The 138,434-nt window shown below is 58.0% G+C and overlaps 2 protein-coding genes and 1 long non-coding RNA gene across 11 annotated transcripts; 2 read left to right on the top strand and 1 right to left on the bottom strand.

The window, feature by feature from the left end:
• Positions 1-1,954: 1,954 nt before the first annotated feature.
• Positions 1,955-14,129, top strand: GPR20 (G protein-coupled receptor 20). 2 transcript variants are annotated; one of them, XM_038555642.1, is made up of 2 exons: positions 1,955-2,051; positions 12,635-14,129. In XM_038555642.1, the coding sequence occupies exon 2, from the start codon at positions 12,661-12,663 to the stop codon at positions 13,729-13,731; it is 1,071 nt and encodes a 356-aa protein (XP_038411570.1). In that variant the 5' UTR covers positions 1,955-2,051; positions 12,635-12,660; the 3' UTR covers positions 13,732-14,129. The 2 variants fall into 2 exon arrangements, with proteins under 2 accessions (XP_038411570.1, XP_038411571.1); XM_038555643.1 differs by having other exon boundaries at positions 1,998-2,056.
• Positions 14,130-36,393: 22,264 nt separating this feature from the next.
• Positions 36,394-40,966, bottom strand: LOC119874438. Its single transcript, XR_005368337.1, has 3 exons — positions 40,683-40,966; positions 39,361-39,801; positions 36,394-36,954 (listed from the first exon to the last, which is right to left on the bottom strand). It is a non-coding gene; the product is annotated as an uncharacterized LOC119874438 (long non-coding RNA).
• Positions 40,967-50,470: 9,504 nt separating this feature from the next.
• Positions 50,471-129,029, top strand: SLC45A4 (solute carrier family 45 member 4). 8 transcript variants are annotated; one of them, XR_005368836.1, is made up of 10 exons: positions 52,605-52,736; positions 89,651-89,749; positions 92,735-93,451; positions 120,633-120,821; positions 122,634-122,813; positions 123,367-124,403; positions 125,020-125,119; positions 126,205-126,416; positions 128,275-128,354; positions 128,463-128,596. XR_005368836.1 is itself a non-coding variant. In XM_038555634.1 (9 exons), the coding sequence occupies exons 3-9, from the start codon at positions 93,199-93,201 to the stop codon at positions 128,817-128,819; spliced, it is 2,328 nt and encodes a 775-aa protein (XP_038411562.1). In that variant the 5' UTR covers positions 50,471-50,582; positions 89,651-89,749; positions 92,735-93,198. The 8 variants fall into 8 exon arrangements, 7 of the variants coding, with proteins under 7 accessions (XP_038411562.1, XP_038411569.1, XP_038411568.1 ...); XM_038555634.1 differs by lacking the exons at positions 52,605-52,736; positions 128,275-128,354 and adding an exon at positions 50,471-50,582 and having other exon boundaries at positions 128,463-128,819; XM_038555640.1 differs by lacking the exon at positions 128,275-128,354 and having other exon boundaries at positions 128,463-129,029.
• Positions 129,030-138,434: the final 9,405 nt, after the last annotated feature.

Genomic DNA, 138,434 nt, shown 5'->3' with positions numbered 1-138,434 from the left:
TCGCTGTGAGCCCTGGGGACAGTGCTACAGGAGTTCACAGTGCAGCTGAGAGAGTGGGGGGCTCCTGCGGGCTCAGAGAGGGCCCCAGGAGGGGCAGCCGTGCCCTGACCACAGCCACGGACAGCCTGGCCTGAGCCAGCCCGTGGAGGTGACGGGGTGAGGCTGTGCCTGCGTTCCGGTCTCCCCTGAGGGCTATGGGGGGGTCCCCTGAGCCTCATGGGCTCCAGCGCCTTCCCGCCGCTGCCCCCAGGAGCCCTGGGCCTCCAGAGAGGAGCCTCCCTGGGGGAGGGGTCCCGGAAGCCCACCCTGGCTGCTCCCCAGGCAGCCCGCGGGCGTGTGTTTTGCTCTAGAGGGTCCCCCCAGGATGTCTTTGGGAACCAGCCTGTGCCTGGCCGGCCTGCCCGTGACTCAGCGGCAGGCTCTAGCTCATAAAATTCGAGCCTCCACTGGCTCAGCCCTCCGGCCCCCGCCCACATCCTGGCCGCTCCAGGCTGCCCTGTACAGAAACAACAGGGCCTGGACACTCCCTCGGCAAGATCCTGGGTGCCCCGCCTTGCCAGCCTGGGGCCGGGCCGCCCCGGGCCAGAGACTCCGTCGCCTTCCTGGGCCCCGTTTCCCCTCCCGAGACACAGAGCACAGGCTTCTAAGGAGACAGCAATGGTAGCCTGTGGGCTGGGCCCCGAAATAGCAGGGAAGCTGCTCCGGGAACCACCCTCCCCCAGAATCTTCGATGGCTCCCCACTGCCCTCAGGCCCAGTCCACCACTCTGGTTCCCACAGGGCAGCTAAGCCCCGGAGTGGACGGGCTCAGGTCACTCCCTGCTCCACTGCGTATCCCCGCCCTCCGGTCCGGGGACCCTGACCTGTCGGCCCTCTGCCCACCTTGCCCTCCCGGCCGCGCCCCTCCCCAGCTGGCTGTTGGCTGCCCCGGTGGCCCCCCCAGACTGAGATCTCAGGGCCCAGGGCCTGGTCTCGGGCAGCAGCGTCTCTGTTCTCAGTGTCCAGCATGCACCAGCTCAGTCGGTGCCTGGGGGAGGGTGCTGGGTGCCCCCTCCCCACCCGCATGAGTGAGGAGCAGCACGGGGATGGGAGACTGGATAGGGCACTCTGGGAGAGGGAACAGCTCAGAGCCGACCCTGAGCCCCCCCGCCCCGCACGCGGCCCCCCTCTGACCCCAAAACCCCAACTGGCCCAGGCTGCCCACGGGCCGCCACCCGGGGAGGGACGTCCCTCCCGGCCACCACTCCCAGATCAGGCCTGGCTACCGAGATTTTCGACCTGCTGCCCCATCCTGAGGGCCCTGGTCACCTCCAGGTCTTTCCCATGCACTCAACCCCACATGTCCCCACGAGGTGGTAGCGCTCGCAGGGGTCACAGCAGGTCCCGTAGGGGCCCCGGGCTGGTGCTGGCCCCACCAACACGCCCCGGCACGCGTGCGCCCCTGGGAAGCCACATCCGCCCCAGGGACATGCGGGAGGGGCACCCACGGGGGCCAGATGCTAGGGTGCAGGCCCAGGTCCCGGGTGCACAGACACACCCAGGCTCAGAACACGCCAAACACAGAAAACCCAGAGAGCAGTTCGCGAGCCCGCAGAGCCACGGTGGGCAGACGTGGGAGGGACAGTCCCCCTCCCATGTCACACGGGAGCACCCTGCACTCTGGGGGGGGCCTGCATCCTCCCCCAGACCGGGTGCTAGGAGGACCCAGAGCCAGCCCCAGCTCGGCGCCCCTCAGCTTTGGCTCCGCCCCCCCGTGCCTCAGTTTCCTCCTCCGTCTGGGCGGGGGCGAGCTGCCCGCTGCTGCCCCTGGCTCCCTCCCCCGGGCCCTGGAAGCAGGCTCCTCCAGGGGGCCGGCCTGCCGGGAAAGGAGCCCGCCCCGCCCCCACCCCGCCCCCACCCCTCCGCTTTGCCCAAAAGGAGCCCCGGCGCGGGCCTGACGTCAGGCCCCAGGAAGGCGGGTCGGGCGCGGACCGAGTGGCCCGCAGAGCTGCCCCGAGGAGGTCGCCCGGCTCAGCTGCGCCGCCTCTGCCTCCAGCCTCGGAGCAGGCGAAGGTGCGGTGAGTCCCCCGAGAGCCCGACGGTGCCCGAGCGTCCTCAGTCCCCAGCCGGGCAGGCAGCGCAGGGGCCGCGGGGGCCAAGGGGCCGAGGGGCCAAGGACCTGCCCCCGGACCTGGGGAGGGGGGAGGCCAGAGCCTGAGAGGGGCCTTGAGGTCGCACCCCGCAGGGAGCCATTGTACAGATGGGAAAACCGAGACCGAGGACGCGGGCGGAGCGGCTGCTGGCGGCTGGCCGGGCTAGTTGGAGAGAGGGGAGCGGGGACTCCCGGGGGCTGTGGGGGCCTCCCTCCTGACCCCGGAGCCCCACCCGTGCTGCTCCCACGCCCCCTTCCCTGGATTTCATTCATCCGCGCGCTCATTCATTCAGCATCTCACTGCTGGGCTGCGGGCGCCCAAAGCTGTGCCTCAGTTTTCACACCTGTGGAGGCACAGGGGCGGCGGCGGAGGCCAGGCCCCGGGAGGCCCGGTGCTGAGCAGCGTTGGGCCGCTGGCCTCCGGGGCTGGGGCAGGGCAGGGGTGCGGCTTCGAGGGCTCGGGCTCTCGAGGGCTCGGGCTCCCGGCTCCCGCTCGTGCAGCCGCGGGGAACCTGAGGCCTGGGGCGGCTGGCCCCCCGCCCCCCGCGTGAGCCCAGGAGCTGGCACTGCCCCCGCCTGGCTCGGGCCGCTGCAAGCGCCCTGGGAGAAGGGCTGCGGGAACAGGGTCCCGAGGGGGGCGGGCGGGTTGGGAACTGGCCTGTGGCCAGGGTGCCGGCGGGACAGACAAGGAGCAGCTGTGCAACCTCGGGCGCGCCGGGGCTGGAGAGCCGGAGGGGTGGTTGGGGAGCTTGCGGCCCTCGGGCCGCGGCTGGGCCTGCCCACTGGCCCCCAAGTGGCCACCCCCAGCCGGTGGGCCGCCCGGGGTGCCCCCTCCCCTCTGACGGCTCCCCCGCCCAGTGGCCATGGGCAAGTCGCCGCCCCTCTCTGAGCCTTGGCAAAAACAGGGGTGGGGGTAGGGGGGCTGCTGCCCCTGGAGCCCTGGTGTGTGTGGGAGGGGGTTTCTCAGAGCACCTGCACGCGGCTCTCGGCCCTCCCGGGGCACCTGATGTGAGGGGGTGCGTCTCCACACACCCGCTTCACGGAAGATGGAACCAAGGCCCAAAGGGGCCATCAGGTCATGCAGCCAGCCCAGGCCCTGCCCTCCTGGGACTGCCAGCCCCGCAGGGGAAGACGCGCAGGGGAAGACACAGGAAAGGGAATGACCGCCAGCCGCCAGGTGGTGGGAGGGCAGCGGAAAGACAAAGCAAGGCGGACAGAGAAGGTGGCCCGCTGGCTGGGCGATCTGGGAGGGCTTCCCTGCGGGAGGTGCCCTGGGGTACGAGGAAGCCCCAGCAGGGCCCACCGGCTCCGCCCCGCCCCACCCCACCCCACCAGGGCGCTGCCCCGCAGCGAGCGGAGCCCAGGCTGACCCTCGGGCCTCTTGAGGGTCCCGGCTCCTCCACTGCCCAGAACCTCTGCTCCCCAGGTCCTCTGGGGCCCCTCCTGCGCCTGTTGCTCCCGAGCCACTTTCTTACCCACACCCCCAACCTCATCCCCAGCCCGAGCTCCGAACGGTGGAGCCAGCCCTGCCTGGGATCCTCTGTGCCCTCTGCACCTGCTCCACTGGGGCTTCAAGGTCAGGTGTGACCCCCCCGAAGCTCAGGGTCCTACCTGCGAGTTGGACCCCGATGCAGGGCTGTGGGGCCTGGGGCGAGCTGCTGCCCCCCGCCCCCGACCCTGGGCTCCGATCCCCCGTCTGCACAGGGGGCTGCAGTCAGCCTTCGGTGGCCTGGGGTAGGCAGGAGACTCCACGGGGCACAGTTTCAAATCGCAGCCTCTCCACCCCCACCCCACCCCCTGAGTGACCCGGACACACCGCCTACCATCCTGGACCCCAGCGTCCTCACCTCCTCACCCTCAACGGCAACGCAGAACAGGGGCATCTTGGGAGGAGTCAGCAGGAGCCTAGGAGGAACTAGGAGGAGTGGTCTGGGGCGGGGAGCCCTGAACTGCGGGATCACAGCTCTCCCTCGCTGGAGGGGAGTGTGGGGCCTGAGGGAGGACCTCGCGAGCTGGGGACGAGGGCCCTGCAGCAGGTGACACGGGCAGAGACACTTGCCGGGCAGAGGGAACAGCAGGTGCAAGGGCCACGAGTGCCCGCCTGAGGATCTGCCCCCCAGGGAAGCAGAGGTGGGGTGCGCCGCTGTGGGCACCCCAGGGTTGTGAGCACCAGCGGGACCTCCATGCGCAGCCCAGCCTGGAGCCGCCCCTCCCAGAGAGACCACGCAGATGGTGGCCTGTGAGCAGGGTCAGGCCTGATGGCGACCAGGTGCCCTTCTCGACAGCGCTCCACCCGCCCCCTCCAATGACCCCTGTCCCTGAGCTGGGTGGAGGGAGCCAGGCCCGGATGGGAACCTAGATTCCGGCTACCGCCACCTGGGACCTGCTAGGGGACCCAGGGCCAGGCTGGCCCCTGTCGGGGACCTCAGTGGGGACCCAGCAGTCCCTGGATGGAATAAGCAGAGAGGCTCAGACCAGCCAAAAACAGCAGGCGATGTTCTAAAGCAGATGCCGTGAAACCAAGAATAATCGTAAAAATAAACAGGCAGATGGTTCCCCCAATAATGGCTATTTTGGCCTCAGGAGGCTATGAGGGTCACCCCCCAGCAGCATGGGCACGCACAGGTACGTACGCCCCGGCAGTGCCCTGGTGCCCAAGCCCCAGGTCCACAGATGCCAGCCGCCTGACCCTGGTCCCTCTCCTGCCTGCGCCCGAAGCAGTGGACCTGGGTTTGATTCCCAGCTCCGCCAACTTTATGCTGTGCGACCCAGGGCACGTTGCTCAGCTCTCGGGGCCTCTGCTCCCTCATCTGTAAGCTGCTGAGTGGCTTTCAGGCGTCCTGAAGGTGCCTGGGCCACCACAGATGCTCTTGGCACTTCGGTCAGGGACAGACTGGGCCTGCCCTCCATGCCTGCCCCTCTCCCCCCGACCCTGCACAGACCAAGCTCCGGGCTGCCACCTGCCCCCGTGCCCTACATGGCCGGCTGCAGGCAGCGGGCTGCAGGGTTGCTGTCCCCAGGGGTCGAGGGCAGCCTGGGGAGGAGCCAAGATGGCAGGACACGCCCACCTCGGCCAAGGAGGGGACCCCCAGGTCCCAGCTCCTGACCTTGCATGCGTGTGGGGCACGGGGCACAGACCAAAGAGCTGAGAGCCGAAGCAGGGGAGTGCAGCCCCCGCCGCTTGGCGCGGCCACCAAGCAGGGTGGGGAGGACAGAGGCAAAGGACTCCCTGCTCTGGAAGATTCCCAGGGCACGAAAGCAAGCATCACAGAGGCTTTGAGAAGCCAGGCTCTGAGCGCCCTGGATGACCCTTCAGGTGGGGACTCAGGTGCCTCGGAGCTAGACAGAGATGACACCCAGCATCTCCGGTGAGGAAACCATTCCACAACTCTAGCTAAGCCCTGTTTGACCAGCACCAGGGGCAGGGTGACAGGGACGGGCCTGGACCCACCAGGGTAACTGGGTGGGCTCCCTGGAGGAGGGGACAGCCCTTCCTGGCTGGGAGGACCAGTGGAAGCCGAATCCAGGTTGGCGCCCAGAACACCAGGTGGGTTGCGAGGGCCCAGGCCAGGGGTGGGATGGGCGGGTGCTGCAGGCCAGGGTGAGAGGTGGCCTCGCCCTGCAGGCCTTGGCAGGGCTCAGTGACGTTCCCTCAGCCCCGAGAGAGATGGATGAGGCTCTGTGCTGGGCTGTCGGGTGCCGGAGGTGCAGATGGGAGTGCGGCCCACACTCCCCCTGCAGCCCCACCCCTGCCCTGTAGCCCCACCCCTCCCTCCAGAGGAGCCCCCACCCTCCGCCCTCCCCTCCAGGAGGGTTTCCTGTGGAGGGCTGGCCCAAAGTCCCAAAGATGGGAGGGCAGGGAAGCCTTCCAGGTGGAGGAGTAACTTGGGCAAAAGCAAGAGGTCAGAGGGTACACAGAGGGCCATCAGACTGTTGGGGTGCTGGAGGACTGGAGAGAGGGCCCCCCACCTGCCGGGGGCCTCAGGTCCCTCCTGGGAAGGGCCCCGACCACCGGGCTTCTTCTGGAGCATCTCAGCCAAACTCTGGGAGGCCTGTGATGCCCTGCTGGGGGGGAGGGGCCTCCCCACCTGCGGGGGTCAGGGGAGTTGGGGTCAGAAGGAAACACTGCCCTCACCACGCTCCCCCTCCTGCCCCCCTCCCCTCCACCTCTGGCCACACCTGCACCAGGTGCTCTGGGGCAGAGCCCTCCTCCAAGGCTGGCTGGGGCAGGAAGTGGTGCAGGAAGGAGGCCTAGAGGTCACCCCTGCCCAGGAGCCTGCCACCCTTGGGCCGGATCCTGTGTTCAAGGCCCTGTGAGGGTGGCTCCTGGCTTCAGCCTCCCAGGCTGCTCACCCAGGCTTCCACACCTGCGAGTCCGCTGTCTCCTCCAGGAAGCCTTCCCTGATCCCACGGCCCTGTGGCTCCCAGCCACCATGCCAGCTGGTGGCCCATCTGCTCCACCCAACACACCCTGCAGGTGTCAGGGGAACCCTGGGGCAACGGGGGGGTGGTCAGGCCTGGCTCTAAATCGGACCCTGTTCCCCCCCCAAGGCATCAAGTTCTCACCTGGAAAATGGAAGGCCTGGCATAGGGGAGAGAACCCCAGGGTCCCCCACAGAAACACCCCAAGGGCTCTCTGCATGAGAAAGGTTGCCTTCAGGGTCACCCGTGGGGGTGGCAAGCCCCGAGGCCCAGCTGGGTAACCCCAGCTTAGTTGCTGAACCCCCCGTCTCTGTGTCCTGTGTCCTAATGTGCTCAGTCCCCGTCCCGATAATAGCAGGAAGCCAGATGTCCTTTCCACTTGCTCCCCTCTCGCTCCCAGGGGCAGGCAGCAAGAGTCAGCAGGTGGGGCCAAGCGGAGGGGCCGGGGGCCCTGGGCTGGGCTCGCGGGGAGCCAGTCCGCGCTGCAATAGAGGAAGACTTTGTCTTCCGAGCAGCTGAACAGGCAGCAGGCTAACCGGGTGCGAGCTCCCCATTCTCGGAGGAGTGCAAGCTAAGCTCTCAGGAATCCGCCGCTCATCCCCTCGAGGGTTCTGAATGTCTCTGCAATCCTCTCCTCTGCAGAAATTCACGGACGGGCAGGGAAACCAGGCAAGTGGCCAGGCAATGACAGAGCCACGGTGCTCCAGGGGCCCAAAAGAGGCCACAAATGTACTTGAGGCAACCAGGGAGGGCTCCCTGAAGGAAGGGGCATCTGAACAGAAGAGATCCTGTGTGGATCAGAGTGTATTGGTAGGATTATTTCAGCCACAAGCGATGGAAACTCAGCTCAGAGTAATGTAGGTCGAAGAGGGGGAGGATAGTTTCATTTAACCAACAAGCCCCAGGATGCCAGCTTCAGGCAGGGCTGGATCCAGGCACCAGAGCCACCTCCTCAGGACTTGGTCTCTGCGCTTGGTCCTGGCGGCCATCAGCACCTTGAGTCTCACCTCCAACCGGTGGGCCACCCCAGGGAGAGGAGAGCTGTGGGTGAAAGTCCCCGGGGGACTGGCCACCGCAGCCCCGGGCAGCTCATCCCCGGGGCTCAGTGCTGCAGGGGCCCAAGAACAAGGCTGAGGATGGAGCAGGACCAAGCCACAGAAGGGCTTTAGCCCACAAATGGGGAAGGGAGGCTGAGCCATCCTGCCCAGGGGTGTGCAAGGGCCTCCTCCCACCCCAGGGCGCCCTGGGCCTGGGCCTGGGCCTCACCCCGGCCCCCAGGAGGCCCCCATCCCTCCTCTGCCCTGCTCCCTGGAGGAGCCGTTTGGAGCACTCCTGAGACAGGCAGGGCCCCCAGCTGGCACGGTCGTTCCAGAAGGGGCTGGCGTGTCCAAGCCCTGGAGCACTTCGGAGCTGCAGGTGCCCGCTGTGCAGATGGCAAGACAGGCATGCGGGGGGCCTGGGAGGGTCCTCCCACTGAGACCCCCCACTTCCGTGAGACAGGCAGGAGCAAGACAGGCAGGAGCGGGAAGAGGGGAGGAAGGAAAGAGGCAGGGAGGGAGAGGCCCCTGCAGAGCTGGAGCCCGTGAGGGGGAGGAAAGCCCCGGGTCTCCACCCCCTCCCACCAGGACCAGGACTCACACCTGGGGGCCCAATGTCCGGCAGAGAGCCCCTGCCACCGAAGGGGCCCCCTCTTCCTAGCGCTCACCTGTGTCCGCACGTGGCCCTGCCCCCGCCCACCAGGACCCCTCCAGCCCTGCCCCGCTGCCTCCTGACTCCCCGCCTGGGCCCACTTACAGGTGAGGGCACTGGGGTCTGTTCTAAGAAGAAGCGGGTTTAGGACTGGTGATGGCCCCCGCGCCCACCCTGCCGAGTCCTTCCCGACTGACCCCGAGCCCCGGAGAGCAGCCTGCCTCCCTCTATTCCGCCCGGAGAAGCACCTGACGGGTGTTGGCGGAGCCGGTGGGGCAGTGGGCAGGCCAGGGGCTGCGAGCCCAGGACGGTTGCCCTACAAGTTTCTAGGCCCCGGGCTGGCACCGTGCCAAGCACTACGAGGACGTGGCCTCTGCCCGCGGGGCTCCAGCCAGCTGGCCCCGGCTCTGAGGTCTGCTCCACCTCAGCCAGGCCCAGGACACCTGCCAGGAAGGGGGAGGGGACAGGGCTGTGCCACCGCTGTCAGACTGGCTCCCAGGACAGCCGCGCCTCCCCCCTCAGGCAGCGGAAGGCACTAGTGACCCCACTTAGCGGATGAAGGGAGACAGACTCCGGGGCAGGGCCGAGGACAGCCAGAGGTCGCTGGGCCCGGGCGTGCCTCGCCCCACTGGAAACCGGGCCCCTGGGCCTCTGCTCGCTCACCGCCCAGGCCCGTCGAGGGCCAGGTCTGTGCCTCTGCCCTCCGCCTGGGCGGGCAGGCCCGGGGCCAGGCTGTCCCCACAGAGGAGCAGAACCTTCTCTCCTTTCCCCTCATTCCAGGCTATATTTAGAGGCCAAGCAGAGAGCGAGGCACGTGGGGAGTGGGTGCCGTGGGCCTGCCGCCGGAAGGGGCCGCCAGCCTGGGTGTCTCCGTCCTCCCTGAGGACCCGGGGGCTGGCTGTGGGCTCGCCCCAGGCAGACCCAGGTTCGAGTCCTGGCCTGTCCCTCCCGGAGCTTCGGTTGCCCTGAGAGTGAGCGCAGGAGGCCCGGGACGGTTACCCGGTTACCCGGCACGGGGAATCCGCTCAGAATCAGCGGGAGGAAGGCTCTGCTCAGAGAGGCTCATCTGCAACCCCAGAGTGGCGGGTGGTGCACGGGACCAACCTCTGCTGGCCACGGCTACTGTGCAAACGCTCCCATGACACGACGGCTCTGGCCACCGCCCACTGGGACACCCCCCACTGCCCTGACTCCCATCTTCCTGTGGGAGCATGCACAGGCCCTGGCCGGCAGGCAGGGTGGGGGCCCTGTGTGGGCACCGTGGGAGAGCGGGCAGGGAGAGGCGAGGGGGAGCCGCAGGCCTGGGTGGCAGGAGCACAGGGGTGCTGGCCATGTGTCAGGTGGAGCGGGATGCTTGGCTGAGGGTCACATCCTTGACCAGAACAGATTCGGGGGTTGTCAGGGGAAGCCACCTCAGTGAGGTGTCAAGGAGTCGTGGGGAGGCCGACGGAAACTGAAGCCCAGAGAGTGTAAGTCCTTCCTGAGGCCGTGTGGGGGAAGGGGGAGAGGGGGCTCCTCGGCCCAGAAGCTCCCAGCCCAGCTCCTCCCTGCCCCAGAGAGGGGTGGGCCGGGTGCCATGGGGCAGGATCAGGAGACCATCAGCGGGCCACTGCCCGGGGGACCCGCCTCCACAGACCAAACATGGGGTCAAGAGTCCTACAGTTGAGCTCCTCATTGTTCAAAGCAGAGTGAACAGATGCTCTGGAGAGGGATCGTTACATAAGAATGGCACATAGAGGTGAGGCAGGGGGGTGGGCTGTGCTGGGGGCGGGGGGTCTAACAGAGGCAGAGACAGAGACAGCCAGACTCAGAGAGAGAACAAGAGACGAGATGGTGCATGTAGAAAGTCAGGGATGAGGGCTCAGGCTGTGACCAGGGTCAGGGGTCAGGCTGTGACCAGGGTCAGGGCTCAGAGAGTGACCAGGGTCAGGGCTCAGGTTGTGACCAGGGTCAGGGCTCAGAGTGTGACTGGGATCAGGGCTCAGAGAGTGACCAGGGTCAGGGCTCAGGGTGTGACCAGGGTCAGGGCTCAGAGAGTGACCAGGGTCAGGGCTCAGAGTGTGACCAGGTCAGGGCTCAGAGTGTGACTGGGATCAGGGCTCAGTGAGTGACCAAGAACAGAGCTCAGAGTCCGATCTGGATCCGGGCAGGATCCTGTACAGCAGGATCAAGGTTCCTCATATTACTGGGATCAGGGCTCAGCTTTGTTTGGGATCAGGGTTCAGACTGTGCAGACACGTCCATCTCTCCTCACCTGTCAGGCCCAGGGGCGTCCTGAGCACCCTGCCCACCCCCACCCCCGGGCCGAGCACCCTGGCAGCCCTGGCCTGGACCCTCGGGCACCTTGAGCCGGCCGCTGACCAGCGTGTGAGGCTGGCCGGGAGAGTTTCCTGGAAGGGCAGGATCCCCGGGGCCGGCGTCATCCTGGGACTGTCTCCCAGAGGAAACGTTCTGTAATGTTTATTATTTGTCTCTCCCTGTGACACTGAGTCGAACCTACTGCAGACACATTGGAAAACCAAAAAGCATGTGGAAGGGAATCCAGAACACTGCTCGCCGTGCGTCCCTGGAGCCAGCGCCCAGCGCTCCTCCAGGCTTTGCCAAGGCTCATTTATTTTCTCGCGGTAGAGAGACAGGCTGGGAGGCATCCGTCGCCTCCGCGGGAGCAATCCTGGGGCCCCCCACGGCCCGAGCCTCCGGGTTCCCAGCCTGGCGGCCTCCGGCTCCTGCTCAGCCTCGGGAAGATCTCTCCCCGCCCGGACACCCCTCGGGCCTCCCTGTCTGCCCGAGGCAGCATCCACACACACGGCCAGCGGCCCCGCGTGTTCGGGTCCACACAGAGCACAGCCTGGCCCAGAAGGATGGGGCGGGGGGCTGAGCCCAGGGCCCCCATGGAACGGGTGTGGCCCGGGCCCTGGGCAGCTGGGGGCCCAGAGGCAGAGCCGATGGCCTCAGCAGGTGCTGACGTCTCTGAGCCCAAGGGCAGAGGCACCGTCTGAACCCCCAGCCCGCGCCTCCTCCAGGCCAGGCGGGAGCCCGAGCCTCAGGCAGCAAGGACTCCTCCGCTGCGCCTCCCCCCTAGGCTGCCCACTTGGTGCCCCCCCTCACCCCAGGAGAACTCAGGATCCCCAGTCCCGGGGCGGAGCTGCCACAGTGAGCCTGCTCCCCGAGGCCAGGCGGCAGCTGGGGGGGCCATGGGCAGTGTCTGGCCTGCTCACAGCGACGGCCCACGGCCACGGGCCACGGGTCACGGGGCTGGGGTGGGGGGTCTTCCTTTCCCCTGGCAGGTGGGGGGAGGGCACACTGCGGCCAGGATGACCCGCTAGGCACCCTTCCTCCCCGCTTCTCCCCAAAGTCAGCTCCTTTCTCCTGAAAAAGTCAGAAATGTCCTTATTTGGAGCATCAGCCAGGCCGGGGTGGGGGCAGGGGGCCTGTTAACCCTTCACGTATAAATAGAGATAAATCTCGGCAAGTTAAACACGCGGCGCAGGAACATAAACAGGGGGGGCGGGCCTTGCGCCGCAGGGAGCGCAGCGTTTATTTAACTCACACCCGCCCCACTGCTGCAGGGCAGGGGCTCGGGGCTCCAGGAGGGCAGGGGGGCGGGGCGGCGCTTGGACCCCGGGCCGGACACTGACCCGCCACCAGCCTCAGAGGAGGCGAGGACAGATGGCTGGCCTGGAGGACGGGGTCTGACGCGTGGGGGTGGGGGCGGCCAAGGGGGGCCATCACGACCCCAGTTGATCCCTCAGGAGCTCACACTGGGGTTTCTCCGGCGCTGCTGGGCTCGGCTGATCCTCCTGGCGGCTCCCAACCCCTGCCATACAGGTTAGGACGGAGCCCAGAGAGGTTAAGCGACTTGCCTGAGGCTGCACAGCAAGTATGGGAGGAACCCCGTGGAGTTTCCAAACAGACATGTCTCTACAGCTTACCTGTGCCACCCCCTTCGTCCTCCCCGGCAGTCCTGGGCCGGGGCTGCACAGCAAGGGCCTTTTCCCTTTTTTTAAGATTTTATCTATTTATTCATGAGAGACACAGAGAGAGGCAGAGACATAGGCAGAGGGAGAAGCAGGCTCCCCGCGGGGGGCCCAACACAGGACTCGATCCCGGGACCCCGGGGTCACGCCCTGAGCCAAAGACCCCCCCAGGCGTCCCCAGCGCCGGGCTTTACTTCCTGCTACACTGAGGAGTGAGGAGCAGGGCTCAGGACACTCACACTCCTGCTGAAGCTCCACCCCGGCAAGTGCAAGGGGGAGGTCCCGCGGAGGGCAGAGGGCAGAGGGCAGGCATTTTAGGGCCCCAAAGGCCCAATGATGGGAATGCTGGGGACTCGGTGAGCAGGTAAGCAGGCCCAGCTCTGACACCCAGAGGTGACCCGTCTCCTTCCTTCCAGGCCCACGCCGCGTGCCGGCCGCCGTCATGTCCTCTGCGTCTCCCGTGGGGTCCTGGGCCCCGGCGGCCCCCAACGCCACGGCGGCGGCCAACAACAGCGAGCCGGAGAATCCCCTGTTCCAGCAGTTCGCCCGACTGGACGAGGAGCTGCACGCCGCCTTCCCGGGGCTGTGGCTGGCGCTGATGGCCGTGCACGGTGTCATCTTCCTGGCGGGGCTGGTGCTCAATGGGCTGGCGCTGTACGTCTTCTGCTGCCGCACCCAGGCCAAGACGCCATCGGTCATCTACACCATCAACCTGGTGGTGACCGACCTGCTGGTGGGGCTGTCCCTGCCCACGCGCTTCGCCGTCTTCTACGGCACGCGCGGCTGCCTGCGATGCGCCTTCCCGCACGTCTTCGGCTACTTTCTGAACATGCACTGCTCCGTCCTCTTCCTCACCTGCATCTGCGTGGACCGCTACCTGGCCATCGTGCAGCCCGATGGCTCCCGCCGCTGGCGCCAGCCCGCCTGCGCCAGGGCCACGTGCGCCTTCGTGTGGATGGCGGCGGGGGCCGTGACCCTGTCGGTGCTGGGCGTGGCGGCGGGCAGCGGGCCTTGCTGCCGCGTCCTCGCGCTCACCATCCTGGAGTTCCTGCTGCCGCTGCTGGTCATCAGCGTGTTCACGGGCCGCATCGTGTGCGCCCTGTCGCGTCCGGGGCTGCTGCGCCAGGGTCGCCAGCGCCGCGTGCGGGCCATGCAGCTGCTGCTCACCGTGCTCGTCATCTTCCTCGTCTGCTTCACGCCCTTCCACGCCCGCCAGGTGGCCGTGGCGCTGTGGCCGGATGTGCCGCACCACGCCAGCCTCGTGGCCTACCATGTGGCCGTGACCCTCAGCAGCCTCAACAGCTGCATGGACCCCATCGTCTACTGCTTTGTCACCAGCGGCTTCCAGGCCACCGTCCGCGGCCTCTTCCGCCGGCACGGAGCCGGGTACGAGCCCAATAGCAGCAACATGGTCAGCATGCACAAGAGCTCCCGGGGCTCAGGCCACAACCACATCCTTGGCGCCGGCCCCAGCGCCTTCACGCAGGACCTGGCCGACGGGCCTGGCGCTTAGTGGGCAGGTCGCCGCAAGAGGACCAGAGGCCGGGGCTGGCCAGGCCAGGGCAAGGGCAGCGGAGACATCAGCTCTGCCCAGGAGGGCGGGCGGGCCAGGTTCCCCCAGATGGATGGGTGACGGCCCCCCGGGGCACCGCAGGGAGGGTTCGAGGCCACACGGCGCCGCGTGAACAGCACCGTCTGCCACGGGCTTCTCGTGGACGTGGCCATCTGACAGCGGATGCCTGACCATCCCGGGGGCACGGTCCGTGTCCAGCCAAAACTCAGAGGGACGGTGGGGGTGCTGCTTCTCCCCTGGCCCCTCCTCACCCTGCAAGGGATTCCCCAGAAACAGGGACAGAGGTCTTTTTAGGTCCTAGGGGATCCCACAGAGGCTCCCACCCCCTCCCCCACCCCCGGGCCCCACCCCCCGGGCCCCAGAGAGAGCCAGGACCAAAGGGGAACGTGGGTGACATGTGTGAACATGTCACTTGAGCAGACAGACGGGGACAGGGGCTCTGCGCCTCTGAAAGACAGGGCTTGGGGCCCCGTGATTACAAGTGAGACGGGGGTGCGTGGCTGGTGCCCGGACCCACGGCACCTCCCGCACGGAGAGGCTGTGCTCTGACCATCCGGTGCAGGAGGGGACGAGCAGCAGGTGCAGGTGCCCCCGCGGGAGGGGGGGGCCGTAGGATCAAAACCCCCCTGGAGGCAGCTCCGACCTTCCCGAAGTCCCCACCCCAGGAATGCCCGGGGGCGGCGGGGCTCACGGCCCCATACTGTGGATGGGACAACCAAGCGCAAAGACCTCGGGCAATGAAGCCAGGCCTACCAGCGGCCCGCAGACAGAGCCCCTTCTCATCCTCGGGGCCAGAGCACTCTGACCCTGCTCTTGCCTGGCTCGTTCCGCTCCTGCCCTTCCTGGGGGGGGGGGGGTTCTGACTTGGGTCTCTGATGGCCTCCTCTGAGCTGGACTCCGGGATGGCCTCCACATGACTTCTGCTGAGAGCCAAGCTCCCTGAGCCCTTTGTAGACGGCCGTAGGGGCAGGGGCAGGCTGGGGGAGAGGGGCCCGAGGCTTCCAGGCAGCAGGCCCCACCCTGGCCCGCGGCCACGGCCCCTGAACAGGGTGTGATGGAATCCGGCCTCCGACCTGCCCACCCCAGCATAGAAGTCCTGCAAGCCAAGCTCCAGGCCTTGGTCAGCTGGCTCTGGACTGAGTGCCCCGTCCTCCACGCTGGGGGCCCTGGAGGGAGGCCCTCCCGGGAGGCAGGGAGCCCGTGCCCATGCTCCAGATGAGGAAACTGAGCCCGGAGGGGAACGTCCCAGCCAGGGTCACAGCGAGCACTGGGCACTGCGGGGCCAGCGCTGTCTCTGCCACCAGCCCCACCCGGAGCCCCACGTCAGCGGCTCCTCCGACCCCAGGACACGTCGGCCCAAGGCCTCCCTGCTGGAGACCGAGGGGGTCCACAGCTTGCTCACAGGGTGCTGGCGCTGCCGGGCCCTCACCGGGCTGCCTGCTGGGCCTGGAGGCCTGGTGCTCAGCATTGCCAGCATCCACGTCCTGGGCCCCAACCGCAGCCAGGCTCCGTGCCGCAGCCTCTCCCCGACCTCGCTCAGCGCAGGCCTGGGGCTCACCGGGGACCCAGAGCTGCCCGAGGTGGAGGGGGCACCTGGGAGCCGCCTGGGTGCCAGGAAGCGCGTGGCAACTGGAATGCCGAGCTGAGGGCCAGTGGGCGCTAGGGGTGGGTTTTGGGGCTGGGAAGCTCCCACAGAGCCCCACCTGCTGTCCTGGGCCCGCATCTGGCCGCCGGGGGTCACTCGGCACAGGAGGGAGGGCTCTCGTCCTCCACGGTCAGCGGCCCCTGGTTCTCACGCTCATCCACGCTCAGGAGTGAGTGTGTGACACCCACCGGCTGCTGTGTTTGGCGGTGGAGGGGTTGCGATTTTTCTGGAACAACCCCTTCCTCTGGAGGAGGGGTCTCTGTGGTAGGTGAGCCGGTGCAGACCTGGGTCCAGAACCCGGGTCTGTCCCTCCCTGCTTCCCGGCTGTCGCCTCCATAATCCCCAGCAGTAGGAGGGAAGAGCCGCGGGCAGTGCTGGGGTCCATGCCCAGGACGGCACCCGAGGCCCCGGCCCGAGGCCCTGAGCTGGAAATCCCAACATCCAAGCTGGGTGCCTCAGGGCCCCCCGGGCGCAGGGGGAGGCTCCCACCACCCGAGCTGGAGACAGAGCCCACCTGTCCCCTGAGCTGGGCGGGAACTGGGGGCAGACCTCGCTCCTCTGAGATCGCGGGGTCACGGCCCCCCCCACAGAGCTCTCTCCAGGCAGCCTCAGCTGCTCCCTCCTCTCCTTGGCGTCGCAGCTGGAGGTTAGGGGGCCGGGGGGCGGGGAGCACCCCACAGCCCCCTCAGAGGCCTGCTCCCACCTCCTGAGGTCTGGCTCCCTCCTACCCTGGCCTTGTGGGGACCACGGGGCTCCCCGAGGCTGACTCGGCCTGGCCTTGCTCCCATTGGGGCCAGGGTGGAGGTCTCTGCGCCCCCTCCCCGTGGCCTCTCTTCCCCAATTTTTCGAAAAGCCGAAGTGACATGACAGAGCGAGTGTATTTATATCTGATGTAAACAATCTCCTTAGCGAGAAGTCCTCATCCTGAATTAAACCTGTTTATTCCCTCCGTGCCCTCAATTCCGGGAGCCCAGGGTGGCAGGGGTGGCCGTGGGGCACTGAGCCGGCCAGGAGCCCACGCGGTCCTCCAGCCCTGTCACCATCCCGTGGGCAGCCCGGCTGTGTGGTTTCAGCAGCCCCACCCGACCTGGGCTTAGGGGATGGAGCCCTGCCCCCCAAGAAGGGTGGAGGGGTAGGAGCAGGGGCGGCGGAGCTGTGGGCAGGGTATGGGTGCAGCACGGGGGTCGGGGTGCGGACCAGCAGGACGTGTCGTCGCCCCAGCCCCGTCCCAGCCTTGCCCGCCCGGGGAGAGGTCGTGGGTGACATGGGTCAGCTGGCGGGCAGGGGGGCGGACAGCACTACCCCTGGGCCTGCAGAGTGCCACCCGGTGTCCTGTTCTCTGAACCGGCCCAGACCCCGGGGAGGTGGGCATCGTCCTCTCCGTTTCCAGGTGGGGAAGGGGGGCTCTGGGGGTGCAGGATGGGGCGGGCCCTGGGACGCGGGTCCTGGTCCTCCCGCCTCTGCCCCAGCCCTGGGGGGAAGGGGTGTGCCTGGAGGCGGCTCATCACTCTGCTGTCTGGCACCCTCTGAGGCCGGAGGCGGCCGGAGGTAAATATTAGGGCCTGTTTAGATTAAGCTCCATTAATAGCAGAAAATGTCACGGCGGCGCCCGTCCCAGCTTCCTGGGGGCCTCTGGTGCCGGGGGCGGGCGTGGAGGGCCCCGTGGGAGATGGATGTCCCCCCTGATGCCCTGGATCCAACTCCACACACCCCGGGTCCCCCTCCCTCAGGAGGCTCTGTGTCCCCCCACCCAGCCCGCCAGGGGGCCAGGAGGCAGGTGCCAAGGAGGTGAGGACACTCCACCGGCCAGGGGCGCCCCCACACAGTTCACAGAGGAGCGCACCGAGGCCCGGAGGTGTGAGGGGACCCCCGCAAGGCTGCCCAATGCCACCCAGGAGGAGCACCGTCCAGACAGACTTCCTGGTCCCAAAGCCAAGGCCGCCCCCGCCCCAACCAAGACAGGAGCCAGGGAGGCTGGGAGGGAGGAGGCGGCCCAGGGAGAGGGGAACGGATCCCCCAGCCTCGACCCCTGCTGCTCCCTGGCTGTGTCGTCCCCCTGCCCCCCATTTCCACATGACCCCTGCCCCGTGGAGCCCCCCCACCTCCTCTGCCCTAGAGCCCCTCTCCTACCCTCCACACCCCCTCCACACGCCTTCCCTTCCCAGTCTCTGCCCTGTACCTGCCCCAACTGTCCACCGTTCGGGTCCTGTCCCTCCCTCTGGGCCCGGGGCCCGCCTGCCGGAGTCCTTCCCACCCAGGACCAGCCCCCACCTGACCACTGGGCTTGGTCCCTTGCTGAGCCCTCGGGGACCCTGCAGGAGAACCCCCAGGAGTCCGAAGCCCGGTGGCACAGCTGGGGTGCTCAGGGTCCCGTGCTACGCCAAACAGGACCAGCCAGGCAAGGGCATCAGGGGGCTTCCTGGAAGGGGAGGCTGGAGGCCCTTCCCTCCGGGTCCTCACGGCGCCCACCTGGCTCGCCGCCCCCTCCCCGCTGGGCCTCTCCCGGAGGCTTCAAGCATCGAGGGCTCCGGAGCCTGGGCAGGCTGGCAGGGCCAGGACGCTCCACCCCTGTATTGCAGATGGAGAACGGGAGGCCCAGTGGGTGAGGGGCCCCGAGGGCCACGCACAGTCCCCAGAGCCACTAGCTCTGGGCCCCCTCCGAGCCTCAGCCCCCCTGTCTATGAGCAGGAGCTCACTGCCCGGTCCTGCTCCCCAGGACTGACACAGCCCCGGCCCCCTGCAAAGGCGACGGAGGGGGGACAGCGGAACCTGGCAAGCGGAGTCCCTGCGAGGGGCCCTGAGACCTCGGCCGCATCCTGCCCCTCCAGGCCTGGTGCCTCAGCTGTAACCCCGAGTTCAGACCCAGTGTCTTGCCAGCGCAAGGCTAGATCCTGGGGTCCAGCTGACAGAAAGGACTTAAATGGGAGAAGCAGTGTCTGTTTATAAACTGGCCAGAGCCTCTGCCTCCCTCCCCCTCCCGCTGCCCCTCAGCTCCCACTGCTCTAGCTGGGGGAGGGGTGCCTGGGCAGGGAGGGGCACTCACAAGGCAGGGCGCCCCCAGGCACACCCCAGGCCGGGCAGGCCTTCCCAGGGCGCAGTGCACCAGAGTGGGGGCTCCGGACAGGGTCCCGCAGGAAGCGGGGTGGGGCGTGAGCGTGATGGGAGGAGTGGGCCAGGTGCACGGTCACCTGCCCTGCACTAACCCAGGCATCAGTACGTCCCCAGGGTGTCCCAGGGTGCCCCAGACCCTCACATCCAGGGACTACGGGAGCCGAAGGGCATCTGGCCCCTGCGTGCCCCAACTGCCCAGACGGCACCAGGGGCCTTTGGGACCTGCTTCATGGAGAGTCCTGGGGCGCAGGAGGGCCTTCCTACCCCACCTACCCGGTACCTCTCCTTGTGGCCTGCTGCGGGGGGCAGGGGAGGATCGAAGGTCAAGCTCTAGTCTCTGGGACTGAGGTCCAGGGGTCTGACCCCAGCTCCAACCTGTCCTCTCCAGACCAAAGCCATGGGGGCAGGTGTGGGAGCAGCTCCGGGACCCACAGAGAGGGCGTCATGGCCCAGCCCAGCCCAGGGTGCGCCTCCAGGGACAGAGTCCAGGGAGGTAACCGGGTGTCCCGCCCAGGCCAGGTCCCTTCTCCAACCCGAATGAGTCACCTGCCGCTCTGGGCCTCTGTTCCCTCTTCTGTCAAGGGGGTTCTTTGACAGCCTCCGCCTTTAGGCGTGGTGTGAGAATTGTGTGCATGTGTGTGCGCATGTGTGCGGTGAACACACATGCATTGTGTGCGATGTGTAGTCCCGTGCATTTATGGTGTCATGTTACATGTGTGGTGCACGTTCGCATGTGCGTGTTTGGTCCTGTGTGTTGGTGTGTTTGGTGTGTGTACATATGATGTATGTGAGCATGTTGTGTGAATGCGTGTGCCTGTGTGTGCATATCTGTGTGTGCTGTACGTGTATGCATGTGTATGTACTTGTTGTGTGTATGTATGCAAATGTACATGTGCCTTGTGTGTGTGTGGCATGCATGTGTGTTTTGTATGTGTGTGTAAATGTGTATGTGCTGGGTGTGCATGTGTGACTGTGTATCTTGTGTGCATTTGTTGCGCGCATGTGTGCATGTGTGTCGTGTACTTGTATGTGTGTTGCGTGTGCATGCACATGTGTGGTGTGCGCATGTGTGTGTGACATGTGTCGCACCCCTGCACCCCGTGCCGGTGACTGAGACCCCGCGGGTTAAGCCCTACCCCCGAGCTTCCCGGGCACCCGCACATGCCGTGAGGCGGGCAGCGGTGAGAAAGGCTCAGGCCCAGGGCGGGAGGGGGCGGGCAGGAGTCCCGGGCATTTTCAGGGGACCCCCCAGACCCGCCCAGCTCCTGCCCCGGTCAGGGAGGCCTGCCGGACAACGGCGTCTGGGGCCGGGGCCACCAGGTGGCGCTGCAGGCCCGGGAGAGGCCGCCGGGGTGCCTGCACCTGCAGGACTGGGCCTTGCGGGGACGACCCCAGCGGGTGGACTACACTGGGAGGCTCAGAGGAGCCGGCGTCCGGCCCCCCAGGGGGCAGCGTGGCCCCGAGGCAGGGCCCCCCCTCCGCCCTGTGGCACAGGCTGCGCTGCGCGGGTCACTCGGGGAGCTGAAGGCCCCGAAGGCCACACGGGGTCCCCGGGTTAGAGCCTCATTCCCTCTCCCGACCCTGAGGGGGTCAGACAGTGGCCGGGCCGTGGGGCCGCGCGTGGGCGGAGAGAGCAACACAGCCGGGCTGCGATGTCCTGGCGCGTCCCCAGCCCCAGCGCCGGCACCTGCCGCCGAGCCGGCAGCCAGGAAGCCAGGCGCCCGCACCAGACGAGGACACAGCGACACAGCGACACAGCGGCCTGGCCGCGAGCCCCTCGGGGGTCCGGGCCCTGCCGTCGGCCGAGGGACAGGCCCGTCTGTACTGGCCAGGGTTGGCCTGTGCCCAGCTGTCCCATCTCTCCCTGGAACCCGTTTATCTGCGTGGTCAACCGTCGCACTTAGTCAACACTCTCACTGACGTGTGAGTGGTTGTAAGTTGGAGGCCTGTCCCCTTTCCCTGCATTTTCCTCACAACCACCTGAGAAGTTAGCTTCTCGGCGCATCACTCACCGTTGATCAGTCACTCGACAAGCATTCACGGAGCACCTGCTCTGCTGCTTGGCATTAAACAGGAGGATGCGGGGATGCATGAGGTGCAGTCCCCGTCCCAGAGAGGCCACTGCTCTAATCTGGGGGGCGAGGTCCTGCAGAGGAAGTGATGTGGAGCTGGGTTTTGAAGGATGAATAGGAGTTTGCGTCTCGGAGAAACAAGAGGGGACATCTCCAGCAGCAGACACCGCGGGGGTCGGGGCTCAGAGGTGTGGAGGGGAGGCCAGGTTATGGCGAGCACAGGGGGGCCAAAAGCCTGGTGGGATGGCACAGGGACCTCAGGCGGGGTCACTTCTCTCTCTGGGCCTCGGTTCCCTTGTCTATAAAATGAGGATGAAAACACCACCTCCCTGATGCGCTGATGGCTGTGGAAAGTGCCAGGCGAATGCTAATGTTCCCTATTTAATTTTCCATGCTCTTTTTTGAGGCCAGGGTTATTTCTGTCCACACTTAGCTATTTCCAGGCCCAGAGCTCGTCCTTTCCCACAGAGGACTCCCCGCTCCCAGGCCACAGTGGGAGGGCAGGGGTGGGGGACATGAGGGCCAGACACCGAGTCTCTTCCAGGAAGAGCCGCAGACCCCATCGATGAGGCAGGAGCAGGCTGGGCACCCCCCCCCCATGTCCCGGGGAGCCCAGGGCACCACCGGCCCAGCCTGAGAACACCGGGGGCACGCGGCTCCAGTCCCGAGCCCCTTTCCCAGATAAGGTGGGACCGAGGCCCAAAAGATGTCAGGGGAAGGGGACAAGAAGCATTTACCAACATGAATGATCTCATCACCGCCTGCCCGGAAACCGCCCTGCTGCTGCCCGGCTGGCCTGCAGATGAGCCTCCCCGTTGCCATGGTGACCCCCTGGTGGGCCCAGCCCCTCCCCTCTGGCCACCCTCAGTTCATTACAGATCCAGATCCGGATCCATATCCGGGGAGACTGACCCATGACCCAGGGGCGTCAACCCTGGAAGGATGAGGTGGGCCCCTAAGGGAGGGGCTGGAGTGCAGGGTGCCACTCCTCCTGCGAACCGCCAGCCTGGGGTCTTCCCGGCACCAGAGAGGGCCCACGGGTTCTCTGCTGCTGGCCCAGCGCCCCGGACAGCCTGGGCGACCTCTCCCAGCCCCCACCACGTGTCCCCACTCTGAGACCCTGCGGGCCCTCCTGGGAGGACATCCCTTGGGCTCCCTCCCTGCAGGACCATCTCCATAGGGTCCTCCCTCCACATCCCTGGGGGTCCCTCCCTGCAGGATCTTTCCCATAGGGTCCTCCCTCCAGGTCCCTTCCTAGCTGTCCAGAGGCCTTGCTGGGGGCAGGGTCGGGGGTGGCATCTAGGCCCTCTGGGGTTAGCCAGGAGGGAGCAGGGAAGGGCCTGTGGGTGTGCAGAAGGATGCAGAATGAGAGGCCAGGAGGGAGGGAGGACTTGGCAGGAGTAGGGCCGTTTGCACAAGGCGGGGCCCACTGACCTCAGCACAAGGCCCTTGCAGGGGCGCTGGGAATGCTGCGGCCCTAATAGTGATGTTTGCAGTTGGGGTGCACGGAGTGGGGACACATATCCTGCTCAGAACTCTGTCTCCGGGAGCTGGGAGCTTCAAGAATCTTCAGACCCACCGGTTCTGAGAACTTGGAATTGTGGAACTTGCCAATTTGGGAACATCAGGCAGGAAGGTCCCCTGCAGAATAGCTCATGAGCTCCTGCAGCCTGCAGGGACCGGGCACACCCCTGGCTGACCCCTCCCTGGCCCATCCTGCTAGGGAACTGGGAGCCACCAAGGCCAGGCCCCCAGGCCCACGGGGAGGACAGGCCTAGAGCAGAGAGGGGTTCAGGAGAGAGCACGGCAAGGACCCCACAAAGACGGGCTCCAACCCACACGGCTCTGGGCTCCTGGCCGGCCACTCCGCCCTCTGCTCCAGGACCCCCTGCCTGACCACCCAGAGCAGACACAGACCAAGGCAGCCCAAAGGTCCAAGGCAGCCCAAGGCAGCAGACGGGCAGATACAAAGCCACGAAGGGGAGCATCCCCTAACCCACAGAGGGATGAAGCCTGGGTACCCAGGTCACAGGCCCAGGGCGTGTGATCCCCTTCACATGAAGCATCCAGAGCAGAAACAGCCACAGAGATGGGGGGGCCTGTGAAGGGGGTGGCCAGGTGTTGCAGGGTGGCCTGGGTGGTCGCTTAGTGGGCGTGGGGCTTCCTTTCGGGGTGATGGAAATGTTCTGGAAGGAGATGGAGGTGGTGGCTGCACAGCATCACGAGTGTGCCAATCGCCACTGAATTGTTCACTTTAACATGGTTGATTCTATGTTACCTGAATCTCAATTATAAAACAAAACAAAACAAAACCTATTTGGGACACCCGGGTGGCTCAGCGCTTGAGTGCCTGCCTTCAGCCCAGGGTGTGATCCTGGAGTCCCAAGATCGAGTCCCGCATCAGGCTCCCCGCAGGGAACCTGCTTCTCCCTCTGCCTCTGTCTCTCTCTGTGTGTCTCTCATAAGTAAATAAATAAAATCTTAAAAAAAAAAAAAAAAAAAACAACCAACAACTAAGAAGACCTCCTGAGGGTGCCTGGCTGGCTCAGTCGGTAAAGCATGTGACTCTTGATCTTAGGGTCTTGGGCTTGAGCCCTGCATTAGGTGTAGAGGTTAGTTAAAATTTCATTTAACGTTTTTATTTTTATTTATTTTTTTAAAGATGTATTTATTTATGATAGACATAGAGAGAGAGAGAGGCAGAGACACAGGAGGAGGGAGAAGCAGGCTCCACGCTGGGAACCCGACATGGGACTCGATCCCGGGACTCCAGGATCGCGCCCTGGGCCAAAGGCAGGCGCCAAACCGCTGAGCCATCCAGGGATCCTCATATTTTTATTTTTTTAAAGATTTTATTTGAGAGAGGGGGAAAGAAAGAGCAAGACAGAGAGAGCACGAGCAGGGTGAGGGGCAGAGGGAGAAGCGGGCTCTCTCCTGAGCAGGAAGCCTGATGTGGGGTGATCTCAGGATCCTGAGATCATGACCTGAGCCAAAGGCAGGTGCTCAACCACTGACCACCCAGGTGCCCCCTTAAATAAAAAGATCTTATCTAATAAACAGGGCTAAGGCTATCCCACAGGATTGCTGAAGGGATTAAGCAGGTGTGAAGCAGCCAGCCCTGCCCCCCACCAAGGGCAGAGGAACAGGGGTCACCATGGGAAAGTGCGATCACAAGGACCCTCACTGCTGGCTCTGGATGCTTCCAGGGAAATCCTTTAAAAAAAAAAAAAAAGATTTTATTTATTTATTCATGAAAACACAGAGAGAGAGAGAGAGGCAGAGACACAGGCAGAGGGAGAAGCAGGCTCCCTGCAGGGAGCCCAACGTGGGACTTGATCTCGGGACTCCAGGATCACACCCTGGGCTGATGGCAGGTGCCAAACTGCTGAGCCACCCAGGGATCCCCTTTCCAGGGAAATCCTAAAGGATCATAGAGACTGGCTGGTAGACTCAGCCATCTGCGGCGTCACCCCCACCCTTGCCATCCCCCAGGGACCCCCACGCCACTTGGGTTAGGAGTGCCACAGCGATTTGCCTTAGAAGAGCGTGGGTGCAGCCTGGGGGGTCGGGGGTCACAGGCCTGTGTGCCAGCCCGAGCCCAAGCCCATCCATCTCGATTGGCCATCCTGTGGGTGGGGGCCAGCCAAGGGCTCCTAGTGACCGCCGCTGAGGGTCCTAGGACCGGCCTGACCCCGCGCTGCCACCTAGCGCAGCGCCTCGGCTGGCCTCTGGTCCCAGAAAACCTGCCTAAGTCTCCTGGCCGCTCCAGCACGGATTTAGTGGCTTAAAACTATACACATTTACTGCGTCCCGGTCTGGAGGTCAGAAGTCCTAAGATCAAGGTGGAACTGGGGCTGCCTCCCCCGGAGCCTCCGAGGACAGTCCCTGCCCCTCCACGGCGCCTTCTGCTCCTTCCAGCGGGGAAGCTCCGGCCTCCCCGGGGCCCACCCCGGGCCCCATCACGGCGAGTCCCCCTCCCTCCCTGCCCCCTTGGCACACTGCTGCCCCGAGCGACGCTCGGAGGGGCCACGCTCCCCGGGCCCAGGGCTGCACACGGGGTCTGGCGCCCGGCACACGGGACAGACGTCAAGCCAGGTGCCTGTCAGGGAGTGTCCTCGGTGTCCTCTCCACACCCACCCTGCCGCCCTGGGCCCCGCCTTGGCAAGCCTTCCCGTGTTCCAAGGCCTTGGCCACGCCAACCACTCAAATAAATTAATGTTCCCATGGCCGCTGACTCACGGGTGAGAACATCAAGGCCCTGCCAACGGCTGCCGGCCCCCCGCCCGCCGGGAGCAGCCCCCCGCCCGGGAGCAGCGGGCCGTGGGCTGAGAAGCCCCAGCTGCCTGCACCAGGGCCCGCCCGCGAGTCTAGGGGTTCCGCACCCAGGCCTGGGGTTGGGGGGCGCTCCTGCCTCAGGGATGAGGACACAGGCTGAGCGGGGGGAGGGACCCCAGAGTCCGTGTCCTCCCCTCGCTGTGCCACCGCAGGAGCCTGACCCCGGCTGCTAACCTGGAAGCTGCCCCCTGCCCCCACCCGTCCCCACTCGCACCCCTCCCACTCACGTCCCATCCCCTCCTTGGAAAAGAAGCTTCAGCTCACACTTCTGGGCCTGGGGTGCCCTCAAGGACTGCTGTGGTTCCTTAGCTTAGAGGTGCCCAGGAGAGGGGTGCCTGGGGGGCTCAGCCAGGATCTCGGGGTCCTGGGATGGAGCCCATCATCATCACCATCACCATTGGGCTCCCTGCTCAGCAGGGAGCCTGCTTCTCCCTCTCTCTCTGCCCCTCCATGCTCTCTCTCATTGTCTCTCTCTCTCAGATAAATAAATAAAATTTAAAAATTTTTTTTCTTTAAAGAGAGCCCAGGAAGGGCAGCCCCAGTGGCTCAGCAGTTTAGCACCACCTTCAGCCCAGGGATCGAAGTCCCACGTCAGGCTCCCTGCATGGAGCCTGCTTCTCCCTCTGCCTGTGTCTCTGCCTCTCTCTCTCTGTGTCTCTCTCTCATTCTCTCTCTCTCTCTCTCTCTGTGACTCTAATAAATAAACAAAATCTTTAAAATAAAAAATAAAATTAAAAAGAGCCCAGGAGAGAACCAGCCCCCAACCCCTCCAAGCCAGGGGGACCTTGGGGACCCCAGGGTCAGGAGACTGAGACCCACACAAGGAAAATGGGAGGGATGTGGAGTGAGAGTCCCCGGGGGGCACAGCCCCCAGGCTCCGTTGCCCCCCCCACACACTGCCCATGGGCCTTGCAGGGGGGCCACCTGCGCCTCAGCTCTACCTGGGCGGGAGGGGGGAGAGCCGTGGGAGCAGAAGGCCCAGTGCCCAGCTGTGGCAGGGGTGGGGCTTGCTGGGGCAGAGAGCAGGAGGGTCTCGGGGTGCGGTTGGCTGGTCTGCAGCTCAGACCCTGCTCTGCAAAGGGCCTCGGCAGGGACCACACAGAGCCTGCACCTCCCCGTCTGTAAAACAGCCCGAGCCTGAAGCGTGCACCCGGGGCTCCCAGGGCCAGTGGGGGACAACCACTGCCCCAGGACCTTGGCCCCTCGCGGGCAGAAGCCCTGATCCAGCCGGTCAGCTCCGAAGGTGCAGCTCAGGGACTGCAACCCAGCTCCGGCTGGCCCCACAGCCCCCACCGCCTCTCCCCACCTGGACGTGAAGCTGGGAGACGCATCACGCTCCCCAGGCCACCCAGACCAGGGCCCAGGGACCTGGGTCTTTCTGGACGTTTGGCAGACGAGGTTTTTAAAAGACTAGATTTTTAAAATTTCATATTCTGTGAAACTCTTCGGGACGTGCCCCCCGTTTTCCCCAGTGTTGGAGAGCTGCAGGAGCGCACCGACCTCCGCGGTGTCGGCCGGGGTTATTTTCAGCAGACCTTGGTGTGGTCACCGTTTGGATTAAAGGTTCCCGGGGCGTCGGGCTTCGGGGCGCAGAAATGGTGGGACGCAGAGAGGGCGGGGAGTGGTGTCTCCCTCCTAATCAAGGTGTGACTCGGGACACAACAGCTCCTACAGCCCGGAGGAGAGTGGACAAACCGGGAGGGGAGAGGCTGAGACGGGAAGCGATGTTATCGGGGCTGCCGAGATGGTAATTACAGACCTCTCCATTGTTCACAGATCTCAGGGCGCTTTTTATCTCATTCTGCTCACCTCTGCTCTGCCCAGGCAAGCCTGGCTCACGGGGCAGGATGGGGGCTGTTGTCTAGCTGCGAACTGTGCGCAAACAGGCACCGGGACGCGTGGGCCTCAGGAAATCCTGCCAAGGACCAGCTGGACTCTGGGGCCTGGGAGTCCCTGCCCTCCGTTTCAAAAACAGAAATATCTTGGGGGCAGGGGAGGGGTTCCCAGAGGCCCCCAGAGCGTGAATGGGGTCACCATGACACCCCAGAGGGCCGCGCTCGGGCGCTCTGAGAGGTGTGAGCCTGGAGCCCGTGGTACCAGGCATCACCTCGACCAAGTCGCAGCTGCCTTAAGGCTGAAGAAAGATCGGGAATGCGGCCTCCTGGGGTCTCAGCTTCCTCTGCTGCGTGACCTAGGGTGCCCGCCCTGGGCTCAGCTCTCTCCCTGCAGAGAATGAGTAGGCCCTGGGGAAGAGTGTAGTCGGCCACCTGCAGCAGGGACCCAGGCCCTTCCCCGCAGGGCTGGGGCCAGTGCAGGGCGGGGCGGGGGGCTGCCTGCCTGATGCACCCCTTCCTGATCTCCGCCCCCCACACTCGACCCCAATCTGCCTCCCACTTCCACACTATGCCTTTGCACTCGCCGTTCCTGCTGCCTCCCATGCCTTTCCCTTGGTGAGCTCTTCATCCTTGGAGACGCAGCTTGGCTGCCACCCTATCCGGGAAGCTTTCTCCCACTCTGGGCCTCTCCGAGCATACGGCTCCCGTGTCCCAAGCAATCCCGGCACCTTGTCCTCATCTCCGTAATTTCGGCCGTGCTGGACGGCCACCACGCAGGTTCACCCTCATGTCTCCCAGAGCCCTGTGAGCCCATAGCTGTGGGTCTCGCTCCCATGAGCTGACATAGGGCCCACCCAGAGGAGCTATTCGTGAAGGCTCCGGGACAGAATGTGGAAGCCTGTAGGGTGGGCTCCCAGGAGGAGGGGCCACAAGCAGGGATGTGGGTTTAGGCTGTGGACGGGTGGATGGTGCGGACACCATTCCCAGGCTGATCTTTGATCATCCACACCAGACCCCCAGGGAGAGGCTATTCTCTATCCCATGCTATAAATGGGGAAACTGAGGCCCAGCGGTGAAGGGTGATGTGACACCAAGGTCACATCAGGTGTCAGTAGTCATGCCCAGTACAGACCATGGGACTATAGACCACAGGATACGGCACAGGCTCTCCTGACCCTGCTCCCCAGCACCACGCTGCTGACAAATGGCTCACTTTGGCAGAGGACCACTGCCCCCCCCCCCACTCCTCCCACCCCACAGTGCTGCAGCTCTGGTCTCTCGATGCCCAAGTTGGCGTGAGTGCTCAGGTACATGTGTGCACACGTGCACATGCTCCTTGGGTCCCCCGGACACCCTCTCCAGCTGGGTCTGCCCACATCGCGGCCCAGGTGTGTGCGCAAGGGCTGGGATTGGGGAGGCAGCCACAAGGACCTGTAGGTTGGGCTGGGTCACAGTCAAGGACGTGGGCCAGACAGCTGACAGAGTGCAAAGGGCTCTGACTTTGAGCAGGAACTTGTGCCCAGATCCCTGCCAGCAAGAGGTTACAAACACGGGTACGAGGAAGACACCCCACGCGTGGCTGGCCCTGCTCTCTGGGTCTCGGGCAGCGTGCACCCACGGGGGTGAAGAGTTGGTTCCAGGCCACCGCGTGCCACCTGGAGATGACTGCGCTGAGACATCTAGCTTCAGGTAGTGCTCTGATGTGTCACTTGCTGAGCCCTGACCCTGGCCACACACCAACCCTGATCCTGGTGCACAACGAATCCTCATGGTGGTCACATACTGAGCCCCAATTCCACTCACACGCTGGCTATGATCTTGGTATACAATGACTCCTGATCCCAGTCACACACTGACCCTTGATCCCAGCCGCAGGCTAAGCTTCCATCCTGGTCCTATACTGAGCCATGATCCTGATCATACTCTGAGTCCTGACCTTGCTCACAAACCTGCTGGCCAGACCCAGTCATGTGTCCCAGCCAGTTCAGGGATGAGGGAGGGATTAGGGGAAATGCAATCCTTCTGGACCTAGAAAAGAAGAGAACTGGTTCTCTTCTGCGGGGTCATGTCTGTGAGCCCGAGGACCTGTATCTGCTCCGAGGAGCCTTGTTCTAATACACACGGAGGGCTCTAAACCTTGGGGTGGGCCCCGGCACAGCCTCCCAAATGCCCAGGACCTCACTTTGGCCCTCCCAGAACACCACTCCCTGCTCTGTGCCCCCACTGCTAGAAGTGAACATAAAGGCTAGTGCAACGATTTATCATCAACCTAAATAAACAGGCTCCAGACTCTGGCAGGATTTCCCCACTGAATCCTCACAACTTATTTTGTAATTATATCTCAGTAATCCATTTAATAGGGGAGGACACGGAGACTCAGAGAGGTGAAGGAACTTGCCTGAGGAAACACAGCCCATTCACAGCAGAGCACAGTTTGAATTCAGGATCATGGGACCCCAAGAGCAGCCTCCCTCCCCGTCCACCCCAGCTGCCTGGCTAATCCGCTCATTCAGCCTGTTCCAGGGTCCTACTGCCCCTGCCAGGGTTGGGGTGGGAGTTCTAAAGATGAATCAGGGTCCTCTCCACCCCATAAGCATGTAGGCTGGTTTCCATACTGTTTCTGCCACCCAGGAGCTCAGTGACCTTGGGCAAGTTACCTAACCTCCCTGAGCTACTATTCCTAGTCTGTAAATGGGCTATTAAGAAGATTTATTTTCTGCATAAATAAGAGATAATGCCAAAAAAAAAAAAAAACCCGAAACCTCAGCACAAAGCCTGCTACACAGGACATCCTTAATAATTGTCAGCTGCTGGCAGCATGTCATGAATGTTTGCTCAACACTGAAAAAGCCAGGAGTGTTATAGGATCAAAGCTGTGTGACCCCAATGATGGGATTTCAGGTACTGAGCTTGCATTTGGGGAAGGGAGCCCTAGGAAGGCCCCTGAGGCCCATGTCAGGGCCCCTCACTGTCTGGTAGGTTACCAGGAAGTTGGTTAAGGAGATTATGGGGCCCTCAAGACCAGTCTCCCTCTTCTCACCCTATTAGAACAAGTGTTGCCCTCTGCTCAGGGAATTGATAACAAACTCATTTCTGCTAAGCGCTGGCCTGTCTCCAGAACCTGGGATGTGACCATCATCGCAGCCGCATGAGCCCTCTTATATCAGAGTCCTGAGGACAGGAACAGGTGCTAGCTCAGAGCCCACCACTTGTCCCTCATCTTGCCTCCACTGCCTGTTTTGTCCCCATGCCCGGTTCTTGGCCCCAGAGCCCCTTCATACGGACCCGGGACCCACACTTGAAGACTGAGCTAGTCTGGCTCCGCAGCATGGGTGCTGTTCTCCCCGTGTAGCAAGTGGGGAAATGAGGCTCAGAGGGAGAAGGAAGTGCTGAGGGCCACCGAGGGACGGAAGGGAGGGCCTGTGGGGCTCCTTCTTCTTCCCTAAACTTTCAGCCCGGCCTGCCTGTGCCCACCGTCCAGCTGCAGCAGGGCCTTGGTGGGAGCCCCATCCCCGCCTCAGGGTCAAACGCTGCCCATGCAGACTGAGCAAATGCTTCCTCCTGGGCGGTGGATCCATCCTCCTCTCTCTCCTCCACAGGCCCAGTCAGGCATCAGGCAGCCAGGATAGGGGCGTGCAAGCGGAATACAGTCTGATGCATTTGAAATGGGGAGCAAAGATCCCAGTCCCCAGAGCTTGGGCAGGGCAGACGGCGGGGAAGGCAAGGTGCAGCCCTGGTGCATCCCTGGACGCCCCACTATGCACCAGCCAAGTGCACGAATCCCGACGTGCAGCACGAATTCTGGAACTCGAGGTGGGCAGCGAGTCCTGGGGAACAACCCCCAGCGCACCTGCCGCCCAGGTGCCCACCTGGACTCTGGCTCCTCCCTCCACCACCCACCCGTGCCCAGCAGGTGATTCCAACCCCCCCCTTCCCCTAACTTAGTTCTCACCGAGCAAATAAAAGAATAAGGCATATGGACAGTCAGGGACACCAGAGAGGGCGCTCAGGTGCACGGCCACCGTGGGCGACCCGTGACTCAGCGGCCGGAGCCACCGCGGAGAGGCTGCGCTGCCTGCGGGCAGGACCCCAGCGCCGCGCATGCCCAGAGGGCACACCGCCCGCGGGCGGGGCTCCCGGGGCCGGGCATGCGCAGAGGACGCACCGCCCGCAGGCCGGGCTCCCGGGGCCGGGCATGCGCAGAGGGTGCACCGCCTGCGGGCGGGGCTCACGGGCTGAGCATGCGCAGGGCCTCTCCCAGACCCGCCAATCAGGGGAGGTGGGGCGGCCGAGCCCCGGGGACAGCGGGGTCGCGGGCGCGGAGACCCCGGGGGCGGTCAGCGAGCCCCCCCGCGCCCGGCCGGCCTGGAGGCACACCTGGAGGCACACCTGGGGGCCGATCCTGCAGACCTGCACACCCCCCCACGCCCCGACCTCTGTCTGCCTCCGGCTCCCGTTGCTCCTGCAGAAGACCAACGTCCCCCCACCCCCAGAAGGCCTGCAGGCAGTGTCCTGCCCCTGTCCCCAGCCTCCCGTCACAGCCCAGCACCTGCTACAGGACATTTGCACTGGCTGCTCCATCCCCCCGTCAACACACACACCTCCCCTGCCACGTGCTTCCCCAGGCTGCCCCTAGCCCTCCGTCCCTCCACTCTTTGCCCTCCTGATGCCAACCAGCTCCGAAGGCCTGGGCGCTCCGTCTAAGGGATTAATGCCTCCTCCAGGAAAGCTCTGTTCCCAGCTACACCCCCAGTGCCTCAGCTGGTGCCTGGCAGGCAGCAGGTGCTCAGTCCATACTAGTGGAGGCCGGGGGGCTGCGGAGATGGACACCCGGGGGTCAGTCCCCGTGGACAGTCCTGGCGGCCGAGTTGCAGGATCCCGAGGGCTTACTCAGAGGAAAGATGATCAAGGGGCCTGATGAGTTCACTCGAGTTCACATCCTGGGAGTTGAGCTCAGGGAGAGGACTCCATGCACCAGAAACCTCTCAGAGCGTTGCCATCGTTAGCTGTCCTGTGGGGACGGACATGCGCACACATGAGCCCCCTGAGTTCTCACCCTGGCCCACGAGAGAAGCAACTCAGTGCCCCCATTTCACAGCGAAGCGGCTGGAGGCTGGAGGCTCGGGGAGGCGGATGCCTCACCTAGGCCACGCAGCTAGGATGCTCTGCGGCCCTGAGCCCAGGGCAGGGGTCTGGGCTGCAGAGGAAGCAGGCCTGCTAGCTTGCTTTCATGTCCCCTGAGAGCTCCAGCTATCTCACGGAGCAGCCCTGGTGCACCCCTGGACCCCAGTGTGACCCAGATGCGACCCAGGTGCTGGCGCTCCCGGCCCCTGAGGCTCGCCTCCTGCAGCTGCTGGGGGCTGTTCCTGGCTGAGCGCCCACCGGAGTGTGAAGTGCTTCCTGAGGACTCCCCGGGGAAGCCCCCGCCAGACGCCTGCTGTGCAGTGCATCAAGGAGGAGGCCTTCCTTCCGGGCTCCTCCGCCAGGGCCTCAAGGGTCAGGCCTCGGGTCACCCTCCAGCTGGGACAGGAAGCCTCACATTAGTCTGGAGTCTGGGGTGGGCAGAGGCCGCAGGGCTGAGGACACTAGTTGTCTGTGCTGACTATGACACCAACTGGAGCAGCTCTGCCACACTGCGACCTGCCCCGGGGACACTTGGCACTGCCTTCTGTGCAAGCTGGGACCGGCCATTCCAAGTCCCTCCAGTGCCCCGCCTGGGCTGGCACCTGGAGGGGGAGCCCCGGGCCTGCCACAGCTCTCACCGGGGAGACAGAGGCCTCCCGCCAGCCTCCCTGCCTCCACTGCAATCCCTACACCTGTGCTGTCCGGGTCGGGGTGGCTGCTGGCCCCTTGTGAGCTCTGCAAGTGCCGCTGGTCCAAATTGAGATGCAATGTGTGAAACACGCAGCGGGATCTCCAAGTCCAAGTATGAAAAAAATAATGTAAAATATCTCAATATTTTTTGTATTAAGGACATTTTGAATAATATTTTGGATATATTAGGTTAAGTAAAATATATCATTAAAATAAATTGCACCAGGGTTCCTGGGTTGAGCGTCCAACTCTTGATTATGGCTCAGGTCACGATCTCGGGGTCATGAGATCAAGCCCTGCATCCGGCTCTGTGCTCAGCAGGGAGTCAGCTCCACAGCTTGAGATTCTCTGTCTCTGTCCCTTTCCCTCTCACTCTCACTCTTGCTCTCCCTCTGCTCCTAATCTCTCTCTCTCAAAAATAAACAAATCTTTAAAAAAAAAATTGCACCCATTTCTTTTTTCTTTTTATAACATGACCAACCAGAGACTTTAAGGTGACTCCTGTGGGGCCGCCTGGGTGGCTCAGTCAGTGAAGCGTCTCCTACGGCTCATGATCGCGGGGTCCTAGGATCAAGCCCCATGTCGGGCTCCCTGCTTAGCTGGAGTCTGCTTCTCCCTTCACCTCTCCTCCTGCTTGTGCACGCACTCTCTCTCTCTCTCCCTCTTATTGTTGAATAAATAAAGTCTTAAAAATAAAGAAAATAAAAAATAAAGTGAATTCTGTGGCTGGCATCCAATCCCCAGCGGGGAACACAGTTGACGGAGCTTTCCAAATCTAAATCAGCTCCCTACCTCTCCTGCTCAAAGGCCCTCATGCCCAGTGGATTGTGGTCCTGACCCAGTGTCATTTCTCATGCTCGCCCCACCTCACGCGCCCATCCCCTTGCCCCTGAGACTTTGCACAAGCCACTCCCTTTGCCCGAATGCCCTTCCAGATTCCCCCTTTGGAGTGTCCCCTCTTCCTCAACACTCCACTGGCCACCTCCCCCAGCCACCCTGCGGCCCTGGGCTTGAAGAGGTTTGGTAGGAGGCACCTAGGTATGGAGGTCATGGAGGCAGCCACCCCTGGGAACGGAGCAGTGAATTTAGAACCGTTTCCAGAGCCCGAGCCTTGTGCTGAGCTCAGATCCTGCCGGTGCTCTGTCTGGGCTCCTAACCCCGGGCTGCCCAGGGCTCCCTGCCCAGCCACGCAGAGCCCCGTGAGGGCTGCTTCCCCAGCTGCGGCACCCTGGGTCGTGGCAGTTGTTTTATTTTGCCAAGAAGTGTGATGTGCTTTTTAATATTAATGCAATCGCCCACACTGAGTGAGGCCCGCATCTGCCAACCGTGCCTGGCACTTCATTACTTGAATCTGAATGATCTGAACAGCCGCCCGTATTAGTTTGCTCGGGCTGCTGTAACAAGCTCCACAGGCGGGGCAGGACCCAGTGTTTCCTGTCCCCTGTCGGGGGCGGATCCAGATCCAAGGTCAGTGCCCGGCAGGCCAGCTCCTTGTGAGGCCCTGAGGGAGAGCCCGGTCCAAACCTGTCCCCTCGGCTAGTGGACAGACAGCCGTCCCCACGTCCACATGGCGGCCCCCCGGCACACCTGCATCCACATATCCTGTCTTCCAAGGACACCGGTCAAGGCGGACCAGCACCCCCCCTCCGCAGGAGCTCACTAATACAGTCACCTCCATAAAGGCCACGTCCCCAAATACGGTCCCGCCCTGGGCTCCTGGGGGCTGGGACTTCAGCCTATGAATCTGAGGATGGAGATACAATCTGAGCCATGACCCTCCCAGGAGGAAAGCCTCAGCACCCTATGTCACAGCCGAGGAAGGCCTCGGTGGTCAAGAAGTGGGCCAGGTCCCCACGAGGTGCTGCAGGGTCGCCTTCAGGGAGGGAGGCTTCAGGCTCCAGAAAAGGCGGATCCCCGGCTGTGGGTGAATCGAGTTCATTAGGGTGGTTGTCATAGTCAAATTTCAAAATCCGGGCCCTTGCAACAGCCTCCTCTTCCTCCTCCCCCCTCCTCCTTCTCCTCGACTAATTGGCTGTGGGTGCCCAGGGTGGTATCGGTTTCTTCCCCAGGTCCCGGGTGACACCTCCCACAGATGGGCGCAGGGCCAGCCCTGCCTGCAGAGCAGTCTTGGCACCTGTCTTCCCGACCGTCCCACTCCGGGGCCACGATGCTCTTTCCCTCCGGGCTCGGGTCCCCAGCATGCCCATCAGGAACACGGGCTGCGAGGAGGACTGAGCTGGTGCCCCTGGCACGCGTGGAGCCGGAATCTCGGCAGGAAGTGGCCCAAGGAGCTCTGTGAGGAGCCTGCGACTGGGAAGCCTCAGTCTTGGGGCTCTGCTGACCTCGGCCCCTCTCTCCGCGGGGGCAGAGGGGCTGCCCGACTGCCTCGGGCAGAGGAGCAGGCTCAGGGCCGGGCAGAGAAGGGCAGAGCCGGGCTGGGCTGCAGGCTCCACCCCAAGTCCCCCTCCGCTGCCCCTCCCGGCCCCCCAGTCCCAGGGCTGAGTAGAGGCCCCCGGGACACCTCTCTCGGGAGCTCCCTGGGCGAGCGGGAGTATTTTCACGCTGGTCCCAAACGCTGCTCTTGGTCTTGGTGGTGGCGAGGGAAGCCTTTGTGAATGAGGTTGCGTCTTGGCTTAGTTGGGTGGGGAGAGCTGGGCCGGGCTGGGTGGCATCCGGCAGGAGATTCCGGCCCGTGAAGCAGCTGGGACGGTGGCCAAGTGTGGACTGCGGCCCCTCCAGGGCCCCCTCCTGCTCCGCACCCCCACCCCACCTCACTCAGGCTCCCTCACTCCCAGGGGGCTGCCTGGCCTTGAGCAGGACTCCAGGCCTCAGTGCCCTTGCAGCTGCTGTTCCTTCTGCGGGGATGCTTTCCGCGCCCACTGATGCAGCGGCCCTTCCTTACCCAGGCTCGCCCTCCCCGGGCCAGGATGGCTCCCTGAGCCCTAGTCCTCGTCACACAAACTGCAGCGTGCTCTGGCCGCACCCTCGCCCGCAGGACACAACCCTGCCCCATCTCACAGAGGAAGAAACTGAGTCATGGAGATCGGAGAGCCCACGGGAGCTCAGTCAAGGCCCCGGTGCCGTTCTCTCTGAGTTCTCCACCTCCTGCCGGGAGGGTGGGAGGGCCCATGGGGCCCACGGGAGGGAGTACTGGTCAGTGGCAGGTCCCGCGCTGCCACGTGAGGCTCTGAGCCAGGTGGTGGCGGCCGAGGTGGGGCTGAGGCGGCCGGCTCAGCCGCGGACCTCATGCCTCATGACCTGGGGGCTCCTGGGGCCGCTGTCCTTCCCTCTTGGCTTTTCCGAGTGCAGCGCCTGCGGGCCTCCCTGGGTGTGGCCCTAGACCCCATCCTGCCCCGCACTGGCCACCCCCCCACCCCTGTGGCTCCAGCGGGTGGGACGCTGCAGAGTCCCAGGGCACAATGCTTGAACCTTGAATCAGCCGCAGGGAGTCTGAGAAGCTTCTGGAAGGAGCCTGTGTCTCAGCAGGGGGATGAAGAGTGTAGGTCTCATCCTGGTCTCTGTCACAGTCTTCCTTCAGTGAAGGCGTTCCTTTTCTGTTTTGTTTGGTTGTTTTGTTCTCTTGTTTCTTTGTAGGGTTTTGTTTTTGTTTTTTTAATTTAAACTCAATTAATTTACATAGAGTGTATTATTCGTTGCAGAGGTAGTTTAGTGATTCATCGGTCTTCTGCTACACCCGGTGCTCATCCCATCGCGTGCCCTGCTCCATGTCCGTCACCCAGGGACCCCGTCCCCCACCCCCCTCCCCTCCAGCCCCCCTCAGTGTGTTCCCCAGAGTTCAGAGTCTCTCATGGTTTGTCTCCCTCTCTGATTTCGTCTTGTGTCGACGGCCGTACCACCCTGAACGCGCCCCGTCTCGTCGGATCTCGGACGGTGAGCAGGGTCGGGCCTGGTTAGCACTTGGATGGGAGTGAAGGTCATTCCGTGAACAACCTTGTACACCCTCCCCTCGGGTCCTGTGGCCCAGGTGGGAGCCAACGTCTCAGGGTGGTTAAGTGTCGGACCAGGATTCCAGGTGGTCAAAGGGGCCTGAGGCCGGGCATGCCCTGCAGAGGAGCAGCCTGGTGCCCCAAAAGGAGGGGCCCCTGGAGAGCCCCCCCAGGGCTGCCTCTGGGCCCAGGGGTCCACAGGGTGCTAGCAGAAGGCAAACCAAGCATCAGCCTGCCAGCAGCGGGCACCCTGCGGGTTTGGGGTGGGGTGGCCTCAGCTTGTGGGGGCCCCCACTGGGGCCCAGGAAGGAGGGCTCCGGTTTCTCTGGAGCTGCCCAAACCCCCAGCCCCAGGGCTGAGTCTCAGGAGACATGAACTCCAGAAGCAGGCATCCAGAAACGGGGCTGAGGACAGAAAGGCAAAGCCAAGTAAGTGCCGTGACAGCTCTGAGGTGTGCCTGGGGACTCGGGCGTGGAAGACCTGAGAGGCTGTGCGTGTGAGCAAAGGCCAGGACAGGCGTGCTGTGTGCTGTGTGGGACGGGAGGCTGCAGGCGCTCCCAGAGGCGCACGGCATCAGCGCTGGAGCTGTGGGCACGTGTAGGTGCGTGTGCGTGGTGGCTGAGGACAGCGCGTGGGTGTGCACATGCTTGTGCATGCACATGTGTGTTTACCTGCGGGTCTGAGGGCAGTGGGCGCATATGAACAGGGATCCCTATCACGTGCCCTGGGGGACCCCCAACGAGGCACCGGGCTCTCTCCACGGCATCAGAGAATTGAACGCTCCCCACCATCTGTGTGAGTGCCACGTGCTGTGACGGTGGGGAAACCAAGGCACGGAGAGGGAAGCAGGTTGTCCGACTCATGGCCAGCAGGGTGTGGAAGGGACGTGAACAAACGTCTGCACCTGATGTCAGCCCACGCCCTTTGACCCCCACCCAGAAGTGGGGAGCGAAGGCCCACTGAGGCCAGGTGCTAGCCGGCCCTCACCCCGGTCTCCTGCCAGGCTTCTCGGACAGACGCTCATTGCCTAACGTAGCAGGTGTGGAAACCAAAACACTGGGCAGCGATGTGACCTGTCTACGTCGCAGTCGGGGCCGTCTGCACCCTGAGTGGGGCTGCCTCGGGGCTGTGCGGGCCCTGCGCGCCCGTCACTGAACACCTGCGCTCACTCACGGGGCTGGCAGCTTGAAGCCCTGCCCAGCTTCTCGAACCCGCGCCCCTCCGGACACCGAGGAGGGTCCCATGGCCCCACACCCACGGTGGCCACAGCGGTGGCCTCAGCAGACTCTGACAGTCCCTGCTCTTGGAGACAGCCAGCGGAGAGGGCGGAGAGGGCGGAGAGGGCGGCGGGCAGGCTCCCCAGGCGTGGGGCACTGGCAGGGCCAAACCAACCCAGCAGGTTGGGCGGGAACCGGGTGGGCCTCGTTCCATCCCGCCCCACCCCTGCAGGAGGTGGTAACCCTATTCCTGGCCCTGAGGACAGCCCGGGGCAACGAACAGAGGGGTCAGGGATCTGCTGTCACCGCTGCAGAGAGGCCAGGCCCCGGCACCACGGCTCCCAACCTTCCTTCCGTATCAGTCGGTGATCAGAACGTGGTCCCCAGATGGCGGGGCCATGAGGCAGGGATGAAAAGGGCTTAGCACAGAGTAAATGCTCAATAAACGCCAGCTGTTAGATCGGGCTCGGGTGACACTGTGAGAGTGACAGGTCACACCGGTGTGAGGTCCCCAGCAGGAGTGGGGGCAGCAAGCAAGGCCCTCTGGGGGCCTGACAGCGTGCTGGGGGGTGCCCCCCCATTGCCCAGCCGCCGCTGAATTCACACGTGGGCCCCCCCCACCCCCATCCGTCGCCTTGAGCGGCACTAGCTCCATTCTAGGCCCTGGAAGCTCCTGAGCTTCGGAGCTCGGACGCCGGGGTCACAGGCCTAGACAGCAGCGCTGGCTCTGCCCACTGGCTGGGCCGCTCCGGGTCACGGTTTCCCCACATGAGCAAAGGGAGGAATGGTCGCCCGGTCCAACAAATGGGTTCTCAGAGGATGGAACAAGGGGTTGTAGTTGTGTGGCCCTGGCCCAAAGTACCCCCATCCTGCCTGCACCCCTGGCCTCCCTGCCCTGTCTGCAGGCTCAGGCCTCCCCCTCTGAGCCCTCTGCCTCCCTGCACCCCACCCTGCCTGCACCCCACCCTGCCTGCACCCCTGGCCTCCCTGTCCTGTCTGCAGGCTCAGGCCTCCCCCTCTGAGCCCACTGCTTCCCCACCCTGCCTGTGCCCCCACCCTGCCTGCACCCCCGGCCTCCCCGCTGTTGGGCCTCCAGATCTCCCCCTCCCCTCCGGTCCACGGCCTGGGAAGCAGCCCCTACCCCTCTGCCAACCTGCCTGTCACTCCCAGAGCCCACCTCCCCAGGGGCTGCCTGAGGTAGGATGGGGAGCAGTAGAACGGCAGGGGGCTATGCAGGGCCAGGACCTGGTCCCATCGTGCTCCAGGAAGGTGACACTCCAGCTCTGCCAAGGGTGCTGTGAAGTGGGCTGGACCAATGCCAGAGCCGAGGTCTGGGGCCAGGGACCCTGCACACGCCTGCTCCGGGCTGGGGCACAGCAGAGGGACCCCAAGGCCGAGGCCTGTCAGCTTGGGGTGGGGGCAGGGGTACTGGAGGCCAGTGGGTCAAGCGCTCAGACACGGAGCCCTACCGTGTCCCAGGTCCCCACCGCAGGGCCCTTGCTGACCGTGGCCTTCTCGGGCTGGCCGTGCCCTCACCCACTCTGTGCCCTGGCCTCCACCCACCCTCCCTCGCCCATCAGCCATGCTTGTCACCTCCAGCACTCATTCCTTCCCCGTGTCTGCTGCATCTGGTCCTCCCAAGGTGGGTGTCCTCCGGGGCAGGGAGTGCTCGCCAAAGCAGTCCTCTGTCACCTGGCGGGAACCGGCTGGGGCCGCCTCCGGGCCGTGCACCGTGGCTCCCTGCCCCCATGAGCCTGGCCCGAAATGCTCCCTTGCTATGGCCTGACGCTGGCCAGTGCTCACTTTGGCCGCCTGACCCCCGTGCTCTGGGCCCCCCAGCCCCCCAGCCTCCGCTGGAATGGAACCCGGCTCAAAGCCTTCTCCAGTAAGCCTCTACTCCTGGGGCAGAAATATGTCCTGGTCCTTCCTGGGGATTGTCTTGTACAATGGAGACTTGACTGAACCAACTGGGACGTAGGAGGAGGTCCCTTCAGGGCTGGGACTGCAGCTGACGGAGCCTTGAGTCCGAAGCGCCTAGAACACAGAGCACGTGATTAGTGAATGAAAAGAGAGAGAAAGATGAATGGGGCTAAACTGCAGAGAAGAGACTCATGAGCCCTGAGCTCACCGCAGGCTTAGAGCTGCCCCACCGGCCTAAGAGCTCCAGCCCCCTGCTGAGTCCTGATCCCACCCACAGACTGACCCTGATCCACGCTGAGCTCGGAGTTCTAGTGACACACTGAGCTTTGATCCCCGTCCCAGAACGAACTCTCACCTTGTTCACAGACTGAGGCTTGACCCTTGACACAAACTGCGTCTTGATCTCGATCACACACTGAACCTTGACCCTGGTCACACAGAGTCCTGGTCCTACTTACATACTGAGCCCTAGTCCTGGTCACACACTGTAACCTGATCCTGGCCACACACGGATGTTGACTCTGACCACACTCTGAGCCCTCTTATTGGTCACACTCTGAGTCCTGATCCTAGTCACACACTGAGCCCTGAGCCCTGTTCACATTTAGAGGTATAACCTCGGTCAGGCACTGAATCCTGACCCTTGTCGCATACTAAGCCTTGACCCTACCGTCAATTTCTCACTGGCTCTAGTTTAACTGACTGAATGCTGACCGTTTGCTCTGTGACTGAGCCTGGCCCCGTGCACTAGTCGTGTCATGACCCCCTTATATCTGTCTGCCCCACCCCTTCCTTACCAAGCAGCCTGAAGAAAGAGGTCTCAGCCGAGTTCCACCCTGGCCCCCAGCTCTGAACCCAGATCGGAGGTGGGCCTGGGAGTGGTTCCCCAGGACGACAGGTTAGGGAGAGACTGAGCCATGCACCTCTCCCTGGCACCTGCTGCCTCCCTCCACCCTTCCCAGCTGGCCTGGCCGCCCCTCCTGCTCCCTCCTCACCTCCAGCATGCTGTTAGGGGGATGACCCTGGGAACATGGCCCAAACACTCAGAGCTCCTTGGAGCTGGAGGAGTCAGCGAACACCATGGAAAACAGGCCTCCTGGCACCACTGCCTTGCAAAATGGGGTCAGGCCTCTGTGCAGCCTGCCGCTCTTGGCTCTGGACTCCGGTTACCCCCAGCAACCTCGCCTGGACTTTCCCACCTCAAGGTCAGACAATACCTACCCTGCCACAGGCAGCCGCCCAACACCTTGATTCAAATGACATTCCATTAGCACTTCATTGCTTTTGGCTTCAGGATTATTCCCTCCCACTTTTTTTTTTTTAAAGAAACCACAGTTTGTGCAGCACCTATTACGAGCCCAGCCCAGTGTGAGTACTGAGGGGGCCACAGCAAGGCTGCCTGCATGACCGGAGGCGGACTCCCCACCCACACTTTCTGGGGTTTCTCATCAGCGCCTGGGCACTGGGGTCCGAGCACCCCATTTCAAAGCTGAGAAAACTGAGGCTGAAGGAGGTTTAGACACACCTTCACGGCGAGTAATGACTCCGCTGCCCTGTCCCATCCCGCAGTCAGCCTGTGGCTTGGGTGTTGATGCAGAATCGAGCCACTGCCCGGCTCACCGTCACCTATGGGGCCCCCTGCACTGTCACCGAAGCACCCTGGGGGCTCCCTGCCCTGCTTCCCCCCTGTAAAGTTTGCTGTGCTCCTCCGACGCCCAGACCCCCCTCACCCCACTCAGGGGGCTTCCTGCGACTCGGCTGTGGGTGGCAGCTCCCCTTCCCGCCACTCCTCGGCTTTTTCTTGCTGGTGTTTGGAGCCATCACTGTTGGTTGCTAGGTCTCCGCACCAGAATGGAAGCTCCCGGAGAGTGAGGACTCGGTGTGTGTGGTGCACACCTGTGCACCTCACGGACAGCCTGTACTATTTGCTGGAGGAACGACCACGTGGATGCATGCGCAGGTGTGTACGCCCTCAGGAGGGCAGCGGGGCCAGGGTGTGCGCATTGGGCTCACTTCTAAAGGGTGGCTCTAACTGGCGTGGCCTGGGGGGGGGGGGGCTGCTTCCTGTAAAGCATCCGAACCCTGCACCCCGGCAAAGGGGCATCTGTGAGCAGGGCCGGCATCTGCCCCCTGCCTCCACATCCCCTCGTTCCCTGATCCTGCATTGTGCCAGGCTCGGCCCTGGCAACCCTGGGCCCCGGGGACCAACGAAGCAGGACAGAGACCATCCTGCATGGCCGAGAGGGGTGCAGGGTTGGTGGCCGGGGCAAGGGAGAGGGCCCAGCAGGCAGGGCCGGGGAGAGCTGCAGCAGGGGCCTCCTCGGGGCGTGTTCAGGGTGGGGGCAGAGGGGCACAGCCCGGCCCCCCATGGGAGACAGTCTGGCTTCCGGGGTGGACATCCTTGGGGCTGTCCCTTCCCTCCTTCAGGTTTCTCCAAGTCCCCTCACCTGCGATCTTGCCTGATGCCCCCCTCGGGCTTCCCCCCACTTCTTGGTCTGCACAGAACCTGTCACCACCTCACTCACCACCTGACTTGCCGTGCACGGTCTCTTCTCCCTAGGACGCGGCTTGCAGGAGGAGGGACTGTGTTGGTCTGTTTTCTCGGTGCTGCTGGCACAGCATCTGTGTCGGCGGCTGGCACAGAGTAGGTGCTCAGTCAATGGTTATTGAGTAAACAACTGTGTGGAAACACGGGGCAGCCCTTGGCACCCAGGCAGTTTTCGGGAAGGGTTGGCACGGGTGCAACTGCACCCTTGTGTGAGCTCACACCCTCCCCTTGCCTCCTGGGTACCCATCTGCAAAACGGGGACAAAACTCATCTGACCCCATTAGGGTTCCTGTGAGGTTCAGTGAGACACGGACAGAAAAATACTTTGTGAAGTGTACATTGCTCTGTAAATGGTGATTCAAGGCACAATCAAAGCCCGGCTTTATTTTTGGTGTGCGCTGGGGGAGAGGCAGGAATTACCATGCACTTGTGTGGTCTGGAAGGCTTCCTGGAGGAGGTGCCCCAAGGAGGAGAAACGACACTGCTGGAAAGAGGAACAGTGTGAGCAAAGGCAGGAGGTCAGAGGGTCGGCCCGGGGGTGCTGCCATCCAAGCAGGGGTGCCAGTGAGAGTCCTGAGTCGAGGCTGGGCTGAGGGCTGCCACTGAGCTGGAGCAGCCCAGGGGCCCACTGTGCACTATTGACGTCAGCAGGTGGGGCCTATGCCTTGGGCCGTGGGTGGGGTGGCCCCATGCATCACCTGCTTTCACCCTTCACTCCGAGAAGTTCTGCTAGACGCCCCACCCTGCCACCTGCCAGGGCAGCTGGCTCCCTGCCTCGTCTCCAGGTCACCCTGGTCATCTGGTTCCCGGCTGGGCTGAAGGGAGCCTGGCTCTGCCCCCCTCCCTCCCTCACTGTGCTGGCAGGTGCACTCACAGTGCAGAGCAGATGCCGCAGTGCCTCCCCACTCTGATGGGCCAGGAGCTCCTCGCAAGCCCTCAACCTTGGTCAGAGGGCACAAGGACGCAGAGCCAGGCAGCCTGGGTTCAAGTCCCAGCTCGGTTACTTACCTGCCATATGACAGCAGGCCTGCCACCTGACATCTCTGCACTTCGGCTTCCTCTTCCAGCAGAAGTGCACCCAAGTGCCGTGTGCAGGGCTTGGTCAGTGCTCCGTCCCTTACAGTGCCATCCCCCATGGCCCGGGCTCTTGAGTCAAGCCAGGCCTGAACTTGTGCACCCATTTTACAGATGAGGAAACCAAGGCACAGAGCAGCAAAGAGACTCATTGGCAGCTGGGCCCAGCTGCATAATTTTTAGGCCAGCGTCAGACGAAGAAACGGGGATCCTGGTCCATCAATAAGCTCTTAGCGATTACAAAACAGCATTTGGCAGAGCATGAAACCAAACGTGGGGCCCTTTTGAGCAAGGTGCGCCATGTGCAGCCGGCAAGGAAGGGATGAAGCTGGGGCTTGAGCCCAAGGAGGCTGGCCCCCAGCTGTCCCCATTCCAGGACTCCTGGGTCCCCTCTAAAGGAGGCCGGTGGGCCCAGGAGCCACTTCCTCCAGGAACTGCAGGTAGCATGTAAGACAACCACAGAGAAGGCACAGCACAGAGACTTACCATGTGCCCTCTCCTCAGACCCTGGATGGTGGGGATGGCGGGGGGAACCTGCTGTCCCCTGCAGCCCATCCCCACTTGAGGCCTTCCCCCGCCCGACCCTCCTCATCTGGTCCCGGACAAGCTGGCCAGGCATTCCCTGGCACCTGCCGCTCCCAGGCTGGAAGGCCCTCCCCCATTCCGTGTGGAAACCCTGCAGGTCTGCCCCGGCTGGGAAGGTCAGTGCTGTGCTGAGGGCCACAGCTGGTCTCCCCAGGGTCACAGCCACTCACTGAGCACGGCCTGGCCTGGGTGCCCACGAGGCCTCTGTGCAACCCTTCCTCATGCTCCTCACTGCCCTGTCCCCCAGGCACAGATGTCTTGTCCACCGCACAGATAAGGACACGAAGGCTGAGAGGGGGTGGGGTCACCCAGGACACTGGGGATGTAGGATGGCCTAGAAGAAGCCTGAACCTCTTCTTTTTTTTTTTTTTTTAAAGATTTATTTATTTATTTTATGATAGACGTAGAGAGAGAGAAGCAGAGACACAGGAGGAGGGAGAAGCAGGCTCCATGCCGGGAGCCCGACGTGGGACTCGATCCCGGGACTCCAGGATCACGCTCTGGGCCAAAGGCAGGTGCTAAACTGCTGAGCCACCCAGGGCTCCCCACCTGAACCTCTTCTGAAGACACACAGTGGCCCCAGTGTCCACATGACCCAGGTAGTTGTATCACCCTAGGTGGACATACGACCCTAGGGCGCCCTATGACCAGGCAGCCATATGACACCAGGTGATTGTATCACTCCAAGAAGCCCTATGACCTTAAGAAGCCATATTGACCCCAAGAAGCCATATGACCCTGGTAAGCCGTATGACCTTGGGCAGCCATATAACTCCAGGTAACCAGATGACCCTGAGAAACCATACCTTAGAAAGCTGTATAACCCTGCATAGGCATATGACCCCGGGAAGCTGCACAACCTCGGGAAGCTGCATGACCTGGAACGTCTGTAGGAGCTCAGGTGGCTGCACGACCTGGACAGCTGTATGACCCTGCATGACAGTACGTCCCCAGGTATCTTTATGATTCTGGGTGCTGTATGACCCCAGACATCTCTATGGCTCTGGGTAGCCACAGACCCCTGAGAAGCTGTGGGACCCCAGGCACTTCTTTTTTTTTTTTTTTTTTTGACCCCAGGCACTTCTACGCCCCACGCAGCCTGCTGCTCTCTTGCCAATTCCAGTGCCTGGAGGTCCTGTCATAGACTTGTCCCCCTGGAACTGAGGCTATTCTGAAGGCCATTCACTGCTCAGGACACCTGGGCAGGCCTGGTCCTATCAGGCCTCACGTCCCATCATGGGCACCTGGGGTGCTCGGCCTTGCTCTAAGGTCTGGGACCTATAGGACCCTGTGTCTCAGGAAGTCTGCACTCCACTCTGGGGGGCCCATCCTCTCCATTTTGCCTGGGGACTCACAGAGATGAGGTATTTCCCCCAAGGTCACACTGCGGGAAGTGGCAGGGCTGGAAATCTGTCCCTGGGCTCTCTGCTCTCTCCATCACACCTAAACTCTCAAGAAAGTGGGGAGCAGGGAAGGAGGGCGCCGTCAGGTAGACCGGGAGAACTAGTGGAATCAGGCCCGGCTCAGAATACCTGCTGATAACTGAGCATGCTAATTGAAATACTGGGTTTTGCAAGAGTTTGTTTTAGAAAGTGTTATTGCTCAGGGGCGCCTGGGCAGCACAGTCGGTTAAGCATCCAACTCTTGGTTTCCAGGTCGTGATCTCAGGGTCATAAGATTGAGCCCCACGCTGAGCCCCTTGGGCTCTGCACCCAGGGCAGAGTCTGCTTCAGACTCTCCTCTCCCTCTGCCCCCCACCCCAAGCAATGCTCTCTTTCTCTCTATGAAATAAATTTTTTTATAAAAAATTATTTATTTATTTATTTATTTATTTCAGAGAGAGAGAGAACAAGCATGAGCAGGGGGAGGGGTAGAGGGAGAAGCAGGCTCCCTGCAGAGCAGGGAGCCCAACGTGGGGCTCCATCCCGGGACCCTGAAATCCTGACCTGAGCTGAAGGCAGATGCTTCACCGACTGAGCCACCCAGGTGCCTGTCACATAAATAAATCTTAAAAAAAAAAAAAAAAAAAAAAAAAGTGTTATTGCTTAAAAAGGAAGGAGAGCTTTGCAAAGGATGGGAGGAAGCATCCCCTGAGGACCGCGGTCTTGGCTTCTACACTCGCTTCTGTCTGCAGGCTGCACTGGGTACACACTGCAGCCTCAGCGGAGGGCTCAGGTCAGATCTCTGAAGGGACCAGTGAGGCCTAGGAGGGGCCCGGTGCACAGTAGGCCCTCGGTGATGAGCCAGGTTGCTGTTGGTAAAAACAGTGAAGCTGAGTGGTCCCAGGTAGCTGAGTTCCACACAGGCCACCCCCTGCCCTGTCCAGCCCTGGGAACTTGAAGGTCACTGTTTATCAGCCACTTAGATGGCACTCACTGGCCTCTACAGATGCGAACTCATCCATTTCCAGTAACAGCCCAGTGAGGCAGGTGCTCTCCCTCTGTCCTTCAGGGGGCTAAGGACACCCAGGTCCAGTGAGCCGAGGTGACCCGTCCAAGGTCACCAGGCTGGTGAGTGGCAGGGCCAGGATGTCAGCCCAGGCAGGCAAGGGCATGTCTGTGCTCACAACTTCCACCCTCTCCAGGTAAGGTCCATTCCACTTCGTAGGCTGAGGCTTATTTACAGCGAGGTCAAAGTTCAAACCCAGGCCCTGTGACCCCCGGCCCCAAACCTTTCTGCTGATTCCCTTCCATTTCCCCAACCCTGACCTGCCCCAAATCCTGCCCTCCCAGGCCAGCACTCCTGTCCTCTCTGCCTCCCGGTGCCAGGGTCCGGGGTGCCAAAGGTTACAGGGGCCTCGTGCCTTCTGCAGGTGTCCTCAATCTGGTGGGGTCACACGATGACCACGAAAGCTCTGGAGCCATAGAGGCGTGGGACTGCGGGGAACCCCTAGAGCGCTGGGTCCGGCGTCCAGCAAGTGCCTGGCCAAGGTGGCTTCACATGGTTTCAGGATTCTGTGGACGCTGCAGTGGTTCTCCAGGGGCCCTCGTTAAGAGGTGCCTTTTCTCTCTTTCTGTCCCCGCTACCTGCAAACGTGTCTGCAGCCCCACTGTGGGCTGCCCTGGGACACAGCAATGGACCTGACCTGGTGCCAGCCCCGTGGGCAGGGCTTGCAGACCACCAGAGGGACAGACGTGCCCAATTACAGTCGGGAATGAGCTATGAAGGGGCAGAGTGCCTCAGAGCTCCTGGGAACGAGCCACTCACTCCTGTAAGGCGGGCTTCCTGGAGGGGGAAAATCCTGGCAAGTCTCTGAAAATGGTCAAGGTTACCATTTTATCAGTTCTTAGGCCCCGGGGGTCCATGGATGAGGAAGGACACAACTCTGCTCCAAGGGACCCCAGGTGAGGTAGGGACAAGACAAGGTCGCAGAAGGGATGGAGATGTCATGCCCTGGCTTCTGGCTTCCCTCGAGTGTCCCAGGGGTCACTGTGCTGACAAATGAGGATGCAGGATGGGCTCCATAATTTGTTAGAAATTAAGAATTTTTATTTTTTTAAAGATTTTATTTATTTATTTATGATAGACACAGAAAGAGGCAGGCAGAGACATAGGCAGAGGGAGAAGCAGGCTCCATGCAGGGAGCCTGACGTGGGACTCCATCCTGGGTCTCCAGGATCACGCCCTGGGCTGAAGGCAGATGCTCAACCGCTGAGCCACCCAGGCATCCCAGAAATTAAGAATTTTTAAAGGGATACCCTGGTGGCTTAGTGGTTGAGCATCTGCGCCTTTGGCTCAGGGCATGATCCCGGGGTCCTGGGATCGAGTCCCACATCGGGGTCCCCACAGGGAGCCTGCTTCTCCCTCTGCCTGTGTCTCTGTCTCTCTGTGTCTCTCATGAATATAAATAAATACAATCTTTAAAAAAATGAAAATTAAAAAAAAAGATTTATGTATTTTTTTTCAGAGAGAGAGAGAGGTAGAGAGAGAGAGAGAGTGTACTTGAGCGGCGGGGGGGTGGTTGGGCAGAGGGAGAAGGGAAGCAGACTCTCCACTGAGCAGGAGCCCACACATGGGGGGGGGTCCATCCCCCAGATCATGACCTGAGCGGAAACCAAGAGTCGGATGCTCAACGGACTGAGCCACCCAGGCACCCCAGAAATTAAGAATTTAAAGACAGGACAGCCTGGGTGGCTCAGCAGTTCCGTGCCGCCTTCAGCCCGGGGCGTGACCCTGGAGACCCAGGATCGAGTCCCACATCGGGCTCCCTGCATGGAGCCTGCTTCTCCCTCTGCCTGTGTCTCTGCCTCTCTCTCTCTCTGTCTCTCATAAATAAATAAAATCTTAAAAAAAAAAAAAAAAGAATTTAAAGACAGTCACAGCAGAGCTTTCAACCAGTCACAGAGTGCTTCTGAGGTTGCACACCTGTGACAGGTACGGGCCCAGGCACGCCCTGCTCTGGAGCCAGGCCAGAGTCCAGGTCTTTCTGAGTCTGGGGCAAGGGGGCTTCCTACAGGTCAAGCTCTGTCCTCACAGGATTGGGGGGGGTGGTGTCTGTGGTTAAGGAGGGAGTGAGGAGAAGCTGTAGGGCTTTGCAGCCCGTCCCTCCTCCCCCAACCCCTGGCGGTTGGAGGGAAGTGGGCACGAGCTACAGACATATTTTACCCTCAGGCTGCTGTGGCAAGACTACGCAGACCAGGCAGCTCAAACATCTGACACTTAGTTCTCACACTTCTGGATGCTGGGAAATCCTAGATCAGGGTGCCCGCGTGCTTGGGTCCTGGGGACGGCCTCCTCATCCGGCCTTCCTTGGTGCAGGTACACAAAAGGATAGGAAAGGAGCTTTCTTTTGTCTCTACTTCTTTTAAAGATTTATTAATTTATTCACAAGAGACACAGAGACACAGGCAGAGGGAGAAGCAGGCTCCATGCAGGGAGCCCGATGCTGGACTCGATCCCGGGACCCCAGGATGACGCCCTGAACTGAAGGCAGACACTCAACCGCTGGGCCACCCAGGTGTCCCTCTCTTGTCTCTTCTTATAAGGGCCCTAATCCATCAGTAGGATTCCAGCCTCATAATCTAATAACTCTCTAAAGGTCCCCACCTCCAAATGTCAGCTCCTGACATTTGGGTGAGAGCTTCTCCATGAGTTTTAGGGGAACACAAACACGCCTTCTACAACCGACACCCTTCTTGGTAGTGGCAGCGGGACAAGGGCCCCAGCTGGTGAGGCCAGGAGGGATCTCTGGCAGAGTGGCCCTGCCCCACCCACCCTCATGCACACGTGCACGCGTGCGAGCACACAGGCATACATACCTGCGCACGCACATGTGTGGTGACCTTGCTCTCTGCCCATTCTCTGTGTCAACCTCCAGATTGTAGAAGTAAATTAATCTGATGTTTAAATTTTATTCACATGAAAGCTTGTGCAGACACCTGTGTACACGCATTCGTTTGCTTTTTCAGAAACATTGACCTCCAAGGAGCAGATCCTGTGCTGGGCTTCCCGGCAGCAGCCACCAGCAAGCATTCCTTTATCATCTGTGCTTCCTGTTCTGCTGTAAGGATCCCTGAGATGGGAGGGCGGATGCTCTAGTCCCAGCATCTGGCAGGGCACATGGCACACAGTAGGCACTCGGTAGTCGGTTGCTGAATGAACGAAAATAAAGTAGATTTGGTAAGTAGCAGCATTTGATGTGTAGGGAATAATTAAAGTTATTAAGTCCTTACTCTGTACTCCTTACTGTACCAAGTTTTTAAAAAACGAGTCATTTAATCCCCATGACAACCTGGTGACCTAGGTGTTATTAGAAGGCTCATTTACAAATGAAGGCTCTGACAGATTAAAAAAGGTGCCCAACGTCACAGCATCTCTGGGATTGTCTCTGCCTCCATCCTCCGGCCATAGGAGCCAAAAACGCAACAGAGGAGGTAGATAGTTATGAGGCACACACCACGTCTCGGGGACCACGCTGGGCTCCTTATGCACAGCCACTGATGTTCTTATTAACCCCTCGCTGAAGTATGACATGCACACCCATGTAACCAGCCCCCACATGAAGAAATGGCATCTTAAGCACCCAGACACTCTTGGCTTCCTCTTCCTGGCTCTGGCATGTCTCCCTTTAATGTTAACCACTATCCTGACTTCTATATGAACATCTACCACTTTACATACATGGAACCCTATATGCTTTGGGGTCTGGCTTTTCTTTCTTCAAAATCATGGGTGAGAGTCCTCCGTGCTGTATGCGGGTGTAGATTAGCCACAGCCATGTGGTCCTTCACTGCACCAACAGGAGAACGCAGTCCAGATATCTGTTCTATGGTCGATGGCCATTTGGGTCCCAGCCCACGTTGGGTTATTACCAACAGTGCTGCTGAGAACAGAAGGAGGATCACACAGGTACCCATCTCGGAAGGGGCACTGCGAGGTCCCGGGGTTTGCACATCCTCGGGAGCGCTTGTGCACAGACTTCAGCAGAGGCATCATCCTGCACCCCCACCAGCGGTGTGAGAGAGTTCCAGTTGCTCCACTTCCTCACCAACACTTGATATCGTCGGATTTTCCCATCCTGAGTGTTCTGGAAGGTGTGCGGTGCACCCTATCCCTCTAGATCCCTCCAGAGGCCCCTGGGGACGGATCCGTGCGTTGCTCTCAGAGGCGCGGTGGTTCGTTCGCAGCCGCTTGCACCCTGGCGAGGAGGGCACTGGGCTGAGGCCCATAAGATCGTCTGTCTGTGCGGGTCAGGCTGCCTCCCTCGACCTCGTCTCCCCGCCTCCGGGGTGGGGGTGGGGGTGGGGGTGGGGGCGGGGCCCATCCTTGGGCCTGTAGCCTTCGCGCACGAGGAGCGCTGCGGGATCGGTGTCCCGGGCTGGCCTGGGTCCTGCCCCACTCCCTAGAGGGGGCGCAGGGGGCGCGGGATGGGGTGCGGGGGGACGGCCCACCGCCTGGCAGGGGTTCCAGGACCGAGACCCGCCGCGGGAGGCCGGGAAGGCGTCCTCCGCAGCACCTGGGGGCGGACCCCCGCCCCCCATCCGGCTCGGAGCGGGCGGGGAGGAGCGAGCTCCGGGCGGGGCGAGGCTGCCGGGGGCCGTCGGCGGGGAGGTGAGCGGGGGAGGGGCGCGGGCGGCGGCGCGGGGAGCCGGGGCTGGGGGCGCGCGGACGCCCCTCCCCCGAGCAGGGAGGCGGGACGCGGCGGGGGGCGGGGCCGAGGGCGGGGCCCGGGCCGGCGGGGGGCGGGGCCGCGCGGTGGGCGGGGCGCGCGGCGGCCAATGGGCGCGCGCGCGGCCGGCCCCGCCCCCGCCTCCCGCGGCGGCTGCTGCATAGTCATGAGCGCAGGCCGGCGCTGCGTCAGCGGAAGCGGCGCGCGGCGGCTGTTTCCGACCCGATAAAGCGGCGTTGTCCCCGCGCGCCGGCCGCAGCCTCGCAGCGCCCCGTCCGCGCCCGCGTCGCCCGCTCCCTGCCCGCCCGGCCGGCCGGCCGACCGCAGCCGCCGCCGGGCCCCGCCGCCGCCCCGCCGCCCCGCCGCCGCCCCCGCGCCCGGGGCCCCGCGCCCCCAACGCCTCCGCCCGGCCCGGCCCGGCCGCCCCGCCGCGCCGCCGCCCCCGCGGCCCCGGCCGGAGGAGACAGGTGAGCGGCCGCCTCGCCCGCCCGCCCGGGCCCCACCTGGGCGCCCGCACCTGCCGCCTCCCGCCCCCGCCCCCCCCGCGCGGCCCGGCCTCCGGCTCCCCGGCCGCCCGCTCCGCGCCCGCCCGCCGGCACCTCGTCCCCGGGGAGGGACCCCCCTCCTCCTGCCCTTCCTCCTCCTCCTCCTCTTCCCCACCCGCCGGGCCCCCCCCTCCCCGGGCTGCACCTGCCGGAGCCTCCCGGCACCCCCCCCCCGTCCCCGCTCGCTCACGCTTCTCTGCCCGGAGGGGAGCCTCGCGCCCTTGCCCCGGCCCTGCCCCCGCCCCCGCCCCCGCCCCCGCCCCGCCGGCCTAACCTCCATCCATCCATCCATCCGTCTCCCGACTTCTGAGAGTCCAGCCCGGCCCCCTCTGTCTCGGCCTGCCCCCCTGCGCCCCCCTGCACACGCACACCCTCAGCACGCCCATCCTGTACTGCACACCTCGGCTCCGAGCTGCCCCCCCGGGCCGTGCCTGTCTTACGGGCATGGCCCCCAGTCCGTCCCTGTGAAGGCACCTTGAGCCCCCGTGGCCAGGCTGGTGCCCGGAGGACACGGGCCAGTGCATCCGTGCATCCAGGTTGGAGCCCCTGCCCTGCACCTTTCTCTGCATCTCAGCCCCGTTTTCCCTTTAGCCGCCCCCCCCCCCCCCAGCAGAGCAGCTCCTCCTCCTCCTGGAGTTCTCGAATTTAACCCATTCCTCCCTAAGGTGTGTTGCTCTTGACCGGGTTATTGGGGAGCACTTTGGCCTTTCCGAGGGAGACCTATCAGAATATGGGGGGCGGGCGGGTGGTTTGGAAAAAGCCCAGCCCTCTCGTGAGATTATCTGTAAAGATTCTAGAAAGTGGTGGGGTGCGGGGGGAGGGGCAAGGTTGCTAGGGAGAAGTAGGAAGGGGCCCTGGATCTCCTGGGGAGAGTGTTTTGTTTTTACAACGGGGGCGCTGATGGGTCAGACCAGCCACCCAGCCCCTTCGGATACCTTCGCCAACTCCTGCAAAAGGGGCCTTGGTGCTTGTGGTTATTGGGGCGTCTCCTGGCCCTAGGCTCTGGGAAGGGAGGAGGGTTTGGAGGATGAGTGACTGAAGCAGTTGTTGTGGGGTCAAATGATTGTGAGAATCGAAGCCTGTTTCTGCTGGAGAAACCCAGGTCGGATCTTGCCAGGGGTATGTGTATGTGCCCCGCACTTTCCTTCTCTACGACCATCTCACTCCCCGGCCACGGACAGACAGACAGGTAGGGCGTGGGTCAATCTGTCCTCTCTATCATTTTGTGCTTGGAGAGAAAAGGGAAGAAAATGAAAAGCCGGAAGGATCGGTTTATTGATTAAGAGGTGTAGTAAGTGGTTGGGTATCAGAAACTGTAATCCCTGACCTCCTTTAAAAAAATATGAGTAATTTCCTTGCTCTTCTAGATCCGAATTAAGTATGAAAAGAGTTTATTTTAGGCTTGGGGAGGAGATTTTTGCAGAATCCGCCTGAAGTTGAGTAGTGGCAGCGTCTGTAGCCTGGAGCTCTGCAGGCCCCAGGTGGAAAGACCCAGGCTTGATCAAGATCTCAAGTGCTCTCGGGTGAGAGGGTGGGGAAATAGATTGTCTTAAAAATCAGGAATTTCAGTCGCTTGCAGGCTAATTGTTTTTATGGGCAGCAGCTGTAAAGGAAAGGCGTGGATCTTTTGAGATGCATTTGGAATGCATATTAGGTATTTAGTGGTGCTTTTTCGTGGCCTGGGTGCCCCCCAGGGGAGGCTGCCCACCCGCTCGGTGGGGGTGGTGGGGGTGGTGGTGGCGAGCGTAGTGCCTGCTTCCGTTGCAGACCAGAGTGTTGCAGCCTTGGCCCCTGTCGCATCGTGGGGAAAGCGGAGCAGAGATTGGACTGGGTGAGCTCCAAGGTGGCTTGCAGCTTTCAACATCCTGGGGCTCTTTCTGTTCTTCAACTTTGCTTATTGGAGAGGAGGGGAGCTGGGAAGGGGCGGGAGGAGCCTGGGAAAGGGGCCCTGCCCTCTTCGAGTCCGGAGATCCCTCCCTGCAGGTCTGCAGGGGAGGAGGGGCTGCGGCAGCGGCAGCTCCCCCATCCCCGGTGGAGGAAAGGAGTCCAGGAAGGTATTTTGGTCAGCGATTAGGCTGCTTGATGCCGGACTGGTTTTATCTGTGTTGTCAGAGGGATGGCGGGGAGAAGCGCGGGGGGCTGCGCCGGGGTCTGGGCTCTGCTGTTTCTCCCCGTCTCCGGGGTCCCTGTTCGTCCCTGTCCCCCATCTGCACCCTGTGCCCCGTCTCCCGTCTGCTCGGCCCTCAAGCCCCTGGAGCCCAGCCCCCGCGGAGCCGTTAGGGGTGCTTCTCGCGGCCTGGCGCGGGGTGAGGTGGCTGGCGAGCGCCGTAGGTGGCAGACAACCCCAAATTGCCGGTGCCCTCCTCGGGAACACCCCTGGCAGAGCCCCGTCTGTGATTTGTGGAGCTGGAATGCGCTGGAAGCCGTGTTCCCGGGGAGGGTGCTGCTCCGCGGCTGTAGCCTCTGGCTCCCCAGATTTCTGTCACAACACACTTGTGTTGATGAAGGTGCATTCAGTGAAGCCCCATTAGGAGGGCTGCCTCCGCTCCGAGCCAGGAAACCTGAGAGCGTTTCGCTTTGCGGAGTGGAAATCTGACCAGAGGGAAAACGCCGCCCAGATGCAGAGCAGCCACATGGAAAGGAGGGGGTGGGAGAGGACCCCGGAGCCCCAGCAGCCAGTGTCCGCCCGGGGGGGGGGGGGGGGGGGGGTCGCTCACCGGCCGAGGCCTGGCCCGTCGCACCTCCCCCACGGGCGCCCACACAAGGCCCCCTTGTTTAGATTAGCTTAATCACCCCACCAAAATCAATGAACAAGGATCTTTTTAAACGTGGAACTTTCAAAATGTGCTTCGAGTGGCTTTTTTTTTTTTTTTTTTTTCATTAAAGGTATCAAATGCTAAGCCTTTGTGAAATACGGCACTTGGAGGGAACTGGGGGATTGTGGATCTTTTCACTGTGTGCGCGCAAAGGAAGCTTCCCGGCCCTAAATCAGGAGGAGGCTTGCCAAAAGTCCGACTTGACCAGTGTGCACGAGAGAGAGTTCCTTCCAACCCGCTGCCGGTGGGGTAGCGGTGACACTGGAAACATTTAGAGGGGGCCTAACGGCATCTGTGAGCCTCCTTCCCTGGCAAGTGACTTTTAGAGGAGACATTTTAAGAAGATTAAAACGTCCACAGACTTCGAGGGCAACAGCGTAATCCACTTAGTGTTTTCATGTCACGAATGGAGCTCCTTTGAAGCCCGGCGTTCCTGCAGGGGCCCTCGACTGCAGCCCGGGACGGGGGGACTGGGGGACCGGTGGCGTGGGGACTGGGGGACCGGTGGCATTCCCACCTTCGCCGGTGGGCAGGCAGCGTGAGGGAGGCTGTGGGAAAGGACACAGACCCACGGAGTTGGGACGGGGGGGGGGGGGGGGGCTCAGCTCTGTTGTGCTGATTTGGGGCCTCAGGTGAGCGGTGGACTCTAGGGGACCCCCAGGAGGGTGCGCCTTGGGCTAGGCCTGGGGGTGCCGCTCCCCTCCCCAGGTGGGGTGCCGCCACCCCTGCCACTGGAGGGGTTTGCAGAGCCCTTTCTAGTTACCGAGAGCAGCGCTCCCTTGCCCTCCCACCTCTGCTTGGCCCGAAGCCCAGGTGAGGGAAGCATTGTTCAGACCGAGGTCGTTGGGGTTTTCATCCTCCCAAACCTGTTGAAGGATTTTGCTGGCGGGAGAGGAAAACTGCATTCCTGAACCCGTGCCCGGGGGGTGCTTGCTTTTGCTGCATTCAAAAAAGTACCTCCTGACCTGGGGTTCCGCGGTGTGGCTGTTTCTCCGCGGTTTTGCTTTTGAGGGGGGGTTGCTTGAGGGTCTCTCCCCGGGGTTCTGCCTCTGAATCTGGAGCCAGATGAATTGGCCACCAAATGCTTCCCATTGTAAAGACAGGATACGGAGCAGACCCTCAGACCAGCCGACCAGGAGGAGGAGCTGGGACAGCGTGGTTTATGTGGTCCAGATGTGTAGTGGTCACTGTACTCGACATAAAATCTTATCTCCGTTTTGAGCGATTGGTTGGACATTGCAAGGCCAGAAAGCAGCAAATACTCTGCCTCTCGTTGCCAACATTTTAGTCATCGTTGTAGGAAAATCTATTTATCCAAAAGAGTATGATTTTTGCTTTAAAATGGGAAGGAAATATTTTTCCACCAATTATTTTGAGGGAGGGGTTTTGCTGGTTTACACCAAGAGTCTTGATCCAGGGTTCACTGGACATAATAAGGCGGGGGGCGGGGAGCACATTCTTCATCGCGACTGGTTAGATGACGGGTCTTTGAGAGTTTTATTGCCGAGATCTTCAGGCGTTTCTGCTCATGTTCTGTAAAATGACTCTGGAAACTGGGTGCATTTCTAAGTGGACATTGAGCTTATTGCTGATTTTAAGTAGCTGAGAATTGGATGTAATTTCTGGTGTAGTGTACATGTGGACATAGACGTTCACAATCAGACCGCTCTTGTAAAGGATCCAGTTCGAGTAAGTACACTACTGATTCGATAATCCACTAATCACCCTTTGAAAAATGAGCATGTTAACGGTTGTAACATGTGCATCTTTTTTTTTTTTTTCCTTCAACTTGTATCGCTCCATTTTCCCCTCTTGGACTTTTAGCCTAATATCACACGCCTTTACACGTCAGAGTCTTGCATTGATCTTCACACTCGTGACACAAGTGTGTATAAATCGGAGTTTAAGCCGTTTCTGTGGTCATAAGGCTGGCTGTGTTAACCCCATCCAGAAGCACTTTGTGTCATTGTAATTATCAATACAGAATTGATCACAGAAGCATGCGTGTGTCTTTGATCTTCATGATTACTAAATGCACAAAATACAAATACGTTGGAGCAGCATGTCTTAAAGAGCTGAGTGGGGGCGCAGTTAAAGGAATTAGGGATCTGCCCTTGCTGCTGGAACATTCCCTGAGAGGAATGCCTCCTGCTGGTGGGGCCGGAAGGGAAAATGAAGGCTGAGGCTTCCCCCACTGGCCACAGCTCAGCCAGTCGTGTCTGGGACCTAGAGATCTAGAAATTCGGTCTCAAAGGCATCCCACCTGGGAACCAACCCCAAAAGTGCTTCTGCTGAGTTGTGTCACTGCGCCCAGTGGGTGGAGCGGTAAAGAGCATTTGCCACTTCGTTAAATTATGACATTAAATGCTGACCCAGGTTTACTATTTAATTGCATGTTTCCTAGACTTAGGTGGTTAAAGGTCAGAAGATGATGCATCTCAGGAACATGTATGTTTCAGCCAGGGGGCATTGACTTTTTATTTGGTCGGATTAAAATTTAAGCCCATAGTATTGTGCCTTGAGTTACATTTTAATTTTCCAGAAAGATGTGTTAGAAGCAGAAAAGACTGCTTGGCTGGGTGTTGGATTCCGAAGAGGTTTTTGTCAAGCAGGAATCCGGTGAGCCTGCTGTGCTGGTCTCCTTTCTGGAAGCTTTTTCGAAGCAATAGTCCGTGTGTTCTGTGAGGAGGAGAAGGGTGTGTTGTTGGCTTTCCTCTACTAGGGTGAGGGCTCTTGGGGTGGGTGAGAGGCTCCTGGGCTTGCAGAGGCGCCTGCCTGCTTGGGGTTTGCAGAGGTGGGGCCTCTCTCCCTGAGAAGCCTGGATGTGTACCCTGAGAACTTCCTCAGACTCAGACTGTTTGAAAGCCCTGGGCTGGTCCTCTCTCAGGCGAGCTGGAGATGCTCTCAAAGCATAAGCGTTTACTGTTGTCAGCCCAGAAACAGAAAGTGCCTTGGATGGAGAACTGTAGAACTTTGTATTACCCGGTGGTTTTATGATGCACAGGGAGGCTGCAAGTAACAAGGGGTCTCTGGCTTCATCCAGCTTCGTAGGGGAAGAAGGGAAGCCACTGGCCCAGCTCCTGGGATTTTGGTAATGTGTGCTGACCCCAAGTTTTATCTGTCTTCTGTCCTCGGGGCCGGCTGTGAAAGAATGCACTTAAGAATGCCTCACCACGAATTTGGATTTGTAAATATTTGGGGACAAGTCAGGTCCTTAGATTGTGAGGCACTACCTTTGTTCCTAGAGTTAGGTAGAGATAGGAGCTAGTTTCAAGATCAGGTTCTAGGAGCCCTGTGGTTTCCCCTGACCCACCCTGGTGGGGAACAGGGTGGGACAGACCTCCTGTGGACCCTCCATTGATCTCTCAAGCACAGACCCTTGTTTACACTTTATTAACATTTGGGGCCTTGATACTGAAATCAAGCTTTCAGGCTCCTAAAACAAAGGCTTGGGCTGCTGAAGGTGAACAGGGGCGCCCAGGTGACCCCGCACAGAGGGGTTCAGTTCTAGAAACCCTGCAATCACCTGGGGCCCAACTCAGATGCCAGTCTGCTCCCAGGCAATCACACTGTGCAGAGCTGGAATAACAGGCACTGGTAGTGGTTCTTCGAGCGCCTTCTCTAAAACCCTTTGCAGTAGTTCAGAGGACAAAATCCTCCCCATCAGGCCCTGCACACCACCACCCTCTGCTGGATGGAGCCCGAGCTTCTGGGCGGCCTCTCCATCGTCCTTTAGCACTCGGGTGTGAGGGAGCTCAGATCTGGTGCGGGATGGATTCTAGAAGTGAAGCCTTGGGGTATGGAGTTGCAGCCTGAAGCTGCCTGGTTGTTTGCTTTACCAGCATGGGCCCCGGCGAGCCTAGTGGGACAGGGAAGCTGAACGAAAGCTCAGAGCTGTTTCAGACGTGTCTAGCTCATTCTTGAATTATTCAGATGTCTAAAGTGTTTTTTTAATTCTTAAGGGGGAAGGGAGGGGCCCTGCACCTTTTATTCAGCAGAAATGTCGTAGAGCCTGGCGTCCTGTGGGGTGCAGGGACCATTTACATCCCCGGCTGGGCCATCCCTGGCTTTGTGACCTTGGCCCAGAAGCAACCCACTGCTCTGAGCTTCAATTTCTGTGTTATAATCTGGGAAGCATAATGAGTATTTGTTCCTGGCAAGTAGCAGACCCTGAGAAATGATCCAGGAGGCCAAGTCCTGTGCAGAACACTCAGCCTCATTCTCTGCACAACCCAGTGATGGCTGCCTGTTACTACCTGCCTTTTACAGGGAGGAAAAGGAGGCACGGAGATGTTAACTAACTTACTTGTCCAAAGCCACATACAGTACGTGGCTGAGCCTGGAGGTGAGCCCTGGGACCCACGCATGGGGTACCGGGCCCCAGAGGTGTAGCACGCCTCCACCCGTATGGAAAGCTGGGCTTACAGGTGTGTCGAGAGTCTCTGTTTTTGCAGTTTGGGGTATCAGTGTTTTGTCTTGGCTTAGTGCATATGAAATATCGGTGATGATGTTTAACAGAAATCAGATGCAAAATGAAATTGGGACCATGTATTCAAGTGAACTAGTCGCTTGAACTAAGTAAGAAGAGACTGTGCTTTCTGCAGTATCCCGGAGGACGCAGGTGAATGGAAGCTTCCAAGGGGGGGGGGGGGGCGGGCGGTTACCAGTCCTCGGTTAATTCCTGACTGTTTGAGCAACCTCTGCAGAAGTGAGGCTGTGTGTGCACCGATAAGAGTCCTGCCGATGGTGTCAGTTTGTGGCTGCAAAGTTCAAATAGGTTTTTGATGAAATCTTGTGGCTCTGTGGGAGAGAGGGAGCCAAGTAGATGCAGGCCGTGGTTTCTGCCTGCGTTTGATATGGTTTTGGAAAAGGCTTGACAATTTTAATATGGATTTCCTCGTGATCCCCTCAGAACCTTGTCTTCCTGGCGTTTTATTCTTGCCCACAGTTCTGCCTCGGCTCGGAGCCCTCGGATGTGGACTGGGATCGCAGGCCTGCCTCCCCGCAGCACCGCCCGCTCCCCACCAAATGGCTGGCTGTGAGGCTGCGGGCTGGTCCTCTCCGCTCTGCGGCATCCCTTCCCCGTGCGGTGGGGGTCTGCGGTGCCCTTGGCTTGAATAACCCAGTTAGGGGCAGGGGACAGCTGTGATGTTCACACTTTGTAAAACACCAAATGGATTGTATGGAGAAGAATCTGGATTTACTGAGGCCATCGCTGAGCAGAGCATGTTTCCAGTAGAGTGTGGTAAGCATGGGGGGGGGGAGTCCTATCTGGTGAACTGAGTCACCATTAGACGCCAGAGGCCCCGCACTGTGAGTGCTGTTGGGCTGGGCCTCCTCTGGCCTCTCTGGGTGTTGGTGGAGTCCTCATAGCCCCATGGCAATCCCGCGAGTGTCTTGGTCTCAGATGGGCACCTGCGAGTAGGAGCCATGGGCCAGGTTCTGTTGTCAGGTGCCATCGTGATTCACAGTTGACTTCTGGATTTCTCTGACCGCTCTGTATGGAAGCAGTAGTATCCACATTTTATAGATGAGAAAATCGGTGCCTGGAGGTCTTCTGGTCCCTGCCTGGGATTTTCTGACTGAATGCTCTGCTAGGAGACGTACGAGGGACAGTGGGAGATGCTTACGGAGTTTTAGCATAAGCAGAGAGGGGCCAGCTGAAGATTAGTATGTAGACAAGAGTGATGATGTTCTTCCAACGCGAAAGATAACTAGTACCATCCATCCTCAGGCAGGGCTCCTCAGGGAGGGCTTCTTGGAAGTGGAGGCCCATTTAACTGGCTTAGGGAGAAACTAACCTCGATCCCGGGGCCTGAGGATGTGGTTCCTGCTTTGGCCTTGACGGGCTGGTGGCCTGCACTGTCGGGGAGTGGCAAGGGCTCGGGGCCAGGGCTGGACTGCGAGGGCCCCCGATGCCCTGCTGGCTGGTGTGGAGTCCTTGGACCTCTCTCAGAGCCGTTCAGTTTAGGAGATGTGTCCCAGCTCAGTGCCTAGGCTGTATGTGGTGAGTGGCACCCGCGTGAGTGCCCTGGCAGCTTGTGGCTTGCTCGGTGGGACGAAGACTCCTTCTGCGCTTCCTACACCAAGGTACACGCGGCTGCAGGTAGACCACTGCCAGTGTGTGCCCTGCCCTGGCCTGCCCTGCCCAGCCGCTTTCCCAGCCTCACGGGGGGAGAGGGCCTGTGGAGCTGCTGGGGCTGGTCGAAGCCTGTGCAGCACCCACCCTTCTGGACACCTGCGGGGCTACTGATGGAAGATGGGTGCTTTGGACCAGCTGTTTTTTGCATTCCGCTGCAAGATAACAGGTGGAAGGGGCCCAAGGAAGTGTTCCATTGGGCCTGACTTCTGAGCGTCCTGTAGTTTTCACACACGGCTTCTGATAACTCGTCTTCTGACCACAGAGCTGTTTTAAGTTTAAATGTTATCTCCATTTTTAAAATGAGATCTTCTTGTCTTTATTGATGGGATCAAGGGACTGGCTGCTGGTCATACACTTGGAAGGCCGTGCCCCTAGGAATTCGGGCTATGTGCCCTTGGACCATACCTACCAGCTGGTTTGCGGGGGAGCAGCTGAGGCCAGGAGCAGCAAGGAGGCCAGGGCCACTGGAGACTGGACCCTGAGGGCTGCCTCCCTCAGGCACTCTGGGCCTTGAGAATCATTCATTAACCTGTGAGCCCCAGGACCTCCACCCAGAAACAGGAAGAGGGTCATGGGCCTGTGTCCTAGGCTGCCAGAGGACCAGCGGGGCTTGGAGTGTCTGAAAGCCCCGTGAGCACCTGCATGCCTCCCATAGCAGGTTCACAGTCCGTGGCCCGAGTTTCCTGGCACTTTGTGGGGGTGCAGTAACCAGGTCACTGTCTTCACAGTGCACAGCTCATTCGCATCAGCCCGGGCCCACATTTCCAGTTGACATGCGGGGGGGTGCCTTTGGATTCCATTTCCTTTGCATTGTCCCCAAGGAACTGCGCATGCCGGTGTCTCCTACCCATTTTGGTGACTCCTAGGTAGTTGGGGCCCTTCGGGTGTCCAGGCCTCTGGTCTGAAGTGTCTGGAATGCGCTTACCCATCTTACCTTGCCTCTGAGAATCCCTTTTGAGACCGATGGTTCTCATCTTGATTTGATAACTCGAGAATCACCTTCTTAAAGAGTCACTTCTTTATAACTCCGCAGAGGTTTTGGTGTTACTATTGCCAGCTTCTGCCCCTGTGGTGACTGCGCATGTGTGTCCACGTCATGGAGGGACATCGGCCACTGGATGTATCATGTCCTGTTTGCAGGAAGAAGATGGGCATCGCAACTAGAATGGTGACTGTTAGGGCCAAACAGGGGTGGGCAGGTTAAGGACACCAGCAAGGAAGGCGACACCCCATGCTGGGCCCTAGGGGCTTGTGAGAGAGGGGGGCTGCTGGAGAGAGGGGTGGCCTTCTGTCGAGGGGCCTTGTCAACTAGTGGTGAGCCTGGGAGGCCAGGGCCTGCTTTTCACTGCACTTATCCCTGTGTCCTGCTTGGTTGCGGTGGTGGAGGGGGCATGGATGTGTAACCTGGCCCCGGGCATGGTTCCCTGCTTCGTGGGAGCTGATGCCTATGGGTTTATAGTAACTTGGGATCTTGGTAAGGGGGGGTGGAAGGAAGGAACTCGGTTGGCCAGCTTAGCTGAGAAACCCAGGCCGAGTGGGCTTTGGTAGGTCCAGAGGCCGCTGTGACCATGCTGCCTGGGCCACGTTCTCTTTTCCTGGGCTTGGCTGGTTTCCAGTTGTCTGCCGGGTGGCCTTGAAGCAACTTGAGGGCAGTCTGGACCTCTCTGTGTATGTACAGGGGGAGCACAGTGAGCAGATGGATGAGGGAGGAGGGCCCTGGTTAGATGGGGTGTCTGTGAACTGTGGTCCCACTGCCCAGTGTCTGGTGACACTGGCAGCTAGCTCTCAAGCCAGACACAGCAGAAGGAGCACAGCTGTGCTCTGGATCTGAGGGAGAGAGGCGATGCCCAGACCCCTAGTCTAAATGCAACATGCATGTGATCCATGCAGATCGCATGAAGGTTTTATCTGGAGCCTGGCTCATATTTTGGTTATGAAACGTGAGAGCGGTGGTTCTGCTTGCTGGCCTGGTTTACCTTGTCCAGTCTTTACCTGGCTCTGTCTGTCCTGGGTTACTTTTCAGGATGAATGAGCTAACAGTGTATACAGGAGGTTCAAAACAAGCTCATCATCACCCTCACGAGCCAAGTACGTAACATTTATTTACCCAGAACTCCCCACTCCAGACACTGTGGCCTGACTGTTGGAGAGAATGACAGCCGTTTTACTTGCAATGGTTCATACTTTTGTCCATTCCTTTAGGATTGGTTCTAGAAATTGTGGTTTGGCCTTTCTGATGTCCCCAAATGTTGAATGAGCTCTAGAAAATTCTCAGCTCTGGCCCTTACAGTTTTTTCCTAAATTTGGAATTTGTCTTTCTAGTTTTGTTTCTATCTGCCCTTGTCCTCCCCACTTGTATGAACCTAAACTGTCCAACTGAATTCTGAAGGAAACTCTAAAAGGGAGGGCTGGCTTTTAAAAATCAGGAAAAGCTGATGCAGTAACTTGTCACAGCAAAAATATTTTTAACCAGCTGTATGACCATGGATACTTCCCATTTCTAACTGGGGTAGTGCTTAACCTTTTTTGGGTCAGGGATTCCTTCAAAAATCTGAAAGTTGGACCTTTCCCACAAAAATGCCAAAAGACACCATTTAGTGTATACTTTCTGGGTCTCCACACACCCATCCAGGGATGAACCCTCTCCACACCCCATCTCTGGACCTCAGCTACGGAAGCCCCGTTCTGGAGCCAGGGCTGCAGACTCTGCAGGGTGGGCTGCCTGGTGGGTCTGAAATCCCGAGGGGGCGCCGCTTGGCCGGCCGTCCGCCTGAGACCTGCATTTGTTGGCTCCGGAAGCAGGCAGGCTGGCGCTGTCCTTGGGCTGGTCTCTCCCCCTGAGGAGTGTGCTGGAGATAACCCCCAGGGGTGGTAGTTGGCTGTGCTGTGACAAGTGGCAGCACCCGGGGACTCTGAGCACGGTCTCGTGCACTCCCGAGTGTCTGAGGTCCGGTATGGCATTTGGCCCCCCGGAGTGGCTGTTGGAATCTCTTCTGATGGTGACATTGGGATGCTCCAGTTTACTTTGTGGGGAAATATAGGGTAGTTAAAATTAGCAGCGAGAGAGTCAAGTCAAGGTTGTCTAAAAGAATTAAGCAATGTCACATTGCGATAAGACTGGGGAGCGGCTGGGTGGGATTCCTCACCCCAGGCCGAGCCCCGGTGGAAGGGTCAGGCTTGCAGCAGCACGTGGGACCTGGGAAAGGAGCCACCCGCTTAGACCTCTGCGTTCACCCCATGGCCAGCTGCGCACTGTGGCATAGAGAGCGCCCTGGACTTAAAAATACAAATTCATTGGAGGTCTTATGATGTTGGGTTATAATGGAGTATATACACTCTAATTATTAGGTAAAGTTACGACGTCTGTTTTTATTTAACTATATGACACAACGTACTCTATATAATAGTCATGGGGTGCTGTTGTGTCTGATGCATTGTAATACTGTATCATACAGCATAAGGTCTCATCATAACCTAGATTTTGCTTAATTAAAGTTCTTGGTGAGGAGGACATCTGGCTGCCTGGGTTCAAGTTCTCCACTAGCTCATTTTCTTTTTTCTTTCTTTCTCCCTCGCTCTCACTCTCCCAGATCTTTAAAAAGAGAGAGAGAGGGATCCCCCTGGGTGTCTCAGCGGTTTAGCACCTGCCTTTGGCCCAGGGCGTGATCCTGGAGTCCCGGAGTCCCGGGATCGAGTCCCACATCGGGCTCCTGGCATGGAGCCTGCTTCTCCCTCCTCCTGTGTCTCTGCCTCTCTCTCTCTATGTCTATCATGAATAAATAAATAAGATCTTAAAAAAAAAAAGAAAATCTAAAAAAAATAAAGATTGCTTTAAAAAAGAGAGAGAATGAATGGGGGAGGGGTAGAGGGAGAGGTTGCAGCAGACTCCCCAGGAAGCAGGGAGCCTGACATGCCGCTCCATCCCAGGACTCAGACAGTGACGAGCGGAAGGCAGATGCTTCACCCCACAACCAGCTCATTTTCACTGACGTGAGGGACAGTGTGGTTCACAGGAGGACTGTGATCCAGAGTCTGAGCCTGCACCACCAGGAATTCTCAGGACCGTTCCTTGTGCCCTGGGCCTGGTGGGCAGAGAAGGTTCTTGGCTGGCTCCTGGTTCACAGGAATTCTGGGGTCAGTGAGGGTCCTGGTTTGCCCTGACTCCCTGCTGGGCTGGAATACCCAGGTCTGATGGTTTTCTCTGCAGAGGCCACAGCCACTGGGGGCCCTGCAAGGCTCTAGCACGTGGCCACTCTCCTCTCCTCCGTTTTCTCTCTCCCATGGCGGCAGCCAGCCTCTTGGCAGAACAGGCTAGCTCTTTTTTTTTTTTTTTTTTTTTTAAGATTTTAAAAATTTATTATGAGAGAGACAGAGAGTGAGTGAGAGGCAGAGACTTAGAGGGAGAAGCAGGCTCCATGCAGGGAGCCTGATGTGGGATTCGATCCTGGAACTCTTGAGATCATGCCCTGGACTGAAGGCAAACGCTCAACCGCTGAGCTACCCAGGCATCCCAGGCTAGCTCTTCTAAGCTGGGAAGAGCCCAGAGTTCCAACTGTTTGTAAAATCAAGGTTTCGTATGCTTTAATCAAATAAGGAGAATGTGGCTTTAGTATGATCAGTTACTGATCATAGCAATCTGCTAACCCCATCTGTGGCCCTAAAGATTAGAATCCTATCTTAATGGGAAGCCACGAGTCAAATGTCATGTGTGTGACTTTACACATTACTCTAGTGGTCATGTATTATATATGGGAGGTGAAGTGAAGGATTCTTTTACTGATTTATTTTTTATGTATTTACTTTTTTTTTAAATTTTATTTATTTATGATAGTCACAGAGAGAGAGAGAGAGAGAGAGAGAGAGGCAGAGGCAGAGACACAGGCAGAGGGAGAAGCAGGCTCCATGCACCAGGAGCCCGACATGGGATTCGATCCTGGGTCTCCAGGATCGTGCCCTGGGCCGAAGGCAGGCGCCAAACCACTGCGCCACCCAGGGATCCCTGTATTTACTTTATAAAAAGTAATCTCTGCACCCAACTTTGGGCTTGAACTCCCCACCCCGAAAATACGAGTCCCAAGCCCTAGAGTCCCAAGCCCTACCGACTGAGCCAATCAGGTGCCCCAGGAAGGATTGTTTATTTTTCTTAGGGAGCTTGCCTGGGGGAGGGGAAGGGGGAAGGGGCAGAGGGCAGAGGGAGAGAGTCTTAAGCAGGCTCCGCACTGAGCCCAGAGACCTCACGACCCTGAGATCATGACCTGAGCCAAAATCAGGCATTGGACGCCTAACTGAGCCAGGCAGGCGCCCCAGTAAAGGCCTGTGTTAAACTGTTTTTGTTCAGGCCTGGTTTTAATTTCTTGAGTTAAACAAACACGATCCTCTCTAGAGCCACACCTCCCATCGACAGCTGCTCTGCCCCTTCCAGGTGTGTGTGCGTGCCCCGGTGTGTGCGAGTGCCCCCGTGTGCACGCGTGCTCCTTCCCTGGGGTCAGCGCAGCCCCGGTTGCATCTCCAGGCTGCGGACCCTGATGTCTCGTGCGGCCAGGCAATTCCGGGTGCCCGTGTTGAGCTGCTGACCTCACTGCTCTGTTGGGACAGGGAGGGTTCCCTCCAGAAGTGAAGACCAGGACGGGGCTCCTGCATGTCTTCTGATCCCCTCCGCCTTTCCCAGCCTGGCAGTGACCTGGCGCTGGGAGGAAGCACCGTGTCTGCCGCGTGCCGGCCGCGCTTCCAGTCCCGCATCCTCTGCGCTGGACTTCGTGCTGCGGTTCCCCCTTCTGTAAGTGGGGCTAATGCTAGGATCCCCTGTGTCGGGGTGTTGGAGGGTTTGGTGCGTGTGTGAGCGCGCGCGTGTAGCATCTGGAGTCGGGATCGGCTCGTAGGAAGGACTCTCAGACTTGCAGCTAGTGAAGCCCCCACGCGAAGCCGTTTGAAGGTTTCGGTCTGCAGAGAGACTCTGCGGTTCCCGGGAGAAAGGGGGTGAGACCATGGGGGCGGGGAGACTGGAGGCAGCCCTCTCCTGTGCTGGAGGGGCAGGGCCAGGCTGGGCTGCGGGAGGCTGCTTGTCCTGGCAGGTGCAGCGGGATCAGGAGGGTGGTGAACAGACGAGGCCGTGCGAGAGCCCGAGGTTCTGGTGGCCGTGGTCTCTGCGTGTCAGCTCCTCCTGTGGGCGAGCCGGGCCCCTCGCGCTGTGGGGCACTAGCTCGGGGTTAGGGACTTGCCTGGGAGAGGGGGTTAGGGGAGTTGGAATTGTGGGTGCAGCGGGTGGGGTGGCGGTCAGAAAGGAGCTGCTGAGGTAGCCTTGGCTTGGAGTAGCCTCGGTGGAGCCCCGTGCGAGCAGGAGAGGGGGAGAGGATCCTGGGGGTTGGGGCCTTGGCACCTGTGTCCTGGGAGGCCCGAGCGCACAGGCTGGCCCAGCGTGGGGACTGCTGTACCTGCAGGACCCCTGAGGAAGGCGTTTCTGTTAATAGACCTAGCGGGTGCCTCAGGACAACCTCTTTAAATACATCGGTGTTTAAATTAAAATACATCAGTAACTTTCATATTTGTAGTTAACTGCCCTTAATCGGCTGTTCAGCCAGGTAGGCCTCAAGGCCAGCATCCTGGCTGGCTGTGGGGTGTTCCCTGGGGGGGGCACATTTGAAATCCAGGGGTGCCATTAAGTGTTCACGAGGGGGCTTCGAAAGACCTGGAGGAGGGGGGCTGGGGGCATTCGCAGCGGGCTCTCCTTGCCTCGTGCGGAGGTGTGGGCTGTTGCCCTGTGGAAACACCAGCGCGCATCCAGGTGACCTCACCTGTCAGGCAGTCGGGGCAGCTGAGTCATGCTGCTGTAAATTATATCCGCAAGGAAAGGTTTGTTAGCTGCGGTTATGTCTTCTCCCTGTTAAAATTAGCCTTGAAGACAGAGTGAGGTGTGTTGAGTTTATAGCGCGTCTATTACAGGCTTCCTGCCGGCCCTGCGGGCCTTTCTCCTGTGATGATAGCGCCCTTGGTGTGTGGTTTTAAATCGTAGAATCGAAGCTCGTGGAGCGGAGGAGAAGGGACAGGTGCTTGGTTCACACCCGGCCTTTTTGCTGGTGGCCTGGAGAGGTTCGCGACTTGGGTCAGGGTCATGCGGTGCCTGATGCTCGTAGTGTCTGCTGATGAAACACTAAGGGGGGAGCCCCGTGGCTGACCGTGAGTACCCCGCTCCCTCAACCTCAGACTGTTGCATTAACTTGGCTGCTCCCTGGAGGTGTGAGTAGCTCCTTCTCCTTTCCCCCATAGTCTTTTTTTTTTTTTTTTTTCATTTATTTATGATAGTCACACAGAGAGAGAGAGAGGCAGAGACATAGGCAGAGGGAGAAGCAGGCTCCATGCACCGGGAGCCTGACGTGGGATTCGATCCCGGGTCTCCAGGATCGTGCCCTGGGCCAAAGGCAGGCGCTAAACCGCTGCGCCACCCAGGGATCCCTCCCCCATAGTCTTAAATTTTTTTTTTTAATTTTTATTTATTTATGATAGTCACAGAGAGAGAGAGAGGCAGAGACATAGGCAGAGGGAGAAGCAGGCTCCATGCACCGGGAGCCTGACGTGGGATTCGATCCCGGGTCTCCAGGATCGTGCCCTGGGCCAAAGGCAGGCGCTAAACCGCTGCGCCACCCAGGGATCCCTCCCCCATAGTCTTAAATTTTTTTTTTTTTTAATTTTTATTTATTTATGATAGTCACAGAGAGAGAGAGAGAGGCAGAGACATAGGCAGAGGGAGAAGCAGGCTCCATGCACCGGGAGCCTGACGTGGGATTTGATCCCGGGTCTCCAGGATCGTGCCCTGGGCCAAAGGCAGGCGCTAAACCCCTGCGCCACCCAGGGATCCCTCCCCCATAGTCTTGAAGTGACTTGGGGAAGGTGTGGATGAGCTAGAATGCAGTGGTGTGTGTGTGGGGGGCACTGCTGACAAGTGCCCCGCTCCGGAGAGCCTCCTGGTACCCTGGAGAGAAGGGGTCGTGCTCCCTTGGGGTGGGCTTCTGAGGACCCAGCTCAGGCATGAATGTGATGTGTTTTCAATGTGCCTTGATGGTGAAACACTTGCTTTTGAACTGTAACTGTTACTCCGTGTATGCTCCTTCGCCTTATTCTGGAAAAGATTTAAGACGCTTTAAGTAGACAACCGATTTAAGAGGCACTTGTAAAGATACTAGAAAGATGTGTTTGCAGGCTTGCCGCGCGCTTCCCTGGCTGTGCTTTGGCCTGTTCCTCACACGTGCGCACACACAACTGCCTCCAGACTGTGCTTCCTGGGCCGCAGAGGGAGAGCCTCGGTAAGGGCTGGCTGACGGGCCGTAAACCACCGCCGCTGCTCCTTTTCTGGCCCTAAGTCCCTTCTTTTTGGAGGGATCATGAGCTGAGACCCCAACCCCCTTGGGAGCCCAGTAGGGCACAGTTAGAGATGTTGGGGGCCTCAGTGCAGAGGCTCCCCAAAGGCTGGAGAAGGAGGATGTGATTGGGGCTCCCCAGTGAGCGGCAGCTCACCCAAGCCAGCACGGCTGCCTCCCCAGGATACGGTGTGTGTAGTCAGTGACAGAGGATCACTGTGGACTCTGGCGTCACTGGCCTGAGTGATCCCCTCTGGGACCCTCCCCTCATGCTGATGACCTTAGTGCTTTCCTGAGAAAGAGTGTCTTGCAGATGCCCAGCTTCAGGACTTATGTCGAAGGGATGTCTCCAGAAGTGTTGTAGGTGCTCCTTCTAGAATTATTGCTAAAATTCATTATTTAGCATCTTTACGACCTCTGCACAAAGACTAAATCTCAAGTTTGCACCTATCCTGGGCCTGAGAAGCTACCCGGGCAGGGGGCAGGGGGCAAGGGGCAGGGGTGGGCCCAGAAGTGTGCAAATCCCTGTGCAGGGCTGCTCCTTCCTCTGCCTCGGGCTTCCGTGCTCTGTATCGGCCTCTGATGGGTTTTCTGCCTCTGTCTGGTCTTGTCGGTCCTTGTTTCTGGGGCATTCTTTTGTACCCAGGGTGTGCACACCCTTGGGAAAGGCCTTACAGGAAGGTGGGCATGGATGTGCAATGACTGGAGCGTGGGCCTCACGGTCTGAAAGAGTGATCCGACTGAGGCAGGCTGCTTTGGTGGGGTTCATGCTCTGGTCTTCTGAAACAAGAGCTTCTGCAGATCAGTGGGGACGCTACTGGCCTGGGCTGGGCACAAGGCCTGTCTCTCCCCGGTGGGGACTCGGCACTGGGGGTGCTGGGGAGAGGGCAGTGGGGGCTGCCTGAGTCCCAGCACAGGCGAGGGCTGACTGTGGCATGAGGTCCCAGCTCTGCACTCGAGACCTGGAGGCCGTTGGGGTGCCGTGACCTGAGGAAGGCCTGCTGACCTGTTGAGTGGGGGTCCTTGCTTAGTGGCGGCCAGGACCGCAGAGGGGGCTGCGTGGGTGGGGAGCTGCTGGCTCCTTCCCACGGCCCAGGCCATGCTGGAAGCCACCCTGGAAGCCGTAGGGTGCAGGCAGGCCTGGAGGGAGCCTTCCTGCGGTGGGGAGTCCTGAGCCCCACACTCAGCCCTGATTCTGGGTCTGCACAGGCCTTTGCAGATTGCTCACTGCCTTGGAGCCGGCCTTGCTGGGTCGTGGGGGCCGGGGGGGGGGGTGCTTTTCTCCCACGTGAGGCCATGCTGGGGACAGAGTCCCCGGGGTGGGGAGGGGGCTGGCACCCCGAGGACCTGGCTGGGGTGTGAGAAGCGCCTGCGGCCCCGCCCTCCCTACAGAACTCCGACAAACACAGGCCCACTTGGTGTATTGGATTAGGCTTTTATCCCCCAGGAGAGTAACCAAGTAAACAGAATAGAGTTTCTTTGGGCTCCTGGCCAAATGAGAAATATTTTGGATCTGGTGACCTTTTTCTTTGGGTCACTATTCACTGTGGAAGGTTTCGACCCGTATTGCATTTCAGAATAGGAAGAACGGCTTATTTTGCCGAGTGGCAAATAAGGAAAAGAATGAAAGTCTCTTGGAGTCTCTGCTTCCAGAGGCTCCCCTGGGAGGAACATTTTTATAGACACCAGACGTCCTCCCCAGCTCTGGCCAACTTTCCATGCCGCTGGCGGGGGCGCGCCGAGGGCCGGCCCCTCCTCCTGAGCCGGCGGCCTGGGTGTGCGGAGCCTGCACGGCCCGCGAAGCCAGGTCCTTCCCCCACAGCCACGGCACCACTGCCCCCTCGTCCCCAGGCCCCGGCCCCTGGCTGCCTGGCTTCCCCTGGGCTTGCGGGCTCTCCCCTAGGACTCTTCCCACATGGATCGCAGTCCTGTGTTTCCACAGTTGCGTTGCAGCAGGTCACCTAATCGAAGGTCGCGGTCCTAATTGAATTGCAGGGTAAAGTGCTTACAGGCGTAGTTAAAAGCCAGTGAAGAAAATCAGACTTAAACCATTGGTTTCGTTTTGTTGTTTAAAGATTAATTAATTAATTACTTTGAGAGGGGGCAGAGACAGAGACAATCTCTGACGGACACCCCTCCCCCCCAGTGTGGAGCCCGACGCGGGGCTCCATCCCATGACCTGGAGATCATGATCTGAGCAGAAAGTGAGTCGGACGCTTAACCAGCTGAGCCACCCCGGTGCCCCAACTTAAGCCATTGTTAAAGCAAGTCCATACTGTTCAGCATGAAAACATCCTGCCTGACTTTTTCTGTTGTTGTTACGTAGCATGTGCCGCAAAGGAGCGTGTTTGTGAGATGCAGCCGAGGCTCCAGCCCAGCAGCAGGTGTGCAGGGCTGGGGTGCACGGACACCCTCTGAACTACTGGTATTGGGGGCTGCCCTCTTCCAGTGCCACCCGCCTTCTATCGCGGGGACTCAGGTTTGCACATGCGGTGCCATGGGTCCTCTGTGGAGTGCAGTGCACGCAAGACTTGACCTGTGTCTCCGTTGCCACCTGTCCCCTGCGCCTTCCAGCCGCAGAGCTGCCACTGCAGGAAGATCCTCGAAGCCCTGGGTGCGGGTGGGTGATCGCTGAGTGAGCGCAGCCCTGCTCGTGCCCCTGGTCTGGTGGGCCCCTGGCACCGCCCTGAAAGTCCAGGCGGAGCTGGAGCTGATGCGGATGCCTGGGATGTCTGGAGCGGTTGAGACATTCTGGGCTGCAGTGTCCAGGGCTTCCTCCTGTGCTCTCCACTCTGCCTTCCTCTCCTGCCTCTCCCAGGGCCTATAGAGCTTTCAGGCGGACAGGGAATCCAGAGAAGAGCTCAGTGCCCCCAGCTTCTCCCAGCACACAGGCCCTTTGGTAGCCGTGGGACACCTTAGGCTTAACTTCTGAGAGGCTTTGCACAGGCCCAAGACGTGGGGTGTCATTTGGTGACGAGGTTGTGGGTTTAGGGGTAGTGGTGACTTTGGATGGATTTTGGATACAGCCAGTGGTAAAATAACAGCCATCCCAAGGGTGGTTGGGATTGATGCTTCCTACACCCATGCCCTTGGCCAGAAAACACCTGCTGGCCACCTGGCGTTGGGTATGAGGCAGAGGTGGGCCGGTAGCTCTGTGGGTTGTGCCCGTGCCAGCCTGCCCTGCTGGATTGGGTGTCAGGCTCCTGCACCTCTAGTTCCCATCTCATCCAGCTTGTCCCACTTGGAGACACCCAGGTGAGAAGTAACCCTTGGAGCTTTAGGAAGAAAGGACGCTAGGTCAGGCCCCAAGACCGGGGGCCGCTCATTCCAGCACCAGGGGAACACAGCAGACTCTTGTGGCCTTTCCTGGACTTCAGAAGCGTTGCCATCTGCAGGGGGAACCTGGCTGATGTTGGGGGTGGGTGGGAGGCTGTGGTTTGCAGTCAGGGCCTTGGACGCAGGAGGACTTGTGCAGGTTTGCTGTGCTTGAGGGGTGAGGAGGGCGAGAACAGAGGGAGCTGAAGGGGAAGGGGTGAGGGGCGGCTAGCAGGAGGGGCCAAGCTGGGACAGAATGTCCTGGCCGTACCTCGTGCTAGGGACAAGGCAGCCGGGAGCACCGAGTGGCGCAAACACAGTATAGGGGGTGCAGCCAGTGGGGGCTGGACTCCAGGAGGAGGGAGGGGCGGCCTGGAGAGAGGGGCCAGCAGCTGAAAGGGAGCGCTGTCCCCGGCCACTGGCAACCGGGCTGCCGTGCACTGTGCGGGCAAGTTCCTCTCGTCAACGGTGGTCCGGCAGCCCTGCCCTGGACACGTGGCCAGCTCTCAGGAAGGTCGAGGAAGCCGTGGCAGGGGGGACACCTGGGAGGGCAGAAGTAGTGTCAGCACTGGCTCTGCTCAGTGTCTCGGTCATCGATGGATCCCTGGGCCATCGGCCGTTTCTCCTCTGAGGTTCGGGTGGGGCTGGACCATCCCTGAGGGTCTTACCACCGCTGCTGCCCTTTGACCTGGAGCCTGTTATGTTCCCGGATGCTTTGTCGCCAAAGGAGTTTCAAAACTGTTCTCTTATTTGTCCCTTGAAGCCCCCACGGCTGACCTAGGTCACATTCTCCCTGTGCTGGTGGCCTCCTACCCGAGCGCCTGGCCCTCCTGCCGTCGTCTGCTGCAGGCCTGGACAGCACGTGTCCGCTCCCAGGCTCCCCTGCCGCTGGTCAGTACTGGTCCTTTGAGGGTGTCTCCCTGGGCTGAGCCCCTGCAGGGCAGATCCTGCTGTCGCGGAATGCCCAGCACCTAGCACCGTCCAGGGTGGAGTGAGCCTAGCTGTCCTGCTCCTGCGGAAAATCAGGTCTAAAACCCCGCGCCCTGCACTACCCCTGGACCTCTGAGTGCAGCCACCCCCTGGGTTGGTCTGGGCCTGCCTGCTGCCCTCTGTTGTCATGTGGGCCGCCTCCCCACCTCTGATACCCTGGGAGGGGTGGGGCGAGGGGGAGGGGAGGGTGTCAGGAGGTCTCACTGGCTGTGCCTTTAGGTGACGCAGCTCCTCTCCACTCCCCCCTCCCCGTTTGTAGGTTCCATGAAGGAGGGACCCTGTCCTAGACCAGCAGTGGTTTCTTTGTGTCGAATAGCCTGCCTGCTCCACAGGTGGCCTGGAGGGGGTAGTCCTGGTGACCTTGTGAACCTCCGGCCTCATTGGTCGGTGTTCTCAAGCTGCGGAAGGTCCTGGGCCTTCGTGGTGTTCTAGACCTAACCTGTGTACCTGCCTTGACGGCGAAATCGCCAGCTATGCTTACTTTCTGATAGCTGAGTGGAACCACTTCTTAACCTAGATTTTTGTTTTTCCAACAAAGAATTTTTCCCTTTTAGTGACAACTGTAGGTAGAAGTTCCCATGAAACGAGTGGTATTGTCATGATTTGATTACTCTTATTCTTCAAGCCATTCAAACAAAAATTAGACCATGCTTGGTAACTGAAATTCTGAGATGGTTCTCTTTTTGTGATTGATCTCTTTTAGGGCTGTGTACCTGAGCGCCACACTGTGATGTAGGTTGAACAAAGGATTTGGTTTACACAGAGAGCTTTCTTGCTTTCTTGCTTTCTTCCTTTGGACACAGAGGTAGAGGGAGAAGCAGGCTCCCTATGGGGAGCCCGATGCTGGACTCGACCCCAGGACTCCAGGATCATACCCTGAGCCCAAGGCAGACACCCAACCACTAAGCCATTCAGGCCTCTTAGGAGTTTTCTTTTCTTTTCTTTTTTTTTTTTTTTTAAAGATTTTATTTGCATAACAGAGAAAGGGAGAGACAGAGCAAGAGCGGAGGGGAATGAGCAGAGACAGGGAGAAGCCGACACAGGACTCGATCCCAGGACCCAAGGATCATGACCTGAGCTGAAGGCATAGGCTTAACAGACTCAGCCACCCAGGCGGCCCCACCCAGGAAGTTTTCAAGACTATCTTATCCAGACGTAGGCAAAGGCAACCACGGTCCTACTGCAGAGGGTTGAGGGTGGTGGCAGCTGCTCCCTTTGCCGAGAACCTGCAGGGTTTGGGCTCCGTGGTGATCCTCGCACTACTTGGTCCTCTGCACGATCTGGAGGTGTCATTCCCATTGTAGACGGGGACATGAGGGCTGAACGTCTGAATCTGCAGTCACGAGAGACCCAGTTAGTGATTGAGGACCTCAGTGATTGGGGACATCGCGCCGACCGTCACTCCACCCCGCCGACTGCAGGCCTGGGAGGAAGCAGAACTTGTTTCGAGCAGCATTACACACTGCTCTGTTTCAGAGGAGTGCGAGAACCGAGGGTGGCCTTGAAAGATTAAGGGGGTGGGAGTCAAGGTCCAGAGCCCAGGGCCTGTGGTGGGCGAGGCTGTGATCCACAGGTGCTCAGTCCCTCCCGCCCACCTGGCTCCGCAGAGCCCCACGCCCAGCGCAGAGCCCCACACCTAGCGGTCTCCCTGAGCGGTCTCTTGCTGGGAGGAAAGACTTGTGTGTCACCCGCGTGTCACCTATGTGGTGGCTGGCTTTGTTCTGACTTTGCTTCCAGTTCCTATTGAGTTGCAAGCTACTGTGTTAAAATAAAAAGCTCCCCCCCCCCCGCCCCACAGGTGAAGTGAAGGGTAAGTGGCATCTTATTCAGATGTCTGCTGGGGTATTGGCAGCACAAAAACGCCGCTTGCCCACCCAGCCTGGCACCTGGGGGCCAGCTGCTGATGGCCGGGCCCGCTATCCCCTGGCTTTCTACAGTAGGCTACGCAGCCGACGTAACTGTCTTTCAGGAAATTAAGTTTAAATCAGATTGAAGTTATGATGCTCCTTGTTCTTTTCCATCCCAACAATTATCTTAAAATCTCTCCTTTTAATTAACTCTATTTTCCAGGTCTTTTTGTATGCCAAGTGGTTTGTTTGTGGAGTGCCTGGCGCTGTGCCCCCGATCTGGAGACAGAGCTGCAGCCCTGCCCTCCTAGGCGGCCCCGGGACGGGTGGGGTACCAGGGGCTTGGCCGCCCGGCCTTGGCACAGCGCTCAACGACGCAGGGCAAGGGCCCAGTCTCCTTCCCATCAGCCACGGGCAGCTTGCTACCCTGCCCTCTGGCTGAAGCCGCTCTTTTTTTTTTTTTTTTTTTTTTTAGAACTGCTTCTTTGGCAGCTTTCACTTCTCCTGTAGGCAAGTCTCAAGCTAATATTTATCCTGCAAAGTATCTTAAAAATGCTGGAGGGCGAGTATTTGTGGAGAACTCTATCAATCCCTGAAAGAGCGTTATTGTTGCTTTGATAAACTGAGGCACTGTTTACAATAGCCAGATTGTGTTTGAACTTGCAACCTTTAATTCAACAGTTAGTTTTTGTTAACAGATGGAATTGTTTTGGCTGTCTTCGCCAAGAGATCTTTTATCCCTGTGGTTTTTGTTTTTTACTGGCGGGCCTTTGGCCCCTGCTGGGGGAGGGGAGACCTGGGCGGCTCAGGCTCTAATACATTCAGGTGTTAACTCATTTTATGGCTGGCAGGCTTTTCAGGAATGTGGACCTTTGTGCTTGGAGCCCGCCCTACCTCTTTATGAGTTGTCTCTTTAAAACTGGGGTGCCTCCTTCCACAGGGAACACTGGCCTCACCCGGAGAACAAGGGAGGTAGATGTAGCCAGAACGGGTTGCGGTATTGTTCGCCTGCTCAGGAGATCTCGGGTCTGAAGGAGAACACGGAGAGTGAAACTTCTTCCTTAAAAAATGAAGTAAAATCTTTCCTGTGGGGGTTACTTTTCAATAAAAGGAGCCGCGTCCCAGATCCCACCAGAGCCTGTTTCCTCCTCCCGCAGCCCTCTCTGACTCTGAAGTGGTAAGCACCTGCTGCTGCCCTGGGGACAGAGGGGACCAGTGCTGGGCCGGGTGGGCTTGGGCAGGAGGCGGGAGGAGCGGTGCTGGAGAAGTCCGGGTCCTGCAGAGTGTCACAGTGCTTCCCCCGTGGCCCGTGGGGGCTGGCCAGAGCTGGCCAGGGCAGCCTGTCCCCGGGGCTGGGGGCGTCCATGGCGGGGTGTCAGGCCGGTTGGGGCTGGTGCACCTGGCCTTGTGCGGGGGCAGAGGGGCCAGGGTGGGCTGCCCCCGGGGGGGGGGGGTGACATGTACGATGGGCGCCTAGCAGAGGTCACACGGGCGCGCCCGGCGCCTGGGAAGGCCCGGGGCCTGGCTCTTGGCGCCTGCGGAGTCCTGTGTGTGCCCCGGGGGGAACATTGGGGAACATAGGGACCAGTACTTCCTCCTCCATCGGCTGACTCATTCTGTCCTGCTGACTTGCTCTTCTCTGCCGGGCTCCGGCTGCCTGTGTCTCTGTCTCTGTCTACGTGTGTCTCTGCCTGCCTGCCTCCTTCCTGACTCATGCCCTGAGTGGGAACTGCCGGCGATGGCAGCAGTGCTGGGGGGCAGGGTGTCCTGGGACTCCTGCCGCGCCCATGAAGCCCAGACATTGGTGGCTGGCCGAATTGTTTGGGGATGTGCTCTGAGGCCCTACAGGGACAGGAAGCCCACTTCCTTGCTAGTATGACTTCCCAGATCATTTTCTAGATGTGTTCTTCATGTTGCATTATTGTCCTTTTATTTTTGGCAAAATACACCTAACAGAATTTACCACCGTAACCATTGTTGAGGGTACAGTGGAGCGGCCTGAGTGCAAATTCACAACGTAGTGCACCGTCAGCACCGTCCATCTTCAGAACCTCTTTGTCTTCTCAGGGGGAAATGGTCCTAAGCAGGAAGGTCCTGGGTTGGTGCTGTCACCATCCAGGACTCTGGCTGTGGGAATAGAAGTCCCCCAAGGTCCGAGGGAGATGCGGGGCTGGGTTGCAGTGTAGCTGATCTCGGAGGGAAAGTGACTTTTTTGTGCATTGTCATTTATCTCCAGTAGATGTACAGTCTAACCTGTTTTACCCCATTCGTTTCACACACATGGTGTCTGCCTGTGGGAGCACATCCGGGTCCTCCTCTCGGGCTGAGTTTACATAAAGCAAAATACCATCAGTTTATGTATTTGAGAAGTCCATTGTGCCCAGAGTAGCTTTCTTTCTTTCTTTTTTTTTTTTTTAAGATTTATCCATTTATTCATGAGAGAGAGAGAGACCGAGACAGAGACACAGGCAGAGGGAGGAGGAGAAGCAGGCTCTTCGAAGGAGCCTGATGTGGGACTCAATCCTGGGGTCCCGGGATCGCGACCTGAGCTGAAGGCAGCCGCCCAATTGCTGAGCCACCCAGGGGACCCTGGAGTAGCTTCGTTTTAATGACATTCCTGGGGCTTCAGTTTCACGAGCTCCTGACCAGCCCAGTGGCCAGGTATTCGCCTCTGGGGAAAGGCGTTGGGGATTCTCTCTGCCTCCTCAGTCGAACATTCCAGTCGATATCTGACTTGGGTCAGCTTTAGGGGGAGCCTGCCCCTCTGCCAGAGTGGTGCAGGGGAGGCGAGGGCCACGTTGGGCTTCCTGCGCGTGGATCTGCACTGTCTGCGAGGGAAGATGGTACGCTTGGCCCCGCTGGCGCTCACCTGCATGGCAGGCATCTGGGGAATCTGGGCTTTCCCCTCGCTCAGGGAGGCCCGGGCTTGATCCCGCTGCTGTTTTTGGCCATGTTCTCTGCACTGGCTGGAGGCAGCCTTCTGCTGGCTCGCAGACGGTAATCCAGTCCCGGAGGGCAGTGCTGAGAGGCTGGGGGACGTCAGCACCCACAGATTGATGAGTGGGAGAGGTGCCTCTTGGTGCTGTCAGCTGAGAAACACACACGAGGCCTGTGGCCTCAGGAGCCCAGTGCTGACTGGGTCGCAGGCAGGGAAGGATGCTCTACATCACCTGGACAAGATCAGGGTTTCTTAACCCCACCGGGGCCTATTTCAGACCTTGACACAGGACTTCTCTGTCTTGCCTCTCACCTCAGAGAGTAGAGGAAAGAGCAGTTGACGCCTTTCTCCTTGATGGGCACAGGGCCTGGTAAGGCTGGCTGACCCAGGAGCACCCTGAAACACAGAATCTGTGCTGACCAGAGCAGATGGCTGTGTTGGTAAGGGTGGGTGCCTTGTCTCGAGTTCGGTGGGGAGAAGGCTAAGTCGGCAGTGAATAGGAGTTGCAGGGAGGGGTGAAGTAGGTGCTGTGGACTGGAAAGCCGTGGGATTGTGTTAGGAAACAGTGGGGTAGATGCTCGGGGCAGAGCCAGCCAGGGGAACGGTAGGAACGGATGGTCTCCGTGCACCCAAACATGTGAGGGGTCTGCTGCTCGCCTGGGTGGGGTTAGAGCGCAGTCTGTGTCTTTGATGTCGAGAGGAGACTGGGAGAAGCTCTGAGCTGGTTCCTGGTAATTAGCTTTGAATCTGTACTAATTAAGTGGACCTGCCAGTAGCTCTGCATCCATAGGCGGCTCTTCAGACCTGCCTCTGTTGGCACCGCCTGGGCCTTTTGAGATTTGACTTTGGTTGCAAAACAAACACTCCTGAATGTCCCGCCACACAGCAAGGTCTTAGTCTTATTCTGCATTTGGAGAGGACAACCAGAAAATCCATTTTTAAAAGTAATTTACGTTTGTTTGTTGTTGTTCTTTTTTTTATTTTTATTTTTGTTCTTTTAAAGATTTATTTATTTAAGAGAGAGCATGTGCAAGTGGTGGTGGTGGGGGTAGAGAGCGAGGAACAGAGGGAGAGAGAGAAACCCCAGCCAAATCCTGGACTCCTGCTGAGCCCGACGTGGGGCTCCATCATCCTGACCCTGAGACTATGACCTGAACCAAAATCAGGAGTTGGGCATTCAATCGACTGAGCCACCCAGGTGCCCTGTTTCTTTTTAAGTTAAAAATACAATTAGGTCCCACAGAAGCAGAAAGACTGTAACTATAAATCACCCTGAAGTGACTCCTTTTTCTGTGCTTCTGTACCTTTTTAAAAAAAACTTAATTATGATCATAATGTGTACTTGATTTATAATCTGCTTTTTGCACTTGATATTAGGTCTATTTCCATCTCAGCAAAGAGTCACGCAGCGTGATTTGTGTGTGGGTGCACCACACTTTATTAATGGATGCTTCAGGTTTCCTAGTGGTGTGATCAGCATGCCTGTGCCTTTGTAGCCTTATGATGAGTTCCGAAGAGGGAGCTACAGGGTCAAAGGGTATTCACATTGTCAGACTTTGGATACGTAGTGACCACAGCTTCAGTTTTTCAGAAGTCCTTTTAATGGTGCCAGGACTGTCATGAGTAATTGCGTGGGGATAATCCTTAGGTTGAGCACTTGAGCTGGGAGGAGTCCCAAGGAAGCCCTGGTTCCAAATAGTGGACTTCTCCAGACAGCACAACGGGTAGTCACTTAGATACCAGCCTGGGTTTCTTCGTCACAGAAAATTGGGGGACCTCCAGGTTAAGGGGTCATTCATGTCTGTAGAGGTAGTCTGATTTACGTTGTAGAGGAACTGGGGGGAGGCTCCCGTCCCCCCTCCCTGCTTCTCTGAGAGCTTGTCTCTGCTCCCAGCCACTTCCCTGAGCAGGGACCCCAGGGGCAGGGGAGGTGGCTGCCGGGCCCTCCCTCCCCCTGCCTGCCCCTCCCTCCCCCTGCCTGCCCCTCCCTCCCCCTGCCTGCCCCTCCCTCCCCCTGCCTGCCCCTCCCTCCCCCTGCCTGCCCCTCCCCCCCAGCCCCCGCTCTCCCTCCCTCTGCTCCCTGCCTTCCCTGGGCCTCTGAACTGGGGCCTGGGACCATGTTTTCCTTGATGTAAAACCAACTAGGTGCTGCAAAGGGGTTCAAGAGATGGAGGGGTTTATGAAGCGCCTAGACGCTCAAAAGACAATGTTTTTAGTGTCTCAGCAACACATGCGGTCTCGTGAATGGTGCAGATGCGACCCACCCCATCTGTATACCCGCTGACTTGCATCTCTGGCCTCAGGTGTGCGGAGGGGGACAGAGTGCTGGTTTTATAGCTGTTCTTTTACTTCTTAGGGAATAGGGGTACATTTAACCTCAGGCCACATATAAAGCACATGTAAGGGATCCCTGGGTGGCTCAGCGGTTTGGAGCCTGCCTTCAGCCCGGGGCGTGATCCTGGAGACCCCGGATCGAGTCCCACATCGGGCTCCTGCATGGAGCCTGCTTCTCCTCTGTCTGTGTCTCTGCCTCTCTCTCTCTGTGTCTCGTGAATAAATAAAATCTTAAAAAAAAAAAGGCACATGTAAGTTCTACTCATTAAGAAAAACTTCACCTATTTAAAGAAAACTAGTGTTCATTTTACTGCTTCTCAAATACGCTGGCCTTTTAGGTTCACCTCCCCTGGCCCATAATTTAAGTAATTCCATGCTGTTAGACAGCCGCTTCCCGGTCACTCCCGTGGCCCTGCCTCCTTTTTTGCCCAAGGATGACTGCAGAACCCGGAGACTCTTTGGTTTGGTGTTAATATAAATGCCACCGGAAGGTTTCATCGTGGCTTGGCAGCTGTAGTGGTGGTGCTCCTTCATTGTGCCTCTGTCTCTGAGGTCAGTCCTTGATTACATGTATGTAATGGGAGGAGCTTATATTTTTCATTTTTTTTTCCAAGACCGTTTGGTGCTTACGAGTGTCCCGAGGCAGCCCGCGGCCTGCCTGCCTCTCGTTTTGCCATGGCCTGGAGAAGAGTTCCTTCACGCCTGGCTCAGCCCTTAGCCGAAGACGGCTCAGATTCAGAGAAATACTATGGGTGTTGGCAGTGGTTGCCCGCCTGGCATTTCAGGCGGCTGGAGGCCGGCTTGCCCTGCGCTCGCCAGGGTCCCGGAGCCGCGCGGTGGACGCACGCTCTCGTTGCCATGGCAGCCAGAGCTGCTCGACTCCAGCGGCTCGCTAGGCACACTTAGGAGGAGGGCAGGGGGGAAGGAAACCACTTGCGGCTTTTTAATTGAAAAACAAAACCCATCCTGCTGAGTTGATGATGCAAATCTGGGGAAACGGATCTAAAAGGTCTGAGGTAAAAAGTCACCGGAGAAAGTCGTTGCAGTTTAGCATAAGGCAAATGTCGAGGGGAGTATTATCTGCTGGGGGCAGCATGTCCTCATTTCAGCGTAGTCTCCTAAAGGTACGTGTGCTGGCTTTCCGAGGGTTGGATGCTGGCTGTGTTTTCCTTCACGTTAGGTAACAGCTTGTTTTATTTTTATTTTTTTTAACAGCTTGATAGTGCAAGATACAGAGGGATTCCGTTTAGAGAGGGGCTTGATGTGGATCCTAATGCCTTGACCCCTAAAATTTAGGAAGAATAAGTACTTTGATTTGATCCAACATTGAAAATATGGTCACGCAGACTGTTGGTCGAGTCTGCCCATTTAGCTCTAGTGTATCATCCTGCTGATTCACTCGGGGGGCCTGTGCTGGGGGATGGTGCAGGGTGGCCGCTGCCCCGAGGGAGGAGGTCCTGTTGGGACGCACTGCCCTCGGTACTGGGTTCAGGCACACCAGGGCCTTCCCCAGCAGCACCCCCCCCCCCCCCCCTCTGCACTGGGCCCGGCACCTGGAAATGGGGTCAGGAGGGAGTTAAAGGGGTGCTTGCTGTTTGCTCCCATTTGATTCACTCCAGCATCCTGCTGTGTCTTACCTAAGAGACGTGGGGCCTGGATCCCGAGGCAGGCCAGCAACCTGAGGAACCTGTAGCTGTGCCCTGGTGCCGCGGCCCTACAGAGTGGCTTTTGGAATTGGGTGTGCTCAGCAAAGGAGCTCTGGGACCCCGTGAGTAGATAGTGTTTGTCTGTGGCTCAGCAGCTTTTCCGTCAGTACCTTGTGCTGCATCTGGAAGGTCTGTGCCCTGCCAGGAGGACTCTGCTCCTGCTGTCTTGCCCTGCCAACATGTGCATGGTTACACCAGCATGCAGGGTGACGATGGCCGTGAGCTTGGTGAGTCATGGTGCTGTTTGGACCTTTTGTAGGGAGGGCTGCATTTGGGGCCTCTGATTTAGCGCAGAGCCTGAGATGACTTCGCCTGTCCCCTTGCTGTGTCCCCTCGTCCCGATCCCCGCCTACCCTTGGGGGTCACAAATCTTGTGATGGGCTGGGGAGCCCAGTGCAGGAGGCTGCTTCTAGCCACGGTGGAGCTCGGGTTGGGGCAGTGGGAGCCAGCAGTGGCTTGTCTGCTTCTCACAGGGGGACCGGGGAGCCCCTGTGCTGGGAAGGCTTTTTGGTGCCTATGATGTTCTGCTAAGAACGCGGGCCCAGCTGGGAGGCCTCCACTGGGCTGGGACGAGTCTGCCAGACTGCACGGGCATCAGGCTCAGCCCTGAGAAGCCCCAGCAGGTGGCGGGGTGGTGATCTGGAGGATGCCGCGTGTGAAACGTGGCCGTGCGGTGTTTTATGCTCTGGGAGCCCCTGGACTCGTGCCGTTTCATTAAAGCATAGGAATTCCTGAGAAGTTCCACCTACGTGTGAAATTGTGAGCTGCTGCGATTTCTTTGGAGGGTGTGGTGCCTTTTGTAGAAAAAAATAACACCTTAAGTAGTGTGTACATTTGAAAGTTTACTTGAATTGCAATATGCCAGTTTTAAGGCATTAAAATCCTCTCGACTATTCATTAGCATTGACACACTGGTTTCTGCTTCCTATTCAGAAGGGAGAGGGATTTGCTTTGAGCTCTGCACTTAGCTTGCTCTTTTCTCTAAAAGGGAAGCATTACTAAAAATTGGTTTTCTTCATTTAATGGAGTAATTATGGGTTGGTCTGGTCCTCTCCTTCTAGTGCTCATGAATTCATTTCTTTCCAGCCACCTGAGTGCCTGCACTGGCTAGGTGCTGGGCCACCCAGTGGTGATCTGAGCCATCCTGCCCTCGGGGTGGGTGCCTCCTGCCTGCTGTGTGCTCAGGCTGCCTGCCTCCAGAAGGAAATGCTCCTCCCGGGACCAGGGTGCCACAGTGGGGAGAAGGGTCCCAGACTGATGAGAGCTGAAGGAAAAGCAGAGGGGCCTGGCCAGCCCAGAGGACATCGTGCCACCAGGGTCCTGGAAGCAGGGAGCTCTGAGTCCTGCAGGTGGACAGGAAAGTAGATGGGCAGGGGGGAGCTGTCCCCACCTCTGGGAGCTTGCAGTGGGGGTGGGGTTGTGGTGTTGAACAGTCAGATGTCCTGGGCGCCTGCGGAAGGAGCATCCTGGCCCGGGCTTCTACTGGAGGTGTACGGGAAGGGGGGGGGGTAGGTGTGTGTTCGAGGTGTATAGGGCCAGGCAATGTGGTCCACACAGGAGTGGTCCGGGAGGAATGCTGGAGGTCCAGGGATCGGGCCCCTCCTGCTTACTCTGGGATGGGAATCCATTGAGAAACACTTTAATTAGACTGACTTGTTAACAGTGTAGCAATATTTTCATCCCCTTAGCTCCCAGGGGGGCCTCTTTCCACATTTCCTTTGCTTGGGTCTGTTAATACTTAGAAGAGTGTGTACACACACATCTCCCCCCTCTCCTCCCCCTTGACCGACATCAAGTCACAACAAGCTGATCAAAAGGAGTCGAATAAAAATTGATGTCAGGTCTGACGTGTGTTGTGTTTGGTCTCAGAAGTGTCCTCAACTGGGTCTTGTGACACAAGACACTCAAAGGCTGAGTTATTGAAAGGTTTTAAGTCCTAGTGAAGCTTTTGATCATTTGTCTCCAGAGTGGCAAGGCGCTGCCCAGACCCTGACACTCCAGTGAAAAGGGGTACAGTTAACGACTGTGCCGCATACCCCAGCCGTGGTGCTCGGGCCCACTGAGAGTGTCGCACTTGGCTGTCCTGTGGGTGTGTGTCGTAGTGCAGAGTCCTGGGTCCCTCTCCAGAGAGCTGGTTCTGTGGACCAGGTGGAGGCCTGCCTCGACATTTGTAAATGAGCCCCCCGGGGTGGCCTGATTCCCACTGATGCGTGTGGTCTTGGCCACTGGGGCAGCCTACCAAACCCACAGGCTGGGGTGTCCTCAACAGTGGGCACTTACTCCCTGAGGTTCTGGAGGCTGGGAAGTCCAGCCCAAGGTGCTGGCAGATTGACCACTTGTCTGTCTTCTGGGCCTGCTTCCTGGTTCATACACGCTTTCTTGCTGTGTCATCAAGTCGGAAGGAGCCAGAGAGCCATGGGATGTCTCTCGTGAGGACACTGATCCCATTTATGAGGGTTCCACCCTGATGACCTGATCCCTCTCAGAGGCCCCAGCTCCTGATCCAGTAGCATGGGAGTTTGGTGGGGGGCACAGCAGCCACAGAGGCTGTGTTCTTTGGGGATACCACAACGTCACAAGCCTTATTTATTTATTTTTTTTAAAGATTTTATTTATTTGGGGGTGGGGAGCACGAGCCAAGGGGAGGGGCAGAGGAAGAAGCAGATGCCACGGGAGAGAGGGAGAGCAGGGACCACCCTCCCTACGCGAGGCTGGATCCCAGGTCTTGGATCGTGACCCCATCTGAAGGCAGACACTTAATGGACTGAGCCATGCAGGTACCCTCCCTCCCCATTTTCAATATATCTTAATTTTATTATCCTTGAGCTCACATTTCCTAGACCGTAGAGGCACATTGATTCAGAGGAGACCAGGCTGGGTTTCTGCAGGTGACACCATAATACCTAGAGGAAGGTAATTTCACACATGAGAAAGTAATTCCGCAAGTCCGGAACATTCGGGATGACCACCTCTGGAACCCTTTCTTGTCAGATATTTTTGATTGAGTATTCTGTTTTTTTTTTTTGTTTTTTTTTGTTTTTTTTTAATGGGAAAGACCCTTACTTTTTTTTTAAAATTTTTAATTTATTTATGATAGTCACACACAGAGAGAGAGAGAGAGAGAGAGAGAGGCAGAGACACAGGCAGAGGGAGAAGCAGGGTCCATGCACCGGGAGCCTGACGTGGGATTCGATCCCAGGTCTCCAGGATCGCGCCCTGGGCCAAAGGCAGGCGCCAAACCGCTGCGCCACCCAGGGATCCCAGATACTTACTTTTTATTCGTAAACTATTTTTCAGTTTACTGCCAAGTGAGCATAGAGGATGGTGTTCTGCATACCCTCATCCTCCTGAACAGCCAGCCTCCCCCATTATCCACCTCCCCCAGCAGAGTGGGGCATGTGTTAGAGCTGGTGAACCTGTGCTGATGTGTCTTCACCACCCCGGGTCCATGGTTTAGGGCTCACCCCTGCTCTTGGACACTCTGTGGGTTTTGACAGGTGTGTAACAACGTGTGTCTCCCATTATGGTACCTTCCAGAGTAGTTTCACTGCCCCCAAATCCCTCTGCCCGCCCCCACTCCACCCCACTTTACTCCCCGGTAACCACCCATCTTTTTACTGTCTCTATAGTGTTGCCTTTTCCAGAATGTCCTGTGGTTGGAATCCTACAGGGAGCAGCCTTTTGGGATTGGCTTCTTTCACTTAATGATATGTGTTTAAGGTTCTTTCTTGTCTTTTCCTGGCTCGAGAGCTCATGTCTTCTTAGCACTAAATAACATTCCGTTGGGCAGACCACAGAGGATTTAAACATCCACCTGCTGAAGGACGCCATGGTTGCTTCCAGGTTTTAGCAAGTAATAATAAAACTAGACATCCACATGCAGGTTCTTGTGTGGAGATAAGGTGTTACCTCCTTAGGGTAAGTACCAGGGAACAGGACTGCTGGACCACCTGGGAAGAGCGTGTTTAGATGGTGAGAAACCGCCACACTGTCTTCCCAAGTGGCTGCGCCATCCTGTGCTCCCGTGAGCCGTGAGCGAGCAGCCCTGTTGCTCCACGTCCTCGCTGGCATCTGGTGGCTGTGCCCTGACTTTGGCCATCCTCATAGGGGTGTAGTGGGATGTAGTTGTAGTTTACGGGTGTCTGATGCCACGTGGCGTGGAGCATCTCTCCACGTGATTCCTTGCCGTCGTGCATCTTTACTGAGCGGTCTCTTTGGGTGCCTTGTCTTTTCTTCATTTTCTTACTGTCGCGTGTGCTATGTGTTCTGGAGAACAGTCCTTTAGCAGATGTGCCTTTTGCAAATATTTTCTCTCAATCTGTGTCATGTCTGTCTCTTGATAGAACATTGATTTTATGTTGGAAGTCCGTGGGATTTCTTAAATGCTTTTCAGGAAATAACCTTACAAACAGATTCGCTGGAATGCTTCTTTCTTACCAGGGATACTTCGAACTTGCTTGATCGATTTTACGTCATTTTAGACTCTTGCTCTAAAAGCCGATGCTGGCCTTCGTTTGGCTTCCCTGGTTTCTGTGTCGTGTGTCGGGTAGCGTTCTGGGCCGTGGTCGTCTGGTGAGAGGGAGGCGTGCTGCTGGTGGTGATGGAGAGCACTGTGCCCCTCGCTATTCGGCACGCTCGTCGGAGGTTAATAATTGATGGCGTTGCAAGAGGAATGTTGGTAGTTGCAGTGGATTTTCTCGAGGGTGTGGATGCCTGGTTTTAGATGGGTGCACAAAACAAACAGCTGTGGCCATGAAGCAGCCACCGTCTCGGATTCGCTGCACGCCCGGTGCCCAGGTGCTGCCAGGGCGCACACATGTGCCTTTGTGCGTCGGGGGGTGTGGAGGCAGCCGGGACGTGTTTGAGGCGTGTCGCAAGTGCGCATTAACTCCTCTCTGACCGATTTCCAGGAGATGGATAGAACCTCAAAGTTGAACCGAAGCTGGCGGGGCCTGAGATTGCTCCGCAGTTAACTTTTTGATGGCATTCCGTTAACAGCCGGCTTTCCACAGAGCAAATTGTAGGAAGTCACATGTTCTGGCATCGGTTACCCTTAAATTAGAAACAGGACAATAGAGGAAGTTGTTGATTGGAACAATGGTAGTTTCACTGGTCTAAGTGCATCTGCAAATCCTACCCAGGTCCTTGTCCCTGAACGTGGCGACAGTCCCCGCGGAGGGAAGCGCGTTTTCTCTGCTAGGGGAAAACCTGTCCATAACGTGTTTCTGGTCTTCCGATTGGATAATGCTGGAATAAGTCACGGCTTAAGCTTCACGTTTTTCAACAGCTCCAGAGGAGGCTCTTTGCAGCACATCCTTGCCCGTGCTTTGGGGAAGGAGCAAACCAGTCTTTTCTCTTGAAGCTGTTTCAGTGTATTTGTCGGGGTTTAGCGTGGCCTCATAAGTTAGGTCCTTCAGAAGAATGTTCGTAAGATGTTTTATTGTAATGGTTTGGTTATTTTGGTTAATATTCTACCATTTACATAAAATAGCTTCCTCAAAGAAAACAGTCTGCCTGCAATAAGGAGCTTTGTGGACAGTGGAAACCTGGTTTGACATTGTCTGATTGCCTTCCTCGGGGATGACGCAGCCTCGCCCTGGCGCTTGGCTGATGGGAGAGCCGCCCTGTGCACCTGCCCCTGTGCTCCTGCCTTTTCTTCTCAGCTTCTTTCTTTTCCTTTTCTTGAGTCCCCATGGAAAGGGCCCTAGAAATAGAACAAGTGTGGGGAGACCATCTCAGGTTTGGTACCCGGGACAGGTGCAGCCGTATGCCACATGGGTCCTTGTGCCTCGCTCCAGAACAAGTGCTGTGATTGAGTTCAGTTCACACCGGGAGGGACCGTGGGTTCTGTCTCCGAGGAGCCGATGATCAGGTTCCAAGCAATGCACACGTGAACTTTGGAACATAATCCTGTGTTAGCCGAAGCTGGGGATTATACGTAGCTTGGTAATGGTTGGTAGGTTTGTTGTTAACTCGGTGATAGCCTTTTTGTCCATTCGCAGGCACTTAAAGAATTAGATCACCAAATTAAAATGTAAAGATCATTAGCCTTAATTGCAGGGGAAGGGACATTCGGGGACTTGCCAGAGTACTGGAAATGGTCTGTGTCGATATAAATTTGTCAGAATTGATTGAACATGGCACGTTTTCACTGCATGTAAGTTACAGCTGAGCAAATGAACAAACAACGCTCACTAGCCTGCTTGTAGGCTGACTATAAACAGTTGGAATATAAGGGAAGAGAAAATCCCATCTACAGTGGCCACAAATAAGATAAAACCGTTAGGAAGAACTTAACTAGAAATGTGCAAAACCTGTAAAAAGGAGCATGAAATTTCTTGAGAGACATTGAGGTAGTGTGGGACAAAGAGAGAGCCCTCCTTCCCGGATTGGTGTCCTGGCGGTCTATGATGGCAGCTCCCCAAGCTAACCCTAACAATTAATGGAATCACAGTAAGAATACCAACAGGCGCACCTCGGTGGCTCAGTCGGTTGAGCATCTACCTCTGGCTCAGATCATGATCCTGGGGTCCTGGGATCCAGTCAGGCTTCCTGTTCAGCATGGAACCTGCTTCTCTCTCCCCCTGCTTATGTGCACGCTCTCTCTGTCAAATGAGTGAAATTAAAAACAAAACAAAACAGCAAAAAATATCTTTTTTCCTGAGCTAGTCTAGCTCTTAGAGCTCATATGCTTATAAACAAACATCCAAGAATAAACAGGGAGATGCTAGATGCTAGGGAATGAAGCAGTGAGAGGGTATGGCCTCAGCAGAGTCTAGAACCTCCTGCGCACTTTGTTCTTAGAGCAGTGGGTTACTGGGCGTGAGCAGACAGGCACGCTGGCCGGACATAATAGGAAGCTGGGAAACAGACCCAAGTACTGATGGAAATTTGATGTATGACAAAGGGGAGTCTCAGTGCTGGAGTGGACTTACCAATAAATCCTATTGACATGATCCGATGGCCACGGTGAAAAGAGAACAGTGCGTCCTGACGTCACGACAGCACACACGAGAATATGGATCTGAGACGTGAAAGGTACCCACTAGGTTTTTCACTGGGAATGAACGGCCGAGTTGGCCATCCTACAGCCTGTGTGTATAGCCTGACCTATCAGAGTTGGCTGGTACACCTTCCCGGTTCCATGGACCCCTCGACTGTGGCTTTTTTTTTTTTTAATGATTGAACTTGAGAGAGAGCACATGTGAGCATGAGCAGAAGGAGTAGAGGGAGAGGAAGAGAGGATCCCCAAAGTATCTTTTATCGTTCCCTAAAAGTCTTGTAAACCACCCCCCCCACCCCCGGATTTGCATAGTGTTTGGAAACTGTCTCCACCGAGTGTAAGCTGCTGCTGAGCAGTTGGGTGTTGTCTTCAAGGTGCCTGACTGTAAACCGGGTTAGTCAGATCTTTGGGGAACCCCAGTGTCCTCTAACAGGAGTAGGTTTTGTTAGTTGAGTCTCGTTTCTAAGTTAGCGGTTGGAAAGCGGCTTCCGCTCTGGGAGTTTGTGCTGATTTCTGTGGGCATTCCTGCCGTGGCTTCAGAACGCGAACGTGGGTGAGTCCGTAGAGCTGCGAGATGTCGATGGACTTGTATTTACTAACTGCTACCTAGAGTCAAGCTAACTGAAGATGCTAACGCTATTTGTCATTTTCATCAATATAGATGACAGTGAAGTTGCCTGTGTAAAACCTATTCACTGCGTTTGCACGGCTTGAGGAAGGGAAGCCAGCTGTGTTAATGCCTAGCCTCCTTGAATGACAGGTAAACCCCACGCCACGCTCATGCCATTTCATGCGGGCTTCCCTGCAGCCTGACCCCGGTAGCCGGCCACCCAGCTACCCTGGGTGTCACTCTTCGAGAGAGCTTGGCACGGGTGGGGGGTGGCTTTCCAGCGCACACAGCCCCTGGTACATTCTGGTCAGCACGTTAGCTGGCTGTCATTCATTCATTCATGTATTCATTCACTCTTTCTGCGATCTGCTCCGGGCTCCCACCGTGGGACCGGGGGAGCACAGGTGGTGGCCTCTGCCATGGGAGCTTCTCCCTGCCCGGGCCAGGGTCGTGTTACCTGGTACGGTCACTGCACGGCCGCAGTGCATCTTCCGGGGAGGGCTGGGCTGCAGAGGGGTCTTCAGACTGGACCCACCTGAACTTGGTGCGGGAGGCTGCGGCAGCGAGCTGGGGGTCTCTGGGGCTCCCCAGAGGAAATAGCCGGCACCTTTCTTCTTCCTGCCACAAACCGGAGCCCGGAGGCCACCTCCTCCTGCGCTGGGAGACGGTGGTGTGAGCCCACCTGCATTTTCCTGTCCATTTTGAGCAACGCCTGGTTTTGGTTCCACAAAGAGGCAGTGATGTGGAATTTGCCACATCTGGCCCAGTTGATGGATTCAAAACGTAATCATGTAAAATGTAGTGTTTCAGCATTTCTGGAGAAGACTTTTTCACATTTATTTAATAATAACCTTCGAGCAGAGTGTTTCGACTTCGACACAGTTGATACTTGTGGCCAGATCATTCTCTACCACGGGGCCGTACTTAGCAGTGTCCCTGGACTCCACCCAAGGAAGTGACAACCAGAAATGTGTCCAGATGCTGCCTGGTGTCCTCGGAGGTGCAGAATTGCCCCCGGTGGAGAACCAGTGCCTTAGGAACAGCTCCAGTGTACTTAGTACCAAGCTCGGCTGCCTGATTCCTGGCTGCTGCTGAGATGGCCTTGGCCTGGGCCTGCCGATTTTCAGGCGTGGGTGTCGGGACGGCTGCAGCTGTGGGTCGGGGGCGCTGGGACGGAGCTCGAGGGTTGTGTGTGACCCATAAATGGGTCACCAGGATTCTTAGAAAAAAATGACTGTCATTCCTGCCCCCCAAGCCCCTGGTCATCAGCATGGGCGTTGAAAACCTGTCTGGATACACGTCCTTCACGTAAAAATGACCCATCTTATTTGGTGGAAGAAAGCATTTAAAATCATGAACCCATATCGTGGTTTGACAGGTTGACAAACAGTTTTCTTCTCTTCTATTTTCTTAGGACAGGAATCACTCCGAACGTAGGGATGGAGTGAGAGTGCAGATGTTGGTAATTGTTAATGCTGAGCGATTTTGTTTTTAGATACTGTTTTATTTTGTAGGTTACAAGTAGTTTCATAATATGTTTTCTAAAAAGATTTGAGGTTAGAAATCCTGGTTGTTTTTTGTTTTGTTTTTGTCCTGTGGTTCTGAGAGAGAGCCAGAGCGAGCGAGCTGGGGGAGGGTCAAGGGGAGAATCTCCAGCAGGCTCCACACCCAGTGTGGAGCCCAATTCTAGGCCTGATCCCATGACCCTAAGGTCATGACCTGAGCTGAAATCAAGAGTCAGACTCTTAACTGACCGAACCACCCAGGTGCCCCCAAACCCCACTTTTTAATTGAGATGTTATATGGTAGGGGCCACTTGGAAAGTTGGAGAGCAGTCTTGAGGACAGGGATTGTCAGTGAAGTGTCGCAACATTGGGGAACATGAGAAGCACCTGTGCAGGCAGGATGCAGACTTGCTGTCCTCAGGGATCCTCGTTGCAAGAAGAAGTGGCCCTGAGGGAGCCCTGGAATGGTGACATGGTGAGGGAAGGAAGGACCAGCTTTGCCTGAGGCTGGGGCTCCCTGTGGGGGCGCTCCGTGGGAAGGCTGCCCTTGGTTCCTTGGTTGCCCATCCCTTGGGTGGGGGAGGGAGAAGGAGCTTGGTCCAGTGACTATTAACTAGAAATATTTTTGTTTAAACCAGTTGTTGAAAATCCGGTGAGATAGCAATTCACAGGCCTACGTTAGAATAAGTAAGATGGGAACACCATTTGTGTGATTTTCGGGTCCCCTCATCTAATGCACTTGAGGTTGAGGAGAACCCCAGTGCCTGGAGGCCTGAGTCCAGCCGAGTGCATGGGCAGACTTGCATCCTTAGTCCTATCTTGTGTTTTCCTAAAACCTTCTTACGGGGAAATTTTAGTTAGTTGCAAGGCAGTGGACACTTTATTGTGATGTGTTCCTCTGGGTAGAGAATGCATCACAGAGCCCAGGACAGTGGGAATGTGGGCTGAGGAGTTCCACCCACCAGGAATGCTGTATGTGGGTCAGGAGGTTGTGAGCCCCTGGACGGGATATTCAGTTTGCGGTGCAGGTACTTTTCCCCTGGAGAGGGGCTGTGATTTTCATTTGATGATCAGAAAGAGTTATAACCTGCCAAGGTCAAAGACCATCCCTGTAGATAGCCCGCACGCTCGTACTTGGCTGCTTTTGGGGGGACTTTGAACATCCTTCCCCCACCCCCTTTAGGGTGGCAAGTCACCCCATTCTTGCTCTACCCATCCTCCCACTACCCATCTCTGCTCCTTTGTCCAGCCTCCCTGCTTCCCCAGCCTCTCCATTCCCACTCCCAGGAGGCTGACAGCTCTGCTCTTTGCTGGTTCTCGCCGGCTCAAGAGCAGAAGCTGAGCTCTCTCCAGCTGTCTGTCCGTCATCTCTCTGGCTTCCCACCATGGTGTTGTCTTTACCCCCCTGCCCCAGGGTTAGCTCTCTACAAGAAGCCATCTCCAGGAATTAGTGTCTTTGTCCACAGCTGACCCCGAGTAAGCACCAGAGAGCCGCGGCGGTCTGAGGTCAGGGTCTCCAGGTGGCCGAGGACCCATCCATGGAGCTCCTGGACAGCCTGGGGGGGGGGGGGGTTGGCCACATGGCGGCCGCCCCCGACTGACTCTGCTGGATTGTTTTCCTCTTTTGCAGATCAACCAGTCACTCGATGGGGAGCAACGGTGGACCTCCTTTTTGTGTCACCTTCCCACCTCTCTGTAGCAAGAAAAGTAACTTCAGCACCTCTTCAATAATAATGATGAAACTGGTATTAACTGAATGGCAATTATGGATTTTTAACTCTAATTCACAGTAAACCAGCAAGCCATATGTTTAAAATCCAACCAAAAATCCTTTTGTTTTGCTGCGTGTCTCACCCGATTGTGAGAAGTTGCGAGATCTCTATTTGTACAAAGAGGGATATAAGCGTTACTTGCCGGAGGAACCCAACTGAAGCAGAAAGAGAAGGTGTTCTAATTTATCCTTAAAGATACACGATAGTAATTATTTATATAGGTAGAGGAAATATATATATATACACACACACGTATATATATATATACACACACACACACACATATACACACACACACACGCACACGCACACATATACATATATGCTTTTGGTGGTAATGAGAATGGCCCCGCAAAACGCCGACTCGGAATCTATGCAAGTTCAGGAGTTGCCTGTCCCCCTGCCGGACCTGCAGAAGCCCGGAAGCGCGGACACCCACGATGAGACCATCAGCGAGGGGTCCATAGACCGGATCCCTGTGCGCCTGTGGGTGATGCACGGGGCCGTGATGTTTGGCAGGGAGTTCTGTTACGCCATGGAGACGGCGTTGGTCACGCCGATCCTCCTGCAGATTGGTAAGTGCCCGGTCCTTAGCACTGAGCATCAGTGTTCGTGGTGTGAACTCCCGAGTGGACGTCAGCACACGGAGCTCGTCACCGGCTGGAAAGTGTCAAGAACCCTGGGAACCAGCAACCTGGTCTTTGCTCCCCTCAACCTACTCTGGCCGTTTTTTTCCCTCTCATTCTGAAGCAGGGCTGGAGAGGCGGGTGGTCCTTGGATGTTGACGAGGTTGCACCTGCTGTGGCAGGATGGTCACGGAGCGCTGGCGTGTATGTAGTCAGCTTTGATATGTGCTAATCCCGGTGTGTGGTACCTCCTGCCCTGTTCCTGCTTCCTGGACATGGTCACCAGCCGTGTCGTCCTGCCCTGTTCCTGCCTCCTGGACATGGTCAGCAGCCGTGTCCTCCTGCCCTGTTCCTGCCTCCTGGACATGGTCAGCAGCCGTGTCCTCCTGCCCTGTTTCTGCCTCCTGGACATGGTCACCAGCCATGTCCTCCTGGGCAGGCCAGCGAACCTCCCTGACTCTCCCTCAGCTTCCTTTCCCAGAAAGGGGGGGATGGTCTGCGATTGCAGACCACCCCCTGGCCGGGTACAAGGAGAGTGCTTGGAACAAGGCCTGGCCTAGAAAACCCTGAATAACATGGTTCTATATTACCAGCTTCTCGTTGCTGAGCACTTAAATCTGAGTTTTCGTGTGGACTTCGGTGGCTGAATGACGAGCACGTCCAGAAGTCCTGGAGTGCACAGAGTTACCCTCAGTGGTAGAAGCCCAGTGTGAGAACACACTGACGTGCTAACTTCGGCCCTAAGCATTCTGTCCATGTTTCATTTTCCCTGTTGTTTAAAGAAGTTTGAAAATATAATTTTCCAGCTGCTGGAAAATTACCCCTGGGTAAGGGGCTGAGCGATTTAAAATACTCTGTTTCGTTTGAGGATTCCACAGGTGTGTTGTTTCTGCTTATTTTGGTTGTTTTAGGAATGTTTCCTTCTCCAAACATAATGTTTCCTGTTGCGGTGAACGCTAACTAGGCCCTGTCTGGGGATCGGTTAGTGAAGCCCAGGGGTCCTTCAATTAGGATCAGAACCGCACCGTCACTGTCGTTGGGAGGAGACTTCATTTCCCGTCTCAGCGGTGGCAGGTGTCTGGTGGTGGCAGGTGTCCGGCGGTACTGCTGAAGCTCGGGCTTATTTCCGACGGTGGCAGTTACAGGAGGTCCCGCGCCCCTGCGTCTCCTTAGCACCTTGATTGATGCTCTCTGCACTGAATTACTGTCATGCCACATGTTTTTCTCTCCGCTTTTTCATCTTTAAAAACATCCTTAGAAGGATTCACAAGACCTCAGACAAGGTTAAGAGCATTTCAGGAGAATGGGGACCGTGGAGCGTGAGCCACATAGGTCACTCTTGTTCTTTCACCCTCCGTATTTGTCATCTCTGCAGTTATGCTCTTCACGGCCCGTGGGTGCCCACCGCATGCCAGGGCACTGAGGGGGGACAGGACGTCACGGCTCTGCTCGCACAGCTTGTCCCTGGTCCGGAGGTGGGGCAGCGGCCAGACGAGCGAGAGCTGCTTGGGCACCGTGAGCAGGAGGGAGCAGGGGGGCTGCAGACCCTCCGAGGGAGGCTTGGCTGCTTGGGAGGCCTGTCAGTGCGGGGGGGCTCTGGGCTGACCTGGTGGAGAGCGAGCCGAGGGCACTCGGGGAATCAGGCTTGGGGAGCTCAAGAAACTAGAAGCCTGGCTTTGTAGCCAGACCTCGGGAGTCTGGTGGCAGTTAACTTTACCAGACGTTTATTTATTTTGTCCCTTCAACATATAAGGACTTGGGTTTGGCACCATGGTTGAGGTCATTACAAAAGCAGTCATAACTAAGTGGGGTGGTTACAATTAGAAATGGGGTGCTATTAGCCAGTTTCTAGACCACTTTGTGGTTAGGATGACAAATGTAGAGTTCAGGAGCTCTGGTTACTGAGAAATAAGTTGTTCTAGAAGTACAGATTTGGGAGCTGTTATTCCCAAATTTTCGTCATGGTGGGTTATGTGTGTTTTGGCTTAAAACCCTGGCACTTAAGACTCCTTGGAATGTGTCACTTTATAGGTTGGGAGTCTCAACTTCTATACAACTCCGCACATTTCATTGTTTGGGTGTGAGTGTTTAATATACTACGTGAGACTCGTATCAGTTTCAGGTAATCTGGGATCACAAGCACGTAGCCTGTGTTCTACTATAGAACACGACGGCATGTGCTGTGTGTTCACAGTAGCTTTGGGAAGTCGTGTGTGTGCGTGCTGCATGGGCACCTCCGGAAGTGCTGACTGTGGAGTAGGGGAGGGTGTTGCCCCCCGACTGGGGGGAGCGGAGTGTACTCCTAGAGGAATGGTTCTTCAGGAGAGCCGCGCTCATGTGGCCTGGCGCCGGGTCCAGAAGCCGAAGGCCAGTTTGTTTCCCAGGGTTGGGCTTCACACTCAGGGGTGACATAGTGACTAAAATTTCCTCTGAGTGGAGTCTGACTTTTCTCAGCAGAGTCAGAGGCACGGTGTTGATCGGTGAGTTTTGTGTATCAGTAGTTACTGAAGCCGATACTGAGACCAGACCGTCAGGTTCTTCCTTCAGTCTACCTGATTCGAGTCTGCAGTGACTGCATGTGTTCCTGGCACAGGTGAGGCCGGGTGTGTTCTTGTCACCCCCTAGTGACCCCTCACATGCAGGCCCCCCCAGCCACCACCAGCCTGCCTCGGTCAGTTGTGCCCTTTTTGGAGTCCCATATAAATGGAATCAGGGTGTGCGCTCCGCTGTGTTTCAGTTAGCATAACGCCCTTGTGATTGATTCGTTTCTCTTCCACACGAATCAGTACTTTGTCCCCTGAATGGACACACCGTCCTGTCTATCCCCTCATCAGCTGATGGATTTTGGGTTGTTTCCATTTAGAGGCGATTATAAATAAAGCTGCTCTGAGCATCTGCCTGCAAGTCTTTGGATGGATGTGCATTTCATCTCCCATGCAGGCCTTGGCGTGGGATTGCTGGGTTGAATGGCGGGCGCAGGTTTGCTTCTGTGGGAAGAGACCGGTCCCTCCAGCAGGTGCAGGGGTCCTGTTTTCTACAGCTCCCGGATAGCATTTGAGTTTCCCAAATGAACACTGGTGTTAAATGAGTTTTGATGGGCTTATTGGGGTATTCGTTTCTTTTAGGTGAAGTCCGTGTGTTAAAACGCTCGGCTGTTACTTTAGTTGGGTTCTATCATTGTGTTGCAAGAGTTCTTTATATATTCTTGATGAAAGTCTTTTTTTCAGGCAGGTATTATTTGCAGATCTTCTGCCAGAGTCTGTGGTTTCTCTTTGTGTGTGTGTGTGTGTGTGTGTGTGTGTGTGTTTTAAGATTTATTTATTTATTTGAGACAGCTCCTTGTGTGCATGAGGGAAGGGGCAGAGGGAGAGTGAGAAATCCAAGCAGACTTTCTGCTGAGCCCTGGGAGCCCTTGTTTTGGCTTTTGTGGATCTATCACATTTCCATATAAATTTTGTTTTTATTTTTGTGAGATTTTATATATTCTTGAGAGACAGAGAGAGGCAGAGACACGCAGGCAGAGGGAGAAACAGGCTTCATGCAGGGATCCCAAAGTGGGACTCGATCCCAGGACCCTGGGATCACACCCTGGGCCGAAGGCAGACGCTCAACCACTGAGCCACCCAGGCATCCCTAAAAGCATTTTTATATTGCGTTAGTGATCATAGAAAAGTTGGTCACTTACTAGTTGGGTACCTCTTAATGTCTGTAAGGTCTGTAGTGATGTTCTTTTCTGTCTGATAATGGTAATTTGTATTCTCTTTAGTTCTTGGTTACTTTGGTTAAAGATGTATCAATTTTATTTATCTTTTCAGAAAGTTAGCTTTATTTAATTTCTCTGTTGTTTGTCCATTTCTTTTTTTTTTTTTTTGTCCATTTCTTATTTTAATGGTTTATGCTCTTTTTTTCTTCTGCCTACTTTGTTTTTTAATTTACTTTTTTTGGTTTCTTCAAGTCAAGCTTAGAACATTGGTTTTTGAAGTTCTCCATCCCAATAAAATCATTTCTAAGAAGTCTCTTATTAGAAATGACCTTATTTATGATAAAATTACCATTGCATAGAGGGGTCTGGAGGAGAGTAAATGGCATCCAGAGCCCTGGGTTACCTGCTGTGGTCAGCAGCCTCTTAGATGGTGCCCAGGGACCCCTGCCATCTGGTTTTCTTGGCCCCGTGAAATCTCCTCTTGAGTATTTTCTTTTAACAAATAGACTATGGCAATAATGAGTGGATGTCACCTTTGTGACTAGATTATAAAAGAATGTGGTTTCTCTCTGGTCAGAAGACTTGACTCTCTTGCCCTGTTGGCTTCTATACTTTGATGAATCATGCTGTGTTCTCGGGGAGATTTATGTGGCCGGGAACTGAGGGAGCCTCCAGCCAAGAGCCAGTGAGGCTCACTGTCTACGAACCTACAAGAAATAGAATCCTTGCGTCAATCAAGTGGGTGAGCATGGCTCCAGATCTCCCCTGCCCACCCTCTGAAGCCATGAAACAACTAGAGCTCTGGGAGAGACCCTGAGCCAGACCACCCAGCCAAGCCCCACCCAGGTTCCTGCCCCAACAGAAACTGAGAGACAGTAAATGTTCTAAGCCACTATATGGCACGTGATTTGTTACACGCCAGTAGATAACTAATGCATGTGCTCTGTGGGGTAGAGTTTCTGACTGCACTAGTCCACTACTTTCAGTTAGAGCATTTAGTATTTTTTTTTTTTTTTAAGATTTAATTTTTAAGTAATTTCTACATCATTGTGGGGATGGAACTCAGAACCATGAGATCAGGAGTCAGGCGCTTCACCGCCTGATGCAGCTAGGTTCCCCTAGAGCATTTGGTATTTTTCCCACTGCCTAAAATACTTCTCATGTTAGAAGGTATGTAAATGCTCAGCATAAAAGTTTATGTTTTAAGTTGTGTTTGAAGATATCAATGATAGAGATCTTTCATAAGGTTGATTTTTCTCCAACGAAAACCCCCTTGAAATTCAGTAAACTGAAAGCTATGAAAAAAGTAAATTAGTTCAAGGGATCCCTGGGTGGCGCAGCGGTTTGGCGCCTGCCTTTGGCCCGGGGCGCAATCTTGGAGACCCGGGATCGAATCCCATGTCAGGCTCCCGGTGCATGGAGCCTGCTTCTCCCTCTGCCTGTGTCTCTGCCTCTCTCTCTCTCTGTGTGTGTGTGACTGTCATAAATAAAAAAATAAAATAAAATAAATTAGTTCAAGCTCTGCTATCACAGAGATTAGGAAGAAAGTCATTTTTCTTTTTCTTTTTTTCTTTTTTTGTAAGATTTTATTTATTCATGAGAGATAGAGGCAGAGACCCAGGCAGAGGGAGAAACAGGCTCCCCATGGGGAGCCCAATGCAGGACTGTACCCCGGGACCCCGGAATCCAGGCTTGAGCCAAAGGCAGACGCTCAATTCTGAGCCACCCAGGTGTCCCAGAAAGTCATTTTTCATCCAGGAGTAGGTAGCTAATTGAGAATGTGCTCTCTGAAGCTATTAAAGCAGTGCTGTCCTGTTTTGAGCGTGCCTGTGCTCATCAGTGTGTGATCTCCCATCCTTAGAACGTGAGCAGTGATGGCCTAACTGAAGACACAGCCTGGCATGTTGCCCAGGAGCGGTGGTGGCCCCCAGGGAAGAAGTCCCTGCTGTTTGCTGTCCTTTGTCTCGTGGCCATCCTGGGGCTCAGTGGCTGTTGACCCGGCCCACAGACCGAGCTGCTATGCACAAGAAGGGCCCTCCACTCCTGGCTGTTGGTGGGCATCCCAAACAGCCGGGTTAGCCTACCTGGTCTAAGGCTGGTTCTCAGGCCCCTCCTCCCAGCTGGCCTCCCTGGAGCTCCTTGAAAGTGCTCTGGGGTTGTGCCGTTCCTCCATAAAATACCAGCCTGCATTACACAAGGGTCTGGGCCTTGCAGCCCAGTGTCCTCTGAGTTGTCTGTCTGGGGTACCTTTGGTGCCTCAGCTGTGCAGAGACTGGATGCTCCAGAATTCAGAGGCTACTGCCTGTGCCAGCCCCCAGGAAGGCAAGAAGTGAGGGGCTCAGGGAAGCTAGCTCTAGGCCTCGGCTGTGGGGACATGACCACCTGGTTGCTCTTGTGCTTCATGTGGGCCAACTTTGGTGCTAGTGATGGTTTTAGTTTATGGGGCACAGATTTCCTGACTTTTGTGGTGTTTGGTGGGGGAGTTGGGAGGCAGGGCCAGCCTCCCAACCAAGTGTTGGCTGTTGGAGAAGCCTACACTGCTGTTCTGCATCTCTGTAGCCTTATGTGTATCTCTGGGTACCAGCACCTCTTTCTCTCTGAATACAGCTGATGGGGATGAAGCACAGGGATCCAAGCCTGCATGTCTGAGGCCCTAACCTCGGCCTGCTGTTGTCCTGTCCACACCCCCCATCCTGAGCCCCCTTAGCCTCCAGCTCCACCTGCCGGGTGATGCCATCATGCCGGACCACTCCGGACGTATCATACTCACTTGTGAAGTGGGAGGCAGTGTAGATGTGTCTGGGCCAGGCTTGTAGATCAGCTGCTTAGAGTTCATATCTGCAGGGGACGCCAGGCTATCCTCAGACTCACTGCGGGCAGCCCGATCACGTCTCCTCCACAACCAGGATGCTCCTAGGAGTGTCGCTCCATTGCTTGTCCCCACAGGTCACCCCACCCCCATCCCTGGCATCGTGATTCCCATCGGGGCAGGTTCTCACTCACAGTTGGACCTGGAGTCCAAGGAGACGCTCACCTTGTGTTTGGTGAAGAGGGGAAGCTGACATGGCTCACACGCCTGCCATGTCCACCAGCTCCTGTCTAAGCCCGAGGCCTGGCCCCCTGTGTGTGTGGTGCACAGGTGAAATCACGGGACTCCCTGGGGAAGAGGCCTTTAAGATTTAGATACTACAGTTAGCACCTGTGTTACCCCAAATGGAGCTTCCTTGTGGCCCTAGGATGCCCTGGGTATGCCCACTTCAGTTGGGAGCTCACTAGGATGGAGAAGGGACTGAAAGTCTCTAGTAGCCCAGTTGGCCTGCTGGGGAGGGAGATGGACATCATTAAAATGTGGGACGTGTCCAGCAACACTTTTGGGTACATACACTCGGGGCTGAGCCGTTTGGTCGTCCTGGCAGGTGGAGCAGTGGGTTTTGCCACAGTCTTGCCTGGTGTGTGGTCCTAAAGCCATCCATTACCACAGGGGCCTTTCCTTTCTCTTTACTGTGGCTGCTGGGCTGTGTGCCACCCAGAGCCGAGAGGTGGCCTGCGATGGCAGCTTCTGGTGTCATGTCTCCCCTTTGCCCTGGTCTCTAAACTGAGCCTGGCCCTCCATCTCTGGCATCGCAGGTGTTGGAGGACTCTCTCTGGACAGGGAAGGAAGACCTAATGTTTCCCATCCCACAGCCTCTCAGCAGGGAGGACAGATGGGGCAAGGGTGGCTGTGCTCAGGGTGGACTGAGTGTGCAAGGCCCCAGGGGAATAACGACCCTGCTAACTGCGGTAAGTTTGCCTGGGGTCCCTAATAGCATGGACACAGCTTGTCTCTTCCGTGATGGCTGTGTCCGCCGTGCAGAAGTCCAGCTTGGTAGATAGGGAGAGAGCCCTGGAGTCCTCTCAGGGAGGTGACACACCGCGATGAGGGGGCGAACTGCCGTGTGGTCTTGGCAGAGATGCTAAGGAACAAGCTGAGCTTTGGCCATCTCCCCGTCTCAGGCACCCTGCCTTAACCTTCTTGGGTCTCTCAGGATTGGCATAATTTTGTGGCATACTAAAGAGTAGTGGCTTTATTTTTTAATTTTTAAAAATATTTATTTATTCATTAGAGAGAAGCAGAGACACAGGCAGAAGGAGAAGCAGGCTCCATGCAAGGGAACCTGACGTGGGACTTGATCCTGGGTCTCCAGGATCAGGCCCTGGGCTCAAGGCGATGCTAAACTGCTGAGCCACCCAGGCTGCCCAAGTAGTGGTTTAAAAAAAAAAAAAAAGTACTTTCTGTTAGGTTGAGACAGTTATTTCCTAGTGTTCCAGTAGAATCTATACAGCTTCTGCAAGCCAGCCAGCCAGCTGTGCTTGGCCGATGGGAGGTGCTTCAGGAGACTGTCCAACAAGGACTAGTGTCCTCTCTCGGGAGAGGTTCCCATCGCCTGGTCTGGGACCTAGGCAGCCCACTCTATACACTCTAACTCTGTGGCCATGTTTTAGGGTACGTTAAGCAATGGCAGTGGGGACCCAGATTTAGGTTGAAAGCCCCCTTCTAGGCATGGATCTGTGTCCGCACAGCTCTGGGATGGCAGTGGCCAGGCCGCACAGATTCCAGGGGAAGGCGGTGTCACCAGCCTTCCTGATCATCTTGCGAGCTGAGTGGGTTTGACTTCATGGGTCAGCAGATGGGTGGCCCCAAAGCAGACCAGGTGCCCTGTCACCTGGGACATCTGACACCACACCATGGATCTCCAGCAGGTGACCAACCAGCTAACTTTTATTTTTATGAGAATCTCACGTTCTCTTCCCGGCTCCTGGTATGGTAGAGTGAGGTGCTCTGTTCTTGATGGTTGGTCCCACAATTATGGTTGCAACTCACCCCCCCCCCACTTCTTCTCAGATTATTTATTTGAGCGAGCATATGAGTGGAGAAGGGGCATGGGGGGCAGGGAGAGAATATCCAAGCAGACTCCCCACTGAGCTGGGAGCCCCACGCAGGGCCTGATCTCATGACCCCGAGATCATGACCTGAGCTGAAACTAAGAGTCGGGTGCTGACCCGACCGCATCCCCAGGTGCTCCACTCAGCCTTTTCTTATGTGGACGAGCTTTGTAGGCACGCAGTGTGGAAATCCCCTGACCACTAGCAGCCCCCTCGTGGTGCATGGGGAGGTCAGTGGGGCTGGCCCATTGCAGGCCTAGGTTGGAGAAATCAGAGAAATAATAATAACTCTAGTATGTACTTTGTTTTAGTCCTTAACTTCTGTTTGTCGCTCAAGCTGGGCCCTAAGGATTTGGGCCCAGGTATTTGGTTGTCCTCCTGCTTGTGATTCTTAGCCACGTGGGCTGGTTTTCCTCTCTCAGTAAACCGGGGTCTTGGGTAGTCTTACATTGGGTTGCACGCTGTCTCCCGTGACCCTCACTCAGCCAAGTGCACATGTGACAACAGTGAGACTTGGCAGGACTGGTGTTTCCATGCTTTGGGGATGACGGAGCCCATCTGTCTTCACGTCACTCTGGCAAGGATGGGGTCTCATGTCCCCTTTCTTCTCTGACTCTGGAGCCGCACATTGCTGTCCATTTGGGCTCTTGTGCTGCAGGATCTGTCGGTGTTGCGTTGTGAAACTTGTTCTTTAAGAGGCGAAAGAAAAATTGGGGGGAAGTGCCAGTTTAAATCCAGTCTAAGCCTTGTGTGTGTGTGTGTATGTGTGTGTGGCACTCGAATGAAGCATGTGCTCCCTGATGCCCAGTAAGCGTAAGGAGCGCCACAGCACCCCTGGCCATCCTCCCCACAGGAAGCTCTGCCACAGGAAAGCTGTCGTCCCTGCTTTACCTGGCCAGGTAGGGACCTGTTGTCAGGTGCCTTGATCCCAAGTGACCACCTGTTTTTTTGAAAGGAGCCTTTAGACTAGAAGCGAGTGTCATTCCTTTGGTAAGAATGCTGCCGAATTTGCCAGGCCCAGGAGGTGGGGGAGGTGGTGGGGCCAGCCCCCTCCTTCTTCCCGCGGCTCTGGCTGGCAGCGGAGGGGCAGGACGTTGGCACGGAAGGGACACCAGTTCTCCATGGAAGATGCCAGCCAGCAGCCCCTGAGCAGTGTCCTTGGAGCAGGCCCAGCTTAGCCCAGAGCACACGCCCACCGTCTGAACCCTCCTCACTCACAGGGGACACTGGCTTTAAATTTAAGATAGAGTTTTCTTCATTGGTAGCATTTCCACCAAGGTCAGAATTCAAAAGTTCTGATCATTCAAACGGTGAGATTTCTATCCCTCTCCTGCCCACAATTTACAGATTCATCCCTAGAGGCAGCCAGTTTCTTGGATCTCCTTCTAGAGACTTCTACAGGGGGGAAGACCCAAGACAAGTGCCTCTGTGACTTGTCACTGTCCCCATCAGCAGCTCCTGCCAAGCGTCCCAAGCAGATAAGGATCCTGATTTCAGGTCAAAGCAAAAAGCCTGTTTGTCCTGGCGTCTCTGGTGCCTGCGGGCTGGTCCCAACTGCGCGCTTGTAGCCTGTCCCCTGTGGCCTGGGCCCTGTGGCTTCAGAGTCCTGCCATCCCTTCCTCACCTGTCTGAGGGGCCGCGTTTCTTAAGCACCAGATCCCCATCCCACTTACTGAACAGGTCAGCTTTTGGAGGAGACTTTGAAAACTACATTCTTAGGCCCCAGGCTCGAAGATTCAAGTCAAGGAGATGTAGGTGGCAACTCCATGTCCAGGTTCCAGGTTTTTTTTTTTTTTTGGTAGTAGTGCCAAGGCTGCTTCAGCCCTTTCCAAAGAAGATGCTTCCTGGGAGCACCCACCTCAGTGGTCTGAGGGCAGAGGAGGGGCCGCCCAACCCTGGAGGTGAGCTGCCCGTCAGGGCAGTGTGCGTGGGTCTGTGCACCTGGTGGATCTGGCGATGGTGAGGATCAAGCAGAAGTAATATGGTCACTCTTGAAGGGCTGGGCAAACACCTGCCCCCGAGCCCTGGAGCAGCCCTTCCTACAAAGCAGGCACCTCTCCTGGGCCTATTCCCCATCCAGCACCCTTTGCTTGGGAAAAGTCTGCGTTCCCCTGCCCCTCCTTGGTCCCACGTGTATCCTCCAGGGAGAAAGAGAAGGAAAGCCATATTAAAGAAAAGAGGCTGTTTTGTTGAGGTCTCCCAGTTTAATGGATTAGAACTGGGTTATCTTTTTTTTTTTTTTTTTTAAGATTTTATTTATTCATGAAAAAGAAAGTGGCAGAGACACAGGCAGGGAGCCCGAAGTGGGACTTGATCCTGGGACTCCAGAATCACGACCTGAGCCAAAGGCAGATGCTCAGCCACTGAGCCACCCAGGCGTTCCAGAACTGGGTTATCTTTACAAGCTCCTAATTCATGGGGAAGATTAGATTTCAGCTTGTCTGACTGCTTCATCCAGGATGCGGGGCCAAGCTTGTGTGCATTCCATGCAGGTCTATTAAGAAAACCCCAGACTTTTCCTCATCCATCGCAGCTCAGCGTGAACCAGGATTTCTGGGCTGATGCGTTGTTACCGGAAGCTCACCTGTTCCTTCTGCGGGAAGAGCCTACCCTTGGGCAGCCTGCCTTAGAGAACAAAGGGCCTGCAGTGCTCGTCACCCGGCTGTGCTGCCTGGATTGTTGGTGGAGGGCTGACATTTGCAGGCGGCTCTGGCAGGGGCAGCAGTGGGACTGCACCCCACGGGCGGCCTGGCGGTGAATTGTGTGGGCTCAGGGCCCTCGGGAAGGCGGACTCCCTGGCCGGGCCCTTGCCCTGCAGCCACTACCTGCTTCTGCAGCTGACTCTCCTTTAGTGGAAATGCATCTGGTGACTCTGCGTGTGCCTGAGAGAGCGTGGCTGGTGTTGACATGGTGGCCTGTTGTGTGGTCAAGTTACTGTTTTTCCTGCAAGATGCATTTAACTTGGAGCTTCCAGCAGGTGTGTTGGAAGCTGGGCAGCAAGTACGGTGTTACTGTAACTCCTCCTGCCTGGGAGGTAGCAGATTATGTTAACTGTACTTTCTGCAATTCACTCGCTCTTGCAGCCTTTCTTGGGAGTCCCCTTACGTATAATGACACAGTCTAAAGGGTCCAGAGAAACCTTTGTATTTTGTCTGAAGTTACTGGTGTTCCCTGGGCCTTCTGCAGATAACACTTGGTTGGTTTTCTTGTTTTGAAAAAGCAGACCCAGCAGCTGGCTACCCTGTTTCCTCAGTGCAGGCGGCATTCCTGAGACACACCTGCCTGGTCGACGCAGGCCCCGTGGCACCTCTGTCGCAGCATCTGTGGTGCTGAAACAGCCCCTACAGAAATCGACCCAGATGCTTGAACCCAGGGACACAGCATGAGTCACCTCTGGTGCCTTGGTGCTGGCCTGGACTCTTGCTTCTGCTGAGGCATGGCTACCCAGGTTTGCAGAATGTGCACACGGACTGAGACAGGAAGGGAGTGGTGTCATGTAAGGGCTATTTCAAATAATCAGGTGGCCCTGTTAGCCTGAGGAAGCCGGAGCTCAGGAAGGCCGCGGCTGTGGTCTCTGAATGCCTGGTAAATGGGCAGGTGGTAGAGGTGGGAGCTGTGCCTGGGGCTCAGAGCCCAGAGCAAGAGACATGTCGCAGCTCACACCTGACTGTGCACCTGCTCCCCTAGCTGCAGGGATGTCCTCCAGGCCCGTCCCTCAGGCAGCATGAGGACCCTCAGCCTCACAGTGGCCAGGAAGCCCTGGGCAGTGTGTGGGACCCTTCCTTGAACAGAGGGGATGTTGTCTGGGAGTTTTTGGATTTTTAATTCTGCATTCCATTCTCCTGTTTTTTTTTCTCTGGCAGCTGAACATCAGGCTGGGCGTGGCTGTCGCCTGCAGGCCGTTGAGGCTCATTATCTAACAGTTCTTCCCAGATCAGTGGAAACTGAGGCTGTACAAGTCTGGGGGAATTTTATCAGGCTCTCTTGGGTGGAACCCCAGGACCCCACCCGTCCTTCCTGCCACTTGGCTCAGCTCTTGGCTGATCGTTGGTCGCTTGTCTGCAAGGCCCTGGGGCAGGGGCGGGTCTTCCTTGTTCCCCCGAATCCCTTGACTATTGCATCCTGCGTGTGCACCCAGCATCTAGCCTCAGGCCTGGTTTGGGGGAGGTGTGCTCAGGCTGCATCCAGCTGGAATGTGGGACATGATTGTTCAGTAGCTGATGCTGTCCCCGGGCGGGGGCAGGGAACGCTGGACTCAGTGCCTTCCCCTACTGTAGGGGCTCCGTAGGGTGTAGAGGCAGGTGTACCCCGCATGACTGCAGGGTGGGTTGCGGGGCTGGGCCTCCAGGCTGGAGGTCCTGAGGAGCAGGGGTATGGTTGGTGCCCGAAATTGGACGGACCCTCCAACACACTAGTCTCAGTGAGACAGTCCAGGTGCAAAATGACAAATCCTGTATGATTCCACTTTGAGCGACCCAGAGGAGTCAAGTTCCTAGAGACCCAAAGTGGAGTGGTGGGGGCCGGGGAGGACAGGGACGAGTGTTTATTGGGGGCAGCTTGAGCTTTGCCAGAGGAAAGTATTCTGGGTGGATCTTGGTGACGGCTGTGCAGCAACGTGAATGTCACCAAAATGTACACTTAAAAACGGTTAAAGTGGCCAATTTTAGCTTATGTATATTTTGCCACAATTTTCAAAATGTGGAAAAAAAAAGGACGGGCCCCACAGACTATCCACCTAAACATTGGATTTCCTGCTGACTTGAGACTAAGGAAGCCTGAGGGGTGCCACGTGGCCCAGGCTTGGACACAGCAGACTACCTGCCCTCGTCCAGTGGGAGAGGCTTCCACGGCCCGCGGGCCTGGTGTCCTTGCCTGGAGTCCCGATAGGAAAGCCCACCGGGGATCAGGGGACCCTCACGGTGCCCTCAGAACACCGCAAAATGGGCTCTGGAGGACAAGCAGCATGCCAGGAGGACAGGTGCACGTTAAGGCAGGAGAGGTGGTCATAATCTCCTGAATTTTGAGCAAAATAATTGAAAAGGTTTGTGTGAGACTGTTTTGTTTGGACTGGGAAGTCTGGATTTCCTTGTGTTTCAGATCATTGTATTTTAAAAACAATGACCTGTCAGCTGTAGTCCTTTTTCCCAAGGAATTATGAGGCCTGTTATTCTTCCATCAGGCACTGAGGGAGCACCTACCTGCTAGGTGCTGGGCATGGCGCCAGAGTTCAGGTGGAGACGCGACATGTGACCAGGACAGTTGGCTGGGTGAGGTCATGGGTGGGGAGTCTGGGAGTGCGGGAGCCTTTGAACCAGGGATCTAGGGATTCTTCATCAGGGAAGGCCCGCGGGGGCTTATCTGTTCCACGAGCCGGCCCGAGGGCGTGCCCGAGCCGGGTGCCCTCCCAGGGCCTGGCTGAAGGTTGTGATTGATGGTCTGGAGAAGCAAGATTACGAGGACAGTTAGGTACTAGCTGCTGGCTGCTGTTGCAGGCAAGCATGGGAACAGCAGACAAGGCTCCCCACCTGGGTGCGGGGAGGGCATGACGGGAAGTCAGGAGGCTGTGTGGAGGAGGGCACAATGGGCTTCCTGTTGCAAAGAGTAAGTAGATGTCCAAAGTGAGGCAACGGTGAGTCAGCGCATTCTAGGCTGTGATGTAGCCGGGAGAGGTGTAGGGTGTAGGGTATGGTGCGGCTCGGCCAGTGGCAGAGGGCAGGAGCTCACCACAGTGGTGTGAGTGGAGATCCGGCCTCTGGTAGGAGGGATGGATCACAGGGGGCGTTACGCGCCGCTCTAAGGAGGTGATTCAGAGAGAAACGTGGACACAGAGAAACCTTTTTTCATATTGAGCATATGAGCATTGGTACAGCAACGGGTTTTTAGAAGCCTTGATAGTAAGCAGTGTATTGTAGTAGTTTCCAGACTTCCCAGATCGGTCTTCAAAACTGTGGTGACAAAACATGAAGCTGCTTTCCTCTAAGTTCCTTTTAGACTGTCATCTGCTTACATCTTGCGGTCTTTTATTTTTATTTTTTTAAGATTTTAAAATGTTTATTTATTTTTTAAATTTTACTTATTTTAAATTTTATTTATTCATTCATGAGAGACACACACAGAGAGAAGCAGAGACCCAGGCAAAGGGAGAAGCGGGCTCCATGCAGGGAGCTTGATGTGGGACTTGATCCTGGATCCCGGGACCATGCCCTGAGCCAAAGGCAGATGCCCAACCACTGAGCCACCCAGGCGTCCCTAAAGATTTTTTTTTTAAGAATTTATTTATTCATGAGAGACAGGTGGGGGGGGGCGCAGAGGGAGAAGCAGGTTCCATGCAGGGAGCCCGATGTGGGAATCAATCCGATCCTGGGTCTCCAGGGTCATGCCCTGGGCCAAAGGCAGGTGCTAAACTACTGAGCCACCGAGGGATCCCTCTTGCTGTCTTAAACACTTGTCTGAGAGTCACCGCCTGTGTTGATGGTAATTGTGTTCACCAGCAGCAGCAATTTCATGTTGTGCTCTGCACGCTTCCTCTTCCGCCCGTCCCCGGGGAGGCCTGAGCTCAGAACCCTTCCCCGTTCTCATTCTTACCCGTTCTCGTTCTCACCCGAGCCCCTGCCGCCTGGGGCCTCCTACGGGCGGCCCCGTATTCTCACCTCTGCTAGATGATGACAGCAGGGCCGACTTGAATCACAGCCAAGCCGGCTTTGCGGGCTGTGTAGGCACAGCTGCGTTGTGGCTTTGAGGGGCTGTTCTCTGCACCACTCTGACTTCACACTCAGGATCTTTGTTTATTTTTTTCAAAAATTGTTGTTGTTAAAGGTCTTATTTATTTACTTGACAGAGAGCACGAGCACGGCGAGCGGGGGCAGCAGACTCCCACTGAGCAGGGAGCCCAAGGCGGGGCTCCATCCCAGTACCCCAGGGGCATGACCTGAGCTGAAGGCAGACGTGTAACTGACTGAGCCACCCGGACACCCCGACACCCAGGGTTTTACATGGGGCTCCTGTGCATCTGCTGTGTCTTACTCATTCTCCTGCGCCAGGAGGGGACAGGTGTCTGAGCAGAGGAGGTCAGAGGGGGTCGTTGCTGTTGACAGGTGTGGGGCGGGACCCTGGGCCGAGCCCGGTCTTCACCTCCAGGGGTCAGAGTGTGAGGAGCCGGAGTGTGCAGGTCCCCCGTGTTGGCCCAAGCGCTTCCCCTTCCTGGGAGGCAAGGCAACACGAACCCTCCTGTCCTCAGGGAGGCCAGCACTTAGAGGAGGGGACACACACTCAAACAGTAAGTCCCACAGCTGCTGGGAGGAGCATCTGAGCGGAGCCCGGTGTGGTGAGTGGGCCAAGGAGTGCCAGCTCTCCTGGGGCAGCACGGAGGCCCTCTGTCAGTGTCAGGTCAGTCACTCGGGTCCTAGTCATGGCCATGTGGAGGGGCATTTTCTGGAGGCAAGCCATTGGTCTGATCGGGACCAAGGGGCCAGGTAGAGTGGGCACGTTCCCCGACTGCTTCTAGAAGCCTTTCTTGGTGAATGGCAGGTGCTTGTGGGGAGGCTGGGCTCTGTGGGATGCAGAAGGCAATGTCACAGCGGGGAGGCCCTCGCAGCAGAGCCTGCCTTGCACGCTGGCCCCAGGCCTCACCTGCCACCTTGGCGTCTCCCGAAGGTCCTGGGCTAGGCTGCCCTGTGTGGGATGCAGTTTCCTTTGGTTCTTGACTTCAAAGCAGGCTGCCTCCTGCCTGGGCTGGGCCCAGCAGACCTGAGGCTGTGGGAGGTCAGGGAGTAGGGGTCGTGGCCTGGTGGCGAGGGCTGCACAGGGCTCATCAGCCACGATCCGGGCCTCGAGCCTGGCGTGCGCACCTGTGAGCACACCTGTAATGTGTGTGCCCTCAGCGGGATGCTCGCGGTGGCCTTTGGGGGGTTTGTCCACCTCCTTTGAGCTGCACTTTGTCCTTCACTGGCCGGCCCTCTCGTCGCCGTCGTCGGGATGGTCTCTGGGAGCTGTGCTGAGCCGCGTCGGTCTGTGACTCGAGGTCCTGTGAGAGCTTGGGCCCCGCCAGCCGGTGCCTGCGTCTCCGGGGGCCTGAGCGCCGGGCTGTGCACCTTCCCGATGAGGGCAGGGTGCTCTCCGGGCCCGTGTTTTCTGAGTGGCCGCAGCACATGGGAACTTCCTGGCCCAGAGACCGAGGGTTGTGCTTCTCCCCCCTGACGGAGCCAGACGGCATACGCTCTGCACTGTGCAGAGGCCAGCGAGCTGCCTTTCTCGTGCCCCGTTGGCTGGGAGCAAGTGGGCTCCCGGAGAACTTGCTTCTGAGCATGTCCTTGGGCTCTCAGGTTGGCCTCCCACCGTTTTAAACTCCCTGCCCACAGAAAGCTTGATGGTATGGCAGTCCCAGCGACACAGGGAGGGAGGCTCGTGTCTTCTAGTGGAATCTGCAGAGGCCTCCCCCCGTCCCTGTGTCCCAGTGTGTAGGGTAGGACCTCCTAGGCCAGGTGTTGGGAGCTGTGGGGGCTTCTGAGTCCAGGACCTCTACTCACTGAGGGTTTTAGGAGGCTGCAGGCTGGTGGGTGGTGAGGAGGCCCAGGGAAGCGGAGGACAGTTGGGAAGCGTTGCACTCAGAGAGAAAATCCTGTCTGCAAAGTGGTGCCATTGGAAGCTGTGGGAGGGCCCAGAGGAGTTGGAGGCCCTGGAAAGAAGAGGGCCGGAGGAGGGGCCTACACTGCTGGGCTCTGGGGCTGCTGGGGTGGCTTCCACCAGCATCATTGGGTGGATGGTGGCCCTTTCTCTGAGTTAGGGGACCCTCGAAGGGATCTCGATTTGGAGCAGCAGATCAGGATATGGTTTCCGCACATGTTGAATTTGAAGAATCATTATCCTCCATCTGGGCCTGGTCCTCTTGGTGGGTGCTGCTGGCTTCTGGAAGCCACGAAGCTGTGAAAGGTGGCAGCAACTTGCACCCATCCTGACCCAGGAGCTGAGGCCTAGCTGTAGGATTAGCCGTGCATTTTGTGCACTCCAGGAAGCTTCTGGAATCTTAGGCTGAGCATCTCGTGATTTCTTGTACAACTAAGGTATCGCGGCGATGCCGTCATGAAGACGCTTGTTGCAGTATGTATTTTGGAGCTGTGGGGTGGGTGGTTGTGCTGGTAGTTGGGGTGAGAGCAGCTGGTGCTCCAGCTGGCTGCGGGCCGTGCTCCCGAGACGCTTCCCGGAAGGAAGGAGCCCGCAGCAGCTGGGCGCCAGGGCAGTGGGAGGTTCGCACCCCTGGCTTTGCAGAGGCGCGGTGTCCCGCCAAGTGCATCCAACCGGGCTGCTGCGTCTCCTCCTCAGTTCACATAGGACCGGCACCCCCTGCGGAGTCATCGGGCGCCCCTGGTGGGGGCTGCTGGGGGCTGTCTGTGCACATTATGCGCTGGAGACAGCCCCGCTCCGGGGCCAGCGGGGGCCTGGGGGTGCTTGTTTTACCAGAAGAAAGACCACTTGGAATCCACCAGAATCGAGTGGGGCCCTCAGTAAGCTTGAGGGACACCATTTCTAAACTGCTCCCCTGTGATGTGGCACAGGGAGCCCCCAAGAACCTCTTGAGCAAACTTCTTCATGATCCACCCGCAGAGAGCACGGAACGATCCAGCTGACCGCTTTCCCCTCTGTCCCTGACCTCAGGGGGACCCGTGGCCCCCACGGCCCACCCAGCTGGGGCTGCAGCTCCTGGGTGTCTGAGCCCGCTGTTTAACGCTGGGATGGAGGATACACGGGAGCGCCGCCGGGGTGCAGGGTCGCCTCCGAGAGCAGGCCCGGCTGGCGGGGGGCGTCTGGATCCCTGGGAAGGGCCTGTGTGTACACACGCGCGTCCTGTTCCTCGTCACCTGAAAACGCCACTTGCTGCTCCAGGTGGGGCCCTAGGACCAACAGGGAGCTCCCTTCCCAGGGCTCTGGGGTTCTAGAACATTCTGTGTGGCCCAGTGTAGACCCTCCGCGTGCGGGGACACCTATCCTCCATGGGGCCTGTGCTCTTGAGCCTGCGGCCCCTACACGGGCCTCGGGTGCCCAGGGCCTCCCCAGGGACCCCATGGGGCTCGCTGACTTCGGTTCCTCAGAGGGCATTTCCCACAGAGGGCTGGTTCTCACGAGTCCAGCGTTATCGTGGAATTCTTGTCTGAGAATACAAACATATCTTGATGTGGAAGGCTTTGTCTATTGAGAGAAAGAATGTACGTTCCTATTCCCGGTTCAGATCTTTTGTTAAACATTTATAGGCCGCTTTCCCGCCCCCCCCCCCCCCCCCCCCCCGGCCCCGTCTGTTGAATGGGAGCCGCGGCGCGTGAGCAGCGTGGCCGCCGCCGCCGTGACCTCACGCGGCCTCCACCGAGGCTGACACACTGAGCATTTCCTGTGAACGGGGAGCCTTCCTGGTCCCACCATTGTTGTCCGCTTCTGCCCGGGAGAAAACAAAAATTATTTACTACGTGCGGCGTGGTGTTTGTTGCTCGCCGTGCTGGGAAATGCGTCGCTGGAGGGGTCCCAGCGCGGCTCGCGGCAGCGGGGACACTGGGGACGCCGGGCTCGCTGGCCCTGGGGCTGCTCCGGGGCACGACGGCACATGCTGGTCCTCCCCCTCCCCCGCGTGCGGGGCAAAGATCGCTGCCCCTGTGCCCAGCTCGGGGCCCCCACCCCAGCCGGTCGGGGCGCAGCCTGGGGTCCGCGTTCCAGAGCCTACAAGAGCGACCCTGGGCTGGCCCGGCTGCCCGGCCCCTGGGCTCACCCTGCGCTCATCCTGCACTTTCCCGCCTTCCCGGGCCTCTGCTCTGTGGGCCCCCCTGTGGGCAGTGTGTCCTCGGGTAGACACTTGGGGTGCCCAGTCAGAGGGGGACCAATGAGGACCCGAAGCCCGGGAACCCCGCGGGCCTGGCGAGTCACTCTGGCAGATGCGTGACGCGGCAGGATCCGGCCCAGCCTCCCCACCCCAAGTGCTCAACTCGAGGATCCCGGCTGAGGCGTCCGAGCACAGGGCTGCAGGCCTGGGGTGTGTCGAGGAGAGCGCCCTAGATAGTGGGCTGGGAGGGAGGTGGGTAGTGGGGTCAGGGACAAGGTGGGAGGCCTGCCCACGGTCTGGGGTTGGGGTTGGCAGCGCAGAAGGGGAGGCAGGGCTCTGCTTGGGCAGGGGGAGCTCCAGGTCGACAGGGATTTGGGGGGTCACAGTGCAGATTGTGGAGGAGGAGGGGCCCCCCAGGGAAGAGAGCCCCCTGGCATGAGGTGTGCTCGGGGCATGGAGTCGGGCTCCAGGCACTGCTGCCTAGCAGCGCCTCCATCCAGCACGTGGTTTTGGTGCCCGCTGTATGCACCAGGCGTGTGATGCCAGCACTCTGGCTTTGTGGCTGAGTTGAACACATGAGGGCCCACTCGGTGGGCAACAGGTGACATTGGTGGTCTGTGCCAGGGCGGACCCGGGGGAACTGTGGGGGTAGGCCGGACTGCAGCAGTGGAGGTGTGAGCCCGGGGCAGGGGCAGGGGCGGCCGGTCAGGATTGGCGCCATGGGGAGAGGATGCTCAGCCCTCTGCAGGGCAGTGCGTTTTGTCTAGGCACGTAGGTCCCGAGCCCCCCTGGAGGGTGGGGTGGCTCCCCACCAGCCCATCGTCTCTTGGGGACCAGCCTCCTCCTTCCTCGGGCTGCCCAGCGCCCTGTGTGACTAGGACCCCGCCCTGTGTGACTAGGACCCCGGCCGAGGCACGGTGGGGGGGAGCTGCTGACCGGTGTCCGCTGGAGCGGTTTCCTCGTGTGTTTCTAAGATTTGGGTCTGAGTTACACGAACGTTCGGTCTCAGTCCTGTGCCTGTTCTCAGAAGGGAGCGACCACATCGTGGTGCTTGTCTGACCCACTTCTTGGCCGCCACACCCGTGTTGTCGGAGCATCTACAGGGCCGTGTCCAGAGCGGGGCCCCCACAAGCCCCATGGGGGCCTCAGAAAGGCTGCTTCAGCCCACCTGGCACAGGAGACAGCTCACCGGGAGGAAGCCTTGGGGGGCAGAGTCGGTCCGGTGAGCTCAGTTGGGGTCTGGGGCAGGTGCACCCCGGCTGTACTCCTCCCGTGCGCTGGCCCGTGCCAAGGACAGCACGGGAGCACTAGGGCCCCCAGGGGCGTACACGCCACTTCCCGGCTCATCCAGCCATGGGCCTGTCCCGGACACTGAGGGGCGGTACTGGCCGGAGCATGAGCCTGAGCACACCTTTGGGCTCATCTGCCGCCGTGCCCCCCACCCCCCATTTCTGGGCATCTGTGGGCACAGCACCTGTCGGGGGCAGTGCAGGCTTCTGTCCATGCTTTTGGTCCTTCCACATAGGGGCAAGAAGCCTCGTTTTCCAGAGGGCACCTTCGCTGGAGTGGCTTCCCTGCCTGTCCCCTCGACAGGCCGCTTCTCTGCCCACGTCCGTGTTGTAGCCTGTGCTGGGGAAGGGCACAGGCTTTGTGTCCACCGGACCCTGCTGTGTCTCACCCTTGCTGGCCTCGAGGACTTCGTGGGGATGCTGTCCCGGCCTGCCATCAGCCAGGGGCGGGTGGGCAGTGGGTTAGCTGACGTGGGTCGGGGTCAGGGCACGCCTCCCACCCAGCAGGCGTTCACGGCCCAGGTGGTGGTCTGCACTCCGCAGCCAGTCTTCAGATACTCGTGTCTGCGTGAAGCTGTGCACCTCGGAGATGCTTAAGGATGTCTGTTTAAGTTCAGGAGGGATTACGTGCAAACAGTTCTCTTGTGACCAGCCCGGTGGCCTCTTGTCGCTTGGTCACAGCTCTGGAAATGACTGAGCATGGCCAGAAGGAAGTGCTGGGCTACTGCTTATCCCTCCCCACCTGAGGCCAAGTCTTTAAGGGACTGCTTTTACTCCCAGCTTCCTCTCTGCCTGTTGGCGCAGTGGAACTGGGTCCTGGAGCTGATGCCCGAGTGTGGTGTGCCCAACATTAAAGACCCATCAGGGGGGCGTGCACACCCATCTTCACTTGCGGGGTGGCTGCCTCCTGGTGCCCAGGGGGTGGTACATGTTGCCACGCATGTGTGCTGGAGCTCTGCACCTGCCCTCCGTGTACCCCTCATTCTGCCCTCTTCCTCTGAACCCTGGCTTCCTACCCTGAGGCCCTCACACCCTGCAGGTGCAGCTGGTCACCAGGACCTGGGGGGAGTCGGCCTTCTCCTGTGTGGGGCTGCTTTGCTGCTGGCGCTCTGGCTGGCCATGACGCGTGACCCGACTGGAGGCTGTTTGTGCCCAACAGAGTTGTCAGTGTGGTATGGCAGCAGGAGGATGTGGGCTCTGGTGACAGTGCCGAGTTCAGGCGTCGGGGTGTCACTTGCCTTCAGTCCAGGCAGTTCCCCTCTGAGCGTTGAGTCCCTCACCAGTAGAATGAGTTCAATGGTACGAAGCTCTCTGGCTGCCTGTGAGTATATCTCCGGCGCGGCTGTGCTCTGTAAATTGTCACGAGGTTGTGGTCATCAGTGGGACATGAAGAAAATGGGGTGGCTTGGGGCCCCAGGACATCGGGAGCTGTACCCCCCACCAGTCAGCTACCAGCCCCCCACCTGGACTGCCTGGGCTGTGCTGGTGGCAGTAGCTCACCCACCCACCCGTCACTTAGCCCCTGGGCCATGGGTCCCTCTGTCATCCTGCACAGTTGGCCCCTCTCACAGGAGCTCGGGCTGTGGCAGTTCCTGAATGACACCCTTTCTTCAGTAAATAGTGACTGAGGCAGAGGCACACCCAGTCCCTTTCGTCACAGGGCTTACCGTGCAGGGAAGCCGGCCACAGCTTGGATGCGGTAAAGGCACTACTCGGCCTCACAGAGCTGTGCAAGGATCAAATGAAATGCTAGAACTCGACATTAGTCATTTTGAAAACCAAGCAGAAGGAGCGCGGTGACTCGCATCAGAACAACTGTTCTGCCGTTAACAGAATTTGTGGACCAAATGTGAAAGCAGCTCCCCGAAGCCGCTGGAACATTGGGAAACAGAAGGGAACAGTGCTGGGCGAGCTCTCGTCGTTTACAGCCTTCACCCTACAGACGGGCCTTGTTTGATGCCACACGGCAGCGAGGACAGCTGGACGTGTGCCCTGTTGCTGGAAGGACTCAGGGATAAAGTTTGGAACAGAGTTTGAGTGGGGTACCTTCTGCAGCCAGGGGAACCCACGGACTCTGGGGACATCTCTGCTCGTATCTCTGATTTTTTTTTTTTTTTAATTTAAGTTTTATTTATCCGTTTTAGAGAGAAGACAGGCAGGGGGAGGAGCAGAGGGGTAAAGAGTCTTGGGCAGGCTCCACATTGAGCACATAGCCTGATGAAGGGCTTCATCCCATGACCCTGAGTTCACGACCTCAGCCAAAACCAAGAGTCAGAGACTCAACTGAGCGACCAGGCGCCCCTCTGATGACTGGTTCTTGAAATGTGGATTTATGGGCCAGATTCCAAGCAGCTCAGTGAAAAGAAGGGAACAGATTTCCTGTCTCCTGTTGCAGGAGAAAGTTTTGAGTTTGAGTCTAGCCAAGTTGGTTGTTAAAATGAGAATATCAACACCCTTCAAAGGAATGTAGCAGAATGTAGAGTCTCTACAGTATGTCCTTCATAATGTCTAGGGTATGGCTTGGTATTCTTGGAGATAAGAAACAGGGAAGATGAAAACGTGACCCTTAGTCCAGTTTAAAGGTGATGGTGGAGACTCCTCCCAAGGTGGTGACTCACCTGGGAATCATCAGGCTAGTGTAAGAGTGCTCAAGGACGTGAAGGAAGACCTCCTGGTGGGAAGTAGGAGATCTCAACAGAGAAACTATTGAAGAAAAAGAAGAACCAGATGGAAATTTCTAGAACTGAAAAATATAACACCTGAAAAAATCAGAAGCTGGGGTAGGGCGAGACAACATACTGAAAGCTTGTTGGGCAGAAATGATGGAAGAACGGGGAGGACCGAGTTGGAGAACAGGAACGAGTGGGGCCTCTGGGCGCGTGGGGGCAGAGGCAGCGGGTCTGTCCCACCTGTGGTTGGGGTCCCAGAGGATGGGGCGCAGCAGATAGAACTAACAAAATTTCCCAAGCGTGCTGAAAGGTGAATGTGTACAGGCTCGGGGAGCTCAGCAGAGGCCAAGCAGGAGAAAGGAAAAATAAAACTTTGCTTAGGCTCATCATAGTCCAACTGCTGAAAACCAAACCAGACCGAGAAAATCTTAAGCACCCAGAGGAGAGGAAGACATTTCACATCTCCAGTCGCATGAAATGTCACCGCCTTCTCTGCAGACACAGGGGAACAACCGCCTCACAGCTCCCAAGGGCGATGCGGGAGGAGTTACCCCAGAATTCTTTATCCAGCAAAAATACCCTTTAAGAATAAAAGTGAGAGGGATTTTAGAGAGCACTTGCCGTCAGCAGATTGCTGGAAGAAATGCTGAAGAGACTAAAGACAGTCCTTGAGGCAGAAGGGACGTGGTGCCACGTGAACACTCAGGTCTTCAGGAGGGAAGAAGAAGATGTTGAATAGGAGGTAAAAATAAAAGGTTTCCTTTTAATTCCCTTAAAATAAGCAGGGCTGTTTAAAACAAACAGCACAGCGCAGAATGAGGTTTACGCAGTCTGCGGGTATGACGCATGTAGCACCTGTAGCCTGAGGAGGCTTGGGGACAAAGACACATCCGAGAGGTTCTTGCTTACGTGCTGGGCTTATCATCCGCTAGACTGAGGAGTCGGCGTGTGATGAAATCTCTAGAGCAGCTACTCAGGATAATGCTGAAAAGGCAGCGTGGACGTGAAGGTGGAAGGCAACACGGGATTCAGTTAGCTTGGCCCAGAGTAGGCAGGAACGAGAGGTGCAGAGAAAGCAAGGAATCCCCTCAGCCAGGTAAGGAATCCCGCTGCGCGCAAGGGGACACGATAGTCCAGGAGAAGGACCAGCAGAGCGATGAAGAGCGGCTGATGTGCGGAGGGCCACATGCTTGGAATACGCCGTGGGGCGGATCGATCTGCCGCGCAGGTGGGAAGCCTGAGCCCCGGGGAAGCCACACTAGCATCCAGGTGGACCTCCCGGTAAAGACGGGCGTGGCCTGCAGAAAGGTCAGTGAGATGGGGCACGGGCACGGGCACAGGGATGCGTGTGCTCCTGACACCGCGCTTGGGGATCCCGAACACAAAGATGAGCAGGATCCAGGATTTTGCTGCCACAGCCCCGGGGCAGGCCCAGCAGGTCAGGGGTGCGTCGTGTGCTGAGGCAGGGGCCTTGAAATGTGGTGCCAGGCTGCGGTGCAGCAGGTGGGCAAGGCCCTCTGCATCTTGCTGGAGGCCGTGAGCTTGTCGGAACTTGGGGTCTTGGAAGGGCTTGCCGTCACGGGGTAGATGGATGCAGGCCTGGTAGGGAAGGGCGTCCCGGGCTGGAGGGGACCAGCCACAGCCAAGGACTGGGCCGCAGGGGGGTTGGTGGGCTGACCTCTGCAGCCCAAGGATGGGTTAGCAGAGGGTTGGTGGTCAGGGTCTTCTCGCTGGTCCTATAGGCACATCTCAGGGTTTGGTGCAGTTGAACAAACATGAGCCCCTCGGCAGGTCTCCTACCACGCGGGGACAAATAAACCAGGGACCACCGTCAGAAATGCACGGTCTTTGGGGGTTTAGGACTTGTGGAAACCGAGCAGTGGTGGTACTCGGGCCTTGGGGACCTCCAGAAGGTGCTCCCCGCCGGAGCTGCAGACAGCGGGAGGTGTGCAGCAAGGCCAGGCCCTGGGAGGGAGGGCAGGTGTGGCCAGGTCCCCTGGTGTGCATGCGTGAGCGTGAACTCTGCCAGGAGCCACGTGTCTACAGGCTGGCCAGTGTTTGTTAGTCACGTTGTGCCCTATTAAAACCCCAACCAAAGTAAGAGTCCATGTGCCCTGGAGTAAGGACGCGTCCTATCCTCTGAGATAGTGACCGGGTCGGGTCGCACACGTGGGGTAGGTTTGCCAGCGGTCATCTCTGAGGATCAGGGTGCGGCCACGGGCTCCCGCACGGGGCAGTGCCGGCCTGGCCTGTGCAGTCCGTGTTGCCCCCCCTCGCCCGCCCGGCCCAGGCCTGCGTGGCAGCCGTAGCACACCCAGGGACACGCTCGGCATGCCGCTCATTTCCTGGGACATCCATATGGTCTCTGACTTGAATAGGAACAGCGCTCCCCCTCCCTAAAGCTCTGTACTGTGGAGGCCAGAGCAGACGGCTGCACTGCAGACCGTGTCGCTGCAGGGTCCTTCCCCTGCCAGGTGCGCGTGGCCCATGTGCTGGCCGGCACCCCGTGTCCCGGTGCCTGTGGGGTGCAGAGCCCTAGCTGGGGATCGCTGGCACGCTGAAGCCCTCTCATGCAAGTTAACTTCATTGAAGTAGGACGCAGGTGCGTGATGGGCGCCTGGAGTGAGGTGACCTGTCAGCAGTGGTCCGTCCAGATAAAGAACTGAACACATTGGCCCCGAAGCCCCCGCCCCCAAGGTCGACGACAGCCTATGAGCCCCTGTGGCCTTCACGTGCATGGAACCCAGTGTGCGCTCCTGTGGCTGCGTGTGTGGGTGCAGCCTGCCCCTCCCCACAGCTGCTGCATCTCTGGGGTGTGGGTGTGCCGTTCCACCCGCGATGGGCACGGGGTGTGTGTGATAGGGTGGCAGCATGTAGGCTGAAGGGGATCCTCGCTTCTCACTGTGCGTCTCGTGCAGAGTCCCTAACCTCTCTGAGCTTCAGATTCCCCACCTGGAAAATGGGTGCACAGGGATCCCTGCCTTCCTGGGCGGGCAGGGGATCAGATCAGAGTGACTGTCTCCTGCCAGTAGACACCTTGGCTCCAGCTGAACTCCCGATGATGCCTTCCCTTCTCGTGGGGCCCTCAGTGGTGCCTCGGAAGGCCGCTGCTGGGGGCATTTAGGGCGCCCATGGCTAGGTGGCCCCCTCAGAGGCCCTCCGGGGATATGTTCTGGCCAGTGAGGCCCAGAGTGGCTCCAGTGCAGGTCCTCACTACTCCTGACTACTCCCCTGGTCGTGGGCTGATGTGGGCCTGATGTCTGTTGCCTGTGGGGTGGCGGTAAGCACCCGAGCTGTGGGGTCCTGGTCAGCACTAGTGCAGGAGAGAGCCGCGTGCCACTGGCCCCACGGGGCCTGGTCTCCACGTGTGCGTGGCCGGTCCAGGCTCTGCTTGTCACACCGGGTGCCTGGGTGTGGATGCACCTGCAGCAGGTCCCAGGGGCTGGCCCCACAGCGCCTGGTCTCTACTGTGTGTGGCCGGTCCAGGCTCTGCTCGTCACATTGGGTGCCTGGGTGTGGGTGCACCTGCAGCAGGTCCCAGGGGCTGGTCCCAGGCTGCCTGATGCTTCTCACGGGGCTGTGGTTGGTTCCCATCTCTCTGCTTCCGAGGGAGGCACCAGGACCCCGTGGCGTTTCCTGCACCCAGATGTGTGTGCCCATGTGCATGCGCGCCTGTGCCGGCGGCGCCCGTCCCCAGGGCGCGGGGTCCGCGTGTGTCCCGACAGCCTGCCCGTGTCTGCCGCAGGCCTCCCGGAGCAGTACTACAGCCTCACCTGGTTCCTGAGCCCCGTCCTCGGCCTCCTCTTCACTCCCATCATCGGCTCGGCCAGTGACCGCTGCACCCTGAGCTGGGGCCGCCGGCGGCCCTTCATCCTCGCCCTGTGCGTCGGCGTGCTCTTCGGCGTGGCGCTCTTCCTGAACGGCTCCGCCATCGGTGAGTGTCCCTGCGCCCCGAGAGCCCTGCGGGGGGCAGCCTGGCGGCGGCGGCTGCCCTGGGGCTTCCGGGCCCCACGTGGGAACGCCGTGGGGACCTGTTCGCAGGGAAGCCCTTCCTGTTGTGACCCGCTTGTTTTCCTTGCGTATCTGCAGCACGTCCTGTTTCCAGCCTTGCTGCAGAAATTCCCTCTCCGTTTTTCTCCGTTTCTCAGACTTGGTATTGAAAGCGTCCAGACCCAGTTCCATACTTTTTTTTTGTTTCACGTACTCGTGGTTTGTTCTGCCTTTGTTGTTGTTGTTGTTGTTGTTTGGTGTTTAATTAAAGCAGCTCTTTGTGGGAAAATAGTTTTTGCCCTGAGGGAGCCCATCAAAACTGCCAAAAACAAAACCTTATTTTCTGGCAATGACTGTTTAAGGCGGAGGCTTGATCTATGATCCGACGTAAGCGGGCATGCCCCACGTCTGCGACAAGTGAGGTGGAAGCCAGTGATGTGGGAGCACTCACAAGGTGCCCCAGAAACCCTCCGTTTCCCCGAGGCCCCTGCTCCCTGCTGGCCTGGAGTCCAGGCCCCTGTGGGCGGGGGGCTGCAGGCTCTAGCAGGTGGTCACCTCCTACCTAGGTGGCCAGCGTCCCCTCCCAGCACACGGACCCAGAGGGAAAGCTGTGGCCTCGAAGGCTGCATCTGCACAGGTGGTCCTGCTGGAACGTGGCCTCAAGGGGCAGGGACGGGTGGGCTACGGCCCCGCCCCGACGCCCTCTCTCTTGGGGAGCTCACGCTTCTCCTGGGCTTCTCCCCCACACCTCCTGTGCTGCCGCGAATCTGCTCGGGGCCCCTGTTCTGTACCCGCTGCCACCTGCACATGCGTGGGGACAGGATGCCAGCAGAGCTCAAGCACCAGGCTGTAGCTCCACCATCGGGGTAGCGGGTTGCTCTCTGGGTTCAGGGCATACTCCCCAGGACAGGTGAGACGTGGCTGTGCTTGGAGCTGCTTTGGGTGCTTCCAGCCCACTGAGGGAGGAATGGTGCTTGAGCAGGGCCGTTCACGTCGCTCCTCAGGGCCACGCATTTCTGGCACCCAGGCCCTTCCTAGAAGGTGCTTGACCGGCCCTGGGGGTGGGGGTGGGCGTCGTGAGTACTTCCCATGGTGTCTCGCCCGTGGTTCTGGCCAGTGCCTTGGGTGCCGTCTGCCTTGGGAAATGTTCTCAGTGTTGGCCTTAAAACGTTAACTCTTCTCAAAGCAAATTAGAAAATAAACCCGGGGTCACCATGTAGTGTCTGTTAGACAGATTCAGTCTTTTTTTGGAGGGTGTGAAACCACAGCGGATAAATAGGGACGTGTGTGTGGATGACCGGGGAGACCCACTGAGGGGGCTCCCCTGCAGGCGCTGGGCCAGGCGGGTGCACACGCTCCCCCCCAGGCCCTGGCTGGCAGCTGATCCTGAACCCTGGCAGTGCGTGCACCTCAGGGTGTCACCCATCACCTCTTCTCACTGGTGCTCAGTTAGTGCTCCCAACACCGCCCTGCTTCCCCTATGAGGGTTGGGGAGGAAGGACCGTTTTCCCTCTTTAGCTATGAAGGGTTAAAGATAAGTGAGCTCCTTGAGGTTCACCCAATAGCTCACGTGACTGGGGAGAAAGAATAACCCTACAAGCAACAGAAATAGAAAAAACCAAAGCCCATCTTCTGTCCTAGAGTCTGTCCCAAGGGACATGCCCTTTCTGACCTTGGCCAGAGCGTCCCCACCTCCCCTTTGGTGGCCATCCTGTCCTAGGAGCTGAGGCCTGACTGCCCCTGTGCATTCATTCAGGCCTGTCTCTCGGTGATGTCCCCAACCGGCAGCCCATTGGCATCGTCCTCACAGTGCTGGGGGTGGTCGTCCTGGATTTCAGCGCCGATGCGACCGAGGGCCCCATCCGTGCCTACCTGTTGGATGTGGTGGACAGCGAGGAGCAGGATATGGCCCTTAACATCCATGCCTTCTCTGCTGGTGAGCGCACGCCCCCCGCCCCCACCCCACCCCCAGCCCTTACCCGGTTCCTCCAGGGAGGACCAGCGCGGGGAAGGCTGTTCCCGTGGCCTCCCTCCTCCCCACCTTGGGGTGGGGGTGCTGGATGGCTGCTCGTGGGCAAGGCGGTGAGCAGGCCGCTGCTAACCTGTCCCTGCACTCGGGCTCTGTTGACATCCGTTGGGAACAGCAGCTTCCTGAGCTTAGGGCTAACGCGGTCAGGACTGCCCGGAGTCGAGGGCAGCCATCCATTTCCTGTCCTGGCAGAGAGCTGCTCCCGATTCCTTAGGCAGGAGTCTGTTAATCTCCAAACCTAGGGTCAGCTGTAGTTTCTCGTCTTGTTTTTCCTACCGTTTCCTCATTTTCCATCCCCAAAACTCATCCTGACTCAGGACGTAGCTATGAGTGGTGGCCCTGGTCCAGGATTAAGGATAGAGGCCCTTCTAGACCTTTCCTAGCTTCTCCTCCTCAGGGAGGGAGTGTCGAGGCGCCCTGCACCACTCACGGGCTCCCTCTGTCTCTCCCACCTGATCAGGCCTCGGCGGGGCCATCGGCTACGTGCTGGGGGGCCTGGACTGGACCCAGACCTTCTTGGGCGCCTGGTTCCGGACACAGAACCAGGTGCTCTTCTTCTTCGCGGCCATCATCTTCGTGGTGTCGGTGACCCTGCACCTGTTCAGCATCGAGGAGGAGCAGTACAGTCCCCAGCAGGAGCGGGGCGGGGAGGCGGCCGACGCCCTGGCCCCCGCTGCCCGCGTGCACATCCTGGACGGTGGCGTGGCCCTGTTCCCCGAGGAGGTGCAGTCAGAGCATGAGCTCACCCTGGACTACCTGAGTGTGGACATGGTGCGGAGCAAGAGCGACTCCGTGCTGCACGTGCCGGACGCCGCCCTGGACCTGGAGCCCGAGCTGCCCTTCCTGCCCGACATCGAGCCCTCCATCTTCCACGACGGCTCATACCCCGGCACCCCTCGCAGCACCAGCCAGGAGCTCACCAGAGCCAGGCCGGCCCGCCTGGCCTCACTGCTCAGGGAAACTGCGAAGGAGGATGAGACGCTGCTCGATAATCACTTGAACGAAGCCAAAGTCCCCAACGGGAGCGGCTCTCCCCCAAAAGACGGCCTGGTCGGCTACACCAGGGTGGACACGAAGCCCTCGGCCGCCTCCGGCTCCATGAGGCGGCGAAGGCACATGTTCCGCCGCCAGGCCTCCAGCACCTTCTCCTACTACGGCAAGATCGGGTCCCACCGCTACCGCTACCGGCGGGCCAACGCCGTGGTCCTCATCAAGCCGTCGCGCAGCATGAGCGACCTGTACGACTTGCAGAAGCGGCAGCGGCAGCGCTGCCGACACCGGAACCAGAGCGGGGCCACCACGTCCAGTGGGGACACGGAGAGCGAGGAGGGGGAGGGTGAGACCACCGTGCGGCTGCTGTGGCTGTCCATGCTGAAGATGCCCAAGGAGCTGATGCGGCTGTGCCTCTGCCACCTGCTCACCTGGTTCTCCGTCATCGCTGAGGCCGTGTTCTACACCGACTTCATGGGCCAGGTCATCTTTGAAGGGGACCCCAAGGTGAGAGCCCGGGCCCTCGCTTTTGGCAGCCAGAAGGGTGCTGGCCGGGGGGCGTGTGACAGCAGGAGGGACGGTGGCCAGGGGCTCAGCGGCAGAGGAGCTGCTCCCGAGACGGCATCCACTGCCCGGTGCCCGTGTGGTGCAGGGGGGAAGGCAGACTGGGGGCAGCTGGCCACGTGTACCCCAGATTCTGTGGTTAGGGGTATGCGGTGATGAGCTGGAGAGGCTTGAAGGAAGGCGGTACCCCGCCACTCCGTACCCACCTGCCCCTTGCTGCTCGGGGGCAGGGGGTGGAACCCGTGTTCCCTGCGGCCCGGCTCGCCTGGGACCTGCTTCTGTTCCCATGGCATCAGCTGCCTCACACCTGTGGCCTGAGCACAGGCCCGGCCTCCCTCCCCTCCAGGCAGGCCTCCCTCCGACTCCGGCGCAGGGCAGGGGTGAGGCTGCGGGGGCTTAAAACAGCCCGGAGACCAGCCTGAGGCTCCTGTCCCGTGTAGCGCTCAGCACTGTAAACAGCCTGCCCTCGGTTGAGATGGGAAGTAACTTTCCTTCGCCCAAAGGGTGTGGCACATTGTCCTTGCCAGCCCCAAACCTCAGTCTCTCCTTTCTGGAACAGGCTCCCTCCAACTCGACTGCCTGGCAGGCCTACAACGCCGGTGTGAAGATGGGCTGCTGGGGCCTGGTCATTTACGCGGCCACCGGTGCAATTTGCTCAGGTAAGTGGTCCTCTGGGCCGGTGGCGGCGTTCCCTGGGAGATGCTGTGGGTTGGGAAGTGGGGCCGAGGTCAAGGTCATCGTGCTCTGAAGGTGGGCCTGACTCTGAATGCAGCTGTGGCTCAGGGACAGAGGCGTGGAGACTGGTGTGTCTAGAATTGTGCCTCCCGAGCCCCCATGCAGGCTGGTGTTGTGAGCTGGTTCCTGCCCAGCAGCTCCTCCGAGGGAGGCTGGCTAGGGTCGGGCCCAGGGCGATGGCGGGACTGCCCGAGCTGTGCCCGCGAGCCCGCAGAGGGCTCCGTGCATCTTAGCCAGGAGCACAGGGAGGGGGGTGCCAATCCCACAGTGGGCGTGAGGTCATGAGGTGTGTTCAGGTTCTGCACTGTCGGGGGGCGGGGGCTGGAGGTGCGGTTTTATCATCGAGGATGGGGGTCCAGGTGCCAAGCCCTAGTCTTGGGAGCAGCCTTCCAGAAATGGGGCTCAGCCAGGGCCCGGGGTCTCCTAAACAAGTCTGGTCTGGGTCCTGCCCCGTCTCTACACGAACCATAGAAGGGGAAGGTCAGCGTGGTGTCAACCTGGCCTGGACTTGAGGGTGGCCGAGGTCCAGGCCATCGGACAGCTGGAAGCCAGCCTGACTGGCTGTGTTTGGCAGAGATGCTTCCGGGGGGAGGTGATATTAAGCCGCTGGGTAGAAAGGAGGAGTGGGAGTCTGTCCCTTTAGACCAGGCATTTACTCCTGAGGAAACCAGCCACCCCTCGAGATCCCAAGTCTCGACCAGGTGTGGGTCTGGGCTCGGTGGGCTGCAGGGCAGGGAGGGTCCAGGGAGCTGCACGATGGGACCAGGCTCCCGACGCTGGGACCCGGAGGGCTGACTTTTCCCCAAAAGTGCTGGAGCCCCTGGGAGTTGAGCGAGGGAGGCATGGTGACCTGCAGGTGTGTGGGGGTCGGGGCAGCAGTGTGGCGGCAGGTGGTCATGTGGTCACGGGGAAGGGCCTCCGTGCCGCAGAGGCGACAAGGGGCAGGAGAGGTGGGCACGCGGCTCAGGGCCTCGTCAGTCACTGTCCTGTGGCCTCGCTCTCTCTGCAGCCCTGTTACAGAAGTACTTGGACAACTACGACCTGAGCATCAGGGTCATCTATGTGCTGGGGACGCTGGGCTTCTCCATTGGCACGGCTGTGATGGCCATGTTTGCCAACGTCTACGTCGCCATGATCATGATCAGCACCATGGGCATAGTCTCCATGAGCATCTCCTACTGCCCCTACGCCCTGCTCGGGCAGTACCACGACATCAAGGAGGTGCGTCCATGGCTGCGGGGGGCAGGGGGGCATGCGAGGGCGGGACACTGGGGGGGCAGTGGAAGAGGGGCTGGGGTACGAGGTCACCAGCCTGAAATGCATGTCAGGTCAGATCATCAGGCTCCGAAGCCCATACTCCTTCTCTGCACATCTCTAGGCAGAGCTCCACGCCTTCCATGGGGGACACCTGGGGTGCAGACCACCCCCCTAGGTCTTTGGTTCTGAAGGGACCAACAGAGCCGCCTGCCCGGGTCAGTCCAAGGCACGGGTTTCCTGCCTCCAAAGGCCCTGCTCCTTCCGTGGCCTGGCAGCTGGCACCCCTGCCCTCTGGCACCTGCCTGGACGCTTCAGTTGCATCTTAGGGATTTTGTTTGGGTGCCCGGGGGGCTGGCTGCCCCTTGATATCCCCTCACAGGCCTCCAATGAGGGGAGCGCGACCAGCACTGTCCTGTCCAATAGAGCATGGGCCATCTATCTAGGTCAGGCTACGCTTTTGAGTAGCTACCTTTAAATAGGGGTATAGACCCATAAAATCCCTTTAATGGCATATTCTGCTTATTGCAGCACATTCAAAATACCATTATTTCAACACACGCTCAGTACAAACTATTGATTGATGTGTCCAAGCCTTGAAATGCTGTGGGTATTTCACACCCGCGGTACCTCTTGACTCAGACCAGCCACCTTGCCAAGTGCTCAGCAGCCACAGTGCAGGTGTAGACCGTGGTTCTCAAGCTTCCAACACAGACTCTAGGAGTAAAGGAACACGAGAAAGCTCGTATTTCTTTCTTCCTAAACCTAAACTATGTTTAATCTTCTCTGTGCAATTACAGAAGCAAAGTAAATCCTGTGTGATTAGGTGCCTACCAAACACCAAACTAATGAAAACCAAAATAAAAGCATTATTTCTCAACAAGCCTTCCAGTTAAAGTATAACACGACTACAGGAAAGTACCCAAACTATAAAGGAACAGCTTAGCGGATTTTTCACAAACGAACGAGAAATTAATGCAGGCCAAGAAACCATAGAAGAGTGGTGCTGGTACTAAGCTCTAGCTCCGTGTAGTCATCTTGCCAATGTTTGAACCTTATGTGATTGGAATGTGTCTGCTTTGACTTCACGCCTGTGCTTCCCTCCTGTGCTTGCAGAGGGCGGTTCTTCATTCCCTTTCGTATTTCACCGTATGGCCACAGTTTATTGCTCCATTCTGCTGGCGGTGGCATTGGGTGGCGCCTTGTCCTGTGCGCGCTTGCAGTCCACCTGGGATACATTGTGCGTGTGTGTGGTTTGAGGTAGAAGAGCGTGACTTTATCGTTTTCCCACGGACGGGTAGCTGCGTGACCCAGTGCCACTCACTGTTAAGGGCCACGAGGTCCCCGGCTGCACTGCGGTGCGGGCCCTGTCGGAGTTGGGTGCCCGCGTGGGGGTGGTGTTTCCGGTCCCTCGGTACTCTCTTCCACTGGCCGGCCAGTCTGTCCTCAGACAAGCGTTCCACTGTTTTGTAATAAGACTCAAAACCTGATGCTGTACGTCCTTCAGCTTTGTTCTTCTGTAAGATTGTCTTGGGTATTCTTGACCTTTTACTTTTCTATCTAAATGTTAGATCAGTTTCTGGGCTTTTTAATTGAAAATGCACTGATTATATAGATCAATTTGGGGAGAGTTAAAAAACTTTGTAGTCTTGAGCCTCTCTACCCATAAACGTGGCATACTCTTCTGTTAATTCTTAGAGCATATCTGTAGATTCTTTTGGACGTCATACACAATCCCATCATCCGTGTATAATGAGATTTATTTTTTTCTTTTCCAATCCTTAATACATTTTATTTATTTTCCTTGCCTTATTGCAATGGCCAGAGTCTCCAATACAATGTTGAATAGAAGTGGGACGGGGTCGGGGAGACAGGCTGAGTGGTCGCCAAGCAGCTGAGTGGAAGGCAAGTTTTGTTTCCAGACTTCTGAGCTAATATTCAAACCACGGGAATGTTGACCAATGGTTTAACTTGCCCTCACAGCCCTCACTCTTGTGCTCTCTTCTCTTGCAGTACGTGCACCACAGCCCCGGGAGCTCCAAGCGTGGCTTTGGCATAGACTGCGCCATCCTCTCCTGCCAGGTGTACATCTCCCAGATCCTGGTGGCGTCTGCCCTTGGGGGCGTGGTGGACGCCGTTGGGACCGTGCGCGTCATCCCCATGGTGGCCTCCGTGGGCTCCTTCTTGGGCTTCCTGACAGCCACATTCCTGGTGATCTACCCAGAGGTGTCGGAAGAGGCCAAGGAGGAGCAGAGAGGCCTGTCTTCCCAGCCGACGGGTGACGGGGATGGCGGCGAGAAGCCCACCGTCCTGACGCTGTCCCGGAAGGAAGGCCTGCAGGGGCTAGTGGAGACAGAGTCGATGGTCTGAGCCTCACCCCGGTGCACACACATTCCAGGGGGGGTGGCCGGGGGGGCACGGGTGGCGGGCGGGTTGGTCACTATTGGCTTTGGTGGCAGCACAAACCAGAGTTCTTCACAACACGGTGGGGATGCAGTAGCTGTAGGGTAGGGCTGAGCCACTAGGCAAAAACACCACACTAATTACTTTTTCCACGATTAAAAAATCATTTGAAATATTTTTTTTAATTGAAAAAGATCTTCTAATTTCAACTTGTATTCTGCAGGTGTATTATTCTGCATGTTTTAAAATTATAAGCCAGATTTACAATCGAGACAAGCAATTTAGAGAAAAGTAAGATGTTCATTTCCCAAGGTCATAACCAAACACGAAAGTACGTGCTGTCGTTGCTGCGTGTGCCCCGCGTGCGTCCCGCGGACAGCAGCGTGTAGACCGTGACTGAGCCCTTCCGTCACCTCTCCGGACGCCCGCACGGTCGGGTCGTGCTGTCAGGTGTCCTCACGTTCTGTTGGTGCTGCAGTTATTGGAGAGTATTTTTCTTTACTTATTTTAGAAAAAATTTTTTCTCTCAAAACTGGTTTTCTTAGAAGAAAACAGCATCACGTCTTTTCCTCAGATTCTGACAGATGGCGCGTGGGGCAGGCCTGCCTCTGGGCAGCGGTGGGGGGCAGCGGGGGGCGTGGTGACAGGGACCCCCTGGGCAGGAGAGGGCGATCTGAGCGTGCCCCGCGGGGGCAGTGCCCCGCCAGCAGGTGGGCCCCAGCAGGTGCGCACACGTCCATCCCCGGCCCCCCGACCCCGTCGTTTTCGTCCGGAGCTCCCTGGAGAGGTCGTCGACTCCTTTGTTGCACTTTGACTCGTGTTTAAACCATTCGTTGGGGAAATCATGAGGGCAGAGCCCAGGCGCGGCCTTGCCCCTGGGTTCTGCTGCCAGGCCTACCTCGGGTGTGTGGGACTCGCCCCGGCGCGTGGGGACTCCACGCACCGGGACTTCTCTGACCTCTTCTGACCTCGTCGCCTGCTCACCCCGCTCGACGCTGGAGTCCGAGCAGTGGCAAAGTGAAGCAAGTGTCTGGGACCCAAGGAAGGTCCGCTCCCCGGAGGACTCTGCAGCGTTTCTGCTTTCAGCGTCTAAGCGAAACTCGGACTTTGGGGAAGCACAGTCACGAGATGCTGCAGCTGCGTGGGAATGCTCTTCAAAACCACAGTCTCTATAACTGAGCAGTTTCTGCTTTTCTTTTGGAATGGTCAGTCCAAGCTTCCTGATGTCACCTGGACACAGACGATGGTATAACTTCGCTGCCTCAAGTTGTTTCTTTTTTTTTTTAAATAAAGAACTTTAAGATGCATGAACAATCATGCTGCAATATGATCATTCTAAAGCAAATATATACACATATATGTAATATATATATGTATATATATTTCAAGATGAGACTAAGCAGTTTTTAAATAAATTACTTGAATTTTCTGTGTATTCAAAGGACTGGCTGTCTAGCGTACTTGGCCGGCCTCTGGTCGCGCCGTGTCCCCCAGCCGCTGGTGGCACTGGGCAGGTTGTGTTTCGTGTCCGAGGAGCAGCAGTGCCTGCCCACAGCGGCCCCCCTTGCACTCAGGAGCCCGGGACCTCCGAGAACTGGCGCCAGGACGCAAGCGTTTTCTGTGTGTTGACCGTGAGGCGGCCTAGGGAATGTCGAGCTCGGACAGGGACAGTCCTCCTGCTGCTGGAAGCGCTGCTGGCCTCAGTGCAAAGCCCCAGCCTCCTGTGCCAGCCGGGCCGGGCCCCCTTGGCAGGCCCCGGATCCAGTGCGGCCTGTCCGCCTGATGGCTTTGTGACCCTGGGTCCTCCCACTTTGGTTCCCGGGACCCTAGTTGGGTTGGGTCCTCCAGGTCGCAGCCTGCCCTGCTGGGGTCACCAGGAAAGGGGGTGGCAGGAGAGTAGAGGATTTGGGGCAGGGGTGGATCAGTCCCGAATTGAGATATGATGTGAACCGAACACAGGCCTCCAGCAGGAGGGCCGTGGCTCCCCGGGCAGCCGCCTTCTGTGCCCGGTGCCCCCAGACCTGGAGCCCGACAGCTGTGTACGGGACGCGCGGGGCCCAGGCTGGCGTGAGGGGCTTCCAGCGGGACCACCACCAAAGATGTGTGTCAGCCCTTGCAGCCCCAGCCTCACGCTTCCCCGTGATCTGAAACGACAAGGCCCCCGGAGGACACTGTGAGGCCCTTAGGGTCAAGACGCCCTGCACCCTGAAAGCAGCCCAGGGCGGGGCTGCAGACGCCGGTGGCTGTGCAGGTGTTTGCAGGGCATGCAGCCCGGTGGATGCTGACGACCGCTCTTTCTTACTCTGTGGGCCTGGTCAGTGTGCAGACCTGCGAGGAGAGGGAGGTGCCTTGTGGTTGGGGTCAGAGTTGTCCGCAGCTGCCGCCTTGGGCTCTTGGTCCGGGTGCGAGCGCGGAGGTGCGCCTCTGCCCTCCCTTGCAGCGAGGGGATTTCAGGATTGTTCAAGGTCGCACTGACTCGAGACCCTTGAGTGTCTTCACCTGTGTCTTAAGAGGTGCGAGGAGGAGCTGGCTGTTTGCACAAGGTGGTTGTTGTCTGTGGCTCAGGTGGGGTTCCCAACGCTGTAGCTCAGTGGGGACGCAGCAGACGGTCCCAGGGCCATTCGTGTGCAGCCTAGTGACTGACAGGCCCCTGGGTGGCCTTGGGCTTTTTGGGCACAGCTCAGTGGGCTGGGAGCACGGCCAGTGGGCATGCTGTTGGGTGCATGGCTGTGTAGCATTAAATGGGCTTGTCACCAAAATAGGCTAACGTTGGTCTGATTTGCCCTTTTGTTCCCCATAAGTCAGCAAAGTAAAGAATCTGGCAAAGAAATGACCCAAACACATGCAGTTGAAGTCTGGGTTGTGCTGGAGACTGCGTGTGGGGAGGAGGTGGGGTGCTGTCCGCGTCAGGCCAGGCCCCCACTCTGCGCCCCTTAGCCCCTGATGTGTTGGCTGAGGGCCGTCGTGACCGTGCGGTGGCAGTGGGGGCAGGAGGCTCAGCAGCAGCTTCACACCTGCTGAGCGAGGCGGCCGCTGCGCACTGCCCCTGACACCCAGCCTTGGGTTCCTGGAGCCCTCGGGAAGACCAGGCCAGGCGCAGGCAGGGAGGCAGGGTGACCAGCGCCCCCCTCAGGTGCTCACATGAGTGTCTGAGGTACCAAAGTGTGGGGAAGCAGGTCCCTGACACGCGCCCCCCCCCTCCCCCCCCATCCCCAAAGTGGAGCCTGTGTGCTGGGCCGCAGGCAGCAGGATGTGGAGAGAAGCCGAGAGCGGGCTAAGGGGCAGGGCAAGGTGGTAAAACACAACCAGTTCACACCGGACCCAAACCCGCGTTGGAGAAGACCCACCAAACGTTCCTTTCCCCCACCCGCCCTCCTCGGAGCTCTGCCCACCTCCGGCGGGGAGGGGGGGGAAGCAGGGCCCCGTAGCTGCTGGAACCCCCCCTGCCGTCCTCGTGCATCCACAAGCAGCTGCTCTGCAGGCCCAGCATCCGCCTGCCTGCCTCGGGGCCTGGGGCTGCCCTGGAGGCCCCTCCGTGGGGCGCTTGGCCAGGTGGGTCCCATCGGCACAGCGCTGGACACTCGTCACGTTTGGGGGCCCAGCTGGAAAGCCGCCCGTTACCTCCTCACCGAAGCCAGCCGCCGCCGTCCTGGCCTGAGCCCCGAGCCGGGCCGCTCCGCCGTGACCTCGGGGTGGCCTGGTGCTCCCTCCCCCGGGCTGCCAGGGCCACCCCCCCTCGTGCTGTGGACTGAGACGCGCTCTCGGGGGCAGAAGGACCCATTTGTTGGAAATGCCTCTTGTTACCAGACTCCCCAGGCATCTCGGAACAACGCTATTTAGTTCCATTGTGAACTGGCCACAGGACAACTTTTTTCTATCAACTTATTAAGTTGGGGCAGTATAATAGCTCTTGCTGATTTTAGCAACGATATAAGTGTGTGTTAAACACATAATGTTTTATGAGGAGAAGGGACTATAAAGAAGAGTAATATCGCACATTAACTTTTTTTATTAGGTGGTGAAAAGCAGCCTGGTGTCTGTGTCCGCAGAGCCCGTGGTTCTGTGGTTTCCCAGGTGACCTTGCCTGCATGTCTGCTGCATTTCTGTCCCTTCCTCCGAGGCCAACCTGGCCTCCCCCCAGGGCCTTCCTGGGTCTGTTTTGCTGTAAGTCTGTGGTTAAATCTTAATAAACCTTTCCCTACCAGGTGACCACGTGGGTGTGTCTGAGTCACTTCCCCCGAGGCCCCTCCCTGTGCCTTCCTGTGCTGGGCTGGGGCGGCCTGGGTGGGTGGGGTGGGGGAGGGCGGCTGCCGACTGGCAGGGGCTCCTGTGGTCCCCCCAGACCCCCCTCCCCACCCTGCAGCCTGTAGTCCCCTCTTCCCGGCCGGGTTGGAACCAGCACAGGCCACCTTCAGCGAGGCCCCTCCCAACGCCCCCGGCCCAGGGTGCCGAGGTCACGCTCTGCCCACCTCCCGATGCCCAGGTGGGAGCTCAGCCAGGCTGAGCGGGTCGGGGTGTGGGAGGTGACGCCCAGCCGGTAGCCTGTCCCCCTGGCCCCCTGGCCCGGGGTGGCCGCAGAGGGGGAGCTGCTCAGAGGCGGGGCCGCACCTCTGGCCATGCACGTAAAGCAGCTGCAGCCTGAGGCCCGGGGTGCGAGGGTGCGAGGGCATCGGGCTGGAGGGGCCCTGGAGGCGGAAGCTGCTACCACCCGGGGACTGGATGAAGCCCGGAGGAGGCCGAGGGGGTTGGTGGGGGCCACGGGCTGGTGACCTCGGAATGGGGAGGGCTGCTCGTTTTGGAGTTTGGAGGATCCACTGGCCCTGGGGCACGGGGTGTGGGGGTGGTGAGGGGCGGGACGGGGTGGAGGGAGGAGCCCACGGCAGCAGAGGGGGGTGGGAGCCCTGTGGGCACCTTCTGCGGCCTCGGAGCCACAGCGCCCCCTGCCGCCCGCCTGCCCTCCACCAGCCTCACCTGGGCTCAGCTCACCTGGGGGGCAGGTGCCACCGGCCGGGTGGGGGTGGGGCAGCAAACTAGGGGCCCCAGCCTGCTAGACCCTCTCCCCTCTCCCCCCGGGCTGACACAGAAACCACGTGTTTTTTTGTTTGTTTTTGTTTTGTTTTGTTTTACAAAAACGGAACTGCACATGGATGGGCTTGCAATCTGCATGTTTAGCAAAATACTTTTTTTTGGAGATTTTATTTATTTGAGAGAGAACATGAGCAGAGAGAGAAGTGGACTCCCCCCGAGGAGCAGGGAGCCCGATGTGGGGCTCGATGCCAGGACCCTGGGACCGTGACCTGACCCGAAGGCAGCTGCTTCACCAACTGAGCCACCCCGGCGCCCCAAAATATGTGATCACTGTATTCGCCGGTAGAGGTCTCCTACGTCCTTTCAACAAGATGGACAGAGGCTTTTTGTTGGGGGTTTTTCTGTTTCTGTTAGCGAAGTTTGTATCTGTCTACTGTGTAGATCTCATCTATCTTTCTAAAAATGCAGCACTAATTTAATTTTTCTGGGTGATGAACCTTAGGATTTTCCTGGGAAGGGTGGGACACCTCAGGTAGGACATAGGTGGGCAAAAACAATTTATTTGTAAAACAGTTAAACTCTTCAGGAGAGCTCCCGCCTCTGGCCTGTAGCTCAGTCTGGAGAAGGCACTGGTGGTAATTACCCGTCTTTTATTTGCTTCCACTGGTTCTTTTACATCATTGTGTTACTTGGTTCTTCCAACAAAATGGAGAGAAGGAGACTGTATTATAATTCTTAGATCGGGAAACTACTCTGAGAGGTACCAGAAGGTGGACACACGGTGTTCTATTCCAGGTCCTTAGAAATGATAGGAAACACACACACACACACACACACACACACACACGCCCTCGGACAAGAGGGGAGGGATCCTGGAACGATGGAAACCCGACAATCAGGCTGAAGAGGAACCGATCTGAAATGCTCACAGGGTACCTTTGCTGGGGGGGGGGGGGGCGGCGAGGTTCCCTGTGGAGGGGGTTTTGGGGCGTCGCACATGTCCCATCCCTGCCTGGAGGAAAGTGAGGCTCCGGGAGGGAAGCCCATCCCATCGCCGTTAAAGATTTTAATGTTTATGTTTATGAAGGGAAATGGTATCGTATTGTTTTGTTTTTCCTTGGTAATGTCTGGCGTTGGTCGCAAGGTACTATTGGTATCAAAAAATGAGATAGGGAAGCATTCACTCCTAACTTTTAGGAAAAAAATTACTGTATAACTTATGCTTTTTCCTTGTATGTTTAGAAGAGTTCATCAGTGAATTTTTTTTAAAGGATTTACTTATGAATTTTAGAGAACCAGTGAGTTGGGGGGGGAAGGGCACAGAGCAGAGGGAGGGAGAGAATCCCAAGCAGGCTCCAGGCACAGCGTGAGCCCAATGTGGGCCGTCCCCTGACCCTGAGATCAAAATCAGGAGCTGGGCGCTCACCCGACGGAGCCACCCAGACATCCCCACTGGTGAATTCTTTGTGAAATTGTCTTTATGCAAAGGTTCTAAACCATGGGTTGTCTCTTGAATAGAAATGAGGCTGTTGAGGCTGTTTCTTCTGGAATGAGCTTTGATAGTTTGTGCCTTTCAAATAGTGTTTCCGTTCCAGCCAGATGTCAACTTTATTGGCATCAAGTTCAAAATATTCCTTTATTATCTTTTTCAACAGCTGTTGGATCTGTAGTGATTTTTTTGTTGTTGTTCTGGTTTTTAATTGAGGTGAATTTACATATGGAGACAGGCAGTGTACACGTCTCTGGGTTTTGACATATGTACCCTCCTCACACAGTCTGTGTAGAACATCTTCACTCCAGAAGGTCCCCCCTTGAGGCCTTCCGATTCAATCCCATCCTACATTTATGTTGATTAGATATTGGGCAACCACTGGTATGAACTCGGTCACCATGGATTGGTTTTTGTCTGTTTGGGACTAAATATGAGTGGAAACAGAGTCTGTGGCCTTCCCGCCTGGCTGCTTTCACTCAGCTCACTGCCTCTGAGTTGTGCACACTGCTGTGTGCGTGGCCAGCCAGTCTCTTCTCACTGACGTGGAGCGAGGACTCCACTGTGAGGACGCACCACATCTACTCTCTGGATGATGGTGTTGCCAATACACGGTTATTACAAATTAAGATGCTCGGTTTTCATTCCTCTCAGGTGATAAACGAGGTGTGGGGGACGCCGGCGGGGGGGGTGCTCAGTCGGTTAAGCATCCCACTCCTGATTTCGGGTCAGGTCATGATCTCAGGGTCGTGAGATCGAGCCTCACATGGGGATCCCCCTTCAATTGGGAGTCTGCTTAGGGTTGTCTCTCTCTCCCTCTAAAATAAATAAATCTTAAAAAAAAAAAATAACAACCACGAAGTGGAATTAAGTAACTGGCAAGCAGTTCTCCCAAAGTGGTTATGCTGCTTTTATCCAGCAGTGGGCGACTGCTGTCTTGGTCGGTCCATTCCATTGGTTTCATATCCTCACCTATGTTCACTATTGTGAGCCTTTAATATTAGCCATTCTAGTGACGATCAGATGGTATTTCATGGTGGCTTAATGTCTTTCCTAAATGACTATTTTAAGCATCTTTTCAAATTGGCCATCCATATATCTTCATCAGAAAAGTATCCTTTGCCCATTTTTTAATCGAGCTGTTTGTATTGATTTGTGGAAGCTCTTTATATGTCATGGGTATAAGTCTTTGTCAGGTACAGCACTGTAAATATTTACTCCCAGGTTTTTCTTGTTTTGTTTTTTACTTTCTTAATGTATTTTAATGAGGTCCAATTTATCAATTTTTTTCCTACTTAGCTATTATTGTGTTCTCTTTAGGACATTGTTATCTGTACCAAGGTTGCAAAGATATTCTACGCTTGTTTCTAGAACTTGTAACTTTACATCTAGGTGAACCACCTTGAATTAAATTTTTTGAAGTGAGATTAAGGTTGAGCTTCTTCCTTTTTCCATATATTGGTCCAGTTGTTGCAGCACTATCTGTTGAAAAAAAATTTCCTTACTGAATTGTCCTGGAATCTTTGTTGAATCCCAGCTGACTATATGCTTATGTATCTAGATCCTACATTCTGTTCCATTGATCTATTTATGCCGCATCCCATGCTCTTACCTTCCTAATCACTGAAGCTCTGGGGGGAAGCTTTAAATCACATAGTGTCCGTTCTCTAGCTTTGATCTTTTCCAAGGTTATCTTGACTATTCAACTCTGCATTTCCATGTATATGTGCATGTGTGCGTGAGTGCCTATCACACTGTCAACATACTTTTTTTTTTTAAGATTTATTTATTTATTCATTCAGAGAGAGCGAGAGAGAGGCAGAGACACAGGCAGAGAGAGAAGCAGGCTCCGTGCAGGGAGCCCGACGTGGGACTCGATCCTGGGTGTCCAGGATCACACCCCGGGCTGTAGGCAGTGCTAAACCGCTGCACCACCAGGGCTGCCCGACATACATATTTTTAAATTGTTTGGGGGACCCCTGGGTGGCTCAGCGGTTGAACATCTGCCTTCAGCTCAGGGTGTGATCCCGGGTCCCGCATCGGGCTCCTAATGTGATAGGCATTAAATCAGTACTTTGAAGGCTATGCTAGTGTTTGATTTTTAATTTTTTAAATCGCTGAGTTACTGATCTAGTTTTCCATATATTTGGGTAATTATCAAGTAATCTGAAACATTTGGCTGAAAAATACAACACTTTTGGCTTAAAAATTATCATCAGTTGCCACAGTAATTCTTACACTATAACCAAAGACCAGTTTTTAAAAGGAAACACCTTTCCACAAACCTATTCCTGGGTTATTTTTGGTACTACTTTTTCTGTCTTACCTGGAAATAATTTACAAAAATAGCTTACTGAAATTGGCACTAAAGAACAAAAGAGGAGAGGAGTCAGGAACAGGATAAGAAGAGGTATGATTGGGGACCCCTGGGTGGCTCAGCAGTTTAGTGCCACCTTCGGCCCAGGCCGTGACCCCAGGGTTCCCACATCGGGCTCCCTGCAGGGAGCCTGCTTCTCCCTCTGCCTGTGTCTCTGTCTCTCTGTGTCTCTCACGAATGAATAAATAAAATTTAAACAAAAATCACATTGGGATTCGATTTAGAATTATATTGAATCTACTGGGTTGACTTGCTGAGAACTAACATCTTTATAATATTTCATCTAATCCATAAACATAGTATATTTTTTCATTAGGCCTTTCAAAGTTTCCCTCAGCGGTGTTTCTGAGTTCTCAGTGTACAGGTCTAGCACATCTTTTTCATTAAATGTATTTCTCTTTGATATGCTTTTACTGCTCCTGAGTCCTATTGTTACACTTTCCAATTGTTTCCTGTTAAAATACAGAAATGCAATGATTATCCTATATTGACCTTGTATCCCACAATCTTGCTGAATATGCTTGCTCTGGTACTTCCTTAAATAAATAGATTCTTTAGGATTTATGTAATCAGTAATGCTGGAGTGAATAAAGGTAGTTTGTCCTTCTAGTTCAATCTTTTCATTATTTATTGTTGCCTTCGTGCCGTGGCCAGGACCTGTAGCGTGGTCTTGAGTGGGGGGGGAGGG

Source organism: Canis lupus, chromosome 13 (assembly GCF_011100685.1).
Source record: "Canis lupus familiaris isolate Mischka breed German Shepherd chromosome 13, alternate assembly UU_Cfam_GSD_1.0, whole genome shotgun sequence".
Lineage (NCBI taxonomy): Eukaryota > Metazoa > Chordata > Mammalia > Carnivora > Canidae > Canis > Canis lupus.
The sequence above is the reverse complement of the archived record's forward strand: the minus strand, read 5'-3'. Positions and strand labels throughout refer to the sequence as shown.

Bases quoted from the DNA above. Each gene is read 5' to 3' on its own strand.
- GPR20 (XM_038555642.1), top strand. From the start codon at position 12,661: ATGTCCTCTGCGTCTCCCGTGGGGTCCTGGGCCCCGGCGGCCCCCAAC.
- SLC45A4 (XM_038555640.1), top strand. From the start codon at position 93,199: ATGCTTTTGGTGGTAATGAGAATGGCCCCGCAAAACGCCGACTCGGAA. The intron at 93,452-120,632 runs GTAAGTGCCCGG...TGTCTGCCGCAG, and splicing joins GCCGATCCTCCTGCAGATTG to GCCTCCCGGAGCAGTACTAC. The intron at 122,814-123,366 runs GTGAGCGCACGC...CCACCTGATCAG, and splicing joins CATCCATGCCTTCTCTGCTG to GCCTCGGCGGGGCCATCGGC.